General features: G+C 39.2%; 6 protein-coding genes across 17 annotated transcripts in view; all 6 read left to right on the forward strand.

Moving 5' to 3' along the window:
- Positions 1–285: 285 nt before the first annotated feature.
- On the forward strand, positions 286–28,157 carry LOC121899285 (alpha-2-macroglobulin-like). Its single transcript, XM_042415001.1, has 35 exons — positions 286–429; positions 571–751; positions 1,114–1,270; positions 1,880–1,932; positions 2,661–2,681; positions 3,790–3,955; positions 4,041–4,125; positions 4,231–4,375; positions 5,268–5,385; positions 5,496–5,605; positions 5,703–5,870; positions 6,377–6,604; positions 7,627–7,690; positions 7,774–7,919; positions 8,369–8,518; positions 8,840–8,986; positions 9,069–9,159; positions 10,053–10,224; positions 10,481–10,706; positions 11,113–11,239; positions 11,408–11,529; positions 11,639–11,690; positions 12,575–12,658; positions 13,316–13,492; positions 14,704–14,779; positions 14,984–15,140; positions 15,236–15,310; positions 16,652–16,814; positions 20,142–20,329; positions 26,206–26,418; positions 26,773–26,897; positions 27,131–27,221; positions 27,308–27,479; positions 27,646–27,687; positions 27,904–28,157. The coding sequence occupies exons 1-35, from the start codon at positions 344–346 to the stop codon at positions 27,906–27,908; spliced, it is 4,383 nt and encodes a 1,460-aa protein (XP_042270935.1). The 5' UTR covers positions 286–343; the 3' UTR covers positions 27,909–28,157.
- A 944-nt stretch (positions 28,158–29,101) lies between these two features.
- Positions 29,102–58,738, forward strand: LOC121898488 (alpha-2-macroglobulin-like). 3 transcript variants are annotated; one of them, XM_042413608.1, is made up of 36 exons: positions 29,912–29,953; positions 30,761–30,871; positions 31,036–31,216; positions 31,498–31,654; positions 32,264–32,316; positions 33,045–33,065; positions 34,270–34,435; positions 34,521–34,605; positions 34,710–34,854; positions 35,744–35,861; positions 35,989–36,098; positions 36,196–36,363; positions 36,868–37,095; positions 38,118–38,181; positions 38,265–38,410; positions 38,860–39,009; positions 39,331–39,477; positions 39,560–39,629; positions 40,526–40,670; positions 40,927–41,152; positions 41,559–41,685; positions 41,854–41,975; positions 42,085–42,136; positions 43,128–43,211; positions 43,866–44,042; positions 45,254–45,329; positions 45,534–45,690; positions 45,786–45,860; positions 47,213–47,375; positions 50,733–50,920; positions 56,787–56,999; positions 57,354–57,478; positions 57,712–57,802; positions 57,889–58,060; positions 58,227–58,268; positions 58,485–58,738. In XM_042413608.1, the coding sequence occupies exons 2-36, from the start codon at positions 30,792–30,794 to the stop codon at positions 58,487–58,489; spliced, it is 4,329 nt and encodes a 1,442-aa protein (XP_042269542.1). In that variant the 5' UTR covers positions 29,912–29,953; positions 30,761–30,791; the 3' UTR covers positions 58,490–58,738. The 3 variants fall into 3 exon arrangements, with proteins under 3 accessions (XP_042269544.1, XP_042269543.1, XP_042269542.1); XM_042413610.1 differs by lacking the exons at positions 29,912–29,953; positions 30,761–30,871 and adding an exon at positions 29,102–29,587; XM_042413609.1 differs by lacking the exon at positions 30,761–30,871 and having other exon boundaries at positions 29,876–29,953.
- A 920-nt stretch (positions 58,739–59,658) lies between these two features.
- On the forward strand, positions 59,659–86,418 carry LOC121898486 (alpha-2-macroglobulin-like). Of its 3 annotated transcripts, XM_042413605.1 has the most exons (36): positions 60,493–60,534; positions 61,342–61,452; positions 61,617–61,797; positions 62,078–62,234; positions 62,844–62,896; positions 63,625–63,645; positions 64,850–65,015; positions 65,101–65,185; positions 65,290–65,434; positions 66,324–66,441; positions 66,569–66,678; positions 66,776–66,943; positions 67,446–67,673; positions 68,696–68,759; positions 68,843–68,988; positions 69,438–69,587; positions 69,909–70,055; positions 70,138–70,207; positions 71,103–71,247; positions 71,504–71,729; positions 72,136–72,262; positions 72,431–72,552; positions 72,662–72,713; positions 73,705–73,788; positions 74,443–74,619; positions 75,831–75,906; positions 76,111–76,267; positions 76,363–76,437; positions 77,790–77,952; positions 81,316–81,503; positions 84,467–84,679; positions 85,034–85,158; positions 85,392–85,482; positions 85,569–85,740; positions 85,907–85,948; positions 86,165–86,418. In XM_042413605.1, the coding sequence occupies exons 2-36, from the start codon at positions 61,373–61,375 to the stop codon at positions 86,167–86,169; spliced, it is 4,329 nt and encodes a 1,442-aa protein (XP_042269539.1). In that variant the 5' UTR covers positions 60,493–60,534; positions 61,342–61,372; the 3' UTR covers positions 86,170–86,418. The 3 variants fall into 3 exon arrangements, with proteins under 3 accessions (XP_042269541.1, XP_042269540.1, XP_042269539.1); XM_042413607.1 differs by lacking the exons at positions 60,493–60,534; positions 61,342–61,452 and adding an exon at positions 59,659–60,168; XM_042413606.1 differs by lacking the exon at positions 61,342–61,452 and having other exon boundaries at positions 60,457–60,534.
- Positions 86,419–96,568: 10,150 nt separating this feature from the next.
- LOC121899351 (alpha-2-macroglobulin-like protein 1) lies at positions 96,569–104,151 on the forward strand. Of its 4 annotated transcripts, none has more exons than XM_042415105.1 (6): positions 98,666–98,742; positions 99,409–99,579; positions 100,373–100,426; positions 100,842–100,987; positions 101,089–101,276; positions 103,675–104,151. In XM_042415105.1, the coding sequence occupies exons 4-6, from the start codon at positions 100,846–100,848 to the stop codon at positions 103,684–103,686; spliced, it is 342 nt and encodes a 113-aa protein (XP_042271039.1). In that variant the 5' UTR covers positions 98,666–98,742; positions 99,409–99,579; positions 100,373–100,426; positions 100,842–100,845; the 3' UTR covers positions 103,687–104,151. The 4 variants fall into 4 exon arrangements, with proteins under 4 accessions (XP_042271038.1, XP_042271041.1, XP_042271039.1 ...); XM_042415106.1 differs by having other exon boundaries at positions 99,409–99,498; XM_042415107.1 differs by lacking the exons at positions 100,842–100,987; positions 101,089–101,276; positions 103,675–104,151 and adding exons at positions 97,330–97,818; positions 98,356–98,439 and having other exon boundaries at positions 98,671–98,742; positions 99,409–99,498; positions 100,314–100,425.
- Positions 104,152–108,221: 4,070 nt separating this feature from the next.
- LOC121899551 (tubulin-specific chaperone cofactor E-like protein) lies at positions 108,222–121,685 on the forward strand. Of its 3 annotated transcripts, none has more exons than XM_042415449.1 (11): positions 108,222–108,316; positions 110,358–110,501; positions 112,002–112,072; positions 114,092–114,271; positions 115,256–115,395; positions 115,556–115,737; positions 115,903–116,159; positions 118,803–118,929; positions 119,148–119,264; positions 119,372–119,483; positions 120,458–121,685. In XM_042415449.1, the coding sequence occupies exons 4-11, from the start codon at positions 114,124–114,126 to the stop codon at positions 120,662–120,664; spliced, it is 1,290 nt and encodes a 429-aa protein (XP_042271383.1). In that variant the 5' UTR covers positions 108,222–108,316; positions 110,358–110,501; positions 112,002–112,072; positions 114,092–114,123; the 3' UTR covers positions 120,665–121,685. The 3 variants fall into 3 exon arrangements, with proteins under 3 accessions (XP_042271383.1, XP_042271381.1, XP_042271382.1); XM_042415447.1 differs by having other exon boundaries at positions 110,358–110,481; XM_042415448.1 differs by lacking the exon at positions 108,222–108,316 and adding an exon at positions 110,236–110,255 and having other exon boundaries at positions 110,358–110,481.
- A 5,354-nt stretch (positions 121,686–127,039) lies between these two features.
- Positions 127,040–144,179, forward strand: part of usp2a (ubiquitin specific peptidase 2a) — a 43,373-nt gene continuing 26,233 nt past the window's right edge. The window contains exons 1-3 of one of the 3 annotated variants that reach the window (XM_042414240.1): positions 127,040–127,299; positions 129,604–129,741; positions 140,332–141,178. In XM_042414240.1, coding sequence (XP_042270174.1) covers positions 140,396–141,178 — 783 coding nt within the window. In that variant the 5' untranslated portion in view covers positions 127,040–127,299; positions 129,604–129,741; positions 140,332–140,395. Of the gene's footprint in view, positions 127,300–128,837; positions 128,899–129,603; positions 129,742–140,331; positions 141,179–144,179 lie in introns of those variants that run through there. The other 2 variants (XM_042414238.1, XM_042414239.1) reach the window with 2 other exon arrangements.

Here is a 144,179-nt window from a genome sequence, read left to right on the forward strand (position 1 = left end):
TGTGTTTAACCCCTGTAGCCAATGCTTTGTCACTGTACAAACTGAGTCAAGCAATGGAAAGCAATAATAAATTATATTTTTTTTATAGTTTTCACACTTTGGCCCTGTTTTTTTTCATTCTGTTTCATTTATCATCATTTTGAAAACTGAAAAGTGTCAGCCAGCTGTTTGCTTTTAATTGCAGTCAGCCTTACATACTACGTTCAACAATATGTCTACAAATGATTAACTTATGGGATACCTGGAAATGATCTGTCATTTTGTGTTTGTGTGAAGCGGGGGTGGGTTTCTGTATCAGAGGCTATTTAAGAGATGCTGAGTTTGAGGATTATCACAGTCAGTCATGGGTCGTCCTGGAATTCAGTTGTGGACATGGACACTGTGTGTCTTCTTGAGCTGGATGTGTGTCGATTTGACAGAAGCAAGACCGTAAGTTTACCAGTACTATCTATAAACCAACAACTGCATGTCATCTTTTGTGTAATAACTAGTCCATATGTAGATAGGGAATTTCTTCCGTATCAGGTCCAGTGAGGTATCTACTGTATGTGTATGTTTCTGTGGCTGTAGGAGTTATATGGTTGCCATTCCTGCGGTTCTCGAGGCTGGAGCTGAGACAAAATTCTGTGTGAGTCTCCTGCAGCCCAACGAGACTCTGGTCATGACTGTTACTCTGATGTCCTCAGAGAAGAATACAACCCTCCTCAAGGAGACATCCAGCACAGAGCTTCTTAACTGCATTTCTTTCAAGGTCAGCTCTCAAGATAGGCTTTGATGCATTTGCTAATTTCCACAACATTCCTTAACTGGAAGAACCTCAATGGAATTTCATAACACATACTGCAACAAACACACACACACACACACACACATTTGAAACACACAATATAAGATATTCACATTAAAGAAAAAATCACAGCAGTGTAAACTGACAAATACGTTTACAGTACAGCATATATGATTTCGCATTTGTGATTTTGGGTTTTTTAACAGGTCAACTGAACACATCAAGAGAAATATTACAAGAATATTATTCTTTGTGAATTCTGGTTTTACAATATGAGTTTTGTTTTGTTTTTTGGCTACTGTCTATAAAATATATTTCTGTTAAAGGCTCCTGAAGTGCAGAAGGAAGAGGTGCAGAAACTGGAGGTGGAGGTACGAGGTGACACATTTTACTCAAGAGAAGTCAGGAAAGTCATGATCAGGGTCTATCAACCAATGACATTCGTCCAAACAGATAAACCAATCTACCTTCCTGGACAAACAGGTAACTCTGAGCTGATCATCTATGATGTTTAACACAATATAGTACTATACGGGTTTCCCCTTCACAAACAATTGAAGATGTGTGTGTATAACTTGTTTATGGACTTTTTCAAAATTTTAAAAGCAAAACAATAAAGAAATGACTGTTCAGATGTAAATTTGTATGCATTTCTCAAACTTTTTAATCATATGACATGTTGATAGATATCTGTCAGCTCTGGCTAGCAAACATGACACGTGGAATTCAGGTGCTAAACACCAACTACTAGCAGTATAACACTAGTTCAGAGTTAATACTTACAACTAGTGGGAAATTACTTGTGTCTGTATCTCAAACCATCAATGGGCAGCACAGGTTAAAAGCATAAATACCCAGAGACAAGTAGCGTTTGCATAAAAAAAGTCACACTAGCATGTGAAAAAAGAACATACAGTACCGGTCAAAAGTATGGACACACCCTCTCAAAGTGAGTAAGCAGTGTCACATGGTAATGTTTAAGACTGTGATGTGATAGCTACCACTGATTACTTTACAGTATCTAACTTAATAATGATTATGTCTGAGTGGACAGAAGATGTTTAACACTGCTGTATGTCATCTCTTTTGCAGTCCATTTCAGAGTCATTTCACTTGATACCAGGCTCAGACCTGCCAGTCGTCTGGTGAGTGAATTGTCTCTCCTTTCTTTCAGATTTAATTTATAAATCACAGTATTTGTGACACTATATGACAACGGCACAAGTTTCAATTAGTGCCCCAGTGACCTGGAATATACACACCAGCTAGTTGTACTGAACAGAGGTTACGTAATGAAATGATCGACATGGGTGTGCTATTTAACCAGGACTATGTTTCTGATCAATCTGCTCCTGAACAAGGGTCAATAGTACAACCAGGGCCCCTTTAGGTAAACCTGCTTGTGCTGAGTTGAAAGATTTTTGCTGACGCTGTGATAAATCCGTCAACCCCTATCATGACTTTCTCATTTTCAACAGTTTGCAGCAAAGAAATCTGTTTGTATTGGAAATAACTGGAACTATACTAAAATTAAATAGAATTGTGTTTGTTTGTTTTTTCAAGAAAACTATTAATCAGAATGACTGATTATCTGAGGAAAAGCCTGTTTTATTTGAATGTCTATTAAACCTGTTTCATATTTTTAATTCATAAACATAAGAGCTCTAGTCTATATTGACTGTGTTGAACTCACGCAGTAAATACCTGTACAATGATTGAAAAACATCGGAGCCTTGACTACGTATCATCACTGATTTCTTAAATAAAGAAAAATGACTCGCAGTTCATCACTTTAACCTGGACTCAGAGGACACTGTGTGATGAGAACAATAAACCAACTCCTTTAACAAACCTCTCTCTTTCTTTTTTGCAGTACAATGTCATCGAAATCGAGGTAAGGCTATAATGACAATATCTACACCTCAACATACTGTATACTGGGGGATCTTAGACTGAAAGTTACTTTAAAATTGACTGATATACACCTACCTTGAAACAAGAGGAGATGTTTTAACATCAATACATTTGGTAATGACCCCTCAAATTTGGCTTTTAAAGAATTGTGACAAGGGTACAACACAAAATGAGACAAGATAGATACATTGATACATTGAACAAGATACATTGAACTTTTTCTGGAGCTTTCAACAGCCTCTAACATTCTTCATCAGTAGAGGGAGTTGGTTGATTTTTTTCTTTTTTTCACATTACCCAATTTCGACTCCTTAAAGGGAAACTTTGATATTTTTAGCTGATTTCAACAACATGTGAACCCTCGTAAGATTTCAGAGTGAGACTTCTCCTTGAGCAAGACTTGATTAGATACAATAACAAAGAGACCGCATCAAGTATAAGGTAAAGAAAAATGTGTTATTTCTCTGTATGGTCCTTTCCTTAATGTTGTCAGACACTAATAATAACAATATGAGCCTGTCAGCGGCGAGAACAAGCACCTGTAGTGTAGATTACATTGCGGCCCGTTTAGTGGATGTCAGCTCACTCAATACTGGACCAATTTCAAAAATTGTTGTCCCCATTAGTCACTTAGACACAAAATGATAGGAAAATAGGGGTCCATGGGACTTAAGTTAATATTTCTCTCAACTTTCTTAACTGCATTAAACTACATTCTAAGGATAAGGGCCAAATTCTGTTTGTCTGCCAACATACAGTACATACTGATACCAATACATCTGCCACTGGACTGGTATTTTTAGCCTGACAATACATTTGTCAGGATCTATTTGAGAATAATTTCAGATAATATGTTGTCAAAATGTAGGATGCAAGCTTTCTTAAAAGCACATTGAGTAAACATGATGTCAACAAGTACAATTTTACAGCAGTAAATGTATGGCCCAGTTTCATCTGCAGTCTTGCTGAGGGAGAAGAATCAGTGAGCAGCATGGTTAGCACTGTATTTCTGTGTGGAGTGTAAATGACCTGTAAGTTTCCTATTTGTGTCTTAAATACATGTTCTTCCCATTCATTTAATTTAACAGGATGCTAACAGAAACCGGATTGGACAGTGGCTGAATGAAACCTCCAATGTTAAAATACTGCAGCTTTCTTACTCTTTGAACTCTGAGGCCCGTGAAGGATCCTACCAAGTTATTGTGACGACTGGTGAACATAAAATATACCACAGCTTCAAGGTGGAGAAATATGGTGAGTAATGGTTCATTTCTTTTACTTTTCATTTCAATCTATTTGTAATGTAGCAAGAATGCAAACGACTGTCTTTTGTCCCCAGTTTTGCCTAAATTTGATGTAAAAGTAATTACATCTGATAAAGTAAGTATTGGGCAGGAAGACATCACAGCTGAAATATGTGCAAAGTAAGTAAAAGTCCTTTAAATATCTAAAATAGGCCCAGTTTGGTGAGTGAATGACTCTTTTTGAACAACACCTTGATGTTTGTTTTTTTATTTCCATCTAATTAGGTACACATATGGACAGCCTGTGCCAGGCAGCGCTAAAGTTGAGATTTGCAGACCTCTTAATCGCTATTTTTATGGAAACCCTGTAGACGACCCTGATCATGCAGAGAGAGAGATTGCTGCTCCATGCCACAAAGAGACAAAGCAGGTACAGTTGTTACAGTGACTAATCTCTAATCTCTCTGCTGAAATATCAAACAGAGAGAACACAGAAGCGATATATTTCTTATTATTATTTTAACTTTATTTTATTTAATATAAATTAATAATACATTTTATATATGTGAATCAAATTCCAGAAATCCAAAATTCATTTCACAGCATAAATCTTGTAGACAACTGATTTTCCTAAAATGCGTTTGGCTTCAGTTCCCTTATCAGAACTTTTTTTCTCATCTCTGTCGACTATTTGCATAAAACAGGAGCAAACAGCTGATGTGCTGGTTGTTTTTTCCCTTCCTGTTCTCCTTTTCCTTTAACTTGTTCTTCACTTGACTGTTTACATTCTCCTCTCTACTCAAAACACACTGTTTTCTCCTGTGGTGATTGTGACGTACCACATGATCAGAGCTGATACCACGTACACTCAGGTCTGTTCAGGTCCACTCGAGTATTGGACATATTGACATAAAGACACCGAGACCTGCGGCAGTAAAAGGAGACCCGACCCAGTTAGACCCAATTAGTTGAATTTGGACCCGTTCCCTCATCAGAGCAATTCCCTGATGAGCCAAGAACTATATTAAGCCGACTATCATTGAGGCACCTTTGCTATTCATGCAGCTATCCCTGCCCTTAGACTGTATATGTCTGAATATAATGTTTTTTAAAAATTAACACTTGAACTTTGAATAGTGAAAATGGTATGAAAAAGAATGTAGGAAATTCCAAAGTGTGTGAAGTTTAAAGTTTGAATGACATTTACAAGTCAATGTATGATGAATGGAGTATAGGGTATGAAATGGAGACAGTTTGAGCAGTCCTTCAACTTCTTATTTTTTTGTACATTTTATTTGATCTTATTTCGTTTTCATTTCTAGATGGACAAGAAAGGCTGTGCCACTTTTACCATCAAGATGTCCACTTTCACAAAACTTGACCAAAAGGTGCTGCATGATCGACTCATCCTCATAGCTGAAGTGGAAGAGGAGGGAACTAGTAAGTCTTATTAGATTTAAAAGGGAATCAAAATATTTTTTTTAAACTATCAATATCATGTATTTATACAATATGGTATACATGTTGTAACATGGAGGCATCTCGTGCAGGTATTTCACACAAACAAGAGAAAAGAATATCTGTTTCATATGTTGTTGGAAAGCTGTCATTTATTGACACACCTAAGATTTATAACCAAGGATCAAATGTGGAAGGAAAAGTAAGTGCAAAATGTTATCTTCACTTCTTCCATGTGATTCTACACACAGCGTAACTGAAGCAATGAGTATTCTCAATAATGACATTTATTCTGACAGGTTAAAGCAGTATACTACAATGATACACCCATTGCTGACAAGCCGCTGTACCTGTTTAAGGGAGCAAGGTGGTCATCACATTTGCTACAGAATCTCACAACTGACAGCAATGGTATCGCTACCTTCTCATTAAGCACAGCTACCCTCCATGGAGACATCCGCCTCAGTGTAAGTAAGAGGTAGCATTAACAACCTGTCAGTCACATCAAAACTCTCTGCAACCCAACAGCTCGAACCTACAACGGCTTCTAAATATGCTGCATCTGACCAAGGTCTGATAGTAGCCGGCGGCCATATTGGAACAGTTTTGAACTATTTTTATACCAAAACCTTTGGATTGGCTGTGATTTTACCACCAACCCAACTGATTCATTTTGTGCTTGAATGATGTAAGCTTTTTATATATCGTTTGTTAACTGTCTTCGTTTACATCTGAATCACAGCCTTGGCCTTTAAATATAGTAGTATTAAAAAGCGGGCAAAGAAAAACACTTAAATAGGAAAATATAAAAGAATAGAGAGGGACACAAAGCATTGATTAGTGAGAAAACAATAGGAAAATGATACTAGTTTAAACATAAACCAATTCACAGGACAGTTAGAGCGTTTTCTAAAGCTTGCAACAACCTTAACCACCATGAGCTCATTTATAGTGTTTCTTTTCTATTCTGTAGGTCAGCAACAAACCAACACTGGAGTACCATGCCTATAGATCTAAACACTATGAGGCTGGAGAACACACGTTGTCTGAGGCCAAACAGTATTCTCGTGATACAAAGTCAGTCAGTTTCCTGGAGGTGAAGACGAAGGATAAATCACTTCCCTGTGACAAAGAAGAGGACATGTTCATCAAATACACTGTAGTTGGAGAGGCCCAGGGCTCTGCAGATGTGATGTATCTGGTGAGTGGTGGGTGAGCTATTTCTCGGCTTGTCCCCAGCTGTCTCCTCCAGAAACATGGACACTGATTCTGAGAAACGTCCACAAGCCTAAGAAGTGTCAGAACAGCTGTTTAGTTGTACCAAGCTGTTTAAAAGAGTTTGTAGATTCAGTTTTATTTTTTAAATTCTAAATGAACTATTATTACATCAGTGAAGTCAAATCCACAAAGCTGGATTTGTAGGTTAACAAAGTTAACTTTGGGGTAACTTTCATAAAGAAATCTTCATAATGACTTCAGTTGCAAGGAGCACGTTTCTGAAGGGTTATGGATCAAAACATTTGAAAGGACCACCTCCTCACCAGTCAGCTGTGGGGAAACAGTGAGTCCTACAGGATCCCAGTATGGACAAAATAGTGATGAGTATAGCAGAGCACATTCTTACAAACAAGTAGAAAAACTTCTTTTCATGACAATTTATTTCATTATGTTAGTAAATCTTTACATTACAAAGTGTCCCGCTCACAGCCAGTATAGCAGCTTCAAGTCTATTTTCCTCTGTTTGATGCTCATACTGTAACTACAGTGATGTTTTGAGAGCACTTCCAAAACACTGGTGATCTACACTCAACACTGTTCCTCAACACATTACTTTCCTATTGCAGGCTGCTCAACATGTTAAAATTTCAACCACATACTAGAGCCTAAAACATAGATAAACACTGATTTATAACATACTGCTTTTAGTATTTGGTTACTTTTTACATGTTCTGTGCACTTTTTTGTGTTGTGTTGTGCTATTTCTATTTCTGATTCTAGAGCTGTGTTTAGTTTAGTTTTTGTAACTTTCATCATATGAACTCATTACTTTAGCTGTACGACAAACTTTTTGACACAAACATTGCACACATATCCCACTAAGAACTTCATAACATGACAAATTACAACAGCAGACACTGTTGTAATCTGTTGTTAAAGGGAATGAGTGTTTAAAGTTAAGGTACATTATTCATTCTTTGTGTCACTTTCTCGCAAATTCCCCAGGTCCTATCCAGAGGAGCCATTGTCATGCAAGGCTTTAAACAGGTGGAAGTGCAAGATAAATCAGGTGGGCGACTTTAATCACAAGTTTTGGGAAGCATGTGAATGTAAGTTGTAAGACAGTTCATATAAGTTGGTTTGCTTTTTCAGTATCTGAGGGTGAGGTGTCCTTTAAGTTGAAAGTGTCTCCAGAAATGGCACCAGATGTCCGGGTTGTGGCTTACGCTGTCCTTCCCAGTGAGAATGTGATCGCCCACAGTGCTGACTTCTCCACTGAGAAATGCTTCGGTCACAAGGTCAGTGAGAGAGGAAGACGAATGTAGATGACTGTCTGTCAGACGTGGCTGTGGAGTCATAAAGGAATCATACACCTGCTGAATCACTGGTGATAATAATATGTAGCCTTCATTGAAAAGTTGTCACTCATCTGAAGTAATGGAGGGCAAGAGAACGTTGAGTTACTGCTACTAAAACAATTTCAGAAGTGCAATTACTGACTCTTCCTGCAAGAAGAAAGGGGATAAATATCAGTTGGCCAATAGGAGGATGTCAGTTCAATGAAAAGACCAGTGACTTGAACAAAAATGCCTCCTGTGTAAGGATTAATCTGGTCTTTTGGCATTTGTTAAAAATGTAAAGGAGTTGGAGTAAAATACACATTTGTGTCACATTGAAGGGATCACAGGTCCTCAGATCATACCTCTAAAGTCCAGATGGTGTGATGTGTGTTTTGTGTGTGTCTCAGGTGTTGCTGGAGTTTTCTCCATCCTCAGCTGTCCCAGGAGAGGAGAACACCATGCAGCTGACAGCCCAGCCAGATTCTCTGTGTGCTGTGAGTGCTGTCGATCAGAGCGTCCTCATCAAGGAGCCAGGGAAGATTCTTGATGCAGACAAGGTAACTGCTGGTATTAGTTAGTGTTTCTTTCTTTCATTTTCTCCCTTTTCTTTGTTTCCCTAAGTGTGTCCAAACTTTTGTCTAGTACTGTATGTGATACAGCTTTTCAGTATGATTCATTGCTGGTTTTGTGTTTTTACCCACTTGTACAGCACTTTGATATTCAGAAATAAGGTGAAGGCACTATTTTGACTGATATACTTTACATTTAGGCTTCAAGATAAAAGAGTGGGCCTCAGTTACCAGGAGTTCCCTAATCGTCAGCTCTGTAAAATAACAAATATGTTGCAGTTTATAGCTTTGAACCGTCTTTCTTTTCAGATATTTGGCTTGTTGCCCATCACAAAAGTATCCTATATTCCATATGAAGTTTTAGATTCAGTAGAATGCTTGCATGTGAGACCCAGAAGATATGTTCTGCCATACCCCCGACATGACGAGAGAGATGATGCTCATACAGTTTTTGAGGTAATTTTTAGACGCGACAAAATTTCTCTTGTTGCATGTGATGAACTTTTCAGTGACATCTGTATGTTGTTGGATTATCTAGAATGTAGGGCTGAAGATGGCAACAAATTTGATCCTCCGAGTGCCTTCATGCCTCAAGTTTAAAGGAAGACATTACCACTATAACCGATATGGTGAGTTGTTTTGTTTTTGTTTTGTTTGTTTTTTTTTATGTTTTTTTTTTGCTGTACAGTAAAACAGTTCACTGTGTCACTGCTGCTCTTCACTTCTGTTAGAATATTTTGAGGGCTGCCCCCTAAAAGTCGCTGATCCGATGCATCAGTCAATAAACCCCCGAGTCGACTTGCATTTTTTCAGTCAAATCTCTGGCTTTTTTTTTGTGTGTGTAATGCAGCATGATGGGCTGTAAACTTTTTCAGAATTGTGTCTCTAAATGACCTAAACACATAACTGTGATGGAAACTAAGCGAGAAGATGGAAACAGTGTGACGCAGAACAACTCTGTTTCCTGCTCTGAGCTCTGGGCTCCAGTGTTAAATGCAAGTCGGATAAACTCCTGTTTAAACGTACACATACCAGCATCTCTGCCATCTCCTTTAAAATCCTGTATGATCGATTCTCCTGACAGCGCTGTCAGTAGCCATCAGGAGAGATGTTCCATGTGGGGCTTGGATTTTATAACTAAACTAATACCAGGTTTCACACTTTTTATGTCTATGACTGTGTAGAAATCTGATTTTTTCAGATGATGAACAACAGCATTAAGGTAAAACATGATTTGTATCAGTTTAGTGTGGGGCGGCTGCTCTGCAAGTGCGCTTGATTTGACTGTAACTGTGGTAACTGGTTGGAGTCATAATATATCTCATAGGAGGCTGTGTTGAAGAAAGAAACAAATTAATAATATAATGCTGTTTAGTATGTAGGCTTATCAGAACGAAATATATGTAAGATAAATATATACTGTAGATGAGACTACACCCCCCCACTTGCCATGCTGACTCTAACTTGACTGTGAAAATCCTGAGTCGGGGACAGCCCTAAATATTTTCTAGTTTCTTTTCAGATATCAGTTACGGGGTGGGCAGTGTTCCTGGCAGTGCCAGAAACAGAATGGTTATTGAAACAGTGGGAATGGCAGCTCCAGAAGTAGGATCCTATTCTCCTCCTCCTCCGCCAATAGAGACAGTTCGCACTTTCTTCCCTGAGACTTGGATATGGGACCTGGTGGAAGTTGGGTGAGTTTCTGTCACAAGGGGTTTTGATAGTCATGAAATGGAAAAAATGGGAGTCTGAGGATAATAAACTGTGGATGTATTAAGAGAATTGGATACTGTGTTGCAAGATGGCACCCCATTCATTACAAGTTGCCCACTGGGCCCATAGAAAGATGTTTTTAACTGGCTGACTTCCTGCACACATTAATGGTATGGAAATACTTTACTGATGCTTCTTGGAGACTTTTTCATTTTGACCTCTGATCTGTTGATCCAGAGAGTCTGGAACGAAGGATGTTTCCGTCACTGTCCCAGACACTATCACCACCTGGGAGACGGAGGCTTTCTGTCTTTCCCCTCATGGTTTTGGCTTGGCTCCTCGTAAAGAGTTCAAGGTCTTCCAGCCCTTCTTCCTCGAGCTCAGTCTGCCCTACTCCATCATCCGGGGGGAGCACTTTGAACTGAAGGCAACCACCTTCAACTACCTGTCTAGCTGCATCATGGTAAGTCATATTTTTACAGATTTATTAGTGTTACCTGACATGACATAGTCTGCCACTATAATATTCTTTGTGCGTTGATCTTGCTCTTTCATTAACAAGACCATGCTAGCTGCTCTGTGAGGCTGTACATTTGAACAGTGCTCTTTTGTGCTAAATGCTACTGTCGGCATGCAATGAGTGGAGCAGAGTGGAGTGAACAAAGATATGTTATTAATAATCACACTTATTTAAGTAGTGTACTGTTATTTTGACACACAAAGCACATGTATTATGCTGTGTCATATGTTTTATTCCTAGCAGTGGGACTGTTTTTAATCAGGTTTGGTTGGCTACATACAGGCTGCAGTAAGCAAATGCCATATGCTAAACTCCAGTTTTATAATTAATGTTTGTCTCTCTTAAACAGGTCACTGTGACTCCAGCCCCCTCCTTAGATTTCACCCTCACTCCTCTCTCTGGTAACCAGTACACATCCTGCCTGTGTGGCAATGAACGCAAGACCCTCAGGTGGACCATGGCCCCCTCAGCCTTAGGTGAGCATCAAGCTTTTATCCATCAAGGTCTTCAGGATGCCCTGAAGCTGTCCTGGCTGTCCCTCTTTTACCAGCACAACTCACAAGTGTTTTGACACTTTTAGAACTTCCAGCATCTGAGAAAATTATCAATCAAGTTTTATACACGGGTATATGATGTTTTTTTAGGGGTTGTGAATGTGACTGTGAAAGCTGAAGCTGTGACATCCGAGGTTTCATGTGACAATGAGATCGTGACTGTGCCAGACAGAGGTCGCATCGACGTGGTTACACGATCTCTCATTGTAAAGGTTGGTACCCTAAAACTAAGATGACAAAGAAAACCATTTCATTTTGTATTTAATCTAAGATAAAAGTAACACTGGAACTCACATTATTTCCTATCTCATTTCCTCTCAGGCTGAGGGAACTGAGAAGACAAAGACCTACAACTGGCTGCTCTGCCCTAAAGGTCAGTATGGGTGAGGCCAGGCATCAAACGTTTTGTAAAAGTTAGAAAGGGTGCCCTAGATTACATGTCAAACATGTAACTGAGACATTCATTACTTGCAAAAAGGTAGTAATTACAGTATATTTATGGCAATTGTTTCAAGTTTAGCACAAGTATCTTCTTTTAAATGTCATTACTTAAATACATTTTATTACATTTTATCATAAACTCATTACACCCAAAGAACCTTCAGTTTTGTGGCATTCATCTATCTTATTTCCTATCAGTGGTGGAAAAAGAATTCAGACCATTTACTTAAGTAAATATACCAATACAGCAATGTAAAAATACTCCTTATATATATAATACATCTTATATAAGATGAAATACATCTTTGATTTTTGGTGAAATATTGGATCATTTGAACATTTATTGAAATGAAACCATGTGAGAAGTTTAGAGGGAAAAATCACTATTTGGTGGAGCTGTTAACAACTCATAGACATGTGAAATGTGACCCCGACTACACACTGCTTTATGTAAGATGTCAAAAGCCAAAAAAGTTGGAAACCACTGGTTTCATCTTTAATGTGTTGTATTTTAAAAGCTTGTTATGTTATCCATTGTGTCAAATCTTCATCTAAAAAGTAACTAAAGCTGTCAAATAAATGTGGTGGAGTAGAAAGTACAATATTTCCCACTGAAATGTAGTGGAGGTATAATACTCAAGTAAAAGTACAAGTATTTTAAAATTTACCTAAGTATATTACTTGATTAAATGTATTTAGTTATTTTAGTCACTGCAATTGATGATCCACTGACTTCACCTTAAATCTAAATAACCTTGTTTTAGTTGTGACCTCTGCTTTCTGTCTCTAAGCTGACTGTTTTCTGTCTGTACACAGGGGAGGCTTTGACAGAGGAAATAGATATACACCTCCCTGAGAACATGATTGATGGATCTGCCCGTGCCTCAATATCAGTCCTGGGTAAACAACTATTTGTTTTATTGAGTGTTGCTTTAACTAAACAAATCCTTAAGTTTAACAAGCATCATAAAGAAAGGCATCAATAACAAAAAAGTACATTAGAGCTGGAGTGTCATATTATGTTTTGGTTTTATACTTCAACCATTGCAGTTCCATGTAACACATAAAGCAGATTTATAGTCAAAAATGTGCATGAGTACTAGTGATTGCAGGATTATACTTGTACCAGGAACACAACAAATGCAACACAGTCATGGGAAAGAATACAGAAACTCCTTTTGTGCACTGCCTGCTGTATCTGCTCTTTTTGAAGCTTGTTAACATGCTTCCAAGAAAAATAAGCACAAATTTTGCTTGAAAAAAAAACCCCCACGTGATTTATGTGCAAAACATCTGACTTGCTGTTTCTAAGCAAAAGAAGGCTTCAGCTCATCTTTTTCTGTGATTAATTTCGTTCAATTTTTTTTAACCATATATATAATATTTTTCAAATAATGAAAATACATCTTTACAACTTCACAACTCTTACAAACATTTTCAGTGCTGTAAAACCAAAAGAAAATATACTTAGATTACTAGTGTTTATGAGATACATTTAGAAATTAAAGGTGAGGTTAGTTACATGTTCAGGCTTAGTGAGTCAGTGTTTTTGTGCAGGTGACATCCTCGGCCGGGCCCTGAAGAACCTGGATGGACTGCTGCAGATGCCGTATGGATGTGGAGAGCAGAACATGGCTCTCCTGGCTCCCAACATCTACATCCTCCAGTACCTGAAAAACACCCAGCAGCTGACCCCAGCCATCATGGAAAAGGCTACAGGCTTCCTGACCAGTGGTGAGTCTCTGAGCAACACCCTCAAACCTGACTAACATTTTTCATCAAGTTGTGATAATATTCACTTTGCTGTTTATTTCTTGGCTTGGCAGAGAGGTTATCTTTCAAATGACAAAATTACATGTTCAAAAAGTGAGCTAAGAATATTAAAAAATATATTTTGGTGTTTTTAGTTACAAACAGCATGAAAAAGGTAGATAACAAGTGACCTCATTAGATTTATCAGTTTACTTACAACTTAATGAAAATAATTAGTTTCCAACACGCCTACTTGTTGACTCTGATTGGTCTGGAGGCCCTGAGAGGATTTCTGATAATAAGCTTTACTTTTCTTTTTCTCAGATTTGTCATTATAACAGTCCCTAAAGAAAAGAAACACACACACACATAAAAAGAAGAAAAATGTGGGCTCTTACCTTAAAGTCCAATATAAAATCTACAAAACTGAGATTGTGAAAATGACTGAAAGGGACTGAAAGAGTTGAAGATGGTGTAGTGAGAAAAATTGTAGATGCTCATAACTACTGTATATAGTCAGAGAATACATGTAGCGTGATTTGGGACAACTGAGTACAAAAATAACCGACATTCAATTGATATACAGTTTATATATTAGGGATATGCATCAATTTTAATGTCAAATACTTGTGCTTTTACTGGAAGTTGAACAATTTGAACAAAATTAGACTGAGAAACATTATTAGTATTTATAGTTTAAAACTCAAAAACTCAGAATGATCAGATTTGATTGACAATGGCCTGACAGCATAAGCAGTAAACCCTGCAACCGTCATTGCATTTTGTTTCAAATATTGCTCCTTTGTGATTAGTGCACGTGAAAATGTGACGTCACCGTTTTCCAACTGAACCACGCTCAGTTCAAGCCAGTGAGAAGAGCACAGGCAAAACAAGCACAGAGAGACTTCTCTTGTGTGAAATAACCAAAACTGCTCTAAATTTGGCAGTAAATCATGTGTTCATGTGGAACTTCATGGCTCGTGGTGCGAAATTGTCTGAGAAAATATGTCTTTAACAAGTAGGTAAATACATTTTGGGCAAAGTGAGGCTGAACCTATCACATGCTGTCAAACTTATGGAGCCATCATGAACAAATTCACCCCAGATGATAACCTTAATATTGAACTTGCTATTAAATCTGAAAGTGTGTGTATCCTTATAGCTTTAATAAGCATACTTTTATTGTTGCACAGGCTACCAGAGACAGCTGAACTACAAACATGACGATGGCGCTTACAGCACATTTGGAGCAGGAACGGGGAACACTTGGTGAGAACATTACTGAATCACATGCTGTACTTAGAGTATATGTACATGATGTGATCATTGGCAGCTGATGGCTTTCATCTTTCTGCAGGCATTAGTGTATTAGTTAGTGTATTGTGGTGACTATCATGAGACAATACACAGTTCAAGTGCTTCCTCTTGTTCTGCTGTCTCAGTCAATGTCTAACCTTGTTTTTATATCCTCAGGTTGACTGCTTTTGTGCTGAGATCCTTTGTCAAAGCAAAGTCTTTCATCTACATTGACCCAGCAAAGATTGAAGAGTCTAAGACTTGGCTGGAGAGTAAACAACGTCAAAATGGCTGTTTCGAAAAGTCAGGAAAACTCTTTAATAACAGAATGAAGGTACTGTTAAAGGGGATCAGGTCATTAGTAACTAATGCCAGCCTGAATATTAGATGTACAAAGATGATATTATTTATAATACTTCCTCTTAACAGGGTGGTGTGTCTGATGAAGTGACTCTCAGTGCTTACATCACTGCTGCCTTCTTGGAGATGGACATTGCCAAAGATGTGAGCACAATCTTCACAAATATCTCAAGTTGTTTTCACTGAAAACTCAAGTTTCATTTCAAGTAAATTTTCCATAATCTCACTTTCATCATGTCTTCCCAGTGTGCAGGTTTTTAATTTAATTTTTTGCTAGCAGCGATATCTTTCAAAAATGTTCTTGGTAATATTACTGCAGGCAGAAAACAGCCTCACCTTTATCCACAATCCAAAATGCTTCCAGACATTACTTCAGCACTGCTCAGTAGTCTCAACCATAGATCAGTCCATTAGAAGACGACATCCATTTTTATTGGCAGTCATCTAGGAAAGTGTTTTTAATAGCCGTGATAACGCAGACCCAGACTACATGTAGTTAGTGCTACATGAAGTGAGAAATTGTCTTTGTGTGTCCAAAACCATCCATGCAGCACTGGGTTAAAAGCACAAAAGCATCCCTCACAGAAATAATGTTAGCATTTTCTTTGTTGAGTAACATTAACACATATGAGATACCTGCTGTTTGCTTACTGCAAAAAGAAAGAATTTAATAAGTATTATTGATTTTTATATTATTATCAGCTCATTGTTTACATAAAATTATTATGACTTTCACAGCAGAAACCTTGGACGCTTGATGTAACTCCCCATTTTATTTATTGCTCCTGTTAGTGCTAATGTTTTGTATTCAGAGCAAAAATTAATCCTACTAACACACAATATTACCTGCCCTATAACACTTAATAACCTAACGATGAATATGTTTCTTCTGCAACTGGGAAGAGTTTGATAAAACAATTAGCTCTGCTAACTGGCTATGGTTAGCAGCTAAACAATAGCAACCACAGCACACACAGCACAGAAAAAAAAATGGAGAGTAGTATATTCACCATCCAAAACAGATTTAAAAAAACCTTTCACACTGAAACTCACTCTGTTCGGTTGGTTAGCATTGTTGGCTTCACTTGGGGATGTCATTGTGCTGGAGCTTAATGTTGGTCTGTGTTGGTGGTGGTTTTGCTACCTCTGTATCAGTCTTTGTCATCCAGTTTAGCGGTGCTGTTAAATAATTTGTCACTGCTGTGCTGCTGTAACTTTGATTTATGCACTTCGTCCTTGAAGTCAGAATTGTCTCAACAACAATAATAAGTCCCCATTGAAACTCACTGAGCGGAAACTTATTTGATGCCTTAATTCATTTACGTTTCTTTGAATAAAAGAATTTGTTAACATGGCAGTCAAAGGCATTCAATGAATTATCTTTGGTCGATGGAAAAACATAAAATAAACAAGTTGTGTTTAGATCAATCAAAATCAGTTGAGTCATAAGAAGATATACTACAATGTGATTTTTATCTGTTTCAGGATCCTGTGGTGAAGAAGAGCTTGTCTTGCCTTAAGGAGTCCACCAGTGACCTCAGCAACACCTACACTACAGCTCTGCTGGCATACGTCTTCACCCTGGCTGGAGACATGGAGACCCGTGCTCAACTTCTGCAGCACTTAGACACGGTTGCATCAAAAGACGGTGAGTCATCCTCCTAAATGAAATCACTCTGGCTTCATTACTGTGAATGTAGCTCAACTTGTGCCTGTAATGATCTGACCAAGCATGTTTTGTTCTTGAGGACAAGGCAAGTTTATTTGTATAGCATATTTCAACAACAAGGCAATTCAAAGTGCTTTTCATAGAGCATAAAAGGCATCAAGACAGAATATAAAAGCAACACAAGTAAAAAGCTATTTAAATACAATTTTAAAAAGTGTTAAATTTGGAAATATAAAGAAGCTAAAATAGAATAAGACATAAAACAGGAGAATAAAAGTTACAGTGCAGTGTAAAATATTAACCCTCAAATTTGGTTTAATAAAAGGCAGTGGTAAACAGAAAAGTCTTCAGCTGTGATATAAAAGAACTGAGAGTTGCAGCAGACCTGCAGTTTTCTGGGAGCTTATTCCAGATATGTGGAGCATAAAAACTGAACACTGCTTCTCCATGTTTAGTTTCTACTCTGGGGCCAAAAAGCAGACCTGTCCCAGACGACCTGAGAGGTCTAGATGGTTCATAATGCAGCAGCAGATCAGAAATGTAATTTGGCCCTAAACTATTCAGTGCTTTATAAACCAACAGCAGTATTTTAAAATCAATTCTTTGACAGACAGGAAGCCAGTGTAAAGATCTGAGAACTGGAGTTATATGATCTACTTTCTTGGTCTTAGTGAGGACTCGAGCTGCAGCGTTCTGAATCAGCTGCAGCTGTCTGATTGATTTTTTTTAGGGAGACCTGTGAAGACAGCGTTACAGTAGTCAAGTCTGCTGAAAATAAATGCATGGACAAGTTTTTTCCAAATCCTGCTGAGACATAAGTCCTCTAATTCTTGTTTTTATTCCTTCTTATTCTTCAGGTGATAGTAGGCTGCCTTTGTAATTGTCTTAATGTGGCTGTTGAAATTCAGGTCTGAGTCCATGGCTACACCAAGATTTCTGGCTTGGTTTGTAGTTTTTAACATTATCGATTGAAGCTGAGTGCTGACTTTTAATTGTTCTTCCTTGGCTCCAAAAACAATTACTTCAGTTTGGTTTTTCTTTAACTGAAGAAAATTCTGGCACATCCAAACGTTGATTTGTCCAATGCACTTACTCAATGCTTGTATTGGACCATCGTCCCCTGGTGATATGGTTATGAAAATTTGTGTGTCATCTGCATAACTGTGGTAACATATTTTGTTGTTTTCCATAATCTGAGCTAGTGGGAGCATGTAGATGTTGAACTGAAGAGGACCCAGAATGGAGCCTTGGGGAACTCCGCATGTCATTTTTGTCCCTCAGATGTGTGATTACCTATGGACAAAAAGTAGTCCCTGTCCTTTAAGTTGGATTCAAACCAGTTCAGTACTGTGCCAGAAAGTCCCACCCAGTTTTCCAATCTGTCTAGTAATATGTTGCGGTCAACCGTACTGAGATCCAGTAATACTAATACTGTAATTCTGCCACTGTAATTCTGTCAGTGTTTAAGTGTATGTCATTGGAGACCTTAATAAGAGCAGTGTCAATGCTGTGATGTGGTTGAAATCCTAACTGGAAGACATCAAAATGGTTGTTTAGTGCTACAAAGTTGTTCAGCTTTTTTTAAATGATTTTACTTAAAAACAGGAGGTTTGATATGGGCCTATAGTTGCTCATTAATGAAGTGTCTAGATTGTTCTTTTTCAAGAGTGGCTTGATGACGGCAGTTTTCAGGGTGTGTGGGAAGACACCTGAGAGAAGAGATGTGTTGACAGTCTGTAGGAAACAATTTTGAAAAAACATGTGGGCAGAATATCAAGGCAGCAAGAGGAGGATTTCAGATGTTGTATAATGTCCTCCAGGTTTTTGTGATTGATCGGATGGAATTGTGTCATACTACTCAAATTGATTTTAAGTGGACACAGGGACAACACATATCCTGCTCCTGATATGGAGGCACTGACTGCTTGTCTAATTTTCTGAATTTTGTCAGTGAAGAAGGAGGCAAATTCATTGCAAGCCTTGGTGGATAGATGTTCAGGGGCAACTGATACAGGAGGGTTTGTTAGCCTGTCGACAGTAGCAAATAAGGCACGTGCATTATTATTGTTTTTGGCAATGATGTCAGAGAAGAAGGACCACCTTGCATTTCTCAGTTCCAAATTATAAATGTGATGTCTCTCTTTATAGATTTGTTTTTCGCCTGCATTCAGCTTTTCAACACTCTTTTTTCCATTCTGACCAGCGTGGCATTTCTCCATAGAGAACTTTTCTTACCAGAGACAACCTTCACCTTAGTGAGTGCAATGGCATCAATAACATTTGTAATTTTAGAGCTGAAATTATCTACACACTCATTGACTGAGACCCAAGAGACAGCCGGTGTGGAATAGAAAGCCTAAATAAATATTTCACTTTTGTTTTCAGTGATATACCGTTTTGTGATTACCTCTGTTTGAACATTTGTGTGCATGGAGATAGCACTCTCAAAGAAAACACAGGAATGATCAGAAAGAGCAACATCAGTCACCACAACCTTAGAAATGTTCAGACCCTTAGAGATGATTAAATCCAGAGTGTGCACCTTGTTGTGTGTGGGCTCTGTCACATGCTGAGTCAGTCCATAGTTATCGAGAATATAACACAGTTTTTTAGTCCCTCTAACCTGGGGGTTGTCAACATGGATGTTAAAATCACCAACAATAACTACACAGTTAAAGTCAATACAGATAATAGACAGCAGTTCAGCAAAATCATCAAAAAAGGTAGCGCAGTATTTAGGTGGCCTGTAGATACTTAGAAATGTAGCTCTAGAGGAGGAATTCGACAGGAAAACTATGCTTGACTATGGACACATAGTACTCTCATGCTGCTCATTCCACCTTAAAACAACTTGATGCAGTTTACCACTGTGCCCTGTGTTTCATTGGAGGAGATCACTGTCATCAGAAAGTCAGGAAGTGGGTTGGTCCTCACTATGAACCAGAGAACTACACACTACCATTTTTGTTTCTACATGTCTCCCACTAAAGATCCCTCAGCATATTACATCTCTTCTCAAATTTAAAACTACAGCTTATCAGTACCAGGTCAGGCTAACTTTTGAAACCCCATGAGTAAATACTGATTTTGGAAGACTACCATTTCATTTTCATGGACATTAAAACTTGAAAGTCTCAGCCCATTTGATGGATGTACAGATACAGTATATCTGACCGATTGTGTGATGTGTGTCTTCTCTGTTTTATTTCTCCTGCTTTATTTGGATCCTTCTCGCAAAAGAGATCCTGATCTCAATGAAACTACCTGATTAAATAAAGGTTATATGTTGTGAATGGCTGTCTTTAGGGGGCCGGCTTCGCTGGTCTCAGACAGCAACAGAAACGTCAGCCTCTCTGTCTGTGGAGATCAGCTCGTATGTCATACTGGCAAAACTCATCGCCTCCCCTACTGCTGAAGACCTGGGCTACACCAGCCGCATCATCAGATGGCTGACAGACCAGCAGAACTATTATGGAGGCTTCTCCTCTACACAGGTACATTCAAAACAGCTGATTGTGGAACTTTGAGTCAAACATACAGTACAGGGATAGATTTATAAGAAAATGGAATTGTGTAAATGTGAGCTACTGTTTTCATAGAGCTTGTGGCCACAATCTGTGTTTTCATCATCTGATTTACTAAGATGGCACCTCATTATGCAAATTAGCAGTTTGACTGATTTTGATTACAAAATAGTTGCTTGGCAACTCCACCTGAGAAAACTGTTAGGTATTACTCATAAATGATGATATTATGATCTTTAGCATATATGTAATTATTAATACATTAGGAGGCAATAAACACGTTCATGGGAAATGAAAAGCAGATGAAGTGACACAATAAGACTAATTAAAAATGCACAAAATATACACAAGGCACCACAACTGGTGGAGACAGAGAGAGAGAAGGATGGAGCAAAAGGTTCATCAGATCAGACCTGTGCAGGTTGTGGTGGATGTTGTGTTGATATGGATCCTGACATAAATGCAGCCCAACACTCACTTAAATGTCTCAACAAAAGAAAGATTTGTAGTTGCAGCCTATAGTGATGATATAGTTCATTGATGGTAGAGTTCAAATTTGAATTTGATCAACACAAACCAAAACTTCCCCTTCTATTGTTTTCTGCATTACAGTAGTCAGATACTGTGTTTGTTAATAAAAGCCTATTTTTTTGTTTCTAATAAGCAGTTTGTTATATTCAAACCTATGTTTAATGCATGTTTATTTTTCTCACTACAACTTTCCTTGTGGTTCTTGTAAATCCCATCCCATGTTTATGCCTCCGTTTCAGAGGCAGAGAATTTTCCATGCAAAACTGACCTTAGAAATTATGATTATAATTTGATTTCAGTGATTGTATCACACCAAGGACAAAAGCAGTATCATAGTCTATTAACTTCAAATCACATATACTGAGCATTACTTTCCAGATTTAAATCATAACTTTCCTACCTTTAGGCAGCCATTGCTATCAAATGATCAACATCTTCGAGAGACTTTAAATTGATAAATCGTGCCCTCAGAATTTTATGGTTCTATCTGACATTTTTGTCAAAAATTAGTTATTCATTTGAAAGTATTCTTTGACATGTTATTAACAGTTTGTGTAGGTTTAATTTTGTTTTCTGCATTATTGGCCCTAAAATTTGAGAAAAGAAAATGTTCTCTCTCAAAAATCAATCTCTAACTAGACTACATGGTTTCATCTGCGAAGCACCAATCAGAGCTGGACAGAAGGACCAATCAGGTTCCACCTCTTCACCATTTAACCTCACTGCTCTGTGACTGTGGCATGGATGAATAATAAGAGCTGGATAGGGCGCTGCCACTCAGCCTTGCAGCTGATTTTGCCCAGTGGCCACTCACAGTATTGCAGCGAAAAATCCCCCTGCAGCCTAAAAAGCATTTTCCCCATAGACCACCACTGTAAAACAGACGTCTGTAAAACTGTTGACAGGACACTTCGAACTGCAAACAACGTCAATTATGACTCTTTCTATTGTGAACTTTTGATTCATGTAGGTTTTATATTTGTAAAACTTTCCTCAAGCCGAGAAAAGCGATTTAAAAATCCATGACGTCATCACAATGTAAAGTCTATGGGCCAAGCAGGGGAAACACTACTGCACATATTCAGCGGGCAGCACAACACGGAAGCAAACCTGGAAGCTAGAAACTTTTTCTGGCGTATGCGCCAGGCAAGCAATTCCTGTTGGAGTGAATAGGCGCCATTTTTAGTTCAGTATCCAGCTCTTATAATACATCCATGGACTGTGGTTGAATGAGCTGAAAACATCATGAAATGCTGCTCAGTCTTAAGTTTTTCCAAATTGATTAATTTTATCAAAATAATTCAGTAAGACACTGATACAATCATCGAGTTAAAGTCAGTTCTCTTTCATAATATTCGTTTCGATGTCTCACAATGGGATGCATGCCTCGCTGCAGACCTCAGAAGCATTAATCTCATTACTTAAATAGTTGCTGCGGACGACACAGTCTCATTCAAACACCTCTTCTCACTCGGAGCATATCTTACGTCAGGAGCTAGCTAGCTTAACTGTCCACAGACGGATCTTACTTAGCGTCTGTAGCTGGACTATGGACTATGGAGAAGATGAAGATGACGCCGCGGATATCTGCATATCAGAGGATGAAGAGGACGACAACATTTTCATCACTCCAGCCTGGGCTGCGCAACCCGGGACCTCCACCGCCTTTCGGGATGGAGATGAGAGTAGCACACCAGCTTCTCCTCTCCCCAGCTCAGACTTGCTCGACGTGTGCAAATGTGCTGCAGACCGACTGGCCATCCCCTGGCCTGCTGTCATAGCGGAGACCACCAGATCCCGCTACGAGAGGAAGAAGTTGCCCTTGGCTAAGAGTGCGACAAAGCAACTTCTCCCCGTCTTCCCGGAGCTGCTGGATGAGGTTGCGCGTTCATGGAAGGACCGCCCTCACACCAGCAGGAGCCCAATACCCGGTGCCTCGTCCCTCGACTGTGAAGCGATGGAGAGCTGGGGTCTGCTCCGTATGCCTCCGATGGAGCCTCTCATTGCCACCCACCTTCACCCCCGGCTGTCAACGATGTCCTCTAGGAGCCCTGCACTGCCATCTAAGTCTGACCGGTTTCAGTCAGCCCTGACTGAGAAGGCTTACAAAGCGGCAGCACTTTCGGCCAGAGCGCTCAATGTCCTCTCCATGCTCATGGCATATCAGGCGGAGATATGCGAGGATTTTGCACGGACACAGGACCCAGCTACGTGGGAGGAGATACCGGTTCTTACCGACCTGTGTCTCCGTATCCAACGCTGCGCAGTCCAGGCCACGGGAAGAGCGATGGGAACAATGGTCCTACAGGAACGAGCGCGGTGGCTAAACCTCACCAACCTGTCGGACAGAGAGAAGGACGATATCCTGGACATGCCCATCGTCCCAGAGGGTATCTTCGGCTCTGCACTAGCTTCTATGCAGCGGCGATGTGAAGCCAAGAAGAAGGAGGTCGAAGCTCTCCAGCTTTGCCTCCCCAGTTCCCTCTCCACCTGTGTAGCGAAAAACCTTCGCTCAGGCTGCTTCCCAGGTTCCGCAGTTTAAAATCCCTAAACAGCCGAAACCTCAGCCAGCCCCGTCTCTGTCACCCAGACAGGAGGCTAGGACCAGCTGGCCCAGAAAAGCCCCAGCTCCGGCTGCAGCTCCGCCGGCACGACCCGCTCAAGCTGCCAGCCTGCAGGCCAGGAAGAAGAAGAGAGCGGCTTGACAGCACCTCTCTCCACCGGTGATGCAGCTAGACGTTCCCCGTTCTCCAGCTCCACCTGTTGGGCTTTCATGTGTGCTTTCAGGGGCCCCCCACACCCCCGACTACCAGTTGCCGCGAACAGTGCCAGAGCGGGCAGTGAGGAAAGGAGACTACGGTGCAGAGGGTTCAGCTGTTGCCCCTCTCTCATGTCTCAAAGCACGCACACACACACATATTTTCCTAAAGAAACTAAAAAGTGTCCGCTGACACATCCAGGCCAAAGGCCGAGGGCGCAGCACATAAACAAAGCCAAAACAGAAACAATGAACAAAATAAACAGTGCGGTGGCAACACCCGCTGTCCCTCCCCCGCGAAAAGCTGCAGCTTTCCACGGGGTAGGGGTCACTCTGTTTGTCTCCTGGGCTAATCCTGATAAGGGAAATCCTGTTACTAAGCAATGCCTCTCTGGTGGAGGCGATTGCTTTGGCTTATATGAGTCAGGGTCTGCAGCCGCCAGCGGGTCTGCGAGTGCGCTCTATTCGTGGCTTGGCCGCATCCTGGGCCTTATTCAGGGGAGTTTCTGTTCAGGATAGTTGTGCTGCGGCGAGCTGGTCTTCACCTCTCACTTTTGTCCGTTTCTATATGCTGGACGTCTCTGCCCCGTGTGTAGCACGCGTGGTCCTGGAGTCCTAGCTGGAACAGAGCGGCTCTCTCTGTGGGTTGGTGGATGCTAGATAAGCTTGTCTGGCAATACGGGAGCTACCACATCCCATAGTGAGACATCGAAACGAATATTATGAAAGAGAACTTTAGGTTATTTACATAACCCCAGTTCTCTGAGTGAGATGTCTCACCAGACAACCCCTCTTGCTTGGGCGAGTGAGAAGAGGTTCTTATCTTGAATGAGACTGTGTCGTTTGCAGCAGCTATTTAAGGTAGGTGGCACTACCTGGTGCGGACGAACACGTTCACCAGCCAATCAGGATTGGCGTAATGAGATTAATGCCTCTGAGGTCTGCAGCGAGGTGTGCATCCCATAGTGAGACATCTCACTTATATTACTCAGAGAACCGGGGTTATGTAAATAACCTAAAGTTTTGTATCTTGTTTGAGCTCAGTGAGAAGCTGATGTTGACTTCTATCTACTGTACCATGCTAGTCAGCTATCTTTCTAAGTTTAATTACACAGTTAGCAGAGTTGTTAGCAATAATTAGTTAACAAAGGTTATCTCAGGGCACTTTTAACATAGAGCAGGTCTAGACTGCATGAGTCTCCCATGAGCAGCACTTGGCGACAGCAGCAAGGAAAAACTCCCCTTTAGTGACTAAGTTACTCTGAGTACTTAACAAATATGAAAGAGAAATTTGAATATGTAAGAATATGAGATACATTCAGGCTGCTGTTTGCTGATGCTAACACTACCTGCTGCTAACTGTGTTTGTGTGTGTTTAATGTTATAACTTGGGTCCTGCAGGAGAATCAGTAATGACAGAGAAACATTCAGAGCTCAGACACTGACAGAGACCCTAGATTGTTGTTGAAGTACAACAAACAAACAAACAAATAAATAAATAAATATGTAAATAAGTAAATTTGAGAGCAGAAAAGCTCTTAGATGAAGAGCAACAGACAGAGACAGCAGCAAAAAAACATCAAAGCAGAGAAAGGAAATTAACAAAGAAACATTTTTAAATGTTCTTTATGTCTTAAATTTATCAGTTCAAATCTGTCAATGAAAACCAAATGTAATTATGTCTAACTTTAAAACATGCAGCTAAATCGTTGTCTGTGCCCAAATATCATAAAACATAACTCGCTTCAGTAGTTCATCCATTGATTCTGTGTATTAAAACAAAATATGACAAATCTATTTACTTTTTCCAACAAAATCATCTTCTTTTCTGAATTCTCAGAGTTAGAAGGTTCTATTAGAAATCAGCTGGTTATAAAAACAACACTTTAAAATGTGATTAAAAAGATTTTGATAATATATATTTAGAGCACATTAAGGGTATTTGTACTTTATGTCAGTTTTGTTAACTAGGATGTCAAAACTTTGAACCTCAATATCTCAAAAACCACTCAGAATGCAGATAGAACCTGATAATTGTGAGGTTACGAAAAGTAAAAATCATGTCTGCCTTTATTGTTAAATATAAAGTTGCAATATGGTTGCATGAATGAGATTATAAGAAAAGATGAATATGAAAAGTCTGCTACATGTCTCTCAACAATAAAAGTTTATTACATATGAATATGTGCTGCATATATGAAGTAAGTACATTTGTACATTTCTATACTTTTCTCTCTCTCTGTGTGTGTGTGTGTGTGTGTGTGTGTGTGTGTGTGTGGTCCAGGTATTCCTCATGTTTTGGGGACATAAATCTGTTTACACAGTCATGATGTGAGGACAAAAAGCAAGTCCCCCTAATGTAAATCATTAATTTTAAGGTGAAGACTTGGTTTAAAGTTAAGGTGAGTTTAGGGTTATGTTAAGGTCAGGGTTAGGCATGTGGTGGTTAGGGTTAAGGTTAGGATAAGTCTCCAGGATATGAATGTAAGTTAATGTAATGTCCTCTGAAGTGATGGAGACACGACTATGTGTGTGTGTGTGTGTGTGTGTGTTGTAGGACACAGTGGTGGCTCTTCAGGCTCTGGCTCTCTACTCCACTCTGGTGTTCAGTCCAGAGGGTTCAAGCACAGTGACAGTCCAGTCTCCCAGTGGCCAGCTGACATTTGATGTGAACCAGAACAACAAACTGCTCTACCAGGAGAAGATGCTGCAGGACATGACAGGAAAGTACAGCCTGGAGGTGAAGGGAACTGCATGTGCGTCAATGCAGGTCAGTGAATGCTGGAGATCTGTTGGTAGATAGATAAATTTCATCCCTTATTGTTCCAAAAAAGGAATGAAATCTATCCCTTATTTAACTATCATGAAATTATTTTGTCAAAAAGATGGGGAGATACAGAAATGATTTTATAAATTAAGGAAATGTATTCATTTTAAATGTTTATTCCTCCACCCAAGGAAAGAGGCAGCATCACTCGAAATCTTTTTCTCAATCTGGAAACCTAAAACTACAATCATTAGCCTGTGAAAACCAGATGGTACTTCTCAAAGGGGAAAGGAAATTCATAAGATTCTTGTTAACTTTTTATGAATGTTAAATCTTCCTTGTGTACCTGTTTGACAGATTTCTCTTCATTATAACATCCCAACTCCTGCTGATGTAACTACACTCAGTGTGGAGGTAAAACCAGAGGCTAACTGCACCAGCAAATCCACCACACCTAAACTCACTCTGAAGCTAAAATCACTGTAAGTACATCAACGGTACAACAATGATAGAAGAATTATGCAATTTCAAACAAATAATCTCCTAAGTAACTGTTGGTGGATGGACATGTTGGAAATGTTTACAACTTTGTAGTTATTTTGTAGTACTGCCAGTGCCTCACATTAAAAACTCTCTATGCATCAGCCAGTACAACTATGAAGAACAGAGTAATATCTCACTGTGTAACATCACATTTTTTATGGTTCCATTACAGTTATAGTGGGAAGGAGACCAGTTCAAACATGGTGATCCTGGACATCAAAATGCTCTCTGGATTTGTCCCAGATCCAGAGTCTTTGAAATGGGTAACTTATTACTGTAGTTTAAACCTGTAATATTTGTGTCAGATGTCGATGTCGTGGTAACTCAGCTGAATATCATGTCCTCACAGCTCAAACGTGCCCCGCTGGTGGATCGTGTCGAAGAAAAGGAAGATCATGTTCTGGTGTACTTAGAGTTACCAAAGGACATACCCATCAACCACAGCTTAGAGCTCGTACAGGAGGTCCAAGTGCAGAACCTGAAGCCAGCCGTGGTCAAGATCTATGACTACTACCAGCCAAGTAAATCACATTAACTCTAAAACCCACTTACAAACAAACTGAACAGTTATAAGAAATATAATTTGGAGAACTACAAGTTGTAAATGTGCTGGAGTTTTGGACACATGAAGAGGGTTTGAATGTTTTTGTTTGTTTTAATGTCTCTTCTACTTCTTTTTCCTCTCAGGTGACCAGGCTGAGACAGAATACAGCTACCCTTGTGCTGCCGGTAACAATCTGCAATAACATACAGGAACACTTAAAACATTCATTTAATGACCTGAAAAAAACCTCATTTTAACCAATTTTAACCTGACCACAAAAAGCAGCATGTTATAAATTGTTTTGACAGATCTAATCTAAGATCTTAATCTAAGTATGTACAACAATTTAGAAATCAACATATGTAGTCTTAACAGAATTATTTTCTTTCTTTCTTTTGCAGCATGAAGAGTGAAGGGTGGTCAGTCCTCAGGTCATCACAGATTTCAGAAGATTTTAAAAGGACTTGCACTTTAAAAATGTTCATTTTATATACGTTGTGTAGCTCCATGTCTGTTAGTGTAATCATACACAAACAGTTAACACTTATTTTGCTTGTTACATTTTGCCACAAATCCTTTCAGCTGTGTAACTCCTGTATGTGTCTAAAGTGAAATCCATACACAATGTACAATAAAATGTCATCTGAATGTCCCATTCAAAACTGTTCTTATACTCAACTCTGTCTCTCCAGTTTTCTTTATATGTATTTCATTAATTGACCAGAAATAACATTGTGCAGGTCAGCTTAGTATGGAAAGTGGACACATTCAAAAAGTAAGTGTTCTAATGGCTTTCAAGTCAACTCAAGTCAAATTTATTTATAAAGCACATTTAAAACAACCCACGTTGACCAGAGTGCTGTATAGACCTGAGCAGGTAGCTAAAGGCACAAATACCGACACAAACAACAAGGCACACAGGCACTTAACAGAATAGGCACAAGCCAAAAATCAGCCACATCAGGAGGATTCAAACGCTAGTGAATAAAAGTAAGTTTTGAGCCTTGACTTAAGTCAGTCTTGGGGCTGCAACCGCAAAGGTCACCCCTGAACTTTATTAGAAGTCATTTATTTAAGTCAAGTTCAGATAACATAACTCATATGATGTTATTATTTCTAGTAGTGGCTGTCGTTGTTGTGGTGTAGTTGCAGAAGAGGACATACAATGTTCTAATGCAGCTGTGGTATTTGAACGTCACATAATTGTTTTCAGATTGATGAATGAATTCAAAAATAGACCCATTTGGTCTTTGACTTATGTGAGGCGTCCATTTATTTGGTTTTTAAGGCACTTTCATGTAAGAGTTTCCAGTTGTAATTACAACTTGGATGTTGACGTGAGCACTATTTTCCAGTCCAAAACTCACAATTATGCTAGCTCAGGAAAGACATGAACATGGTATTAGGCGACATGGCTGTCGTTGTGAGAGTCACACAAGTCGAGGTGAGAACAAGTCGTAAACTACCCAGGACGCGTGTTAAGATGACATTGTAAAGCTTGATTTATATAAGGGGATACAGCATAGCCACAAAGCCTATGCACAAAGCCACAGAAGCTACAATGCAAGCTGTCCTGTAGTTGCCATGTGCCTCCTCAGAACTGTAACTATGGGGTGCCCCTTGGCGTAGGGGTTAAAATGCTGACCATTAACCACAGTGTCGCTGGTCCAGATTCGGCTGGGGTCCCCTTCCCTCCTCTTTGAAAAACATCTGTCTTATCTGTCCAATATTTGTCCATTGCTGTCCACAAAGGAGTGTCTCTTGTCCCTGTCCTTGAGGTCAGCAATTCACAAACATTGGACAGACATGTGGGTTTTGCTTCTGGTGCGTTGCAACCCATCATCATTATTTGAGGATGACCACACAGTCCACACAGGTATGTTTACTAGAAAATGATCTACTTTTGCCGTAGTAGTTTGGGTAACCGCTGTTCATATGACAAAATCAAACATCCCACACAGTTTAAAGGGCGCTGTTGCAGAACTGAATAAGTCACTGTAACATTAATATATCAATTAGATTGAGGAAACCCCAATACCCTTAATCAGCTATTGTCTTTTTGGCAGCCGACCAGTCTCAATGATGGTGAGTTGTTAAATGAACTGGAATAAGAGTGGAAAACAAATTGCTGAGAAGAGTAAGGTACAATAAGATTTTTTTTTAAATCAGTAAACAGGGTGCAAATCACATTAAAATTAAAAGCAGTACTTTCTCTATCACTAGTCAATGGTATGATTCCCATGAAAAAGAATGCAATTAGATGTGCCTGGCGGGTGAAGAATCAAAAATGTGAGTCCAAATCACTGGGCTTCAACTAACAAATATTTTCACTGGTCTAAAATGCCCATTACAATTTCCCAGTGGCCCAAATCCATTTATAAACAGCATATTCATGATTACAACTGCAGACTTAATGGATTAATGTAAGAATTCTTCTCAACATTCATTCTTGTAAGTATTCCGAGACTTACAAACTTTTGGCTAACATTTAAACTCGATGATTTATCACAGAGTGTAAAATTGGTGTTTTAGGCCTGCTAAATTTAGATAAAAGCTGCCTTACTGATGTGTCTCTTATCCCTACCTTGGAAATAAAAGTGCGATAAAAGTGTGTGAGCTTAATGTTACCAACCCAGCTAACAAACTTCCTAAGTCACAGGTAGCAAGAAAAGTCCTTATTGAATGAAATTTTTTACACATTTACAAGAACAAAATGCCAGGTGGGAGGAAAGGGCACAGTACAAAGAATAGAAATAAGCTTGTAGCTGTTGTGACTGACTAAGAATAGCATGTCACGGCTGGCTAGCGTGTTAGCAGTTGCCTGCAAGTAATCAATACTGTATGTCACCAAGCCTCTATAACCAAATATTTTGTGAAGACACGTAGATGAATTTTGCTATGCCATTTTTTGGTGTGATTGGGCCTTTACTGAATGTGAGAGACAAAACTACACCAATTTGATTCATTGCAATAGTATAAACTAGATCCCATTTTCTGCTAGTACAACACTCCGTCTGTATTTAAAATTGATGTGTTCAGTCAATTGTTTAGATTAGGTTGGTTATATTGTTTTAAATGGCTGTCTTTTTAAATAACCTTTACAAATGAAAAAAATGTTGAACATATCCTACAAATTAAAATTCAATTTCTCCTCCATTTGGGCAGGTGTTTGTTTTTTTTCTGTAAATGATTGTCTTGAGGTGATGGGTGTATTTGTGTGATATGGGTGAAAGGAGGATAGATGTGTTTGTTTATCAGTTGCTGACTCTGAGGCTTACCCCAGTCAGTCATGGGTCTTTCTGGGACACAGACATGGACACTGTTTGTCTGCCTGGGTTGGATGTCTTTGGGTCGGACTGTTTCAGAACCGTAAGTTTACCTGTAGTGTCTATAAAACTAGCAATAGCATGTAGTCTTTTTGTGTAATTTACAGTAGAAGGGCAGATGCATACCTACTGACTTACAATTTCTAACATGTCAGATCCAGTGAGTAATACTGTGTGTGTATGTACTGTGTGTTTCTTTGGCTATAGGCAGTACATGGTAGCAATTCCTGCAGTTCTTGAAGCTGGAGCTGAGACCAAATTCTGCGTGAATCTCCTGCAGCCCAATGAAACTCTAGTCATGACCGTCACTCTGGTCTCCCAAGAGAAGAACACAACCCTCCTCAAGGAGACATACAACACAGAGTTTCATACCTGCATTGATTTTAAGGTCAGCTCTCCAGATGTACAAAATACACGATTGCAAATCTTGTTGACCTTTGGTGGTATTTTATAACTTATACAGTAGCAAACACATACATTAGTAACACACAAACCACCATGAAAAGATAAAAAAAAAACATTTTAGAATTGTTTTAGACAGCCTACTTTTGTGATTTTAGGTTTTAAATAGATAAAAAAAAAAGAATATTCCAAAACTCTTTTTCAAGTTTTACAGTGTGAGTTAATGGTTTTCTCGGCTAGTGTCTGTAAAATATATTTCTGTTAAAGGCTCCTGAAGTGCAGAATAAAGAGGTGCAGAAACTGGAGGTGGAGGTACGAGGTGACACATTTTATTCAAGACAAGTCAGGAAAGTCATGATCAGGGTCTATCAACCAATGACATTCGTCCAAACAGATAAACCAATCTACCTTCCTGGACAAACAGGTAACTCTGAGCTGATCATCTATGATGTTGAACACAATATAGTACTATACGGGTTTCCCCTTCACAAACAATTGAAGATGTGCGTGTATAACTTGTATATGGACTTTTTCAAAATTTAAAAAGCAAAACAATAAAGAAATGACTGTTCAGATGTAAATTTGTATGCATTTCTCAAACTTTTTAATCATATGACATGTTGATAGATATCTGTCAGCTCTGGCTAGCTAACATGACACGTGGAATTCAGGTGCTAAACACCAACTACTAGCAGTATAACACTAGTTCAGAGTTAATACTTACAACTAGTGGGAAATTACTTTTGTCTGTATCTCAAACCATCAATGGGCAGCACAGGTTAAAAGCACAAATACCCAGAGACAAGTAGCGTTTGCATAAAAAAAGTCACACTAGCATGTGAAAAAAGAACATACAGTACCGGTCAAAAGTATGGACACACCCTCTCAAAGTGAGTAAGCAGTGTCACATGGTAATGTTTAAGACTGTGATGTGATAGCTACCACTGATTACTTTACAGTATCTAACTTAATAATGATTATGTCTGAGTGGACAGAAGATGTTTAACACTGCTGTATGTCATCTCTTTTGCAGTCCATTTCAGAGTCATTTCACTTGATACCAGGCTCAGACCTGCCAGTCGTCTGGTGAGTGAATTGTCTCTCCTTTCTTTCAGATTTAATTTATAAATCACAGTATTTGTGACACTATGTGACAACGGCACAAGTTTCAATTAGTGCCCCAGTGACCTGGAATATACACACCAGCTAGTTGTACTGAACAGAGGTTACGTAATGAAATGATCGACATGGGTGTGCTATTTAACCAGGACTATGTTTCTGATCAATCTGCTCCTGAACGAGGGTCAATAGTACAACCAGGGCCCCTTTAGGTAAACCTGCTTGTGCTGAGTTGAAAGATTTTTGCTGACGCTGTGATAAATCCGTCAACCCCTATCATGACTTTCTCATTTTCAACAGTTTGCAGCAAAGAAATCTGTTTGTATTGGAAATAACTGGAACTATACTAAAATTAAATAGAATTGTGTTTGTTTGTTTTTTCAAGAAAACTATTAATCAGAATGACTGATAATCTGAGGAAAAGCCTGTTTTATTTGAATGTCTATTAAACCTGTTTCATATTTTTAATTCATAAACATAAGAGCTCTAGTCTATATTGACTGTGTTGAACTCACGCAGTAAATACCTGTACAATGATTGAAAAACATCGGAGCCTTGACTACGTATCATCACTGATTTCTTAAATAAAGAAAAATGACTCGCAGTTCATCACTTTAACCTGGACTCAGAGGACACTGTGTGATGAGAACAATAAACCAACTCCTTTAACAAACCTCTCTCTTTCTTTTTTGCAGTACAATGTCATCGAAATTGAGGTAAGGCTATAATGACAATATCTACACCTCAACATACTGTATACTGGGGGATCTTAGACTGAAAGTTACTTTAAGATTGACTGATATACACCTACCTTGAAACAAGAGGAGATGTTTTAACATCAATACATTTGGTAATGACCCCTCAAATTTGGCTTTTAAAGAGTTGTGACAAGGGTACAACACAAACTGAGACAAGCTAGTTTACACTGGAACAACTTAAACATCTATGAAAGATGGCTGAGATAAGAGTAAGAGTAGTACATTATAAACAGCAAATGTGACTGATATTATAACAATACATACCAGAAAAACTACATTGAACTTTTTCTGGAGCTTTCAACAGCCTCTTACATTCTTCATCAGTAGAGGGAGTTGGTTGTTTTTTTTCTTTTTTTCACATTACCCAATTTTGACTCCTTAAAGGGAAACTTTGGTATCTTTAGCTGATTTCAACAACATGTGAACCCTCGTAAGATTTCAGAGTGAGACTTCTCCTTGAGCGAGACTTGATTAGATACAATAACAAAGAGACCGCATCAAGTATAAGGTAAAGAAAAATGTGTTATTTCTCTGTATGGTCCTTTCCTTAATGTTGTCAGACACTAATAATAACAATATGAGCCTGTCAGCAGCGAGAACAAGCACCTGTAGTGTAGATTACATTGCGGCCCGTTTAGTGGATGTCAGCTCACTCAATCCTGGACCAATTTCAAGAATTGTTGTCCCCATTAGTCACTTAGACACAAAATGATAGGAAAATAGGGGTCCATGGGACTTAAGTTAATATTTCTCTCTCTCTCTCTCTTTCTTAACTGCATTAAACTACATTCTAAGGATAAGGGCCAAATTCTGTTTGTCTGCCAACATACAGTACATACTGATACCAATACATCTGCCACTGGACTGGTATTTTTAGCCTGACAATACATTTGTCAGGATCTATTTGAGAATAATTTCAGATAATATGTTGTCAAAATGTAGGATGCAAGCTTTCTTAAAAGCACATTGAGTAAACATGATGTCAACAAGTACAATTTTACAGCAGTAAATGTATGGCCCAGTTTCATCTGCAGTCTTGCTGAGGGAGAAGAATCAGTGAGCAGCATGGTTAGCACTGTATTTCTGTGTGGAGTGTAAATGTCCTGTAAGTTTCCTATTTGTGTCTTAAATACATGTTCTTCCCATTCATTTAATTTAACAGGATGCTAACAGAAACCGGATTGGACAGTGGCTGAATGAAACCTCCAATGGTAAAATACTGCAGCTTTCTTACTCTTTGAACTCTGAGGCCCGTGAAGGATCCTACCAAGTTATTGTGACGACTGGTGAAGACAATATACACCACAGCTTCAAGGTGGAGAAATATGGTGAGTAATGGTTCATTTCTTTTACTTTTCATTTCAATCTATTTGTAATGTAGCAAGAATGCTAACGACTGTCTTTTGTCCCCAGTTTTGCCTAAATTTGATGTAAAAGTAATTACATCTGATGAAGTAAGTATTGAGCAGGAAGACATCACAGCTGAAGTATGTGCAAAGTAAGTAAAAGTCCTTTAAATATCTAAAATAGGCCCAGTTTGGTGAGTGAATGACTCTTTTTGAACAACACCTTGATGTTTATTATTTATTTCCATCTAATTAGGTACACATATGGACAGCCTGTGCCAGGCAGCGCTAAAGTTGAGATTTGCAGACCTCTTAATCACTATTTTTATGGAACCCCTGTAGACGACCCTGATCATGCAGAGAGAGAGATTGCTGCTCCATGCCACAAAGAGACAAAGCAGGTACAGTTGTTACAGTGACAGTCTAATCTCTCTGCTGAAATATCAAACAGAGAGAACACAGAAGCGATATATTTCTTATTATTATTTTAACTTTATTTTATTTAATATAAATTAATAATACATTTTATATATGTGAATCAAATTCCAGAAATTCAAAATTCATTTCACAGCATAAATCTTGTAGACAACTGATTTTCCTAAAATGCGTTTGGCTTCAGTTCCCTTATCAGAACTTTTTTTCTCATCTCTGTCGACTATTTGCATAAAACAGGAGCAAACAGCTGACGTGCTGGTTGTTTTTTCCCTTCCTGTTCTCCTTTTCCTTTAACTTGTTCTTCACTTGACTGTTTACATTCTCCTCTCTACTCAAAACACACTGTTTTCTCCTGTGGTGATTGTGACGTACCACATGATCAGAGCTGATACCACGTACACTCAGGTCTGTTCAGGTCCACTCGAGTATTGGACATATTGACATAAAGACACCAAGACCTGCGGCAGTAAAAGGAGACCCGACCCAGTTAGACCCAATTAGTTGAATTTGGACCCGTTCCCTCATCAGAGCCATTCCCTGATGAGCCAAGAACTATATTAAGCCGACTATCATTGAGGCACCTTTGCTATTCATGCAGCTATCCCTGCCCTTAGACTGTATATGTCTGAATATAATGTTTTTTAAAAATTAACACTTGAACTTTGAATAGTGAAAATGGTATGAAAAAGAATGTAGGAAATTCCAAAGTGTGTGAAGTTTAAAGTTTGAATGACATTTACAAGTCAATGTATGATGAATGGAGTATAGGGTATGAAATGGAGACAGTTTGAGCATTCCTTCAACTTCTTATTTTTTTGTACATTTTATTTGATCTTATTTCGTTTTCATTTCTAGATGGACAAGAAAGGCTGTGCCACTTTTACCATCAAGATGTCCACTTTCACAAAACTTGGCCAAAAGGTGCTGCATGATCGACTCATCCTCATAGCTGAAGTGGAAGAGGAGGGAACTGGTAAGTCTTATTAGATTTTATAATTTTTATATTTTAAAAGGGAATCAGTATATATTTTTTAAACTAGCAATATCATGTATTTATCCAATATGGTATACATGTTGTAACATGGAGGCATCTCGTGCAGGTATTTCACCCAAACAAGAGAAAAGAATACCTGTTTCATTTATTGTTGGAAAGCTGTCATTTATTGACACACCTAAGATTTATAACCAAGGATCAAATGTGGAAGGAAAAGTAAGTGCAAAATGTTATCTTCACTTCTTCCATGTGATTCTACATACAGCGTAACTGAAGCAATGAGTATTCTCAATAATGACATTTATTCTGACAGGTTAAAGCAGTATACTACAATGATACACCCATTGCTGACAAGCCGCTGTACCTGTTTAAGGGAGCAAGGTGGTCATCACATTTGCTACAGAATCTCACAACTGACAGCAATGGTATCGCTACCTTCTCATTAAGCACAGCTACCCTCCATGGAGACATCCGCCTCAGTGTAAGTAAGAGGTAGCATTAACAACCTGTCAGTCACATGAAAACTCTCTGCAACCCAACAGCTCGAACCTACAACGGCTTCTAAATATGCTGCATCTGACCAAGGTCTGATAGTAGCTGGTGGCCATATTGGAACAGTTTTGAACTATTTTTATACCAAAACCATTGGATTGGCTGTGATTTTACCACCAACCCAACTGATTCATTTTGTGCTTGAATGATGTAAGCTTTTTATATATCGTTTGTTAACTGTATTCGTTTACATCTGAATCACAGCCTTGGCCTTTAAATATAGTAGTATTAAAAAGCGGGCAAAGAAAAACACTTAATAGGAAAATATAAAAGAATAGAGAGGGACACAAAGCATTGATTAGTGAGAAAACAATAGGAAAATGATACTAGTTTAAACATAAACCAATTCACAGGACAGTTAGAGCGTTTCTAAAGCTTGCAACAACCTTAACCACCATGAGCTCATTTATAGTGTTTCTTTTCTATTCTGTAGGTCAGCAACAAACCAACACTGGAGTACCATGCCTATAGATCTAAACACTATGAGGTTGGAGAACACACGTTGTCTGAGGCCAAACAGTATTCTCGTGATACAAAGTCAGTCAGTTTCCTGGAGGTGAAGACGAAGGATAAATCACTTCCCTGTGACAAAGAAGAGGACATGTTCATCAAATACACTGTAGTTGGAGAGGCCCAGGGCTCTGCAGATGTGATGTATCTGGTGAGTGGTGGGTGAGCTATTTCTCAGCTTGTCCCCAGCTGTCTCCTCCAGAAACATGGACACTGATTTTGAGAAACGTCCACAAGCCTAAGAAGTGTCAGAACAGCTGTTTAGTTGTACCAAGCTGTTTAAAAGAGTTTGTAGATTCAGTTTTATTTTTTAAATTCTAAATGAACTATTATTACATCAGTGAAGTCAAATCCACAAAGCTGGATTTGTAGGTTAACAAAGTTAACTTTGGGGTAACTTTCATAAAGAAATCTTCATAATGACTTCAGTTGCAAGGAGCACGTTTCTGAAGGGTTATGGATCAAAACATTTGAAAGGACCACCTCCTCACCAGTCAGCTGTGGGGAAACAGTGAGTCCTACAGGATCCCAGTATGGACAAAATAGTGATGAGTATAGCAGAGCACATTCTTACAAACAAGTAGAAAAACTTCTTTTCATGACAATTTATTTCATTATGTTAGTAAATCTTTACATTACAAAGTGTCCCGCCCACAGCCAGTATAGCAGCTTCAAGTCTATTTTCCTCTGTTTGATGCTCATACTGTAACTACAGTGATGTTTTGAGAGCACTTCCAAAACACTGGTGATCTACACTCAACACTGTTCCTCAACACATTACTTTCCTATTGCAGGCTGCTCAACATGTTAAAATTTCAACCACATACTAGAGCCTAAAACATAGATAAACACTGATTTATAACATACTGCTTTTAGTATTTGGTTACTTTTTACATGTTCTGTGCACTTTTTTGTGTTGTGTTGTGCTATTTCTATTTCTGATTCTAGAGCTGTGTTTAGTTTAGTTTTTGTAACTTTCATCATATGAACTCATTACTTTAGCTGTACGACAAACTTTTTGACACAAACATTGCACACATATCCCACTAAGAACTTCATAACATGACAAATTACAACAGCAGACACTGTTGTATTCTGTTGTTAAAGGGAATGAGTGTTTAAAGTTAAGGTACATTATTCATTCTTTGTGTCACTTTCTCTCAAATTCCCCAGGTCCTATCCAGAGGAGCTATTGTCATGCAAGGCTTTAAACAGGTGGAAGTGCAAGATAAATCAGGTGGGCGACTTTAATCACAAGTTTTGGGAAGCATGTGAATGTAAGTTGTAAGACAGTTCATATAAGTTGGTTTGCTTTTTCAGTATCTGAGGGTGAGGTGTCCTTTAAGTTGAAAGTGTCTCCAGAAATGGCACCAGATTTCCGGGTTGTGGCTTACGCTGTCCTTCCCAGTGAGAATGTGATCGCCCACAGTGCTGACTTCTCCACTGAGAAATGCTTCGGTCACAAGGTCAGTGAGAGAGGAAGACGAATGTAGATGACTGTCTGTCAGACGTGGCTGTGGAGTCATAAAGGAATCATACACCTGCTGAATCACTGGTGATAATAATATGTAGCCTTCATTGAAAAGTTGTCACTCATCTGAAGTATTGGAGGGCAAGAGAACGTTGAGTTACTGCTACTAAAACAATTTCAGAAGTGCAATTACTGACTCTTCCTGCAAGAAGAAAGGGGATAAATATCAGTTGGCCAATAGGAGGATGTCAGTTCAATGAAAAGACCAGTGACTTGACCAAAAATGCCTCCTGTGTAAGGATTAATCTGGTCTTTTGGCATTTGTTAAAAATGTAAAGGAGTTGGAGTAAAATACACATTTGTGTCACATTGAAGGGATCACAGGTCCTCAGATCATACCTCTAAAGTCCAGATGGTGTGATGTGTGTTTTGTGTGTGTCTCAGGTGTTGCTGGAGTTTTCTCCATCCTCAGCTGTCCCAGGAGAGGAGAACACCATGCAGCTGACAGCCCAGCCAGATTCTCTGTGTGCTGTGAGTGCTGTCGATCAGAGCGTCCTCATCAAGGAGCCAGGGAAGATTCTTGATGCAGACAAGGTAACTGCTGGTATTAGTTAGTGTTTCTTTCTTTCATTTTCTCCCTTTTCTTTGTTTCCCTAAGTGTGTCCAAACTTTTGTCTAGTACTGTATGTGATACAGCTTTTCAGTATGATTCATTGCTGGTTTTGTGTTTTTACCCACTTGTACAGCACTTTGATATTCAGAAATAAGGTGAAGGCACTATTTTGACTGATATACTTTACATTCAGGCTTCAAGATAAAAGAGTGGGCCTCAGTTACCAGGAGTTCCCTAATCGTCAGCTCTGTAAAATAACAAATATGTTGCAGTTTATAGCTTTGAACCGTCTTTCTTTTCAGATATTTGGCTTGTTGCCCATCACAAAAGTATCCTCTATTCCACATGAAGTTGTAGATTCAGTAGAATGCTTGCATGTGAGACCCAGAAGATATGTTCTGCCATACCCCCGACATGACGAGAGAGATGATGCTCATACAGTTTTTCAGGTAATTATTACATGCGACAAAATTTCTCTTGTTGCATGTGATGAACTTTTCAGTGACATCTGTATGTTGTTGGATTATCTAGAATGTAGGGCTGAAGATGGCATCAAATTTGCTTTTATGCCTCGATTATGAAGAAGAATACGTCTTGTATGGTGAGTTGTTTTGTTTTTGTTTTGTTTGGTTTTTTTGATGGTGTTTTTGCTGTACAGTAAGACAGTTCATTGCGTCACTGCTGCTCTCCACTTCTGTTAGAATATTTTGATGGCTGCCCCCTAAAAGTCGCTGAGTCGATGCATCAGTCAATAAACCCCCGAGTCGACTTGCATTTTTTCAGTCAAATCTCTGGCTTTTTTTTTGTGTGTGTAATGCAGCATGATGGGCTGTAAACTTTTTCAGAATTGTGTCTCTAAATGACCTAAACACATAACTGTGATGGAAACTAAGCGAGAAGATGGAAACTGTGTGACGCAGAACAACTCTGTTTCCTGCTCTGAGCTCTGGGCTCCAGTGTTAAATGCAAGTCGGATAAACTCCTGTTTAAACGTACACATACCAGCGTCTCTGCCATCTCCTTTAAAATCCTGTATGATCGATTCTCCTGACAGCGCTGTCAGTAGCCATCAGGAGAGATGTTCCATGCGGGGCTTGGATTTTATAACTGAACTAACACCAGGACTTACACTTTTTATTTCTCTGACTGTGTAGAAATCTGATTTTTTCAGATGATGAACAACAGCATTAAGGTAAAACATGATTTGTATCAGTTTAGTGTGGGGTGGCTGCTCTGCAAGTGCGCTTGATTTGACTGTAACTGTGGTTACACACTGGGTGGAGACATAATATTTCTCATAGCAGGTTGTGTTGAAGAAAGAAACATATTAATAATATAATGATGTTTAGTATGTAGGCTTATCAGAACGAAATATATGTAATAAGATAAATATATACTGTAAATGAGACTACACCCCCCACTTGCCATGCTGACTCTACTCAACTGTGAAAATTCTGAGTCGGGGACAGCCCTAAATATTTTCTAGTTTCTTTTCAGGTATAAGTTACGGGGTGGGCAGTGCTGCTGAAGATGTTGAAGTGGAGTGGGAAGGAGTAAGATCCTATTCTCCTCCTCCTCCGCCAATAGAGACAGTTCGCACTTTCTTCCCTGAGACTTGGATATGGGACCTGGTGGAAGTTGGGTGAGTTTCTGTCACAAGGGGTTTTGATAGTCATGAAATGGAAAAAATGAGAGTCTGAGGATAATAAACTGTGGATGTATTAAGAGAATTGGATACTGTGTTGCAAGATGGCACCCCATTCATTACAAGTTGCCCACTGGGCCCATAGAAAGATGTTTTTAACTGGCTGACTTCCTGCACACATTAATGGTATGGAAATACTTTACTGATGCTTCTTGGAGACTTTTTCATTTTGACCTCTGATCTGTTGATCCAGAGAGTCTGGAACGAAGGATGTTTCCGTCACTGTCCCAGACACTATCACCACCTGGGAGACGGAGGCTTTCTGTCTTTCCCCTCATGGTTTTGGCTTGGCTCCTCGTAAAGAGTTCAAGGTCTTCCAGCCCTTCTTCCTCGAGCTCAGTCTGCCCTACTCCATCATCCGGGGGGAGCACTTTGAACTGAAGGCAACCACCTTCAACTACCTGTCTAGCTGCATCATGGTAAGTCATATTTTTACAGATTTATTAGTGTTACCTGACATGACATAGTCTGCCACTATAATATTCTTTGTGCGTTGATCTTGCTCTTTCATTAACAAGACCATGCTAGCTGCTCTGTGAGGCTGTACATTTGAACAGTGCTCTTTTGTGCTAAATGCTACTGTCGGCATGCAATGAGTGGAGCAGAGTGGAGTGAACAAAGATATGTTATTAATAATCACACTTATTTAAGTAGTGTACTGTTATTTTGACACACAAAGCACATGTATTATGCTGTGTCATATGTTTTATTCCTAGCAGTGGGACTGTTTTTAATCAGGTTTGGTTGGCTACATACAGGCTGCAGTAAGCAAATGCCATATGCTAAACTCCAGTTTTATAATTAATGTTTGTCTCTCTTAAACAGGTCACTGTGACTCCAGCCCCCTCCTTAGATTTCACCCTCACTCCTCTCTCTGGTAACCAGTACACATCCTGCCTGTGTGGCAATGAACGCAAGACCCTCAGGTGGACCATGGCCCCCTCAGCCTTAGGTGAGCATCAAGCTTTTATCCATCAAGGTCTTCAGGATGCCCTGAAGCTGTCCTGGCTGTCCCTCTTTTACCAGCACAACTCACAAGTGTTTTGACACTTTTAGAACTTCCAGCATCTGAGAAAATTATCAATCAAGTTTTATACACGGGTATATGATGTTTTTTTAGGGGTTGTGAATGTGACTGTGAAAGCTGAAGCTGTGACATCCGAGGTTTCATGTGACAATGAGATCGTGACTGTGCCAGACAGAGGTCGCATCGACGTGGTTACACGATCTCTCATTATAAAGGTTGGTACCCTAAAACTAAGATGACAAAGAAAACCATTTCATTTTGTATTAAATCTAAGATAAAAGTAACACTGGAACTCACATTATTTCCTATCTCATTTCCTCTCAGGCTGAGGGAACTGAGAAGACAAAGACCTACAACTGGCTGCTCTGCCCTAAAGGTCAGTATGGGTGAGGCCAGGCATCAAACGTTTTGTAAAAGTTAGAAAGGGTGCCCTAGATTACATGTCAAACATGTAACTGAGACATTCATTACTTGCAAAAAGGTAGTAATTACAGTATATTTATGGCAATTGTTTCAAGTTTAGTACAAGTGTCTTCTTTTAAATGTCATTACTTAAATACATTTTATTACATTTTATCATAAACTCATTACACCCAAAGAACCTTCAGTTTTGTGGCATTCATCTATCTTATTTCCTATCAGTGGTGGAAAAAGAATTCAGACCATTTACTTAAGTAAATATACCAATACAGCAATGTAAAAATAATCCATTACAAGTAAAAGTCCTGCATGAAACATCCTACTTAAGTAAAAGTACATAAGTTTTAGCAGCAAAATGTAGTTAAAGTAAATGTAGGTGACTGGTCCTTCTAACTGATATATTATATATACTTATTATATAAGATGAAATACATCTTTGATTTTTGGTGAAATATTGGATCATTTGAACATTTATTGAAATGAAACCATGTGAGAAGTTTAGAGGGAAAAATCACTATTTGGTGGAGCTGTTAACAACTCATAGACATGTGAAATGTGACCCCGACTACACACTGCTTTATGTAAGATGTCAAAAGCCAAAAAAGTTGGAAACCACTGGTTTCATCTTTAATGTGTTGTATTTTAAAAGCTTGTTATATTATCCATTGTGTCAAATCTTCATCTAAAAAGTAACTAAAGCTGTCAAATAAATGTGGTGGAGTAGAAAGTACAATATTTCCCACTGAAATGTAGTGGAGGTATAATACTCAAGTAAAAGTACAAGTATTTTAAAATTTACCTAAGTATATTACTTGATTAAATGTATTCAGTTATTTTCGTCACTGCAATTGATGATCCACTGACTTCACCTTAAATCTAAATAACCTTGTTTTAGTTGTGACCTCTGCTTTCTGTCTCTAAGCTGACTGTTTTCTGTCTGTACACAGGGGAGGCTTTGACAGAGGAAATAGATATACACCTCCCTGAGAACATGATTGATGGATCTGCCCGTGCCTCAATATCAGTCCTGGGTAAACAACTATTTGTTTTATTGAGTGTTGCTTTAACTAAACAAATCCTTAAGTTTAACAAGCATCATAAAGAAAGGCATCAATAACAAAAAAGTACATTAGAGCTGGAGTGTCATATTATGTTTTGGTTTTATACTTCAACCATTGCAGTTCCATGTAACACATAAAGCAGATTTATAGTCAAAAATGTGCATGAGTACTAGTGATTGCAGGATTATACTTGTACAAGGAACACAACAAATGCAACACAGTCATGGGAAAGAATACAGAAACTCCTTTTGTGCACTGCCTGCTGTATCTGCTCTTTTTGAAGCTTGTTAACATGCTTCCAAGAAAAATAAGCACAAATTTTGCTTGAAAAAAACCCCCACGTGATTTATGTGCAAAACATCTGACTTGCTGTTTCTAAGCAAAAGAAGGCTTTAGCTCATCTTTTTCTGTGATTAATTTCGTTCAATTTTTTTTAACTATATATATAATATTTTTCAAATAATGAAAATACATCTTCACAACTTCACAACTCTTACAAACATTTTCAGTGCTGTAAAACCAAAAGAAAATATACTTAGATTACTAGTGTTTATGAGATACATTTAGGGTGAAAGGTGAGGTTAGTTACATGTTCAGGCTTAGTGAGTCAGTGTTTTTGTGCAGGTGACATCCTCGGCCGGGCCCTGAAGAACCTGGATGGACTGCTGCAGATGCCGTATGGATGTGGAGAGCAGAACATGGCTCTCCTGGCTCCCAACATCTACATCCTCCAGTACCTGAAAAACACCCAGCAGCTGACCCCAGCCATCATGGAAAAGGCTACAGGCTTCCTGACCAGTGGTGAGTCTCTGAGCAACACCCTCAAACCTGACTAACATTTTTCATCAAGTTGTGATAATATTCACTTTGCTGTTTATTTCTTGGCTTGGCAGAGAGGTTATCTTTCAAATGACAAAATTACATGTTCAAAAAGTGAGCTAAGAATATTAAAAAATATATTTTGGTGTTTTTAGTTACAAACAGCATGAAAAAGGTAGATACCAAGTGACCTCATTAGATTTATCAGTTTACTTACAACTTAATGAAAATAATTAGTTTCCAACACGCCTACTTGTTGAATCTGATTGGTCTGGAGGCCCTGAGAGGATTTCTGATAATAAGCTTTACTTTTCTTTTTCTCAGATTTGTCATTATAACAGTCCCTAAAGAAAAGAAACACACACACACATAAAAAGAAGAAAAATGTGGGCTCTTACCTTAAAGTCCAATATAAAATCTACAAAACTGAGATTGTGAAAATGACTGAAAGGGACTGAAAGAGTTGAAGATGGTGTATTGAGAAAAATTGTAGATGCTCATAACTACTGTATATAGTCAGAGAATACATGTAGCGTGATTTGGGACAACTGAGTACAAAAATAACCGACATTCAATTGATATACAGTTTATATATTAGGGATATGCATCAATTTTAATGTCAAATACTTGTGCTTTTACTGGAAGTTGAACAATTTGAACAAAATTAGACTGAGAAACATTATTAGTATTTATAGTTTAAAACTCAAAAACTCAGAATGATCAGATTTGATTGACAATGGCCTGACAGCATAAGCAGTAAACCCTGCAACCGTCATTGCATTTTGTTTCAAATATTGCTCCTTTGTGATTAGTGCACGTGAAAATGTGACGTCACCGTTTTCCAACTGAACCACGCTCAGTTCAAGCCAGTGAGAAGAGCACAGGCAAAACAAGCACAGAGAGACTTCTCTTGTGTGAAATAACCAAAACTGCTCTAAATTTGGCAGTAAATCGTGTGTTCATGTGGAACTTCATGGCTCGTGGTGCGAAATTGTCTGAGAAAATATGTCTTTAACAAATAGGTAAATACATTTTGGGCAAAGTGAGGCTGAACATATCACATGCTGTCAAACTTATGGAGCCATCATGAACAAATTCACCCCAGATGATAACCTTAATATTGAACTTGCTATTAAATCTGAAAGTGTGTGTATCCTTATAGCTTTAATAAGCATACTTTTATTGTTGCACAGGCTACCAGAGACAGCTGAACTACAAACATGACGATGGCGCTTACAGCACATTTGGAGCAGGAACGGGGAACACTTGGTGAGAACATTACTGAATCACATGCTGTACTTAGAGTATATGTACATGATGTGATCATTGGCAGCTGATGGCTTTCATCTTTCTGCAGGCATTAGTGTATTAGTTAGTGTATTGTGGTGACTATCATGAGACAATACACAGTTCAAGTGCTTCCTCTTGTTCTGCTGTCTCAGTCAATGTCTAACCTTGTTTTTATATCCTCAGGTTGACTGCTTTTGTGCTGAGATCCTTTGTCAAAGCAAAGTCTTTCATCTACATTGACCCAGCAAAGATTGAAGAGTCTAAGACTTGGCTGGAGAGTAAACAACGTCAAAATGGCTGTTTCGAAAAGTCAGGAAAACTCTTTAATAACAGAATGAAGGTACTGTTAAAGGGGATCAGGTCATTAGTAACTAATGCCAGCCTGAATATTAGATGTACAAAGATGATATTATTTATAATACTTCCTCTTAACAGGGTGGTGTGTCTGATGAAGTGACTCTCAGTGCTTACATCACTGCTGCCTTCTTGGAGATGGACATTGCCAAAGATGTGAGCACAATCTTCACAAATATCTCAAGTTGTTTTCACTGAAAACTCAAGTTTCATTTCAAGTAAATTTTCCATAATCTCACTTTCATCATGTCTTCCCAGTGTGCAGGTTTTTAGTTTAATTTTTTGCTAGCAGTGATATCTTTCAAAAATGTTCTTGGTAATATTACTGCAGGCAGAAAACAGCCTCACCTTTATCCACAATCCAAAATGCTTCCAGACATTACTTCAGCACTGCTCAGTAGTCTCAACCATAGATCAGTCCATTAGAAGACGACATCCATTTTTATTGGCAGTCATCTAGGAAAGTGTTTTTAATAGCCGTGATAACGCAGACCCAGACTACATGTAGTTAGTGCTACATGAAGTGAGAAATTGTCTTTGTGTGTCCAAAACCATCCATGCAGCACTGGGTTAAAAGCACAAAAGCATCCCTCACAGAAATAATGTTAGCATTTTCTTTTTTAGGTAACATTAGCACATATGAGATACCTGCTGTTTGCTTACTGCAAAAATTACTACAACAAAGAATTTAATAAGTATTATTGATTTTTATATTATTATCAGCTCATTGTTTACATAAAATTATTATTTGACTTTCACAGCAGAAACCTTGGACGCTTGATATAACTCCCCATTTTATTTATTGCTCCTGTTAGTGCTAATGTTTTGTATTCAGAGCAAAAATTAATCCTACTAACACACAATATTACCTGCCCTATAACACTTAATAACCTAACGATGAATATGTTTCTTCTGCAACTGGGAAGAGTTTGATGAAACAATTAGCTCTGCTAACTGGCTATGGTTAGCAGCTAAACAGTAGCAACCACAGCACACACAGCACAGAAAAAAAACAGAGAGTAGTATATTCACCATCCAAAACAGATTTTAAAAAAACCTTTCACACTGAAACTCACTCTGTTTGGTTGGTTAGCATTGTTGGCTTCACTTGGGGATGTCATTGTGCTGGAGCTCAATGTTGGTCTGTGTTGGTGGTGGTTTTGCTACCTCTGTATCAGTCTTTGTCATCCAGTTTAGCGGTGCTGTTAAATAATTTGTCACTGCTGTGCTGCTGTAACTTTGATTTATGCACTTCGTCCTTGAAGTCAGAATTGTCTCAACAACAATAATAAGTCCCCATTGAAACTCACTGAGCGGAAACTTATTTGATGCCTTAATTCATTTACGTTTCTTTGAATAAAAGAATTTGTTAACATGGCAGTCAAAGGCATTCAATGAATTGTCTTTGGTCCATGGGAAAACATAAAATGAACAAGTTGTGTTTAGATCAATCAAAATCAGTTGAGTCATAAGAAGATATACTACAATGTGATTTTTATCTGTTTCAGGATCCTGTGGTGAAGAAGAGCTTGTCTTGCCTTAAGGAGTCCACCAGTGACCTCAGCAACACCTACACTACAGCTCTGCTGGCATACGTCTTCACCCTGGCTGGAGACATGGAGACCCGTGCTCAACTTCTACAGCACTTAGACACGGTTGCATCAAAAGACGGTGAGTCATCCTCCTAAATGAAATCACTCTGACTTCATCACTGTGAATGTAGCTCAACTTGTGCCTGTTTATCTGTCATCTGTAATGATCTGTCTAAGCATGTTTTGTTCTTGAGGACAAGGCAAGGCAAGTTTATTTGTATAGCACATTTCAACAACAAGGCAATTCAAAGTGCTTTTCATAGAGCATAAAATGCATCAAGACAGAATATAAAAGCAACACAAGTAAAACAAGACATTTAAATACAATTAAAAAGTGTTGAATTTGGAAATAAAAAGAAGCTAAAATAGAATAAGACAGATAAAACAGGAGAATAAAAGTTACAGTGCAGTGTAAAATATTAACCCTCAAATTTGGTTTAATAAAAGGCAGTGGTAAACAGAAAAGTCTTCAGCTGTGATATAAAAGAACTGAGAGTTGCAGCAGACCTGCAGTTTTCTGGGAGCTTATTCCAGATATGTGGAGCATAAAAACTGAACACTGCTTCTCCATGTTTAGTTTCTACTCTGGGGCCAAAAAGCAGACCTGTCCCAGACGACCTGAGAGGTCTAGATGGTTCATAATGTAGCAGCAGATCAGAAATGTAATTTGGCCCTAAACCATTCAGTGCTTTATAAACCAACAGCCGTATTTTTAAATAAATTCTTTGACAGACAGGAAGCCAGTGTAAAGATCTGAGAACTGGAGTTATATGATCTACTTTCTTGGTCATAGTGAGGACTCGAGCAGCAGTGTTCTGAATCAGCTGCAGCTGTCTGATTGATTTTTTTTAGGGAGACCTGTGAAGACAGCGTTACAGTAGTAAAGTCTGCTGAAGATAAATGCATGGACAAGTTTTTCCAAATCCTGCTGAGACATAAGTCCTTTAATTCTTGTTTTTATTCCTTCTTATTCTTCAGATGATAGTAGGTTTGTAATTGTCTTAATGTGGCTGTTGAAATTCAGGTCTGAGTCCATGACTACACCAAGATTTCTGGCTTGGTTTGCAGTTTTTAACATTATCGATTGAAGCTGAGTGCTGACTTTTAATTGTTCTTCCTTGGCTCCAAAAACAATTACTTCAGTTTGGTTTTTCTTTAACTGAAGAAAATTCTGGCACATCCAAACGTTGATTTGTCCAATGCACTTACTCAATGCTTGTATTGGACCATCGTCCCCTGGTGATATGGTTATGTAAATTCGTGTGTCATCTGCATAACTGTGGTAACATATTTTGTTGTTTTCCATAATCTGAGCTAGTGGGAGCATGTAGACGTTGAACAGCAGAGGACCCAGAATGGAGCCTTGGGGAACTCCGCATGTCATTTTTGTCCCTCAGATGTGTGATTACCTATAGACAAAAAGTATTCCCTTTCCTTTAAGTTGGATTCAAACCAGTTCAGTACTGTGCCAGAAAGTCCCACCCAGTTTTCCAATCTGTCTAGTAATATGTTGCGGTCAACCGTACTGAGATCCAGTAATACTAATACTGTAATTCTGCCACTGTAATTCTGTCAGTGTTTAAGTGTATGTCATTGAAGACCTTAATAAGAGCAGTGTCAATGCTGTGATGTGGTTGAAATCCTAACTGGGAGACATCAAAACGGTTGTTTAGTGCCACAAAGTTGTTCAGCTGTTGAAAAAAGGTTTTTTTTAATGATTTTACTTAAAAACAGGAGGTTTGATATGGGCCTATAGTTGCTCATTAATGAAGTGTCTAGATTGTTCTTTTTCAAGAGTGGCTTGATGACGGCAGTTTTCAGGGTGTGTGGGAAGACACCTGAGAGAAGAGATGTGTTGACAGTCTGTAGGAAACAATTTTGAAAAAGCCTGTGGGCAGAATATCAAGGCAGCAATAGGAGGATTTCAGATGTTGTATAATGTCCTCCAGGTTTTTGTGGTTGATCGGATGGTATTGTATCATACTACTCAAATTAATTTTAAGTGGACACAGGGATAACACATATCCTGCTCCTGATATGGAGGCACTGACTGCTTGTCTAATTTTCTGAATTTTGTGAGTGAAAAAGGAGGCAAATTCATTGCAAGCCTTGGTGGATAGATGTTCAGGGGCAACTGATACAGGAGGGTTTGTTAGCCTGTCGACAGTAGCAAATAAGGCACGTGCATTATTATTGTTTTTGGCAATGATGTCAGAGAAGAAGGACCACCTTGCATTTCTCAGTTCCAAATTATAAATGTGATGTCTCTCTTTATAGATTTGTTTTTCACCTGCATTCAGCTTTTCAACACTCTTTTTTTCCATTCTGACCAGCGTGGCATTTCTCCATAGAGAACTTTTCTTACCAGAGACAACCTTAACCTTAGTGAGTGCAATGGCATCAATAACATTTGTAATTTTAGAGCTGAAATTATCTACACACTCATTGACTGAGACCCAAGAGACGGCCGGTGTGGAATAGAAAGCCTAAATAAATATTTCACTTTTGTTTTCAGTGATATACTGTTTTGTGATTACCTCTGTTTGAACATTTGTGTGCATGGAGATAGCACTCTCAAAGAAAACACAGGAATGATCAGAGAGAACAACATCAGTCACTACAACCTTAGAAATGTTCAGACCCTTAGAGATGATTAAGTCCAGAGTGTGCACCTTGTTGTGTGTGGGCTCTGTCACATGCTGAGTCAGTCCATAGTTATCGAGAATATAACACAGTTTTTTAGTCCCTCTGTCCTGGGGGTTGTCAACATGGATGTTAAAATCACCAACAATAACTACACAGTCAAAGTCAGTACAGATAATAGACAGCAGTTCAGCAAAATCATCAAAAAAGGTAGCGCAGTATTTAGGTGGCCTGTAGATACTTAGAAATGTAGCTCTAGAGGAGGAATTCGACAGGAAAACTATGCTTGACTATGGACACATAGTACTCTCATGCTGCTCATTCCACCTTAAAACAACTTGATGCAGTTTACCACTGTGCCCTGTGTTTCATTGGAGGAGATCACTGTCATCAGAAAGTCAGGAAGTGGGTTGGTCCTCACTATGAACCAGAGAACTACACACTACCATTTTTGTTTCTACATGTCTCCCACTAAAGATCCCTCAGCATATTACATCTCTTCTCAAATTTAAAACTACAGCTTATCAGTACCAGGTCAGGCTAACTTTTGAAACCCCATGAGTAAATACTGATTTTGGAAGACTACCATTTCATTTTCATGGACATTAAAACTTGAAAGTCTCAGCCCATTTGATGGATGTACAGATACAGTATATCTGACCGATTGTGTGATGTGTGGCTTCTCTGTTTTATTTCTCCTGCTTTATTTGGATCCTTCTCGCAAAAGAGATCCTGATCTCAATGAAACTACCTGATTAAATAAAGGTTATATGTTGTGAATGGCTGTCTTTAGGGGGCCGGCTTCGCTGGTCTCAGACAGCAACAGAAACGTCAGCCTCTCTGTCTGTGGAGATCAGCTCGTATGTCATACTGGCAAAACTCATCGCCTCCCCTACTGCTGAAGACCTGGCCTACACCAGCCGCATCGTCAGATGGCTGACAGACCAGCAGAACTCTTATGGAGGCTTCTCCTCTACACAGGTACATTCAAAACAGCTGATTGTGGAACTTTGAGTCAAACATACAGTACAGGGATAGATTTATAAGAAAATGGAATTGTGTAAATGTGAGCTACTGTTTTCATAGAGCTTGTGGCCACAATCTGTGTTTTCATCATCTGATTTACTAAGATGGCACCTCATTATGCAAATTAGCAGTTTGACTGATTTTGATTACAAAATAGTTGCTTGGCAACTCCACCTGAGAAAACTGTTAGGTATTACTCATAAATGATGATATTATGATCTTTAGCATATATGTAATTATTAATACATTAGGAGGCAATAAACACGTTCATGGGAAATGAAAAGCAGATGAAGTGACACAATAAGACTAATTAAAAATGCACAAAATATACACAAGGCACCACAACTGGTGGAGACAGAGAGAGAGAAGGATGGAGCAAAAGGTTCATCAGATCAGACCTGTGCAGGTTGTGGTGGATGTTGTGTTGATATGGATCCTGACATAAATGCAGCCCAACACTCACTTAAATGTCTCAACAAAAGAAAGATTTGTAGTTGCAGCCTATAGTGATGATATAGTTCATTGATGGTAGAGTTCAAATTTGAATTTGATCAACACAAACCAAAACTTCCCCTTCTATTGTTTTCTGCATTACAGTAGTCAGATACTGTGTTTGTTAATAAAAGCCTATTTTTTTGTTTCTAATAAGCAGTTTGTTATATTCAAACCTATGTTTAATGCATGTTTATTTTTCTCACTACAACTTTCCTTGCGGTTCTTGTAAATCCCATCCCATGTTTATGCCTCCGTTTCAGAGGCAGAGAATTTTCCATGCAAAACTGACCTTAGAAATTATGATTATAATTTGATTTCAGTGATTGTATCACACCAAGGACAAAAGCAGTATCATAGTCTATTAACTTCAAATCACATATACTGAGCATTACTTTCCAGATTTAAATCATAACTTTCCTACCTTTAGGCAGCCATTACTATCAATTGATCAACATCTTCGAGAGACTTGAAATTGATAAATCGTGCCCTCAGAATTTTATGGTTCTATCTGACATTTTTGTCAAAAATTAGTTATTCATTTGAAAGTATTCTTTGACATGTTATTAACAGTTTGTGTAGGTTTAATTTTGTTTTCTGCATTATTGGCCCTAAAATTTGAGAAAAGAAAATGTTCTCTCTCAAAAATCAATCTCTAACTAGACTACATGGTTTCATCTGCGAAGCACCAATCAGAGCTGGACAGAAGGACCAATCAGGTTCCACCTCTTCACCATTTAACCTCACTGCTCTGTGACTGTGGCATGGATGAATAATAAGAGCTGGATAGGGCGCTGCCACTCAGCCTTGCAGCTGATTTTGCCCAGTGGCCACTCACAGTATTGCAGCGAAAAATCCCCCTGCAGCCTAAAAAGCATTTTCCCCATAGACCACCACTGTAAAACAGACGTCTGTAAAACTGTTGACAGGACACTTCGAACTGCAAACAACGTCAATTATGACTCTTTCTATTGTGAACTTTTGATTCATGTAGGTTTTATATTTGTAAAACTTTCCTCAAGCCGAGAAAAGCGATTTAAAAATCCATGACGTCATCACAATGTAAAGTCTATGGGCCAAGCAGGGGAAACACTACTGCACATATTCAGCGGGCAGCACAACACGGAAGCAAACCTGGAAGCTAGAAACTTTTTCTGGCGTATGCGCCAGGCAAGCAATTCCTGTTGGAGTGAATAGGCGCCATTTTTAGTTCAGTATCCAGCTCTTATAATACATCCATGGACTGTGGTTGAATGAGCTGAAAACATCATGAAATGCTGCTCAGTCTTAAGTTTTTCCAAATTGATTAATTTTATCAAAATAATTCAGTAAGACACTGATACAATCATCGAGTTAAAGTCAGTTCTCTTTCATAATATTCGTTTCGATGTCTCACAATGGGATGCATGCCTCGCTGCAGACCTCAGAAGCATTAATCTCATTACTTAAATAGTTGCTGCGGACGACACAGTCTCATTCAAACACCTCTTCTCACTCGGAGCATATCTTACGTCAGGAGCTAGCTAGCTTAACTGTCCACAGACGGATCTTACTTAGCGTCTGTAGCTGGACTATGGACTATGGAGAAGATGAAGATGACGCCGCGGATATCTGCATATCAGAGGATGAAGAGGACGACAACATTTTCATCACTCCAGCCTGGGCTGCGCAACCCGGGACCTCCACCGCCTTTCGGGATGGAGATGAGAGTAGCACACCAGCTTCTCCTCTCCCCAGCTCAGACTTGCTCGACGTGTGCAAATGTGCTGCAGACCGACTGGCCATCCCCTGGCCTGCTGTCATAGCGGAGACCACCAGATCCCGCTACGAGAGGAAGAAGTTGCCCTTGGCTAAGAGTGCGACAAAGCAACTTCTCCCCGTCTTCCCGGAGCTGCTGGATGAGGTTGCGCGTTCATGGAAGGACCGCCCTCACACCAGCAGGAGCCCAATACCCGGTGCCTCGTCCCTCGACTGTGAAGCGATGGAGAGCTGGGGTCTGCTCCGTATGCCTCCGATGGAGCCTCTCATTGCCACCCACCTTCACCCCCGGCTGTCAACGATGTCCTCTAGGAGCCCTGCACTGCCATCTAAGTCTGACCGGTTTCAGTCAGCCCTGACTGAGAAGGCTTACAAAGCGGCAGCACTTTCGGCCAGAGCGCTCAATGTCCTCTCCATGCTCATGGCATATCAGGCGGAGATATGCGAGGATTTTGCACGGACACAGGACCCAGCTACGTGGGAGGAGATACCGGTTCTTACCGACCTGTGTCTCCGTATCCAACGCTGCGCAGTCCAGGCCACGGGAAGAGCGATGGGAACAATGGTCCTACAGGAACGAGCGCGGTGGCTAAACCTCACCAACCTGTCGGACAGAGAGAAGGACGATATCCTGGACATGCCCATCGTCCCAGAGGGTATCTTCGGCTCTGCACTAGCTTCTATGCAGCGGCGATGTGAAGCCAAGAAGAAGGAGGTCGAAGCTCTCCAGCTTTGCCTCCCCAGTTCCCTCTCCACCTGTGTAGCGAAAAACCTTCGCTCAGGCTGCTTCCCAGGTTCCGCAGTTTAAAATCCCTAAACAGCCGAAACCTCAGCCAGCCCCGTCTCTGTCACCCAGACAGGAGGCTAGGACCAGCTGGCCCAGAAAAGCCCCAGCTCCGGCTGCAGCTCCGCCGGCACGACCCGCTCAAGCTGCCAGCCTGCAGGCCAGGAAGAAGAAGAGAGCGGCTTGACAGCACCTCTCTCCACCGGTGATGCAGCTAGACGTTCCCCGTTCTCCAGCTCCACCTGTTGGGCTTTCATGTGTGCTTTCAGGGGCCCCCCACACCCCCGACTACCAGTTGCCGCGAACAGTGCCAGAGCGGGCAGTGAGGAAAGGAGACTACGGTGCAGAGGGTTCAGCTGTTGCCCCTCTCTCATGTCTCAAAGCACGCACACACACACATATTTTCCTAAAGAAACTAAAAAGTGTCCGCTGACACATCCAGGCCAAAGGCCGAGGGCGCAGCACATAAACAAAGCCAAAACAGAAACAATGAACAAAATAAACAGTGCGGTGGCAACACCCGCTGTCCCTCCCCCGCGAAAAGCTGCAGCTTTCCACGGGGTAGGGGTCACTCTGTTTGTCTCCTGGGCTAATCCTGATAAGGGAAATCCTGTTACTAAGCAATGCCTCTCTGGTGGAGGCGATTGCTTTGGCTTATATGAGTCAGGGTCTGCAGCCGCCAGCGGGTCTGCGAGTGCGCTCTATTCGTGGCTTGGCCGCATCCTGGGCCTTATTCAGGGGAGTTTCTGTTCAGGATAGTTGTGCTGCGGCGAGCTGGTCTTCACCTCTCACTTTTGTCCGTTTCTATATGCTGGACGTCTCTGCCCCGTGTGTAGCACGCGTGGTCCTGGAGTCCTAGCTGGAACAGAGCGGCTCTCTCTGTGGGTTGGTGGATGCTAGATAAGCTTGTCTGGCAATACGGGAGCTACCACATCCCATAGTGAGACATCGAAACGAATATTATGAAAGAGAACTTTAGGTTATTTACATAACCCCAGTTCTCTGAGTGAGATGTCTCACCAGACAACCCCTCTTGCTTGGGCGAGTGAGAAGAGGTTCTTATCTTGAATGAGACTGTGTCGTTTGCAGCAGCTATTTAAGGTAGGTGGCACTACCTGGTGCGGACGAACACGTTCACCAGCCAATCAGGATTGGCGTAATGAGATTAATGCCTCTGAGGTCTGCAGCGAGGTGTGCATCCCATAGTGAGACATCTCACTTATATTACTTAGAGAACCGGGGTTATGTAAATAACCTAAAGTTTTGTATCTTGTTTGAGCTCAGTGAGAAGCTGATGTTGACTTCTATCTACTGTACCATGCTAGTCAGCTATCTTTCTAAGTTTAATTACACAGTTAGCAGAGTTGTTAGCAATAATTAGTTAACAAAGGTTATCTCAGGGCACTTTTAACATAGAGCAGGTCTAGACTGCATGAGTCTCCCATGAGCAGCACTTGGCGACAGCAGCAAGGAAAAACTCCCCTTTAGTGACTAAGTTACTCTGAGTACTTAACAAATATGAAAGAGAAATTTGAATATGTAAGAATATGAGATACATTCAGGCTGCTGTTTGCTGATGCTAACACTACCTGCTGCTAACTGTGTTTGTGTGTGTTTAATGTTATAACTTGGGTCCTGCAGGAGAATCAGTAATGACAGAGAAACATTCAGAGCTCAGACACTGACAGAGACCCTAGATTGTTGTTGAAGTACAACAAACAAACAAACAAATAAATAAATAAATATGTAAATAAGTAAATTTGAGAGCAGAAAAGCTCTTAGATGAAGAGCAACAGACAGAGACAGCAGCAAAAAAACATCAAAGCAGAGAAAGGAAATTAACAAAGAAACATTTTTAAATGTTCTTTATGTCTTAAATTTATCAGTTCAAATCTGTCAATGAAAACCAAATGTAATTATGTCTAACTTTAAAACATGCAGCTAAATCGTTGTCTGTGCCCAAATATCATAAAACATAACTCGCTTCAGTAGTTCATCCATTGATTCTGTGTATTAAAACAAAATATGACAAATCTATTTACTTTTTCCAACAAAATCATCTTCTTTTCTGAATTCTCAGAGTTAGAAGGTTCTATTAGAAATCAGCTGGTTATAAAAACAACACTTTAAAATGTGATTAAAAAGATTTTGATAATATATATTTAGAGCACATTAAGGGTATTTGTACTTTATGTCAGTTTTGCTAACTAGGATGTCAAAACTTTGAACCTCAATATCTCAAAAACCACTCAGAATGCAGATAGAACCTGATAATTGTGAGGTTACGAAAAGTAAAAATCATGTCTGCCTTTATTGTTAAATATAAAGTTGCAATATGGTTGCATGAATGAGATTATAAGAAAAGATGAATATGAAAAGTCTGCTACATGTCTCTCAACAATAAAAGTTTATTACATATGAATATGTGCTGCATATATGAAGTAAGTACATTTGTACATTTCTATACTTTTCTCTCTCTGTGTGTGTGTGTGTGTGTGTGTGTGTGTGTGGTCCAGGTATTCCTCATGTTTTGGGGACATAAATCTGTTTACACAGTCATGATGTGAGGACAAAAAGCAAGTCCCCCTAATGTAAATCATTAATTTTAAGGTGAAGACTTGGTTTAAAGTTAAGGTGAGTTTAGGGTTATGTTAAGGTCAGGGTTAGGCATGTGGTGGTTAGGGTTAAGGTTAGGATAAGTCTCCAGGATATGAATGTAAGTTAATGTAATGTCCTCTGAAGTGATGGAGACACGACTATGTGTGTGTGTGTGTGTGTGTGTTGTAGGACACAGTGGTGGCTCTTCAGGCTCTGGCTCTCTACTCCACTCTGGTGTTCAGTCCAGAGGGTTCAAGCACAGTGACAGTCCAGTCTCCCAGTGGCCAGCTGACATTTGATGTGAACCAGAACAACAAACTGCTCTACCAGGAGAAGATGCTGCAGGACATGACAGGAAAGTACAGCCTGGAGGTGAAGGGAACTGCATGTGCGTCAATGCAGGTCAGTGAATGCTGGAGATCTGTTGGTAGATAGATAAATTTCATCCCTTATTGTTCCAAAAAAGGAATGAAATCTATCCCTTATTTAACTATCATGAAATTATTTTGCCAAAAAGATGGGGAGATACAGAAATGATTTTATAAATTAAGGAAATGTATTCATTTTAAATGTTTATTCCTCCACCCAAGGAAAGAGGCAGCATCACTCGAAATCTTTTTCTCAATCTGGAAACCTAAAACTACAATCATTAGCCTGTGAAAACCAGATGGTACTTCTCAAAGGGGAAAGGAAATTCATAAGATTCTTGTTAACTTTTTATGAATGTTAAATCTTCCTTGTGTACCTGTTTGACAGATTTCTCTTCATTATAACATCCCAACTCCTGCTGATGTAACTACACTCAGTGTGGAGGTAAAACCAGAGGCTAACTGCACCAGCAAATCCACCACACCTAAACTCACTCTGAAGCTAAAATCACTGTAAGTACATCAACGGTACAACAATGATAGAAGAATTATGCAATTTCAAACAAATAATCTCCTAAGTAACTGTTGGTGGATGGACATGTTGGAAATGTTTACAACTTTGTAGTTATTTTGTAGTACTGCCAGTGCCTCACATTAAAAACTCTCTATGCATCAGCCAGTACAACTATGAAGAACAGAGTAATATCTCACTGTGTAACATCACATTTTTTATGGTTCCATTACAGTTATAGTGGGAAGGAGACCAGTTCAAACATGGTGATCCTGGACATCAAAATGCTCTCTGGATTTGTCCCAGATCCAGAGTCTTTGAAATGGGTAACTTATTACTGTAGTTTAAACCTGTAATATTTGTGTCAGATGTCGATGTCGTGGTAACTCAGCTGAATATCATGTCCTCACAGCTCAAACGTGCCCCGCTGGTGGATCGTGTCGAAGAAAAGGAAGATCATGTTCTGGTGTACTTAGAGTTACCAAAGGACATACCCATCAACCACAGCTTAGAGCTCGTACAGGAGGTCCAAGTGCAGAACCTGAAGCCAGCCGTGGTCAAGATCTATGACTACTACCAGCCAAGTAAATCACATTAACTCTAAAACCCACTTACAAACAAACTGAACAGTTATAAGAAATATAATTTGGAGAACTACAAGTTGTAAATGTGCTGGAGTTTTGGACACATGAAGAGGGTTTGAATGTTTTTGTTTGTTTTAATGTCTCTTCTACTTCTTTTTCCTCTCAGGTGACCAGGCTGAGACAGAATACAGCTACCCTTGTGCTGCCGGTAACAATCTGCAATAACATACAGGAACACTTAAAACATTCATTTAATGACCTGAAAAAAACCTCATTTTAACCAATTTTAACCTGACCACAAAAAGCAGCATGTTATAAATTGTTTTGACAGATCTAATCTAAGATCTTAATCTAAGTATGTACAACAATTTAGAAATCAACATATGTAGTCTTAACAGAATTATTTTCTTTCTTTCTTTTGCAGCATGAAGAGTGAAGGGTGGTCAGTCCTCAGGTCATCACAGATTTCAGAAGATTTTAAAAGGACTTGCACTTTAAAAATGTTCATTTTATATACGTTGTGTAGCTCCATGTCTGTTAGTGTAATCATACACAAACAGTTAACACTTATTTTGCTTGTTACATTTTGCCACAAATCCTTTCAGCTGTGTAACTCCTGTATGTGTCTAAAGTGAAATCCATACACAATGTACAATAAAATGTCATCTGAATGTCCCATTCAAAACTGTTCTTATACTCAACTCTGTCTCTCCAGTTTTCTTTATATGTATTTCATTAATTGACCAGAAATAACATTGTGCAGGTCAGCTTAGTATGGAAAGTGGACACATTCAAAAAGTAAGTGTTCTAATGGCTTTCAAGTCAACTCAAGTCAAATTTATTTATAAAGCACATTTAAAACAACCCACGTTGACCAGAGTGCTGTATAGACCTGAGCAGGTAGCTAAAGGCACAAATACCGACACAAACAACAAGGCACACAGGCACTTAACAGAATAGGCACAAGCCAAAAATCAGCCACATCAGGAGGATTCAAACGCTAGTGAATAAAAGTAAGTTTTGAGCCTTGACTTAAGTCAGTCTTGGGGCTGCAACCGCAAAGGTCACCCCTGAACTTTATTAGAAGTCATTTATTTAAGTCAAGTTCAGATAACATAACTCATATGATGTTATTATTTCTAGTAGTGGCTGTCGTTGTTGTGGTGTAGTTGCAGAAGAGGACATACAATGTTCTAATGCAGCTGTGGTATTTGAACGTCACATAATTGTTTTCAGATTGATGAATGAATTCAAAAATAGACCCATTTGGTCTTTGACTTATGTGAGGCGTCCATTTATTTGGTTTTTAAGGCACTTTCATGTAAGAGTTTCCAGTTGTAATTACAACTTGGATGTTGACGTGAGCACTATTTTCCAGTCCAAAACTCACAATTATGCTAGCTCAGGAAAGACATGAACATGGTATTAGGCGACATGGCTGTCGTTGTGAGAGTCACACAAGTCGAGGTGAGAACAAGTCGTAAACTACCCAGGACGCGTGTTAAGATGACATTGTAAAGCTTGATTTATATAAGGGGATACAGCATAGCCACAAAGCCTATGCACAAAGCCACAGAAGCTACAATGCAAGCTGTCCTGTAGTTGCCATGTGCCTCCTCAGAACTGTAACTATGGGGTGCCCCTTGGCGTAGGGGTTAAAATGCTGACCATTAACCACAGTGTCGCTGGTCCAGATTCGGCTGGGGTCCCCTTCCCTCCTCTTTGAAAAACATCTGTCTTATCTGTCCAATATTTGTCCATTGCTGTCCACAAAGGAGTGTCTCTTGTCCCTGTCCTTGAGGTCAGCAATTCACAAACATTGGACAGACATGTGGGTTTTGCTTCTGGTGCGTTGCAACCCATCATCATTATTTGAGGATGACCACACAGTCCACACAGGTATGTTTACTAGAAAATGATCTACTTTTGCCGTAGTAGTTTGGGTAACCGCTGTTCATATGACAAAATCAAACATCCCACACAGTTTAAAGGGCGCTGTTGCAGAACTGAATAAGTCACTGTAACATTAATATATCAATTAGATTGAGGAAACCCCAATACCCTTAATCAGCTATTGTCTTTTTGGCAGCCGACCAGTCTCAATGATGGTGAGTTGTTAAATGAACTGGAATAAGAGTGGAAAACAAATTGCTGAGAAGAGTAAGGTACAATAAGATTTTTTTTTAAATCAGTAAACAGGGTGCAAATCACATTAAAATTAAAAGCAGTACTTTCTCTATCACTAGTCAATGGTATGATTCCCATGAAAAAGAATGCAATTAGATGTGCCTGGCGGGTGAAGAATCAAAAATGTGAGTCCAAATCACTGGGCTTCAACTAACAAATATTTTCACTGGTCTAAAATGCCCATTACAATTTCCCAGTGGCCCAAATCCATTTATAAACAGCATATTCATGATTACAACTGCAGACTTAATGGATTAATGTAAGAATTCTTCTCAACATTCATTCTTGTAAGTATTCCGAGACTTACAAACTTTTGGCTAACATTTAAACTCGATGATTTATCACAGAGTGTAAAATTGGTGTTTTAGGCCTGCTAAATTTAGATAAAAGCTGCCTTACTGATGTGTCTCTTATCCCTACCTTGGAAATAAAAGTGCGATAAAAGTGTGTGAGCTTAATGTTACCAACCCAGCTAACAAACTTCCTAAGTCACAGGTAGCAAGAAAAGTCCTTATTGAATGAAATTTTTTACACATTTACAAGAACAAAATGCCAGGTGGGAGGAAAGGGCACAGTACAAAGAATAGAAATAAGCTTGTAGCTGTTGTGACTGACTAAGAATAGCATGTCACGGCTGGCTAGCGTGTTAGCAGTTGCCTGCAAGTAATCAATACTGTATGTCACCAAGCCTCTATAACCAAATATTTTGTGAAGACACGTAGATGAATTTTGCTATGCCATTTTTTGGTGTGATTGGGCCTTTACTGAATGTGAGAGACAAAACTACACCAATTTGATTCATTGCAATAGTATAAACTAGATCCCATTTTCTGCTAGTACAACACTCCGTCTGTATTTAAAATTGATGTGTTCAGTCAATTGTTTAGATTAGGTTGGTTATATTGTTTTAAATGGCTGTCTTTTTAAATAACCTTTACAAATGAAAAAAATGTTGAACATATCCTACAAATTAAAATTCAATTTCTCCTCCATTTGGGCAGGTGTTTGTTTTTTTTCTGTAAATGATTGTCTTGAGGTGATGGGTGTATTTGTGTGATATGGGTGAAAGGAGGATAGATGTGTTTGTTTATCAGTTGCTGACTCTGAGGCTTACCCCAGTCAGTCATGGGTCTTTCTGGGACACAGACATGGACACTGTTTGTCTGCCTGGGTTGGATGTCTTTGGGTCGGACTGTTTCAGAACCGTAAGTTTACCTGTAGTGTCTATAAAACTAGCAATAGCATGTAGTCTTTTTGTGTAATTTACAGTAGAAGGGCAGATGCATACCTACTGACTTACAATTTCTAACATGTCAGATCCAGTGAGTAATACTGTGTGTGTATGTACTGTGTGTTTCTTTGGCTATAGGCAGTACATGGTAGCAATTCCTGCAGTTCTTGAAGCTGGAGCTGAGACCAAATTCTGCGTGAATCTCCTGCAGCCCAATGAAACTCTAGTCATGACCGTCACTCTGGTCTCCCAAGAGAAGAACACAACCCTCCTCAAAGAGACATACAACACAGAGTTTCATACCTGCATTGATTTTAAGGTCAGCTCTCCAGATGTACAAAATACACGATTGCAAATCTTGTTGACCTTTGGTGGTATTTTATAACTTATACAGTAGCAAACACATACATTAGTAACACACAAACCACCATGAAAAGATAAAAAAAAAACATTTTAGAATTGTTTTAGACAGCCTACTTTTGTGATTTTAGGTTTTAAATAGATAAAAAAAAAGAATATTCCAAAACTCTTTTTCAAGTTTTACAGTGTGAGTTAATGGTTTTCTCGGCTAGTGTCTGTAAAATATATTTCTGTTAAAGGCTCCTGAAGTGCAGAATAAAGAGGTGCAGAAACTGGAGGTGGAGGTACGAGGTGACACATTTTATTCAAGACAAGTCAGGAAAGTCATGATCAGGGTCTATCAACCAATGACATTCGTCCAAACAGATAAACCAATCTACCTTCCTGGACAAACAGGTAACTCTGAGCTGATCATCTATGATGTTGAACACAATATAGTACTATACGGGTTTCCCCTTCACAAACAATTGAAGATGTGCGTGTATAACTTGTATATGGACTTTTTCAAAATTTAAAAAGCAAAACAATAAAGAAATGACTGTTCAGATGTAAATTTGTATGCATTTCTCAAACTTTTTAATCATATGACATGTTGATAGATATCTGTCAGCTCTGGCTAGCTAACATGACACGTGGAATTCAGGTGCTAAACACCAACTACTAGCAGTATAACACTAGTTCAGAGTTAATACTTACAACTAGTGGGAAATTACTTTTGTCTGTATCTCAAACCATCAATGGGCAGCACAGGTTAAAAGCACAAATACCCAGAGACAAGTAGCGTTTGCATAAAAAAAGTCACACTAGCATGTGAAAAAAGAACATACAGTACCGGTCAAAAGTATGGACACACCCTCTCAAAGTGAGTAAGCAGTGTCACATGGTAATGTTTAAGACTGTGATGTGATAGCTACCACTGATTACTTTACAGTATCTAACTTAATAATGATTATGTCTGAGTGGACAGAAGATGTTTAACACTGCTGTATGTCATCTCTTTTGCAGTCCATTTCAGAGTCATTTCACTTGATACCAGGCTCAGACCTGCCAGTCGTCTGGTGAGTGAATTGTCTCTCCTTTCTTTCAGATTTAATTTATAAATCACAGTATTTGTGACACTATGTGACAACGGCACAAGTTTCAATTAGTGCCCCAGTGACCTGGAATATACACACCAGCTAGTTGTACTGAACAGAGGTTACGTAATGAAATGATCGACATGGGTGTGCTATTTAACCAGGACTATGTTTCTGATCAATCTGCTCCTGAACAAGGGTCAATAGTACAACCAGGGCCCCTTTAGGTAAACCTGCTTGTGCTGAGTTGAAAGATTTTTGCTGACGCTGTGATAAATCCGTCAACCCCTATCATGACTTTCTCATTTTCAACAGTTTGCAGCAAAGAAATCTGTTTGTATTGGAAATAACTGGAACTATACTAAAATTAAATAGAATTGTGTTTGTTTGTTTTTTCAAGAAAACTATTAATCAGAATGACTGATAATCTGAGGAAAAGCCTGTTTTATTTGAATGTCTATTAAACCTGTTTCATATTTTTAATTCATAAACATAAGAGCTCTAGTCTATATTGACTGTGTTGAACTCACGCAGTAAATACCTGTACAATGATTGAAAAACATCGGAGCCTTGACTACGTATCATCACTGATTTCTTAAATAAAGAAAAATGACTCGCAGTTCATCACTTTAACCTGGACTCAGAGGACACTGTGTGATGAGAACAATAAACCAACTCCTTTAACAAACCTCTCTCTTTCTTTTTTGCAGTACAATGTCATCGAAATTGAGGTAAGGCTATAATGACAATATCTACACCTCAACATACTGTATACTGGGGGATCTTAGACTGAAAGTTACTTTAAGATTGACTGATATACACCTACCTTGAAACAAGAGGAGATGTTTTAACATCAATACATTTGGTAATGACCCCTCAAATTTGGCTTTTAAAGAGTTGTGACAAGGGTACAACACAAACTGAGACAAGCTAGTTTACACTGGAACAACTTAAACATCTATGAAAGATGGCTGAGATAAGAGTAAGAGTAGTACATTATAAACAGCAAATGTGACTGATATTATAACAATACATACCAGAAAAACTACATTGAACTTTTTCTGGAGCTTTCAACAGCCTCTTACATTCTTCATCAGTAGAGGGAGTTGGTTGTTTTTTTTCTTTTTTTCACATTACCCAATTTTGACTCCTTAAAGGGAAACTTTGGTATCTTTAGCTGATTTCAACAACATGTGAACCCTCGTAAGATTTCAGAGTGAGACTTCTCCTTGAGCGAGACTTGATTAGATACAATAACAAAGAGACCGCATCAAGTATAAGGTAAAGAAAAATGTGTTATTTCTCTGTATGGTCCTTTCCTTAATGTTGTCAGACACTAATAATAACAATATGAGCCTGTCAGCAGCGAGAACAAGCACCTGTAGTGTAGATTACATTGCGGCCCGTTTAGTGGATGTCAGCTCACTCAATCCTGGACCAATTTCAAGAATTGTTGTCCCCATTAGTCACTTAGACACAAAATGATAGGAAAATAGGGGTCCATGGGACTTAAGTTAATATTTCTCTCTCTCTCTCTCTTTCTTAACTGCATTAAACTACATTCTAAGGATAAGGGCCAAATTCTGTTTGTCTGCCAACATACAGTACATACTGATACCAATACATCTGCCACTGGACTGGTATTTTTAGCCTGACAATACATTTGTCAGGATCTATTTGAGAATAATTTCAGATAATATGTTGTCAAAATGTAGGATGCAAGCTTTCTTAAAAGCACATTGAGTAAACATGATGTCAACAAGTACAATTTTACAGCAGTAAATGTATGGCCCAGTTTCATCTGCAGTCTTGCTGAGGGAGAAGAATCAGTGAGCAGCATGGTTAGCACTGTATTTCTGTGTGGAGTGTAAATGTCCTGTAAGTTTCCTATTTGTGTCTTAAATACATGTTCTTCCCATTCATTTAATTTAACAGGATGCTAACAGAAACCGGATTGGACAGTGGCTGAATGAAACCTCCAATGGTAAAATACTGCAGCTTTCTTACTCTTTGAACTCTGAGGCCCGTGAAGGATCCTACCAAGTTATTGTGACGACTGGTGAAGACAATATACACCACAGCTTCAAGGTGGAGAAATATGGTGAGTAATGGTTCATTTCTTTTACTTTTCATTTCAATCTATTTGTAATGTAGCAAGAATGCTAACGACTGTCTTTTGTCCCCAGTTTTGCCTAAATTTGATGTAAAAGTAATTACATCTGATGAAGTAAGTATTGAGCAGGAAGACATCACAGCTGAAGTATGTGCAAAGTAAGTAAAAGTCCTTTAAATATCTAAAATAGGCCCAGTTTGGTGAGTGAATGACTCTTTTTGAACAACACCTTGATGTTTATTATTTATTTCCATCTAATTAGGTACACATATGGACAGCCTGTGCCAGGCAGCGCTAAAGTTGAGATTTGCAGACCTCTTAATCACTATTTTTATGGAACCCCTGTAGACGACCCTGATCATGCAGAGAGAGAGATTGCTGCTCCATGCCACAAAGAGACAAAGCAGGTACAGTTGTTACAGTGACAGTCTAATCTCTCTGCTGAAATATCAAACAGAGAGAACACAGAAGCGATATATTTCTTATTATTATTTTAACTTTATTTTATTTAATATAAATTAATAATACATTTTATATATGTGAATCAAATTCCAGAAATTCAAAATTCATTTCACAGCATAAATCTTGTAGACAACTGATTTTCCTAAAATGCGTTTGGCTTCAGTTCCCTTATCAGAACTTTTTTTCTCATCTCTGTCGACTATTTGCATAAAACAGGAGCAAACAGCTGACGTGCTGGTTGTTTTTTCCCTTCCTGTTCTCCTTTTCCTTTAACTTGTTCTTCACTTGACTGTTTACATTCTCCTCTCTACTCAAAACACACTGTTTTCTCCTGTGGTGATTGTGACGTACCACATGATCAGAGCTGATACCACGTACACTCAGGTCTGTTCAGGTCCACTCGAGTATTGGACATATTGACATAAAGACACCAAGACCTGCGGCAGTAAAAGGAGACCCGACCCAGTTAGACCCAATTAGTTGAATTTGGACCCGTTCCCTCATCAGAGCCATTCCCTGATGAGCCAAGAACTATATTAAGCCGACTATCATTGAGGCACCTTTGCTATTCATGCAGCTATCCCTGCCCTTAGACTGTATATGTCTGAATATAATGTTTTTTAAAAATTAACACTTGAACTTTGAATAGTGAAAATGGTATGAAAAAGAATGTAGGAAATTCCAAAGTGTGTGAAGTTTAAAGTTTGAATGACATTTACAAGTCAATGTATGATGAATGGAGTATAGGGTATGAAATGGAGACAGTTTGAGCATTCCTTCAACTTCTTATTTTTTTGTACATTTTATTTGATCTTATTTCGTTTTCATTTCTAGATGGACAAGAAAGGCTGTGCCACTTTTACCATCAAGATGTCCACTTTCACAAAACTTGGCCAAAAGGTGCTGCATGATCGACTCATCCTCATAGCTGAAGTGGAAGAGGAGGGAACTGGTAAGTCTTATTAGATTTTATAATTTTTATATTTTAAAAGGGAATCAGTATATATTTTTTAAACTAGCAATATCATGTATTTATCCAATATGGTATACATGTTGTAACATGGAGGCATCTCGTGCAGGTATTTCACCCAAACAAGAGAAAAGAATACCTGTTTCATTTATTGTTGGAAAGCTGTCATTTATTGACACACCTAAGATTTATAACCAAGGATCAAATGTGGAAGGAAAAGTAAGTGCAAAATGTTATCTTCACTTCTTCCATGTGATTCTACATACAGCGTAACTGAAGCAATGAGTATTCTCAATAATGACATTTATTCTGACAGGTTAAAGCAGTATACTACAATGATACACCCATTGCTGACAAGCCGCTGTACCTGTTTAAGGGAGCAAGGTGGTCTTCACATTTGCTACAGAATCTCACAACTGACAGCAATGGTATCGCTACCTTCTCATTAAGCACAGCTACCCTCCATGGAGACATCCGCCTCAGTGTAAGTAAGAGGTAGCATTAACAACCTGTCAGTCACATGAAAACTCTCTGCAACCCAACAGCTCGAACCTACAACGGCTTCTAAATATGCTGCATCTGACCAAGGTCTGATAGTAGCTGGTGGCCATATTGGAACAGTTTTGAACTATTTTTATACCAAAACCATTGGATTGGCTGTGATTTTACCACCAACCCAACTGATTCATTTTGTGCTTGAATGATGTAAGCTTTTTATATATCGTTTGTTAACTGTCTTCGTTTACATCTGAATCACAGCCTTGGCCTTTAAATATAGTAGTATTAAAAAGCGGGCAAAGAAAAACACTTAATAGGAAAATATAAAAGAATAGAGAGGGACACAAAGCAGATTAGTGAGTAAACAATAGGAAAATGATACTAGTTTAAACATAAACCAATTCACAGGACAGTTAGAGCGTTTCTAAAGCTTGCAACAACCTTAACCACCATGAGCTCATTTATAGTGTTTCTTTTCTATTCTGTAGGTCAGCAACAAACCAACACTGGAGTACCATGCCTATAGATCTAAACACTATGAGGTTGGAGAACACACGTTGTCTGAGGCCAAACAGTATTCTCGTGATACAAAGTCAGTCAGTTTCCTGGAGGTGAAGACGAAGGATAAATCACTTCCCTGTGACAAAGAAGAGGACATGTTCATCAAATACACTGTAGTTGGAGAGGCCCAGGGCTCTGCAGATGTGATGTATCTGGTGAGTGGTGGGTGAGCTATTTCTCAGCTTGTCCCCAGCTGTCTCCTCCAGAAACATGGACACTGATTTTGAGAAACGTCCACAAGCCTAAGAAGTGTCAGAACAGCTGTTTAGTTGTACCAAGCTGTTTAAAAGAGTTTGTAGATTCAGTTTTATTTTTTAAATTCTAAATGAACTATTATTACATCAGTGAAGTCAAATCCACAAAGCTGGATTTGTAGGTTAACAAAGTTAACTTTGGGGTAACTTTCATAAAGAAATCTTCATAATAACTTCAGTTGCAAGGAGCACGTTTCTGAAGGGTTATGGATCAAAACATTTGAAAGGACCACCTCCTCACCAGTCAGCTGTGGGGAAACAGTGAGTCCTACAGGATCCCAGTATGGACAAAATAGTGATGAGTATAGCAGAGCACATTCTTACAAACAAGTAGAAAAACTTCTTTTCATGACAATTTATTTCATTATGTTAGTAAATCTTTACATTACAAAGTGTCCCGCCCACAGCCAGTATAGCAGCTTCAAGTCTATTTTCCTCTGTTTGATGCTCATACTGTAACTACAGTGATGTTTTGAGAGCACTTCCAAAACACTGGTGATCTACACTCAACACTGTTCCTCAACACATTACTTTCCTATTGCAGGCTGCTCAACATGTTAAAATTTCAACCACATACTAGAGCCTAAAACATAGATAAACACTGATTTATAACATACTGCTTTTAGTATTTGGTTACTTTTTACATGTTCTGTGCACTTTTTTGTGTTGTGTTGTGCTATTTCTATTTCTGATTCTAGAGCTGTGTTTAGTTTAGTTTTTGTAACTTTCATCATATGAACTCATTACTTTAGCTGTACGACAAACTTTTTGACACAAACATTGCACACATATCCCACTAAGAACTTCATAACATGACAAATTACAACAGCAGACACTGTTGTATTCTGTTGTTAAAGGGAATGAGTGTTTAAAGTTAAGGTACATTATTCATTCTTTGTGTCACTTTCTCTCAAATTCCCCAGGTCCTATCCAGAGGAGCTATTGTCATGCAAGGCTTTAAACAGGTGGAAGTGCAAGATAAATCAGGTGGGCGACTTTAATCACAAGTTTGGGGAAGCATGTGAATGTAAGTTGTAAGACAGTTCATATAAGTTGGTTTGCTTTTTCAGTATCTGAGGGTGAGGTGTCCTTTAAGTTGAAAGTGTCTCCAGAAATGGCACCAGATTTCCGGGTTGTGGCTTACGCTGTCCTTCCCAGTGAGAATGTGATCGCCCACAGTGCTGACTTCTCCACTGAGAAATGCTTCGGTCACAAGGTCAGTGAGAGAGGAAGACGAATGTAGATGACTGTCTGTCAGACGTGGCTGTGGAGTCATAAAGGAATCATACACCTGCTGAATCACTGGTGATAATAATATGTAGCCTTCATTGAAAAGTTGTCACTCATCTGAAGTATTGGAGGGCAAGAGAACGTTGAGTTACTGCTACTAAAACAATTTCAGAAGTGCAATTACTGACTCTTCCTGCAAGAAGAAAGGGGATAAATATCAGTTGGCCAATAGGAGGATGTCAGTTCAATGAAAAGACCAGTGACTTGACCAAAAATGCCTCCTGTGTAAGGATTAATCTGGTCTTTTGGCATTTGTTAAAAATGTAAAGGAGTTGGAGTAAAATACACATTTGTGTCACATTGAAGGGATCACAGGTCCTCAGATCATACCTCTAAAGTCCAGATGGTGTGATGTGTGTTTTGTGTGTGTCTCAGGTGTTGCTGGAGTTTTCTCCATCCTCAGCTGTCCCAGGAGAGGAGAACACCATGCAGCTGACAGCCCAGCCAGATTCTCTGTGTGCTGTGAGTGCTGTCGATCAGAGCGTCCTCATCAAGGAGCCAGGGAAGATTCTTGATGCAGACAAGGTAACTGCTGGTATTAGTTAGTGTTTCTTTCTTTCATTTTCTCCCTTTTCTTTGTTTCCCTAAGTGTGTCCAAACTTTTGTCTAGTACTGTATGTGATACAGCTTTTCAGTATGATTCATTGCTGGTTTTGTGTTTTTACCCACTTGTACAGCACTTTGATATTCAGAAATAAGGTGAAGGCACTATTTTGACTGATATACTTTACATTCAGGCTTCAAGATAAAAGAGTGGGCCTCAGTTACCAGGAGTTCCCTAATCGTCAGCTCTGTAAAATAACAAATATGTTGCAGTTTATAGCTTTGAACCGTCTTTCTTTTCAGATATTTGGCTTGTTGCCCATCACAAAAGTATCCTCTATTCCACATGAAGTTGTAGATTCAGTAGAATGCTTGCATGTGAGACCCAGAAGATATGTTCTGCCATACCCCCGACATGACGAGAGAGATGATGCTCATACAGTTTTTCAGGTAATTATTACATGCGACAAAATTTCTCTTGTTGCATGTGATGAACTTTTCAGTGACATCTGTATGTTGTTGGATTATCTAGAATGTAGGGCTGAAGATGGCATCAAATTTGCTTTTATGCCTCGATTATGAAGAAGAATACGTCTTGTATGGTGAGTTGTTTTGTTTTTGTTTTGTTTGGTTTTTTTGATGGTGTTTTTGCTGTACAGTAAGACAGTTCATTGCGTCACTGCTGCTCTCCACTTCTGTTAGAATATTTTGATGGCTGCCCCCTAAAAGTCGCTGAGTCGATGCATCAGTCAATAAACCCCGAGTCGACTTGCATTTTTTCAGTCAAATCTCTGGCTTTTTTTGTGTGTGTGTAATGCAGCATGATGGGCTGTAAACTTTTTCAGAATTGTGTCTCTAAATGACCTAAACACATAACTGTGATGGAAACTAAGCGAGAAGATGGAAACTGTGTGACGCAGAACAACTCTGTTTCCTGCTCTGAGCTCTGGGCTCCAGTGTTAAATGCAAGTCGGATAAACTCCTGTTTAAACGTACACATACCAGCATCTCTGCCATCTCCTTTAAAATCCTGTATGATCGATTCTCCTGACAGCACTGTCAGTAGCCATCAGGGGAGATGTTCCATGCGGGGCTTGGATTTTATAACTGAACTAACACCAGGACTTACACTTTTTATTTCTCTGACTGTGTAGAAATCTGATTTTTTCAGATGATGAACAACAGCATTAAGGTAAAACATGATTTGTATCAGTTTAGTGTGGGGTGGCTGCTCTGCAAGTGCGCTTGATTTGACTGTAACTGTGGTTACACACTGGGTGGAGACATAATATTTCTCATAGCAGGTTGTGTTGAAGAAAGAAACAAATTAATAATATAATGATGTTTAGTATGTAGGCTTATCAGAACGAAATATATGTAATAAGATAAATATATACTGTAAATGAGACCACACCCCCCACTTGCCATGCTGACTCTACTCAACTGTGAAAATTCTGAGGCGGGGACAGCCCTAAATATTTTCTAGTTTCTTTTCAGGTATAAGTTACGGGGTGGGCAGTGCTGCTGAAGATGTTGAAGTGGAGTGGGAAGGAGTAAGATCCTATTCTCCTCCTCCTCCGCCAATAGAGACAGTTCGCACTTTCTTCCCTGAGACTTGGATATGGGACCTGGTGGAAGTTGGGTGAGTTTCTGTCACAAGGGGTTTTGATAGTCATGAAATGGAAAAAATGAGAGTCTGAGGATAATAAACTGTGGATGTATTAAGAGAATTGGATACTGTGTTGCAAGATGGCACCCCATTCATTACAAGTTGCCCACTGGGCCCATAGAAAGATGTTTTTAACTGGCTGACTTCCTGCACACATTAATGGTATGGAAATACTTTACTGATGCTTCTTGGAGACTTTTTCATTTTGACCTCTGATCTGTTGATCCAGAGAGTCTGGAACGAAGGATGTTTCCGTCACTGTCCCAGACACTATCACCACCTGGGAGACGGAGGCTTTCTGTCTTTCCCCTCATGGTTTTGGCTTGGCTCCTCGTAAAGAGTTCAAGGTCTTCCAGCCCTTCTTCCTCGAGCTCAGTCTGCCCTACTCCATCATCCGGGGGGAGCACTTTGAACTGAAGGCAACCACCTTCAACTACCTGTCTAGCTGCATCATGGTAAGTCATATTTTTACAGATTTATTAGTGTTACCTGACATGACATAGTCTGCCACTATAATATTCTTTGTGCGTTGATCTTGCTCTTTCATTAACAAGACCATGCTAGCTGCTCTGTGAGGCTGTACATTTGAACAGTGCTCTTTTGTGCTAAATGCTACTGTCGGCATGCAATGAGTGGAGCAGAGTGGAGTGAACAAAGATATGTTATTAATAATCACACTTATTTAAGTAGTGTACTGTTATTTTGACACACAAAGCACATGTATTATGCTGTGTCATATGTTTTATTCCTAGCAGTGGGACTGTTTTTAATCAGGTTTGGTTGGCTACATACAGGCTGCAGTAAGCAAATGCCATATGCTAAACTCCAGTTTTATAATTAATGTTTGTCTCTCTTAAACAGGTCACTGTGACTCCAGCCCCCTCCTTAGATTTCACCCTCACTCCTCTCTCTGGTAACCAGTACACATCCTGCCTGTGTGGCAATGAACGCAAGACCCTCAGGTGGACCATGGCCCCCTCAGCCTTAGGTGAGCATCAAGCTTTTATCCATCAAGGTCTTCAGGATGCCCTGAAGCTGTCCTGGCTGTCCCTCTTTTACCAGCACAACTCACAAGTGTTTTGACACTTTTAGAACTTCCAGCATCTGAGAAAATTATCAATCAAGTTTTATACACGGGTATATGATGTTTTTTTAGGGGTTGTGAATGTGACTGTGAAAGCTGAAGCTGTGACATCCGAGGTTTCATGTGACAATGAGATCGTGACTGTGCCAGACAGAGGTCGCATCGACGTGGTTACACGATCTCTCATTATAAAGGTTGGTACCCTAAAACTAAGATGACAAAGAAAACCATTTCATTTTGTATTAAATCTAAGATAAAAGTAACACTGGAACTCACATTATTTCCTATCTCATTTCCTCTCAGGCTGAGGGAACTGAGAAGACAAAGACCTACAACTGGCTGCTCTGCCCTAAAGGTCAGTATGGGTGAGGCCAGGCATCAAACGTTTTGTAAAAGTTAGAAAGGGTGCCCTAGATTACATGTCAAACATGTAACTGAGACATTCATTACTTGCAAAAAGGTAGTAATTACAGTATATTTATGGCAATTGTTTCAAGTTTAGTACAAGTGTCTTCTTTTAAATGTCATTACTTAAATACATTTTATTACATTTTATCATAAACTCATTACACCCAAAGAACCTTCAGTTTTGTGGCATTCATCTATCTTATTTCCTATCAGTGGTGGAAAAAGAATTCAGACCATTTACTTAAGTAAATATACCAATACAGCAATGTAAAAATAATCCATTACAAGTAAAAGTCCTGCATGAAACATCCTACTTAAGTAAAAGTACATAAGTTTTAGCAGCAAAATGTAGTTAAAGTAAATGTAGGTGACTGGTCCTTCTAACTGATATATTATATATACTTATTATATAAGATGAAATACATCTTTGATTTTTGGTGAAATATTGGATCATTTGAACATTTATTGAAATGAAACCATGTGAGAAGTTTAGAGGGAAAAATCACTATTTGGTGGAGCTGTTAACAACTCATAGACATGTGAAATGTGACCCCGACTACACACTGCTTTATGTAAGATGTCAAAAGCCAAAAAAGTTGGAAACCACTGGTTTCATCTTTAATGTGTTGTATTTTAAAAGCTTGTTATATTATCCATTGTGTCAAATCTTCATCTAAAAAGTAACTAAAGCTGTCAAATAAATGTGGTGGAGTAGAAAGTACAATATTTCCCACTGAAATGTAGTGGAGGTATAATACTCAAGTAAAAGTACAAGTATTTTAAAATTTACCTAAGTATATTACTTGATTAAATGTATTCAGTTATTTTCGTCACTGCAATTGATGATCCACTGACTTCACCTTAAATCTAAATAACCTTGTTTTAGTTGTGACCTCTGCTTTCTGTCTCTAAGCTGACTGTTTTCTGTCTGTACACAGGGGAGGCTTTGACAGAGGAAATAGATATACACCTCCCTGAGAACATGATTGATGGATCTGCCCGTGCCTCAATATCAGTCCTGGGTAAACAACTATTTCTTTTATTGAGTGTTGCTTTAACTAAACAAATCCTTAAGTTTAACAAGCATCATAAAGAAAGGCATCAATAACAAAAAAGTACATTAGAGCTGGAGTGTCATACTATGTTTTGGTTTTATACTTCAACCATTGCAGTTCCATGTAACACATAAAGCAGATTTATAGTCAAAAATGTGCATGAGTACTAGTGATTGCAGGATTATACTTGTACCAGGAACACAACAAATGCAACACAGTCATGGGAAAGAATACAGAAACTCCTTTTGTGCACTGCCTGCTGTATCTGCTCTTTTTGAAGCTTGTTAACATGCTTCCAAGAAAAATAAGCACAAATTTTGCTTGAAAAAAACCCCCACGTGATTTATGTGCAAAACATCTGACTTGCTGTTTCTAAGCAAAAGAAGGCTTTAGCTCATCTTTTTCTGTGATTAATTTCGTTCAATTTTTTTTAACTATATATATAATATTTTTCAAATAATGAAAATACATCTTTACAACTTCACAACTCTTACAAACATTTTCAGTGCTGTAAAACCAAAAGAAAATATACTTAGATTACTAGTGTTTATGAGATACATTTAGGGTGAAAGGTGAGGTTAGTTACATGTTCAGGCTTAGTGAGTCAGTGTTTTTGTGCAGGTGACATCCTCGGCCGGGCCCTGAAGAACCTGGATGGACTGCTGCAGATGCCGTATGGATGTGGAGAGCAGAACATGGCTCTCCTGGCTCCCAACATCTACATCCTCCAGTACCTGAAAAACACCCAGCAGCTGACCCCAGCCATCATGGAAAAGGCTACAGGCTTCCTGACCAGTGGTGAGTCTCTGAGCAACACCCTCAAACCTGACTAACATTTTTCATCAAGTTGTGATAATATTCACTTTGCTGTTTATTTCTTGGCTTGGCAGAGAGGTTATCTTTCAAATGACAAAATTACATGTTCAAAAAGTGAGCTAAGAATATTAAAAAATATATTTTGGTGTTTTTAGTTACAAACAGCATGAAAAAGGTAGATACCAAGTGACCTCATTAGATTTATCAGTTTACTTACAACTTAATGAAAATAATTAGTTTCCAACACGCCTACTTGTTGAATCTGATTGGTCTGGAGGCCCTGAGAGGATTTCTGATAATAAGCTTTACTTTTCTTTTTCTCAGATTTGTCATTATAACAGTCCCTAAAGAAAAGAAACACACACACACATAAAAAGAAGAAAAATGTGGGCTCTTACCTTAAAGTCCAATATAAAATCTACAAAACTGAGATTGTGAAAATGACTGAAAGGGACTGAAAGAGTTGAAGATGGTGTAGTGAGAAAAATTGTAGATGCTCATAACTACTGTATATAGTCAGAGAATACATGTAGCGTGATTTGGGACAACTGAGTACAAAAATAACCGACATTCAATTGATATACAGTTTATATATTAGGGATATGCATCAATTTTAATGTCAAATACTTGTGCTTTTACTGGAAGTTGAACAATTTGAACAAAATTAGACTGAGAAACATTATTAGTATTTATAGTTTAAAACTCAAAAACTCAGAATGATCAGATTTGATTGACAATGGCCTGACAGCATAAGCAGTAAACCCTGCAACCGTCATTGCATTTTGTTTCAAATATTGCTCCTTTGTGATTAGTGCACGTGAAAATGTGACGTCACCGTTTTCCAACTGAACCACGCTCAGTTCAAGCCAGTGAGAAGAGCACAGGCAAAACAAGCACAGAGAGACTTCTCTGGTGTGAAATAACCAAAACTGCTCTAAATTTGGCAGTAAATCGTGTGTTCATGTGGAACTTCATGGCTCGTGGTGCGAAATTGTCTGAGAAAATATGTCTTTAACAAGTAGGTAAATACATTTTGGGCAAAGTGAGGCTGAACATATCACATGCTGTCAAACTTATGGAGCCATCATGAACAAATTCACCCCAGATGATAACCTTAATATTGAACTTGCTATTAAATCTGAAAGTGTGTGTATCCTTATAGCTTTAATAAGCATACTTTTATTGTTGCACAGGCTACCAGAGACAGCTGAACTACAAACATGACGATGGCGCTTACAGCACATTTGGAGCAGGAACGGGGAACACTTGGTGAGAACATTACTGAATCACATGCTGTACTTAGAGTATATGTACATGATGTGATCATTGGCAGCTGATGGCTTTCATCTTTCTGCAGGCATTAGTGTATTAGTTAGTGTATTGTGGTGACTATCATGAGACAATACACAGTTCAAGTGCTTCCTCTTGTTCTGCTGTCTCAGTCAATGTCTAACCTTGTTTTTATATCCTCAGGTTGACTGCTTTTGTGCTGAGATCCTTTGTCAAAGCAAAGTCTTTCATCTACATTGACCCAGCAAAGATTGAAGAGTCTAAGACTTGGCTGGAGAGTAAACAACGTCAAAATGGCTGTTTCGAAAAGTCAGGAAAACTCTTTAATAACAGAATGAAGGTACTGTTAAAGGGGATCAGGTCATTAGTAACTAATGCCAGCCTGAATATTAGATGTACAAAGATGATATTATTTATAATACTTCCTCTTAACAGGGTGGTGTGTCTGATGAAGTGACTCTCAGTGCTTACATCACTGCTGCCTTCTTGGAGATGGACATTGCCAAAGATGTGAGCACAATCTTCACAAATATCTCAAGTTGTTTTCACTGAAAACTCAAGTTTCATTTCAAGTAAATTTTCCATAATCTCACTTTCATCATGTCTTCCCAGTGTGCAGGTTTTTAGTTTAATTTTTTGCTAGCAGTGATATCTTTCAAAAATGTTCTTGGTAATATTACTGCAGGCAGAAAACAGCCTCACCTTTATCCACAATCCAAAATGCTTCCAGACATTACTTCAGCACTGCTCAGTAGTCTCAACCATAGATCAGTCCATTAGAAGACGACATCCATTTTTATTGGCAGTCATCTAGGAAAGTGTTTTTAATAGCCGTGATAACGCAGACCCAGACTACATGTAGTTAGTGCTACATGAAGTGAGAAATTGTCTTTGTGTGTCCAAAACCATCCATGCAGCACTGGGTTAAAAGCACAAAAGCATCCCTCACAGAAATAATGTTAGCATTTTCTTTTTTAGGTAACATTAGCACATATGAGATACCTGCTGTTTGCTTACTGCAAAAATTACTACAACAAAGAATTTAATAAGTATTATTGATTTTTATATTATTATCAGCTCATTGTTTACATAAAATTATTATTTGACTTTCACAGCAGAAACCTTGGACGCTTGATATAACTCCCCATTTTATTTATTGCTCCTGTTAGTGCTAATGTTTTGTATTCAGAGCAAAAATTAATCCTACTAACACACAATATTACCTGCCCTATAACACTTAATAACCTAACGATGAATATGTTTCTTCTGCAACTGGGAAGAGTTTGATGAAACAATTAGCTCTGCTAACTGGCTATGGTTAGCAGCTAAACAGTAGCAACCACAGCACACACAGCACAGAAAAAAAACAGAGAGTAGTATATTCACCATCCAAAACAGATTTTAAAAAAACCTTTCACACTGAAACTCACTCTGTTTGGTTGGTTAGCATTGTTGGCTTCACTTGGGGATGTCATTGTGCTGGAGCTCAATGTTGGTCTGTGTTGGTGGTGGTTTTGCTACCTCTGTATCAGTCTTTGTCATCCAGTTTAGCGGTGCTGTTAAATAATTTGTCACTGCTGTGCTGCTGTAACTTTGATTTATGCACTTCGTCCTTGAAGTCAGAATTGTCTCAACAACAATAATAAGTCCCCATTGAAACTCACTGAGCGGAAACTTATTTGATGCCTTAATTCATTTACGTTTCTTTGAATAAAAGAATTTGTTAACATGGCAGTCAAAGGCATTCAATGAATTGTCTTTGGTCCATGGGAAAACATAAAATGAACAAGTTGTGTTTAGATCAATCAAAATCAGTTGAGTCATAAGAAGATATACTACAATGTGATTTTTATCTGTTTCAGGATCCTGTGGTGAAGAAGAGCTTGTCTTGCCTTAAGGAGTCCACCAGTGACCTCAGCAACACCTACACTACAGCTCTGCTGGCATACGTCTTCACCCTGGCTGGAGACATGGAGACCCGTGCTCAACTTCTGCAGCACTTAGACACGGTTGCATCAAAAGACGGTGAGTCATCCTCCTAAATGAAATCACTCTGACTTCATCACTGTGAATGTAGCTCAACTTGTGCCTGTTTATCTGTCATCTGTAATGATCTGTCTAAGCATGTTTTGTTCTTGAGGACAAGGCAAGGCAAGTTTATTTGTATAGCACATTTCAACAACAAGGCAATTCAAAGTGCTTTTCATAGAGCATAAAATGCATCAAGACAGAATATAAAAGCAACACAAGTAAAACAAGACATTTAAATACAATTAAAAAGTGTTGAATTTGGAAATAAAAAGAAGCTAAAATAGAATAAGACAGATAAAACAGGAGAATAAAAGTTACAGTGCAGTGTAAAATATTAACCCTCAAATTTGGTTTAATAAAAGGCAGTGGCAAACAGAAAAGTCTTCAGCTGTGATTTAAAAGAACTGAGAGTTGCAGCAGACCTGCAGTTTTCTGGGAGCTTATTCCAGATATGTGGAGCATAAAAACTGAACACTGCTTCTCCATGTTTAGTTTCTACTCTGGGGCCAAAAAGCAGACCTGTCCCAGATGACCTGAGAGGTCTAGATGGTTCATAATGTAGCAGCAGATCAGAAATGTAATTTGGCCCTAAACCATTCAGTGCTTTATAAACCAACAGCCGTATTTTAAAATAAATTCTTTGACAGACAGGAAGCCAGTGTAAAGATCTGAGAACTGGAGTTATATGATCTACTTTCTTGGTCATAGTGAGGACTCGAGCAGCAGTGTTCTGAATCAGCTGCAGCTGTCTGATTGATTTTTTTTAGGGAGACCTGTGAAGACAGCGTTACAGTAGTAAAGTCTGCTGAAGATAAATGCATGGACAAGTTTTTCCAAATCCTGCTGAGACATAAGTCCTTTAATTCTTGTTTTTATTCCTTCTTATTCTTCAGATGATAGTAGGTTTGTAATTGTCTTAATGTGGCTGTTGAAATTCAGGTCTGAGTCCATGACTACACCAAGATTTCTGGCTTGGTTTGCAGTTTTTAACATTATCGATTGAAGCTGAGTGCTGACTTTTAATTGTTCTTCCTTGGCTCCAAAAACAATTACTTCAGTTTGGTTTTTCTTTAACTGAAGAAAATTCTGGCACATCCAAACGTTGATTTGTCCAATGCACTTACTCAATGCTTGTATTGGACCATCGTCCCCTGGTGATATGGTTATGTAAATTCGTGTGTCATCTGCATAACTGTGGTAACATATTTTGTTGTTTTCCATAATCTGAGCTAGTGGGAGCATGTAGACGTTGAACAGCAGAGGACCCAGAATGGAGCCTTGGGGAACTCCGCATGTCATTTTTGTCCCTCAGATGTGTGATTACCTATAGACAAAAAGTATTCCCTTTCCTTTAAGTTGGATTCAAACCAGTTCAGTACTGTGCCAGAAAGTCCCACCCAGTTTTCCAATCTGTCTAGTAATATGTTGCGGTCAACCGTACTGAGATCCAGTAATACTAATACTGTAATTCTGCCACTGTAATTCTGTCAGTGTTTAAGTGTATGTCATTGAAGACCTTAATAAGAGCAGTGTCAATGCTGTGATGTGGTTGAAATCCTAACTGGGAGACATCAAAACGGTTGTTTAGTGCCACAAAGTTGTTCAGCTGTTGAAAAAAGGTTTTTTTTAATGATTTTACTTAAAAACAGGAGGTTTGATATGGGCCTATAGTTGCTCATTAATGAAGTGTCTAGATTGTTCTTTTTCAAGAGTGGCTTGATGACGGCAGTTTTCAGGGTGTGTGGGAAGACACCTGAGAGAAGAGATGTGTTGACAGTCTGTAGGAAACAATTTTGAAAAAGCCTGTGGGCAGAATATCAAGGCAGCAATAGGAGGATTTCAGATGTTGTATAATGTCCTCCAGGTTTTTGTGGTTGATCGGATGGTATTGTATCATACTACTCAAATTAATTTTAAGTGGACACAGGGATAACACATATCCTGCTCCTGATATGGAGGCACTGACTGCTTGTCTAATTTTCTGAATTTTTTGAGTGAAAAAGGAGGCAAATTCATTGCAAGCCTTGGTGGATAGATGTTCAGGGGCAACTGATACAGGAGGGTTTGTTAGCCTGTCGACAGTAGCAAATAAGGCACGTGCATTATTATTGTTTTTGGCAATGATGTCAGAGAAGAAGGACCACCTTGCATTTCTCAGTTCCAAATTATAAATGTGATGTCTCTCTTTATAGATTTGTTTTTCACCTGCATTCAGCTTTTCAACACTCTTTTTTTCCATTCTGACCAGCGTGGCATTTCTCCATAGAGAACTTTTCTTACCAGAGACAACCTTAACCTTAGTGAGTGCAATGGCATCAATAACATTTGTAATTTTAGAGCTGAAATTATCTACACACTCATTGACTGAGACCCAAGAGACGGCCGGTGTGGAATAGAAAGCCTAAATAAATATTTCACTTTTGTTTTCAGTGATATACTGTTTTGTGATTACCTCTGTTTGAACATTTGTGTGCATGGAGATAGCACTCTCAAAGAAAACACAGGAATGATCAGAGAGAACAACATCAGTCACTACAACCTTAGAAATGTTCAGACCCTTAGAGATGATTAAGTCCAGAGTGTGCACCTTGTTGTGTGTGGGCTCTGTCACATGCTGAGTCAGTCCATAGTTATCGAGAATATAACACAGTTTTTTAGTCCCTCTGTCCTGGGGGTTGTCAACATGGATGTTAAAATCACCAACAATAACTACACAGTCAAAGTCAGTACAGATAATAGACAGCAGTTCAGCAAAATCATCAAAAAAGGTAGCGCAGTATTTAGGTGGCCTGTAGATACTTAGAAATGTAGCTCTAGAGGAGGAATTCGACAGGAAAACTATGCTTGACTATGGACACATAGTACTCTCATGCTGCTCATTCCACCTTAAAACAACTTGATGCGGTTTACCACTGTGCCCTGTGTTTCATTGGAGGAGATCATTGTCATCAGAAAGTCAGTAAGTGGGTTGGTCCTCACTAGGAACAAGAGAACTACACACTACCATTTTTGTTTCTAAATTTCTCCTACTAAAGATCCCTCAGCATATTACATCTCTTCTCAAATTTAAAACTACAGCTTATCAGACCAGGTACCAGGTCGGGCTAACTTTTGAAACCCCATGAGTAAATACTGATTTTGGAAGACTACCATTTCATTTTCATGGACATTAAAACTTGAAAGTCTCAGCCCATTTGATGGATGTACAGATACAGTATATCTGACCGATTGTGTGATGTGTGTCTTCTCTGTTTTATTTCTCCTGCTTTATTTGGATCCTTCTCGCAAAAGAGATCCTGATCTCAATGAAACTACCTGATTAAATAAAGGTTATATGTTGTGAATGGCTGTCCTTAGGGGGCCGGCTTCGCTGGTCTCAGACAGCAACAGAAACGTCAGCCTCTCTGTCTGTGGAGATCAGCTCGTATGTCATACTGGCAAAACTCATCGCCTCCCCTACTGCTGAAGACCTGGCCTACACCAGCCGCATCGTCAGATGGCTGACAGACCAGCAGAACTCTTATGGAGGCTTCTCCTCTACACAGGTACATTCAAAACAGCTGATTGTGGAACTTTGAGTCAAACATACAGTACAGGGATAGATTTATAAGAAAATGGAATTGTGCAAATGTGAGCTACTGTTTTCATAGAGCTTGTGGCCACAATCTGTGTTTTCATCATCTGATTAACTAAGACGGCACCTCATTATGCAAATTAGCAGTTTGACTGCACCTGTCACTGCCCTCCAGATGAAAACTGTAAGTGAAGGAGAGCTCATTGTCAGTTCTCAGGAGGGATTTCTATGTTATCAGAGTGATTTTGATTATAAAATAGTTGCTTAGCAACTCCACCTGAGAAAACTGTTAGCTATTACTCATAAATGATGATATTATGATCTTTAGCATCTATGTAATTATTAATACATTAGGAGGCAATAAACACGTTCATGGGAAATGAAAAGCAGATGAAGTGACATAATAAGACAAATTAAAAATGCACAAAATATACACAAGGCACCACAACTGGTGGAGACAGAGAGAGAGAAGGATGGAGCAAAAGGTTCATCAGATTAGACCTGTGCAGGTTATGATGGATGTTGTGTTGATATGGATCCTGACATAAACGCAGCCCAACACTCACTTAAATGTCTCAACAAAAGAAAGATTTGTAGTTGCAGCCTATAGTGATGATATAGTTCATTGATGGTAGAGTTCAAATTTGAATTTGATCAACACAAACCAAAACTTCCCCTTCTATTGTTTTTTGCATCACAGTAGTCAGATACTGTGTTTGTTAATAAAAGCCTATTTTTTTGTTTCTAATAAGCAGTTTGTTATATTCAAACCTATGTTTAATGCATGTTTATTTTTCTCACTACAACTTCCCTTGTGGTTCTTGTAAATCCCATCCCATGTTTATGCCTCCGTTTCAGAGGCAGAGAATTTTCCATGCAAAACTGACCTTAGAAATTATGATTATAATTTGATTTCAGTGATTGTATCACACCAAGGACAAAAGCAGTATCATAGTCTATTAACTTCAAATCACATATACTGAGCATTACTTTCCAGTTTTAAATCATAGCTTTCCTACCTTTAGGCAGCCATTGCTATCAAATGATCAACATCTTGGAGAGACTTGAAATTGATAAATCGTGCCCTCAGAATTATATGGTTCTATCTGATATTTTTGTCAAAAATGAGTTATTCATTTGAAAGTATTTTTTGACATGTTATTAACAGTTTGTGTAGGTTTAATTTTGTTTTCTGCATTATTGGCCCTAAAATTTGAGAAAAGAAAACGTTCTCTCTCAAAAATCGATCTCTAACTAGACTACATGGTTTCATCTGCAAAGCACCAATCAGAGCTCAGAATGTAGACAGGAGGACCAATCAGGTTCCACCTCTTCACCATTTAACCTCACTGCTCTGTGACTGTGCTTAAATGAGTTGAAAACGTCATAAAATGCTGCTCAATCTTAAGTTTTGAAGACTCCAAATTGATTAATTTGATCAAAATAATTAAGTAAGATACAAACACCAACTGAGTTAAAGTCAGTTTTGTATCTTGTTTGAGCTCAGTTAGAAGCTGATGTTGACCTCTATCTACTGTACCATGCTAGTCAGCTAGCTTTCTAAGTTTAATTACACAGTTAGCAGAGTTGTTAGCAATAATTAGTTAACAAAGGTTATCTCAGGGCACTTTTAACATAGAGCAGGTCTAGACTGCATGAGTCTCCCATGAGCAGCACTTGGCGACAGCAGCAAGGAAAAACTTCCCTTTAGTGACTAAGTTACTCTGAGTACTTAACAAATATGAAAGAGAAATTTGAATATGTAAGAATATAAGATACATTCAGGCTGCTGTTTGCTGATGCTAACACTACCTGCTGCTAACTGTGTTTGTGTGTGTTTAATGTTATAACTTGGGTCCTGCAGGAGAATCAGTAATGACAGAGAAACATTCAGAGCTCAGACACTGACAGAGACCCTAGATTGTTGTTGAAGTACAACAAACAAACAAACAAACAAATAAATAAATAAATACGTAAATAAGTAAATTTGAGAGCAGAAAAGCTCTGAGATGAAGAGCAACAGACAGAGACAGCAGCAAAAAAACATCAAAGCAGAGAAAGGAAATTAACAGAGAAACATTTTTAAATGTTCTGTCTGTCTTAAATTTATCAGTTCAAATCTGTCAGTGAAAACCAAATGTAATTATGTCTAACTTTAAAACATGCAGCTAAATCGTTGTCTATGCCCAAATATCATCATTTTGTGTATTAAAACAAAATATGATAAATCTGTTTACTTTTTCCAACAAAATCATCTTCTTTTCTGAATTCTCAGAGTTAGAAGGTTCTATCAGAAATCAGCTGGTTATAAAAACAACACTTTAAAATGTGATTAAAAAGATTTTGATAATATATATTTAGAGCACATTAAGGGTGTTTGTACTTTATGTCAGTTTTGTTAACTAGGATGTCAAAACTTTGAACCTCAATATCTCAAAAACCACTCAGAATGCAGATAGAACCTGATAATTGTGAGGTTACGAAAAGTAAAAATCATGTCTGCCTTTATTGTTAAATATAAAGTTGCAATATGGTTGCATGAATGAGATTATAAGAAAAGATGAATTTGAAAAGTCTGCTACATGTCTCTCTCTCTCTCTCTCTCTCTGTGTGTGTGTGTGTGTGTGTGTGTGTGTGTGTGTGTGTGGTCCAGGTATTCCTCATGTTTTGGGGACATAAATCTGTTTACACAGTCATGATGTGGGGACAAAAAGCAAGTCCCCCTGACGTAAATCATTAATTTTAAGGTGAAGACTTGGTTTAAAGTTAAGGTGAGTTTAGGGTTATGTTAAGGTCAGGGTTAGGCATGTGGTGGTTAGGGTTAAGCTTAGGATAAGTCTCCAGGATATGAATGTAAGTTAATGTAATGTCCTCTGAAGTGATAGAGACACGACTATGTGTGTGTGTGTGTGTGTGTGTGTGTGTGTGTTGTAGGACACAGTGGTGGCTCTTCAGGCTCTGGCTCTCTACTCCACTCTGGTGTTCAGTCCAGAGGGTTCAAGCACAGTGACAGTCCAGTCTCCCAGTGGCCAGCTGACATTTGATGTGAACCAGAACAACAAACTGCTCTACCAGGAGAAGATGCTGCAGGACATGACAGGAAAGTACAGCCTGGAGGTGAAGGGAACTGCATGTGTGTCAATGCAGGTCAGTGAATGCTGGAGATCTGTTGGTAGATAGATAAATTTCATCCCTTATTGTTCCAAAAAAGGAATGAAATCTATCCCTTATTTAACTATCATGAAATTATTTTGTCAAAAAGATGGGGAGATACAGAAATGATTTTATAAATTAAGGAAATGTATTCATTTTAAACGTTTATTCCTCCACCCAAGGAAAGAGGCAGCATCACTCGAAATCTTTTTCTCAATCTGGAAACCTAAAACTACAATCATTAGCCTGTGAAAACCAGATGGTACTTCTCAAAGGGGAAAGGAAATTCATAAGATTCTTGTTAACTTTTTATGAATGTTAAATCTTCCTTGTGTACCTGTTTGACAGATTTCTCTTCATTATAACATCCCAACTCCTGCTGATGTAACTACACTCAGTGTGGAGGTAAAACCAGAGGCTAACTGCACCAGCAAATCCACCACACCTAAACTCACTCTGAAGCTAAAATCACTGTAAGTACATCAACGGTACAACAATGATAGAAGAATTATGCAATTTCAAACAAATAATCTCCTAAGTAACTGTTGGTGGATGGACATGTTGGAAATGTTTACAACTTTGTAGTTATTTTGTAGTACTGCCAGTGCCTCACATTAAAAACTCTCTATGCATCAGCCAGTACAACTATGAAGAACAGAGTAATATCTCACTGTGTAACATCACATTTTTTATGGTTCCATTACAGTTATAGTGGGAAGGAGACCAGTTCAAACATGGTGATCCTGGACATCAAAATGCTCTCTGGATTTGTCCCAGATCCAGAGTCTTTGAAATGGGTAACTTATTACTGTAGTTTAAACCTGTAATATTTGTGTCAGATGTCGATGTCGTGGTAACTCAGCTGAATATCATGTCCTCACAGCTCAAACGTGCCCCGCTGGTGGATCGTGTCGAAGAAAAGGAAGATCATGTTCTGGTGTACTTAGAGTTACCAAAGGACATACCCATCAACCACAGCTTAGAGCTCGTACAGGAGGTCCAAGTGCAGAACCTGAAGCCAGCCGTGGTCAAGATCTATGACTACTACCAGCCAAGTAAATCACATTAACTCTAAAACCCACTTACAAACAAACTGAACAGTTATAAGAAATATAATTTGGAGAACTACAAGTTGTAAATGTGCTGGAGTTTTGGACACATGAAGAGGGTTTGAATGTTTTTGTTTGTTTTAATGTCTCTTCTACTTCTTTTTCCTCTCAGGTGACCAGGCTGAGACAGAATACAGCTACCCTTGTGCTGCCGGTAACAATCTGCAATAACATACAGGAACACTTAAAACATTCATTTAATGACCTGAAAAAAACCTCATTTTAACCAATTTTAACCTGACCACAAAAAGCAGCATGTTATAAATTGTTTTGACAGATCTAATCTAAGATCTTAATCTAAGTATGTACAACAATTTAGAAATCAACATATGTAGTCTTAACAGAATTATTTTCTTTCTTTCTTTTGCAGCATGAAGAGTGAAGGGTGGTCAGTCCTCAGGTCATCACAGATTTCAGAAGATTTTAAAAGGACTTGCACTTTAAAAATGTTCATTTTATATACGTTGTGTAGCTCCATGTCTGTTAGTGTAATCATACACAAACAGTTAACACTTATTTTGCTTGTTACATTTTGCCACAAATCCTTTCAGCTGTGTAACTCCTGTATGTGTCTAAAGTGAAATCCATACACAATGTACAATAAAATGTCATCTGAATGTCCCATTCAAAACTGTTCTTATACTCAACTCTGTCTCTCCAGTTTTCTTTATATGTATTTCATTAATTGACCAGAAATAACATTGTGCAGGTCAGCTTAGTATGGAAAGTGGACACATTCAAAAAGTAAGTGTTCTAATGGCTTTCAAGTCAACTCAAGTCAAATTTATTTATAAAGCACATTTAAAACAACCCACGTTGACCAGAGTGCTGTATAGACCTGAGCAGGTAGCTAAAGGCACAAATACCGACACAAACAACAAGGCACACAGGCACTTAACAGAATAGGCACAAGCCAAAAATCAGCCACATCAGGAGGATTCAAACGCTAGTGAATAAAAGTAAGTTTTGAGCCTTGACTTAAGTCAGTCTTGGGGCTGCAACCGCAAAGGTCACCCCTGAACTTTATTAGAAGTCATTTATTTAAGTCAAGTTCAGATAACATAACTCATATGATGTTATTATTTCTAGTAGTGGCTGTCGTTGTTGTGGTGTAGTTGCAGAAGAGGACATACAATGTTCTAATGCAGCTGTGGTATTTGAACGTCACATAATTGTTTTCAGATTGATGAATGAATTCAAAAATAGACCCATTTGGTCTTTGACTTATGTGAGGCGTCCATTTATTTGGTTTTTAAGGCACTTTCATGTAAGAGTTTCCAGTTGTAATTACAACTTGGATGTTGACGTGAGCACTATTTTCCAGTCCAAAACTCACAATTATGCTAGCTCAGGAAAGACATGAACATGGTATTAGGCGACATGGCTGTCGTTGTGAGAGTCACACAAGTCGAGGTGAGAACAAGTCGTAAACTACCCAGGACGCGTGTTAAGATGACATTGTAAAGCTTGATTTATATAAGGGGATACAGCATAGCCACAAAGCCTATGCACAAAGCCACAGAAGCTACAATGCAAGCTGTCCTGTAGTTGCCATGTGCCTCCTCAGAACTGTAACTATGGGGTGCCCCTTGGCGTAGGGGTTAAAATGCTGACCATTAACCACAGTGTCGCTGGTCCAGATTCGGCTGGGGTCCCCTTCCCTCCTCTTTGAAAAACATCTGTCTTATCTGTCCAATATTTGTCCATTGCTGTCCACAAAGGAGTGTCTCTTGTCCCTGTCCTTGAGGTCAGCAATTCACAAACATTGGACAGACATGTGGGTTTTGCTTCTGGTGCGTTGCAACCCATCATCATTATTTGAGGATGACCACACAGTCCACACAGGTATGTTTACTAGAAAATGATCTACTTTTGCCGTAGTAGTTTGGGTAACCGCTGTTCATATGACAAAATCAAACATCCCACACAGTTTAAAGGGCGCTGTTGCAGAACTGAATAAGTCACTGTAACATTAATATATCAATTAGATTGAGGAAACCCCAATACCCTTAATCAGCTATTGTCTTTTTGGCAGCCGACCAGTCTCAATGATGGTGAGTTGTTAAATGAACTGGAATAAGAGTGGAAAACAAATTGCTGAGAAGAGTAAGGTACAATAAGATTTTTTTTTAAATCAGTAAACAGGGTGCAAATCACATTACAATTAAAAGCAGTACTTTCTCTATCACTAGTCAATTGTATGATTCCCATGATAAAAAATGCAATTAGATGTGCCTGGCGGGTGAAGAATCAAAAATGTGAGTCCAAATCACTGGGCTGCAATTAACAGACGTTTTCAGTGGTCTAAAATGCCCATTACAATTTCCCAGTGGCCCAAATCCATTTATAAACAGCATATTCATGATTACAACTGCAAACTTAATGGATTAATGTAAGAATTCTTCATCAACGTTTTTGTATGTATTCCGAGACTTACACTTATTTAACATTTAAACTTGATGATTTACCACAGAGTGTAAAATTGGTGTTTTAGGCCTGCTTAATTTAGATAAAAGCTGCCTTACTGATGTGTCTCTTATCCTTACCTTGGAAATAGAGGTAACAACATGTGTTTTGATAAAGGTGTGTGAGCTTATTGTTAGCAACCCAGCTAACAAACTTGCTAAGTTAACAAGAAAAGTCCTCATTGAATTAAATTATTTACACTCCCAAGGACAAAATGCCAGGTGGGAGAAAACAGCACAGTACAAAGAACAGAAAGAAGCTCATAGATGTTGTAACTGACTAACTTCACTAATGAGCAACTACAGGCCCATATCAAACCTCCCGTTTTTAAGTAAAATCATTGAAAAATCTGTTTTTCAACAGCTGAACAACTTTGTGGCACTAAACAACTGTTTTGATGTCTTCCAGTTAGGATTTCGACCACACCACAGCACTGAGACTGCTTTTTTTAATGATCAATGACATACACAAATCTTAATTGGGCAGCTGTGTGTCGTTTCAGTATCAGTTTATGCATAAAAGAGCTGACGTGGCTCAGAGTTGATTGAGAGTTGAGAGTTGCCATTTAGACTGGGGTGGAGTTGTCTATCAATATGAAGAGAAGTGACCATGCAAGTGAAGAAGTTTATTGTGAGGCTGGAAAAAAAGCAAAAATCTATCAGAATTATATCAAAGGTAGTTGGCTTGCCAAAATCAACAGTTGGTACACTCTAAAACAGCAGGTATGTTCAGGTATGTCACAGGAAAACTAGAAAATGGCAAACAAGCTGGACTGAGGAGCAGAAGTCTTGTGAATGACCAGAAGATCATTTGCATGGTGAAGAAAAAGCCCTTAATGACTGCACAGCGAGTCTAGAATGCTCTCTAGGATGTAGGCGGACATATTTCCTTGTCAACGATAAAGAGAAGACTTCATGACCAAAACCTCAGAGGATTCACCACAACATGCAAACCCCTGGTAAGCCTCAAAACAACGGCCAAAGCAAACAAAGAGCTTTCAGGGTTTAGAGGAAGAATATCTTCAATTGGCCAAGTCAATCATTTGATCTCAATCTGATTGAACTGCATTCCATGTGCTGAAGACCAAAGTGGAGTAAAGGCAGAGAGAGCTCACAACATGCAAAAGCTGAAGGTACAAAACTCCTGCTGATGTCTATGGCTCCAAGACTTCAGCCAATCATTGGCTGCAAAAGATTTTCCACAAAATATTAAATATGATGATTTAGTTTGACGTCATGTGTATCTGTCCAATTGTGTTTGAACCCCTAAACCTTGGGGCACTATGTGTTAAAAGGGCTATATCTCACACAGTTCTTTCTATATTGTTGTAAACCCACTCAAATTAAAGCTGAGACTTGGCACTTTAATGTAGTATCTATTATTTTATTTCAAATTGAATATATTAAAGCACAGAGCCTGAATAACAAAAAATGTGTAACTGTCCAAATACATACTGTCTGGACTGTACATATGAAAATGCAGCCTGTAAAACCTTTTAAATACATGTTCTTCCTATCCCCATTTTCTTTAACAGGATGCTAATCAAAACAATGGACAATGGCTGAACAAAAAGTCAAATGGTAAAATATTGCAGCTGTCTTGAGGCCCATGAAGGATTCTACCACATTTCTGTGTCGACTAATAAACAGAAAACAAGTTACCACTTCAAAGTGGTGAAATATGGTAAGTTTGGTTTAGTTTTTACCACTCATAGTTTTAAATTAAGAAGAAAAATGCTAACAATGACATTTTGTTCCCAGTTTTGCCTAGATTTGATGTAAAACTCAATGCACCTTCCAAAATAATCATTGGAGATGAGGAATTCAAAGCTGAAGTATGTGCAAAGTAAGTTTCTTTCTTGACATATGACATGTTATACTCTTAAACTCTAGAAATCTTAAAATCTAAAAAGGCTCAGTTTGATAAGTGAATGACTTCAACAACAAATTGATGTTTTTTCTCCATCTAATCAGATATACATATGGACAAACTGTGCCAGGCAGTGTTGAAGTTGAGGTGTGCCGACCTATTGAGCGCTATTACAGTGGCCTCTACCATCAACATCTTGAGGGATTCCCTAATGTAACTGCCCCATACTATAAGGACACAAAGCAGGTACAGCTGTTATAGTGTCTGATCTAGTCTAATCTATTTCCTGAAACAGGGTGCATTTACAGATAGGCCTTATATATGCACATACAGTATGTACAGTATACTGTACTTATAACATACTATAAACATTTAACAAGACATTAGACAAGATAGGTTCATGAAAATTACACCCATTTTATCAGTCTAAACTACAAACTCTATCACTGTATTTGATCTAAACAGCCTGTGTCAACATACAAATCACAAAAAATAAACATTTTTGGGGTTTAAACTTTATCTCTTCAAACTGATCCAAATACTGACATTTGGCCCTTTAAGTTATGGTTGCCTCTATTTTGCTTAGATGTACAAAAAGATTGTTTTGATCAGAATGGGAATCACTTAAAGTAGTAGTCCAACATTTGGATAATTACACCATGTCTTTGGCCTCCCACCAACCTGAGTCAGCTGTAATAGCACAGCCACCAGGTTCAGTGAGCATGTGCATTAATATGCACTCATGTAAACCTGTATATTAAAGCTTCAATAACCCTGTTTTGAAATGAATTTCTGGATTTGATTCCTCTGTGGCAGTGAAACACATTACACAAGTCGTCAGAAACTCCTGTAGGTTGAACGGGGCTTCCTCAACAGTTTAAGGGCTGATTAACTCTAAAAGACACACCATAAACAGACTTGAAGAAACGTGTTAGCCTAGCAACAATACAGCTACAAACAACCCATGATGCAACACTCTGCAAGACTTTTTGAAATCATTAGCTAAAAGTAATATAGAAGTATGTGGTTGAAATAGTTAGTTAGTAAGTAATTTATAAACAATAGGAATTGTTAGCTAAAAGTAATGGATAAACAGCTTAAAAACGTAGCTAAAGGTAATGAATAAATGGATGAAATGTCCAGCTTCTGCCAATGCAAGTGGTAGTTTGGCTGCAAACTTGACCTAAGCATCGTGATTAGTCACTATGTGAAAAAAAAACATTGCAACAATGTTTGCTTTTTATAAACTGTTAATAATAGAGTTAAATAACATGCATTTTAAAATCAATTGAAATGAACATCTGATGCGACTGTGGGGGTACACAACTGACAAAAAAAGTTGGGAACCACTGCCCACTACACAGCAATGAGACAGTGTGCAATGTCACAGCTAGACTAAGGCAGACCACACACACAATTTAGAGAAATCCAAAATTGTGTTAAAAATTATGGCAAACTTAGCTTAACACATTAGTCTGTACACACACACACACACACACACACACACACACTAACACAGTACTGTGGTAATAACAGACTTATTGTATTATTGCACCTTCTAGACAGACAAGAAAGGCTGCAGCACTTTTACCATCAAGGTGTCAACTTTCACAGAGATGGGCAAAAAGGTGCTGGAATGAACTGGATCTCACTGCCAAAGTGATAGAGGAGGGGACTGGCAAGTCTTTAGATACTGTCTTTTTAAAAAAGACTGGTATTTAAAAAATTTGGCAAACACAGCTGTAACAGGGAGCCTTTTTTTTTTTTTTTTACAGGTATTACACTTTCACAAAAGAAGATCATGCAGCTTTCATATGTTATTGGACAGCTGTTACTTATTGACACACCTGAGACATATGAACGAGGACCAAATTCAGAGGGAAAAGTAAGTGCAAAATATTGTCTTCACTCCTTCCATGTGATTCTATATACAGTGCAAATAAGGCCATGAGTATTGTCAGTGATACAACTTTGTGCTTCTATCAGGTTAAAGCATCTTACTTCAATCATACACCCAGTGTACACATGCTGGTGTACCTGTTTGAGGGTGAAAGGTGGCCATGTCTGCTACAGAATCTCACAACTGACAATGACAGTATTGCAGCTTCCTCAATTAACACAACTAACTTCAACAGTAACAGCCACCTCTATGTGAGTAAGAAGTATATGTTGCACTATAACTGCAGCTTAGAAACCAAAATGTCAGGCATGTAGATTAAATTATTAAAATGACTGCACTGTCAATGAAGGCAGATCTATTTTGTAGATGAGAAACCTTTTGGCAATCTTTTTAACATTAAGTGACTAGTTTCCCGGTGTACCATACCAATATTGTCTTATGACAAACAAAACAAAAAACACATACAAAACAGCAAAGACTGTAATCTGCTGTTTAAGTCAATGAGGTTTCTGAGCAAGGGGACATTACTCATTCTTCGTGTAATTCTCTGTTAAATTCTCCAGGTCTTATCCAGAGGAGCCATTGTCATGCAAGGACTGAAAAAGACTGAAGTGCAACAAAAATCAGGTGGGCAAAAACTGACTTAAATCATGAATATCGAAACTCTCTAAATTTAACTTCTCATCTAGAGCACTGGCATGGATGTCTTCATATTAATCTAATAGGATACAGTGTGTTAAAGTTTGTGACGTACTGTCCAGTAACATGAAGTGCACAATGGGTGTTCCACAAGGGTCAGTGTTAGGTCCCCTATTATTTAGCCTATATTAACGATCTCCCTCAACAGTGTCATGATGTAGAACTGCAAATGGTAAATGGACTGTACTTGTACAGCACCTTTCTAGTCTTTCGACCACTCAAAGCACTTTTTACACTACGAATCACATTCACCCATTCACACACATTCATAGGCTGAATGGGTACAGGGACTACCATGAAAGGTCCCAACCTGCCCCTCAGAGGAATCTAATCATTCAGGTTCAGGTATCATCGGATAATTCGTAATTCATTTGTAATTCAAAAACCAGAAAACGGTAAATCTGTTATTAGTTTGAAAACAAAAAAAAAAAAAAAACGTTTTTGATGTCAGAATCAAATAACGAAAAACCAATCAAACCCGGCCCGTTTTTGGTTTTAGCCGATTCGTTTTTATCGTTATTCCTTTTTGGATTGAATATTGCACAGGTCTGCGGACATCAAGCCAATTCGTTTTTGCGTTTGAAACCAAAAACGGAAGTCACATGGTTTTTTCCTTTTTCATTTTAAACCAAAAACGAAAAACGAAATCACGTGATCCATTCCTTTTTTGTTTCCCAACGAAAATCCAGAAAACCAAATTCAAAAGACCGTGCAATTTTGGTTTAGAAATCAAGTATTTCTGTCAGTTCTATACGATGGCGGAAGCGGCTACATTAGCCTACCCATGATCCTCAGCAACCGTTGCTATGGTGAAGACGCCAGCGATAATTGGCTGCAGGATTTGTGTGGAGCAGTGGGTTGTGAACGAGCCTAGCTGTCCTAAATGTTGGGATGACAGTTTCAAAGACCGTCTGTTTGAGCTAACTGGGATAGAGGGGGTTGTTAACATTTTGAGGGACAAAATTAGGGATTAAATTTCTTTTGGATGACAGAGACACTGATAGACAGACAGACAGACAGACAGAGACAGACATTTCCAAGATATTCATGTTTTAAGTTCAAATCGGGTGTATTAATAGATAATGTCAGTTGTTTAATGACAATTAATAATGGGTTTTTTGTTTTGAATTATATGATGTTTTGAAAGTTCAGGTTTTATGTGATAACTGTGCTATTCTTGTTTTGATTGATGCAATGTATTACGTTTCACTGTTGCTCGTTGCAATAAAGCACATTTGAATGGACTGGGGCCAGTAGTCTTCCAACTATTATCAGTCCTGAAACCCTGCACAGAGTCCGGGAAGGTGAGCTTGCATATTTTCCTCACATTGTTCTATCTAGAAAACTATCCATACCATACCCATACCCGTGGGAACATGATTTCAGTTGGAAGTGCGAGGTGGCTGAATACTAAATACTCCCTCTCCAAAAAACGTTTTGAGTTTATTAAATACCTACAGAGATGCGGCCGCAGCAGAAACGGTAAGTGCGTCTTCCCATTGACATAGACGCTGTGCGCATTTACGCACGAGGCAGAGCAGCGTAACTTCATTAATTATCTGGATCTAATGTGTCAGGATCTCATGTTAGTTAATGTTCTGTGTTCTCATACACATACAAAAGATCACACACACAGTCCAGGTTCAGACAGTGAAATTGTTTACAGTAAAGCAGCCATCCTCCTGATAAATCCTGCGCCCCATCAGAGCTGTCTAAATAAAATACTTCAGAAGCTAAAAGTTTAATTCCATGTTTCATATATTGAGGTCTAAACTGTGTTGACGGATGGTTGGTTTAAATATCATAATATAAATGTCCTTTATGAAATTAAGACTGTGTAACGTATTAGTATACTGTACAGGTCCGGCAGAAAATATAACAGTGCTGCTAATTCTCAAACAGTTTCACGGGGTTTCTCTGTTCCTCCGTCGCGTCTGCTTGCTGATGCATGATGAGTGACAGACAGACGCTGCATCTGAACTGCTCACGTGTGCCACCTGGTGGTTGTTGTTGCGCACTGCAGCTACTCCTGGATAAATTAATTCAACCCTTTCACTGTGGCCGTGGCATTGAAATTAGTGACATCACACATTTTTTGGATAAAATGTATTTCATATGCATAGCATATGTAGGCCTATTTATTTATTTTATTAGGTCCTGTAATTGCATAATGTTGGGTGTTACATTTTTAATAGAATGGCCATTCTATCCTCTTGGATTTTATTTTGACGTTTTTACACTTCACTTCCGCTTCCTGTCTGTCCACCGCGCTACTGTGTGTCCTAAATGAGAAATGAAGAAAGGAATTTGCAAAAACCAAAATTGCACGGTCTTTTGAATTTAGTTTTTCGTTTGGAAATAAAAAAGGAATAGATCACGTGATTTCGTTTTTCGTTTTTGGTTTAAAATGAAAAAAGGAAAAAAACATGTGACTTCCGTTTTTGGTTTCAAACGCAAAAACGAATTAAAGCTGCAAGCAGCGATGATCGGGCCCTCGCGTCCTTGCGTATGTCGGGGCTCGGCGCTGGTGAAAGGCTTCTGTCACGGGCATATAGATGTCCCCAGACCTGGGCTGTTTTCAGGCAGTGCAAGGGGAGATTAACGTCACATCCTCAATCAACTACTCTGCCTGCTGCAGGGGCTGCTGCATTGAAATGTCGTAGGGGGCGCTATGGAGCCAGTTTTCATCACTGACTGAATATTGGTATTTAGACGTGTTCAGGCTGGGAGTCTTATCAAACATGTAAGGTTTGGTGTAGACTCGAGCATTTACACTAAAGTTATAGCAATTTCGCCTGTCATGGCGAAACATCAAAACTCAACACCACGCCACGGCCACACGCTTCAATGATAACTAAATCTTTTGATAACTTTTGATCACACACTACTGTAGATGACACACACTGATTTTGAAGTCATTACGATGAATTCTGTAGGAGGAGTTCGTTAAAATACAAAGTATGCAAAATGGCCAAAAAAAAAACGCGAAAAATGACCACTTTTATCAAGATGGCCGACTTCCTGTAGGACTTACAATACGGCTCCAAGAGGCTTTTTTGTGCGTCTTGACATGATACATAAGCCTACCGAATTTCATTTTCCTAGGTTAATCTGGAAGGCGGGGCTACAATTTTGAAATTTTCAAGGGGGCGATGTTGAGCCATATTGTCACGTCTATGCAAATGACCTATCCAGAATTTTAACTGGTGTCACTCCAGACATGTGTGCCAAGTTTCGTGACTGTAGACCCATCCCTTGTCCCTAAAATACAGCATCGTATTTCATAGCGAAGGATGTGTCGCCATGGCAACGGCGTTTTGATATGGGTCATGACCTGCCCAATGTAGCATCACCAAGGTCTTACATCTTAGCTGAGTCAATTTCAGGTGCATCGGCCAAATTTCCTAGGAGTAATACAAAAAAGAACGACGCATGATACTTCCTGTTGCCAGTAGGTGGCGCTATGACTGTCACTAAATATGGGCCTGACAATGTCTTCAGACCGGGACTCTTAACAAGCATATGAAATTTGGAAAAGATCAGACCATGTGGAGTCAAGTTATAAGGCTTTGAAATTTCATGGCGAGACATCGAAATTCGCCGCGTCGTCATGGCAACACCTTTCGACGAAAAGTCACCAACTTCTTAATATACGATCTCCAAGGTCTTGAGGCTATTCTGAGTAAATTTGAGGTGGTTCCCATCACCGTGCCACCCACAGAGCGTCAAAGTGTAAAACATGTAACTTCCTGTTGCCAGCAGGTGGCGCTATGACTTAGATCCAATATTGACACATGGATGTGTTCAGGACGGGACTCTTTCCAAGCACAAAAGGTTTGGGTCTCTTAGGATCGTGCATGCCGGAGTTATGGCCGTTTGAATTTTCACGGCGAAGGATCGAAATTCGCCGCCCGACCACACCCCCTTGGCAATGTCGAAAACTCACCGTTTTGATAACTTTTCATCTCCCAGGTCTGTAGATGATACTGACCGAATTTGAAGTTGCTGAGGTCAAATCCCTAGGAGGAGTTCGTTAAAGTATGCGTCAAAATCGCAACTTTGAACCAAAATGGCCGACTTCCTGTTGGATTTAGGGTATGGCTCCAAGAGAGTTTTTGGTGCGTCTGGTCATGATATATAAGCACACCAAATTTCATTGTTCTACGACGATTTGTATCATGGGGCTCGCTTTTCTTAATTTTCTAGGTGGCGCTGTCGAGCCATTTTTCCCCGCATTTTTTGTGAGACCCATAAAATCTGCGATTTTCACCAGAACTGACGCGCACGCCAATTTTCGTGAGTTTTGGTACACGTTTGTAGAAGGTATTTGAGGTCAAAGAGTTGTAACAATAATAATAATAATGATAATAATAATAATAATAATAATCATAATCATAATCATAATAATAATAATAATTCCTTTGGATACAAGAGGGCTTCGTGCTGGTCAGCGCTCGGGCCCTAATTAGCTTGATGTCCGCAGACCTGTGCAATACTCAATCCCAAAAGGAATAACGATAAAACGAATCGGCAAAAACCAAAAAGAGGCCGGGTTTGATTGGTTTTTCATTATTTGATTCTGACACCAAAAACGGTTTTTTGTTTTTTGTTTTGAAACAAATAACTGATTTACCGTTTTTTGGTTTTTGAATTACGAATTATCCGATGATACTTGGACCCTGGTCGCCCTCATAGGAAAAAATACAAAAAATATATAATATAAAAATACAAAAATAGATAAATAAAAATTCGCCGGAAAATGACGAAGGGCGCCCGCCCTTCGTCATTTTCTGTCTTGGGATAAAATATGAACAAATACACAAAGAAAGATAGAGATACACTTTGTACCCCTGTTCCTCATAATGTTTCATCTGCTCTGCACGTGTACTGTGCGTACTGAAGAAGTCGGATGATGATTCACAAAGTCTGTGACGTTAGACGTTTCATTTGTAGCAGCTAGCTGGCTAAGTAGCAATAAAGCTAATGCTAGATAATGATGCTACGATAGCTGCTAGACTCAGATAACATTACAGGATATGAGACTGAATGACAAGCCAGTAACTATCTGGATAACTGCTCCTTCCTACAGCGTAAGGCATTGTGCTGAAATTTCACTGACCAATATCGTGATACTGCTAACGCTAACGTATATCCATAAAAACAGATTTCTGCACTGGGTTGCACCAGCTATGTGTAAGCTGGCATGAGCCACTTGGCATCGTAGCACATTGTAGCAAACTGAATCGATATTGAAATATCATATCAATAAATTAGGTCTATACTGGATTACTGTGTTGTAAAATGGTAGCAATTAATGAGAAAATGATAATGTGTGGCAGAAAAACTGCTGTTTTACCATCAGTGAGCTCTGTGACATGTTATGATTGACAGCTACCCTAGGGGCATGTGTGTAAATATTTAGTTACTCAGAGTTATCTTGTAATTTATATCTGTGGTGCAAGCTTTTATTTTATTAATGCATAAATCACAACTTAGTGATAATTTACATTATCACTAAGTTTGAACTTACACACAGCTGGTGCAACAGAATGCAGCTGTTATTTGTCGACTCTGCAGCTACATGTGTTTGCATGTAACAAGCTAATATCTACTCTATAACTGTCCAGATGCACTCAGGAAATATCTGCAGAGGCCTCCAGCTGCTGGAGAAGTTACATCTGATCTCCCATCTACACCTCTCTCTGAAGCAGGCACGTTCAGCCAGTTATATGTGGTCTCTGTGTAATTGATAATATACTGCTATGTTCTCTTTATTATTAATATTATTGAATGTTACAGTTACACCTCGTTACTAATTAAATGTAGGTCTTAGTCAAATTATATAAAGTTTATTCGTACAGTGCCGCTTTATATGCAGTAGAATGACACAAAGGATGTAATGATGGTGTAACAGTCTGGATGTTCTGTATGTTTGAATACAGCTGCAAGTCAAGCAACATTTTACATCATATCAAACCCTCCAGCTACCTGCAGTGAAACACAGACCGCAGCAGGTGAGTCCTGTTCATTGTATGTTACAGCTGCAGTTATGTAACTAATGTCAATATGGACAAATCCAGACACATTTTTGCTATAATTCTATTAAATATTCACAGTCAGTTATGAACATACGTAACTCATCCTGTACATCTGGAATGTTTTGTCCATATCTCCACAAATGGATGCTAGGGAATCTATTTTTATTATGTCAGTACTTTGGCCAAACCTTTAACCATTTTTTAACCCTTCACAATGACAGAAAGCCATGGGAACTGCAGCTTGCACACACACATTTCATTTCTTTCATTGTCATTCATTCATTCTTTTTTTCATTTTTATTATCCATTATTAAATGGTTTCTTACATACTTGCATTATCATGGTAACACTAGCGCAATAAAATATATTGAATCATAAATATCATTTCTATATTAAGAAAGGGAACATAGCTAACTTAAATAATAATCAATATTAGACTGCAACCATCTATATTTATTCAAGTTGTCTACAGGACACATTAAAGCTAGAATAACTTTTTTCACTCATGTAATTGAACAGTTCTGGTCAACTGTTAAATATAATTTATGCTTCAGATGTGTTTCTTGCTTGATGTGTTGTAATTTATGAATCATTGTGTGTTCTTACTAAAGGATTAATAACTATATTTGCATGTGTGTTTAGATTTGCTTGCAGGTGAAGGAACAACAGACACAACATCCACTTCTACTACACTACAGCCTGCAGATACCATCAACTGGAACATATCCTGAAGTATGTGAATCCATCAAGGCAGCAGCTATAGATCCTGTCTGATATGATGAGGACAGAGTTAGTCAGCAGAGGCCATATCAGGTAAAATAAGACTCTACATTTACAAAAGGAGAGGATGGGAGAAGTTCCCATCACCACCACTTTTACAGAAAATTAGTGAATGGAGAGAAAATCAATAGAAGTTGGGTGGTATATTCCAAGAAAAAAAATAGTCTTTAATGCTTCAGCTGCAACCTGTTCTCACAAAAAAACAAACTACAAACTAATCAGTAATGCACTCAATGACTGGAAAAATTGCAGTGAAAAACTCAAAACCTATGAGAACAGTCCAGAATATTCTAAACACATGACATCATGGAAGAAGTCATCTATCCAGTGTAATCTATGAATAACCAAGTGCCAGTGTCCTTTATGTTACTAACAGGTAGTTGGTAATATTTAACAATTTATTCATTCTTTGATATGTGATTCATTTGTTTGAGAAGTAATTTATAAAAATAAAAAAATATAATTTTGTCTTGAAACCATTGTGGTGTCTGATGTTTGTTGTCCATATTTTTACTGTAGAATGAGCGGGTGGTGACGAGACAGCACTGGTGGGGTAATTTGGGTGGAATGTGGTTGGGGGGGGGTGGATGACACCAAATCCTTATCTCGCCAAGGGCGCCAAAATGGCTAGAGCCGGCCCTGCCTTTTTGAGCAATATGGACTGCTCTAAATCCTTGCACTCCTCATGTTAGGTAGGGCAGTGTCAAAGTAGCATCTGTCCCACTGGATAGTAGAACTCCTGAACTCCTTTGTCTATGAACATGCAGATGCAGATCTGCCTTTGGGGCTTGTGATGCACTTTAACAGAGGGATGTCCACTTCACAGGATCTGTTTTGGGACATTGAACCTGGAACCCTTAATCGTCACTCTGTGGTGAAGGTAGGCTTCACCGTTTTCATCTCAGTCAGAGATATACACAGACCACTCATTTTCTTTTCCTTGAATTGCAAGAAGAAAATTGCAGAAAATCATTCATTTATAATATACTAGACAAAGCTTAAATACCATGTTCATGGTAACATGCAGAGCCCTTTTGAATGACCCACTGATGTGGAATTCAAAACCTTGAGTGGAAAGTAAGGGTGAGCTGGGTACACATTTTTTACAAATACTTGTGCTTCCATGAAGGTGACACCCCTAATTTTCCAGGAGATACTGTTGAAAAACATTTAATGGATTTGTATATAGTTTCCGAAAAAATAATAATTCTAGATAAAATAGAATTGCTGGCAGTTAAGTCCCAAGATAGAGATTTATTATAATGGTTATATACTAATCAAAACATCTTTTTTAGGAGCATGTCTTGCCTCAGGGAGTCCACCAGTGACCTCAGCAACACCTACACTACAGCTCTGCTGGCATACGTCTTCACCTTGGCTGGAGACATGGAGACGCATACTCACCCTCTGCAACACCTAGACAAGGTTGCATTACAAGAAGGTAAGTGAGTCATCATTGTAAAATAAATAATTTCTGATTTTTTGCTTTTTTACTGATGAGGTAGCATGCCTGTTTCTTTGTTTGTGAATGGCTGTCTTTAGGAGGTTTCCTCCACTGGTCTCAGACAGCAACAGAAACGTCAGCCTCCCTGTCTGTGGAGATCAGCTGCTATGTGCTGCTGGCCGAACTCAGTGCCTCCCTTTCACCTGAAGACTTGGGCTACACCGTCCACATTGTCAGATGGCTGACAGGCCAGCAGAACTCTTATGGAGGCTTCTCCTCTACACAGGTACACCCAAAACAGCTGATTCCTGGACTTTGACTTTGCATGTCTGTGACTAGCTGGTGTCTCAGGTCCTTAGTGTGAATTTGTAACACAACCCTTTGTAATCTGATACCTAAATTTAAACAGGTTACCTGATACCTCATCAATTTAATTTCACTGATCAGTACGATGTACATTTTCTGAACTTACACCAGTGTATTTAGTACAAATCACATATTAAACTTTATTACCTTCCAGGTGGCCATTAAGGTCTGAGTAGCTTCACACAGACTTAGTTGTACTGTAGAGTGAAAAGCCTGCAATGATTGGCTGCATCAAATTGCCTACACTCTCAAGTCTCCAAGACCTCAATTTCTTCTGTGTGCCTCGTAGAGGTTCATGGTGTTGTACACACAAAAAGTGATGCAAGTAGCTGTGTAAAGCATCTCCACCTTGGGAGAAAAGTCCAAATCCTGCTTACTTACCTTACCTCCACACTCTTGGCCAGTCGTTTTGGTGCGGTTTATTTTATAAGTCTATCAGGTGCAGAGGTGTTTGTGAAACAGCTGGGTCTTTAGCTTTTTCTTAAAGATCAAGAGGGACTTTGCGGATTGGATGGAGTTCGGTAACTCGTTCCACCACTGGGGAACTACAGAAGGGAAGAGTCTGGCTAGCGACTTAGGGTCCTGTTGTGGTGGTGGTACCAGGCACCTTTCATTGGCAGAGCGTAGTGAGAGGGATGGAGCGTAGTGAGAGGGATGGAGCGTAGACCTGAATGAGTGAGTTCAGGTAGGCAGGCGCTGTTTTAGTTGCTGTTTTGTAAGCAAGTATCAAGGTTTTGAATTTGATGCGGGCAGCAACTGGGAGCCAGTGGAAGGATATGAACAGCAGAGTGACGTGCTGTTTTTGGCTGGTTGAAGATCAGACGCACCACCACGTTGTGTATCATCTGCAGAGGTTTGAACATGCATGCAAGGAGAGCTGCCAGTAAGGAGTTGCAGCGGTCAATGCATGATATTACAAGAGCTTGTACCAGGAGTTGTGCTGCATACTCAGACAGATAGGGTCTGATTTTCCTGATCTCGTACAGGGCAAATCGACACGACCAAATAATCAAGGCCATGTGAACCTTAAATGTAGGAACAGGAAGAGATGGGTATCGTCAGCATAGCAATGGGATGAGAAACTATGGGAGTGGCAGATTGCACCAAGTGAGGTGTTGTATATTGAGAAAAGAAGGGGACCGAGCATTGACCTATGAGGAACCTTTGTAGATAAGCCATGTTTGTTGAACAATTCCCCCCTACAAGATACTCTAAAAGATCTCACTGAGAGGAAGGAGGACGTGAACCAGACCCTGAGATACCAAGCTCAGTGAGTGTGAAGAGGAGGATTTGGTGGTTAACTGTGTCAAAGGCAGCTGATAGATCTAGCAGCAATATAGCTTAGGACTGACCAGCAGCTCTAGCCGAACACAGTGATTCCATTACCGACAGGAGTGCAGTCGGTAGAATGACCTCGCTTAAACCCATTGATTCAGATCAGACGGGTTGTTCTCAGAGAGGAATTCAGAGACTTGGTTAAAGACCGTGTGCTCAAGTATTTCTGATAGGAAGGGTAGGAGTAGTTTTCAACCTGGGCTGGGTTGAGTGTAGGTTTTTTGGGTGACCCAAACTTGCTTAAATGTAGTGGGGAACACACCCATTGTAAGTTAGGAATTGATGATGTTTGTGACTACAGTGTTAAGTGCGGGTGAAATGGTCTGTAGGAGTTCAATTGGTATCAGGTCCAGTGGACTGGTAGTGGGACAGGCATCAAGCAGAAGCTTGGAGACTTCCTTCTCAGTCAGAGGGGAGAATGAGGATAGTGTGGCCCTGTTAGCTGGCAGCAGCAGACTAATTCAGTCAGGTTCAGAGAACTGGTTACTGATGGCAGAATCTTTGTCAGTAAAGAATGAGGCAAACGTATCTGCAGTGAGCAGAGTGGAGGGCGGAGGAGGAGGTAGTTTGAGGAGTGAGTTAGAAGCAGAAAACATTTTTCAAGCATCTGTGGCACCACAGATATTGTTCTGATAGCAAGTGGTTTTAGCTGTTTTCAAACTGGAGGAGAATGATGCTAGGAGACCCTGATAGTCACTGATGTCAGTGGACTCACGGGATTTACGCCATTTTCTCTCTGCCACTCTGAGACCCACCCTTTGCCATCTGATGACCTCAGAGAGCTATGGACTGGGGGGGGATATGAACAGCAAGGCTCATGCTCAACAATGGTAGAAATTTTGGACATATTTATTTTTGAAATACTAACTTTCATGATGAAGTCTCTCCCCAAAACTTTTGACACACTGGTGAGACGAGACAAAAGGCATTCGATGAGACTGTTAATCTGATAGTGACTTTTACATTTTTCCTTTCATTTGCAGCTTGAAGAGTGATGTTCTCTGCAGTTACACTAAAATCTTGAAGCCAACCTCTACTCAAAAGTATGTTTTGCTTCTTGTTGCTTCACTTGGATGTTTGAGCTTCACTGTGCAGAGTGATTTATGTGCACAGTTTGACACTCAAAGACTGTTTTCATAGTAATCTGCTGAAAGTAACTCTGTGTTCACCATAAATCTGAGTTTAAGGTGTGAACCCAAAGGCATGATTTGTGAAATCACAAGTAGTTTGTAGCCAATCATTGTCCAGTATTCAGAAAGTAAAGTAGGAAACATCTTGTATACAGCAGTGAAACTTTTCTAGTGAAGAATATTTGCATATTCATGGATTTTGGATTTTTAATGACAGAGGAAAAGTGATCTTACAGGTTATAACAAGGTAATTTAACTTTTGTATTCGAAGCAAGGTATTTTAAGACATGTCTGATGGAGATCTTTAAATAAACCTGTATTTTATTTAAAGATATGTGTACTTTGTCTCCTTGTATGTTTTAGCCTCTTTTAGCCTTCTTTACCTCATTGTTTTGATTCACAGGCTTCTCTCTTTATGCTATTTGCAGCAAACAATCTCAAATAATCCAAGTTTACAGTACCTCCCAACCATTGGATACAAATTGTGTCACCTGATTCCTAGATGTGCTGCAGCCACCTATTGGCTGGTTTAAATTAACAGCGCTTAGCCAAAGTGAAAGAGTAGCTGATGAAGAAATTCAAGCTAAAAACTGATTTTTATCAGGTGTTGATGGAAACCCCAGCAGAGCTAGAGAAAGAGGGATTCTACTATGACTCCAATAGGATGATATTGTTGTTTTGTGTTCACTGGATGTGTAAGATGGAAATTGTTTGTTAAGCATTTAGCCAGCCCAGAGAAACTTGATAAGCTGATGGTATATCAAGGGCCTGCTCTAAGACACAGGTTTACTAAGTTATTTGGAGGAATTTGCTGAGTAAACTGGAACACTGACTAATGTATTATGTTTTTACTTAGCAAAGTAATCCAGGTGACTCAGTTAACCTGCTCCTTGGTGGAGACCCCTGGGCTGTGTTCTGTTAATGCTCCCCAGAAACTCTACTTTAAACACCAGTATATAGTCAAAGATGCTTATGTAAAGGAATTGACCATTTTGTTCAACTTAAATTCATAGTGTTTAAGATTGATAAAGGGGGAGGGAGCTATGGGGGAAGCTTTCATTAAAATCATTTTGTCTTCACCTTTATGAGGAAAAAAAGAAAATTATAATGAATTAAAACAATTACTAGCAGGGACGAGTAATTAGACAGTTTGTTTAACTTGAGGAAGGCAACGTTGAAATCTTGAAATACTGTGTCCTTGTTTTCCTGTTCAGACTGCTTACCAATGCTGCCTCCATGTGGACACAGACCTACACTGCAACAGTTTAATTTACAGAAAGATTTAAAACTTCAGACTCTTTCACTAAATGCTCACCTGTAATTCCAAAATATGTAGGCTACTATTTTTTACCATGTATTTTGTTCTGTATTATATTGCTTAAACTGCATTGGCCTCAAACCTTTAGTAGGGAAAATGGTCCTGTACAGATGGTCGACCGTACTTAAACCTGCCTTAAACCTTTCATTTATCATCACTATAGTGACAAAATGAAATGTTGAGGATGGTACATTGACAACATAATATTGTTTTGGACTGGCTCTGAGGAGGAACTTCTACTGTTTCATGATTTTTTGAACACTAACAACAGAAACAAAATTGCATATTGAATATTCTAAAAGCAAAATTAATTTCCTAGATTTGACTGTCTCTAAGGGTGAGGATGGCCATCTTCACACTACAGTATATAAGAAGGCAACAGACAAAAATACTGTGCTGAAAGCGGATAGTTTCCATCCTAACTGACTTAAGGACAACATACCTTTGGGCCAAGTCCAACATCTTCAACATATTTGTGACACAGAGTTTAAAAAGCAGACTATAATCTTGTCAGACCATTTTGCACAGAGAGGTTATAAGATGAAAACTGTCTAGGATGCATACAAAAACGCCCAGTTTACCTATAGATCTGAACTCTTTAAGAAAAAGAAAAGACAATCTTCAGGACAAGAGCAGGTTTACTTCGTCACAGGCCACAGTTCTCTACCAAATCCAATAAAAAGGATAATACACTCAAACTGGAATCTCATGAAAAGTGACCCTATTCTTAGGGAAGTTTTTCCTGTCCCTCCCAAGATCAGTTCCAAGAGGGTCCCAACATTACAGGACAGGTTAGTGTCATCTCCCTATAATCAATAATAAAAAAAACTTGGCTTCATTGACCATTGAAGGGTACTTACAAATGTGACTTCGCAACCATTGTGCTAATATAAAGGAATGTAAGCAATTCAGTGATTTTAAGACTCATAAGGTGTAACACATCAAAACATTTATCAATTGTAATCACTTGTACCTGTGGTTGCTTTTACATAGGCCAGACAAAGAGATGACTGAAAGACAGAGTCTCTGAACATAAGTATGCTATCAGAAAAGCTAATTAGGATTACTTATGGATAAGCAGTTTTATAATGTACATAACACTAATCCAGACAGTCTTATGGTTTAAGGCCTAGAAACCATCAAAAACAAAACTCGGGGTGGTGATTGACTAAATTATTATTGCAGAGAGAAACATTTCATATATACCAAATGTAGGCCACAGCACAACCACGACTAAAAGAAGAAATTTATTTCAGTCCTTTTTTGTAGTTGCCCTGATGCATATGTGGTCTGGTGCCTATGCTGCTGTAGATGGTATACAATGTTATTGTTTTTTGTCTTGTTGTCTGTACATCTATTTTTTTCTTATTTTCTTCTCATTATGTTTTCCTGTTGTCCTCCTCCTTCTATACATCTAGTGGTCATACATTGCATTTGTCTCCTATGAGTTCATTGGCTTTCTGTTCAGGTGTTTGCGCATATCTTGTATCTACAAAAGGGGAAACTGTAACTCTATCTTAACAAGCACAAGTATTGTCTATGTTTTTGAAATAGCCATCTGAATAAAGACTTTTAAACTTTTGCCAGAGGAGTGCCTTGGACCTTTCTTCCTTTTTGAACTATTAATTATAAGTTTCTCTCTTTAAATACATAGCACGGTTGTTAGGGGAGACTGGCATCAGCAAGTCCACATTCATGAACGCACTCTGAAACACCATGTTGACAATAAAGAAGCCAGCCAAGGCACATACCTGAAGCTATGAGTATACAACCTGCAACAGAACTAAGTCCCCATCTAACTAGACAGTGACCAAATTAGCAATGAGGACTCAAGCTCATCATTGACTATACTAACACTCTGAAGATCAGTCATTCATCGTTTAACCACCAGTATTTACATTTGCCTTCATAAACCATCACAACCGTGACAATAAAAACTGGACAGCCACTGGACAATGGTATTCTCTGTGTTAATGAATTTCATTTGTGATGATACACAACCACAAGAGGGCTCTGGTGCACAAAGTGGCGTAAAGCCAGTGACCATCAGGGTCCTTGAAGTAGCCTGTCAGAGCTCACATCTCATTTCTGGGGTTTACACAGTTTACATTTACACGTTTAAGAATAAAGGTCACTCATGTTATGTTAGGAGTTGTACTGCTGCATACCCTCATCCTCTCAGCTAAAAACAGAATCCAATTGATGGACATTAGGCTGTCCAATAGACAATATATTGATCAATTACACACACACACACACACACACACACACTTTAAGTGCCTCATTACTATCCACCATTAGGAATGTATTGTGAATGGTGTGTTGCGTAATTGGTTTTATTTGATATACAGTATATGTTGTTTCTTGAGTGTGTTGATCTGCTAATGATGGTTTTGGCTCCAGTGTAATTTATTACCACATCTATTTTACAACATTTTACAATGTGCTCACCCATCTATGATAACCTTTTCAACATAATACAATGTTATGAAGGAAGAAACATACCAGTCCAAGTTTCCAAATGATTTACCCCATGTAGTTATTGGTTTAATGCCAAATTAGAAAATAACAGGCCTTTTCACAGCAGACATTTTGGCTTGTCACAGCAGGAAATGCACAGGTGTTACTAATGATATTAATGATAGCTCAGTTCTGTTAATTGTAAGTTATTCCAGTGAGCCACTATGCACAACACAAGGGCCCTGAACATCACTAATGTTATTAGTTACACCTGTCCTTTCCCTGCTGTGACATGTCAAAGTGTCTGCCATGAAAAAGCTCTATCAACATAATGAGAGAGATGACATCTGCAGAGTGTCAGGCAAGCTACATGTAAAACAAGACAAGACAAATCCCGATCATCATCAGCAGCATCAACAGCAACACAATGACATCATGGGCTCATCCTGTCAAGAGGAACCTTCTTGTTTTTTTATTTTTGTTTGTTTGTTTTGTTTTTGTTTTTTCAATTTAATAGCATCTCATAAAAATATGAATTAAAAGAATCATATGGTGTAATTTAAACATATTTCCAATATAAAAGGAAGTTATTAAATTAAATGAAGAAAAAAAAACGTTTTCATGTAACAAGCTACGTCACTTCCAGGATGCAGGGGAGAGCAAAATGACAGCTGGTTTGTTTTCATCAACAAGGGAAATTAAGAGTAGATGTTAAAGGTATGTAAAACGACGACCTCCTATTCTGTCAGTTTTTCAGACGCTGTGTTAGGCTGTTGTCGTTAGCTATTGATCATCTACAGTATATTTATACGGTTGCCATCTGTAATCCATGTCGCTGCTGCTGGGGGTCAGACTCACTGATGCTCGAGTCTGGACACCGGACACCGTCTGCTGGATTTAACCCTTATTGTTCACCAGTTAAACGTTGTTTCCTTTAGCTGGAGCTGCAAAGATGGAAACATATTGTTATTGTCTGTAGTAGGTTAGCTACTTGTTTTTTATTTTATTTTATTTTTTTAAAAACCAGCCTCCATTCAAAAATCTGTCAATTTTAAGAATTCTATATCATTTTGGCCGAGGTCTAACGTAAAAACAGCAGTTAATGTCCTTTTACGAATCACCAAGAGTTGCACCTAGTTTCGGCGTAAATCTAATTAAAGAACTAGGTATTACTGCAATGAAATGACAACTTTTATGATCGGTTTGCATGTTGTTGCCACCATTATTCTCCACCAAACGGACGTCACGTTACTCCTTGAAGTGTAGCTAGTAAGCCGCTCATAACAGTTGACATTTTGTTTAAATAAGTATTTCATCGTCGATAACATATATGCCGAATTTAAGAACACTTCCAGTTGAATCGCTGGCCATCGTATTTTATACGCTTCTCGATGTGTATGTTTATCTAGAAGTGAAGAATTGTCAAAATGCGATAATTTTTAAGGGCGTTTGGTGTAACGTTACCAATTAAACGTGACCTTTTACCTGCCACCAAGAGTTACACATCAGCCCGTCTTTAATCTCATAGAAGAAGCAGCACCTACAACCAAAAAAGTTTTATAACCGTTGTGCTCGTTGTTGTTAGGACAATCTTTCATGAAATTGGTATTGTGTAATATATTTGTAACTGTGTTTTGTATAACAGTTGAAATTTTGTCTAAATGCCAATTGCTTCGTCAATAAAGATATATGCCGAAGTTACAAGAATTACGTGCTGAATCGTAGGTTGTCATGTTTTATAAATTGTTAACGTATGAGTTTAATGCAAGCAAAGACATATTAAATTATATGAAATTTCTACGGTGCTTGGCACCGCGGGCCAAACTCCATTGAAAAATCTGTCACTTTATAGGTGCCTGATGGGCCGATGTAAAACCTAACAGCACAACTGAAGACCTTTTACGAATCACAAAGAGTTACACATCATCTCGGCGTAAATCCAGTGGAAGAAGTAACATTTATTGCTATGAAATATAAACCTTTATAATCGGTTTGCTCGCTGTTGCCACGGTCATTTTTCACCTACTTAAGTTGATCTTTCCTTCCAATAAGTATTACTTTACACAATGTATGCTGAATCTAGGAGAACTGAGTGCTGAATCGTATGTCGTCATGTTCCAAAAATATGAAAAGGTGACACATCTCAAATTTCCAAGTCAAGGAGGACAAAATACTAACATTTCACTCGTTTATCACATCAAACGTGAGCCAGATAAACAAGTGAAATGTTAGTATTGTGATGTCTATGATGCGAGCCACTTGTTTATTTAGCTCACAACTGTGATGTGAGCCAAATAAACAAGTGGCAATGTCAGTATTTTGTCCTCCTTGACTTGGAAACTTGAGATGCGCTACCTTTTTTGATATTTTTGGAACATGCTTGGGTTTAGCACTCCACTGAGAATCCCATTGTTGAAGTGTAACCTCCTTTTCCAATTCATACATCGTCATGCTTTACAAGTGAGACCCACTTAATCTCTCAGCTTCTTTATCTCACAATTCAAGTGACTTACTGCACAACCATCAATCACTGAGTTTATGTGTATTATCACTGACAGAAAATTGTGTCTTATTTTGTTTACCCTCATGGGGACAGTTCTCTGTCTGGTTTGTATCTGGACTGTGAAGGCAGTTTGGCAGCTCACTTGCACTACTTGTAAGAAATCTAAACATGTATTTTGGTGCTCTTTCAGTAATACTGATATTGGCAAATGATTAATGAGGCAGAAACTGATCTTTGACCATGTCTGTGCTCCAGTGTCATGAGCTGAGCGTCCCCCAGTTCCTCCCTTTCCTGGCCTGTCCAGAGCAAATCCTGACTGAACAAAGAGTGAGCAGCATTTCTTCTGGAGACGACTGTCAACCCTGCCAGCCACTCTGGAGTAAGACAATACTGGCAACAGTAGGGCCTGTCTTTCATCTCCCAAATAGACAACTTTGTCTTGTGTAAAAGTAATGATAATTTAGTCTCAATGGCAAATAAATGCATACATTTAAGCATAAGTATACAGTGGTGTGAAAAAGTGTTTGCCCCCTTCCTGATTTCTTGTTTTTTTGCATGTTTGTCACACTTAAATGTTTCAGATCATCAAACAAATTTAAATATTAGTCAAAGATAACACAAGTAAACACAAAATGCAGTTTTTAAATGAAGGTTTTTATTATTAAGGGAGAAAAAAAAATAACCCTAACCCAAACCTACATGGCCCTGTGTGAAAAAGTATCCCCCCCTCCGTTAAAACATAACTTAACTGTGGTTTATCACACCTGAGATCAATTTCTCTAGCCACACCCAGGCCTGATTACTGCCACACCTGTTCTCAATCAAGAAATCACTTAAATAGGACCTGCCTGACAAGGTGAAGTAGACCAAAAGATCCTCAAAAGCTAGACATCATGCTGAGATCCAAAGAAATTCAGGAACAAATGAGAAAGAAAGTAATTGAGATCTATCAGTCAGGAAAAGGTTATAGAGCCATTTCTAAAGCTTTTGGAACCACAGTGAGAGCCATTATCCACAAATGGCGAAAACATGGAACAGTGGTGAACCTTCCCAGGAGTGTCCGGCTGACCAAAATTACCCCAAGAGCGCAGCAACGACTCATCCAAGAGGTCACAAAAGACCCCACAACAACATCCAAAGAACTGCAGGCCTCACTTGCCTCAGTTAAGGTCAGTGTTCATGACCCCACCATAAGAAAGAGACTGGGCAACAATGGCGTTCCAAGACGAAAACCACTGCTGAGCAAAAAGAACATTAAGGCTTGTCTCATTTTTGCCAGAAAACATCTTGATGAACCCCAAGACTTTTGGGAAAATACTCTGGTTCTGTTTTGCTGCTTCAGGACCTGGAAGACTTGCTGTGATAAATGGAACCATGATTTCTGCTGTCTACCAAAAAATCCTGAAGGAGAATGTCCGGCCATCTGTTTGTGACCTCAAGCTGAAGCGAACTCAGGTTCTGCAGCAGGACAATGATCCAAAACACACCAGCAAATCCACCTATGAGTGGCTGAAGAAAAACAAAATGAAGACTTGAGAGTGGCCTAGTCGCTGTAAAAGACTCATTGCAAGTTATCGCAAACGCTTGATTGCAGTTGTTGCTGCTAAGGGTGGCCCAACCAATTAGGGTTAGGGGGCAATCACTTTTTCACACAGGGCCATGTAGGTTTGGGTTTTGTTTTCCCTTAATAATAAAAACCTTCATTTAGAAACTGCATTTTTTGTGTTTACTTGTGTTGTCTTTGTCTTATTATTAAAATTTGTTTGATCTGAAACACAAAGGTGTGACAAACATGCAAAAAAAAAAAATCAGGAAGGGTGCAAACACTTTTTCACACCACTGTACGTGTGTGGACAGTGGATACAAAATGAAATGGGCTACTCCTGATTTCTTTGGCAGGCCATCAGTACAGAAACAGAAGAAGACAGCAAACAGTGATAGTGGTCAAATCAAGAGAAACGTCTCTTCAGGTAAGACACTCTGTCATATCTTTTGAACTATAACCTTATTCTGTTGGAGGTTTCTGTCGAAGTTTAGACCCATCCTCTCTCAAACAAGACATTGGGTAAAACTCCTACAGTATGTATTTTATTTGTGTTTATGTCAAATAACTGTGGCGTTACAGCAAATAACTCATCAGCTGACGAGTAACAAATTGCCTCACCACAGTTTACTGCAGTCAATTTATGTCAAATAAGATATTGTAACAGGATCTTTTTTTTTTTTTTATTTCAGCAAAACCACTACATAATTTATGCTTCCCTGCAGCAGATTCCACAGCGAGGCTCTATCCACCAAGCATCTTAAAACACACACATACTCATGTTAATTATAGATACTTAACTGATAAGTAAGGTCAAAAATGGCTTCTTCACAGTGTGTTTATATTTTAAAAAGTTCAGCAGAAAGATCAGCTCTCTTGTTTCTCTCCTCTGGGCAAATTGAGGGATATTTAAATGGGACAGTGTCTCTGTGGTTTGCTGATAAAGAGCTGAAGACACCTCCTCGTGTCCCTCCCTGATCCCATTATCATTTTGTACCCTTCTTAAAAAGAAGTGCACACATTTATGAGACTGGACAGTAATCCTGAGGAGGGCAGCAGTTATGTCTCTGCAATGTAAATGTAAGACTGTTTTATTCTACATGGAACATTAGTTGCTGAATGAATGGCTGATTTGTACAGGCTAGAAGTGAGAAAATAGTTTATGAATGAAATATGGCAGGTATGAAGACCTGCAGAAAAAATACAAGTGAGTCATTGAAATGAGTGGGCTGATGGTTCATGTTACTCATGTTAATAGTTTAGCATTATTAGTACTGAGTGACAGGGCACGAGTGTTCATCTGTGTGAAACCAGCTGATAAACTAGTTTGGAGAACTTTGACAGGTGAATGTAAGACAGGAAAAGTGAAGATTTTTGAGATTTAGTGTGAATTGCACAATTAGTTAATTAACCAATCAGTTCATCAACAATAACCTTAATAGAGCAGAAACAATTAGTGGACTAAGCAAAGAGTCACTCGACAAAAAGGTAATCAACAATTTTAAAAAAGAAACTACAGCCTCCAAAATGAGCATTTAGTTGAATCAACATCTCTCCAAAACATTTTTAACAAAAATGAAGGTATGACTTGTTGCAGGTCAGTTGTATTAAACCACATTAGCAATCAACTGGCTGTGTATATAATGGATAGATGAATTAAATATATACTATAGACCCAAATTAATGAGCTCTAGGTCAAAATGATCAATAAAAAGACCATCAATTAAACCATAAAAAAGTAAAATATCCTTTGCATCTGTACAACTGTCACTGTCAGAAAGTTTGCTAGGTAGCATCACACTAGTCGGTTATAACTTAATGTTCACCAAAGTTTTTCCTGTTGCAAAGTGGAGAAGGTGACAAATTGTACAGAGAACATGCACATGTTAGTGTCAGATCTTCAGTCAGGTTTATCTCTGTTTCTCACAGTCTCTTTCATCTGTGTATGTTCTCGTCAAATAACAGTAAAGTGAACTTTGTGACTGCAGCAACAGTAGTAGTCTGTTTCTCACTTTTATGATGTTTTATGATGTATGATGTATTTAATTGCAGTAGCGATAAGCCCGTGGCTGCAGTGAACATTATTACATTTATGATGGAGAGTCATACTGTTGCAAGTGTTTGGGTTTATGTTCAATGTGATAGTTTTTGTGTGGATCACTCTTTTGAAAGAAAACCTTGCATCATATTGCATGGAAACCATGAGGACCAAACTTTCAGTTCTGTTTTTAATCAAGTAGTAAAAGTCAGTTTTCACTTACTTTTATTTTATTATGCAATGTTGTGAGTGGTATCAAAGAAGTAATGTATTATGTTTTATAGTCGAGAATGTGTGTGGATACACTCTCATAGTACCTGTGTACACGCTGCAGCATTTTGTACAGTGTAAACAGTGCCTGAATGTGATAACTAATAACTGTTGACTCTTTCCCACCCTGCCGGCCAGCTGAGGGGGGAGCGGTTCAGCGGAACGGAGACATGGAGCCATCAGAGGCCATTGAGGGTCGTACCTTTGTGGAGGTGATGAGTGAAAAGTACAGCCCTGAGAACTTCCCGTACCGCCGCGGGCCTGGCATGGGCGTGGTGGTGGTGCCCACCGTAGGTCCCCAAGGTTCCCCCATGAAAGGTGAGCTGTAGAAAAAAAAAGACACTTTCACTTTGCCTCCCTAAACCTTAAATAGTTAGGTGCACTTTACTTTATAATCCACTCAGTGTCAGGACTGCTTTCCAGGGTTTCCTGGGTACATGCATTAAAAACAAATAAGACAATTAAAAACATAAAATAGAAACTCCCTCTCACATCTGCTGCTCTGCTTTGTCTCATTGATCCTCCCTCCTACATTCCCAAAAATATCTTTCAACAGCCTGCATAGAATGAGCTCAGACTTACATTCAGCTGTCTGCATTACTCAAAAATACAACATGTCTTGTGGCTGCATTGCATTTTGGTCTTTTGAGGCTTTCTAGTGGTGGAGACATTGGACTCATGAATGTGAGTCCTGTCTTTTCAAAGTAGAGGTAGGAAACACAGATACTGTAGTGAACCAGGGCTTTTGACAAGACACTGTATTAAAATGTCTATCAGTAAGTCAAGTCAAGTTTATTTATAGAGCACATTTAGAAACCAGAGCTAACCAAAGTGCTAAAGTAGAGAATGAAATGACATTAGTAATGATAATAATAGAGTTAAAATGAAAAAGCCTCCCTGAATAGAAAAAGGCAGGAATACAAGACAACAATGAAAGGCAATGATAAAATACAAGGCAATATCAAAATATATGCACAAACGTAAGAGCAGAGAAGTTTAGAAAAAAGTACAGCGCAACAGTAACAGTTGTTACAGTCATCATGTCCTAGAGGAATGTTTGGTTCTCATCTTGTTTATTTAATTTTCTATATAACACTGAAAGAGTATCAGAAGGTTGAGTACTTATATTAAATTCTTAATTCTAATTGTCTGATGTGCTACTTTTTTATTTTAACAAACAAATTTTGACTCATTTACATTTAGTCAAATCCCAGCTGAAAAAATCCTCCTTTTTCTGTGTGAACCTTCCCCTCTGTCATCCTTATAAATTCTTCCTTTCATCCTTTCCCATCTTCCCCTCAGACCGTCTGAACCTGCCTAGTATCCTGGTGTTGAACAGCTGTGGAATCAGCAGGGCAGGAGACCAGGCTGAAATTGCTGCCTTCTGTGCCCACGTTGTGGAGCTGGACCTGTCCCATAACAAACTGCAGGACTGGCATGAGGTGCAGTTTCTGGGTTTGTTGTTTTATCCCTCGACAGTTAATAGATAAATATAGCAAATAGAGAAGCCTGTGCAGGTTGTGTTTTGTGCGGTGGTCTGTGACTTTAAGGGACAAACATTTAAACACTTTTTCTCAACACCACATTATTTCTTGTTTTCAGATTAGTAAAATTGTCTCCAGCATTCCCAACCTGGAGTTCCTCAACCTGAGCTCTAACCCACTGGCAGGAATGACCCTTGAGCCGCGGTGTGCTGAAGCCTTCTCCCGAGTCCGACGCCTCGTCCTCAACAACACCCAAGTATCCTGGGACACCGTGCTGCTGCTCACCCAGGAGATACCCGAGTAAGACAAATACATATTTTAGATGAGTTGTTTTGAGTAAACCCAGCAGGGAGGCCAAAGCTCAGAACAGTAGTTCATTTCATTTCCAATCAGACCCTTTCTCTTTTACCTAGCCTTACTTTCCTCTTCACCCTCCTCCCCTCTTTCTCCCATGTTGTCCTGCAGTCTGGAGGAGTTGTTCCTGTGCCTTAACGAGTACAGTGGCGTGAGTGCCTCCAGAGTTGCCTGCCCCAGTCTGCGCCTGCTTCACATCACCGACAACAGCCTCCAGGACTGGGCCGAAGTCCGCAAGTTTGGTTCCATGTTCCCCAGCCTGGACACTCTGGTTATGGCCAACAACAACTTGGCCTCCATTCAGGACAGCAAGGAAATCCTGCAACGGCTCTTCCCCAACCTACGCAGCATCAACCTGCACAACTCAGGTCAGTGGATCCAGCTGTTGGCTTGTGTGTATGTTGGCGTCATAGTGATATATTGTTATTACTACTAGTGCTATTGTACTATATAGAGCTGGTACATGAATATACTGAGGGATCTCATGATGGCTTAATTCCAGGAGGAAACAGCATTGCTTGAGATTTTCAGTTTACAGGATTTTACAGAGCCTATCAAAGGTATAGTATCACCATCAGTATGTAATGACTTAATAACAGATGGCAAAATTTGCACAAGCTAACATGTCACTGTATTCTGAAAGGTTTGTATTATTTGAAGAGTATAACAGTTGATCTCTCTCCACGTTAGCTTTTATCTCAGGAACTGTTGTTTCTAACTTTGGAGGAATCAGTGCTGAATCTATTTTTAGAGTTCTATCAGAAGTAGCGTGGACAAAACAATATCTGAAAATATATCAGTGTTCAAAAACACTTCAATACATCGCTTCTTCCTATTTGCTCCTTCAGAGGCACATGGAGAAACATCCTTCCAAGCAAGTTATTTTGTCTTAGATTCAGCTTTTTCTTCTGCCCACAGACTTAGATTGTTTCACTGATTACTGCTGCGGTATCCCTTGTTTCAGGCATTTTGGAATTAAGTGCAAATGTCTTGAAACAAGTAATGATAAGCAAGAAAAGACTACAGCCTATGATTAAGATTTTGACATACTTTAAGGATTGTTGTTGTTTTTTATTGGCAGCAAATCCCATGAAAAGACCAAAACCAAAAATAAGTTTCACAATACTTTCTGACTTCCCTATCCAGCTCATGCTTCTCATCCCCAAGCTGCTTCATTCATACCAAAAATGTGAATCTTTAAAACGTGTCTCAAATATAACATTTTTTTAAACAAAGTCTCAGTTGCATTCTAAAATAGTTGGGCACTGTAGTTTTTAGCCAGTGTTATGCAAAGAGGAGTAAACAGACTATTTTCAGCGCTACATTAATACACATTTGGTGCACTAGTGAGCAGTTGGATGGTGTATGTGTGACTGAGCTCTGAGCTCTACGGCATAAGATAAGAGGAATAAGATATATCAGGCTTTGTATACATACTTGTTAATACTTGTTAACAGGATCAATTTGTTGTTGATTTGGTTTTTCATGGGATTTGTTGACAAAGAAAAAAATACAGATTTTTGCCAGCGTTATCCTGTAAGAAGAAGCATACTTTTCATATTTGAGGAATTGGAATTAGTGTTTTGCTTTGTCCAGTGTCAAGTTAATCATCTAAAAATTGTGTTATTTTTTTATTCCATGTCCAAGCAGAATCGGTGGTGAATCTATTTTTAGAGTTCCTTTGGGAGTAGAGGGGACAGAAACAATATCTGAAGGCTTGATGTTCAAAAAGACTTCAATGCATCACTTCCTCCTATTTGCCCCTTCAGAGGAACATGAAGAAGCTACTGATAGGTAGCTAGTTTTGAGGCCATGTATGTGTGTCATTCATACTATGAATTTGGCCCAGTCAACCCTCCCACGTTTAACACCTTTAGATGGAGTGGAAAGAAAGGCAAACTCCTCAAGTCCAGATTCAGGCCCACTGAACTCAGCCAGGGACTTGAAAATGCTTGTTGACCTAGGCCAGAGACTCCTCTGTCTCCCAGAAGTTGTCAGAACCAGCCTGAGACCAGATCTAGTCCTCTGGTCTGAATCTCAGCGATGGGTCTTTATCGTCGAGTTAACAGTCCCCTGGGAGGATGCTGTGGATGAAACAAATGAGTGAAAGAGGCTGCAATATGTCAACCTCACAGCAGAAGCAAGAAACCGAGGCTGGAACACCAAGGTGTGTCCAGCTGAGGGCGGATTCATGGCCAACTCCACAGCCAAGCTCCTAAGGGAGCTGGGAGTCAGAGGGCAGGCCAGCAGAAAGGCAATTAAAGCACAAATTATACATATTTATTTAGTTTAAAATACAAAATGTGCAATACATTTCACTCATCACTGCATATTTGAAGAGGCTCTATATACTGTATATAACTACCTACTATATGTATATAAAATAAGGTAATTTTTTTTACCATTCAATATTTATCTCATCACTCCTTGCACCCTTCATTTCTTTACACTATTTGTATCCTGTTTTCAGTTCACAGAAACGGCTTCACCTGTATGTAGTCATTTTTTGTGTATATTTCTGAAGATTGTTGTGTTGAGTAAACATACTTGGACAATTAAGATGATGCTGATTCTGATAAGTTTTAATAACCATCTTTTCACCTAGTGTCATCATCAAAATTTCAAAATGAATTCCCATCAGCCTCAGCTGTATCTTGTGTTTATTGCTAATTAGCAAATGTTAGAACGCTAACAACCTAAAATAAGATGGTGAACATGGTAAATATGATTCTGCTAAACATCAGCATTTTAGCATTGTCACTTTGAGAATGTTAGCATTCTGATGTTAGCATTTAGCTCAAAGTACCACTGTGGCTAAGTACAGCCTCGTGTAGTAGACTGGTAGTCAAACAATGCTGTCTTGTAGTTACTTAATAAACTGCTCTGTAAAGTATTAGCACATGGCCTGGACACAGCTATCTACAAGAGACACAGTACACATCACTGTAATATATGTCTGCTGTCCTTTCTTTGTCCTAACTGTCTTAACTTGTCCATGTGTGTGTTGTCAGGTCTTAACCGATGGGAAGACATTGAAAAGCTGAACTTCTTCCCAAAGTTGGAGGAAGTGCGACTGCAGGGCATACCCTTATTGCAGACCTACACTAACGTGGAGCGACGCAGCCTCATGATAGCACAGTGAGTCCCATTAGTGACATTAGTGAGACTGGACCTCCTTTTTAGCAGGTGGAGAGGTTGTTTCTTCTTACACTGAGGAATGCTTAACACCGAATTAGAAGAACATCTCCATTTGGTCTTCAGAACTGTAGAAGTCAATGACCTGAAGCTTTTCAGATTCAAATAGTGTCACAAATATCTGCTACTGAGCTGCTTCATATGTATGTGCTCCTCCGCAGGCTTCCCTCAATATCACAGTTAAATGGCAGCGTTGTGACTGATAGCGAGAGAGAAGACGCAGAGAGGTTTTTCATCCGTTACCATTTAGACTACCCTGAGGAGGAGCTGCCTTACAGGTGCACTTTCTTTCTGAATTCTTAAAACAAAAGCATGAGTGTTTGTAGGGTTTGTAAGTTTGCAATGTAATGAATGACAATACCTCTCCTGCTCTTTTCTTTATAAGATACCATTGCCTGGTAACCAAATATGGAAAACTGGAACCACTCGCAGAGATTGACCTTCGGCCGCGCTTCCGTGCCCAGGTGGAGGTTCACTGTGAGGAAAAAGTGGAACAGGTCAGTTAAACAGTTACTGAGCTATTGTTCAGAAGAGTTTACGAATGTAGAATAACTTGAAAGGCAGGATTAAAGGTTGTATCATGTAACCTTTTGTCACTCCTCCATTCATACTTGACCTTGCTATTTTGTTTTCAAACCATAGAAATCATAAGATGTGTTATAGCACCTTCCTTCACTGTTCACTGCCACTCACTTTGCTAAAGGACACAATGACACATGTTGCTTGATACATTTTAACCCTATTATAGATATGTACTGGAAGTGATTATTTTGCCACTGATAAGTCTAAGTCTGATTGATTTTCTGATTTATGTTAGCTTGTTCACTGGCTAACAGTAGAATCTGGTCTCTTGCTAACACATCTGATTTGTATAATAGGTCATATGTATATCTTGTAGAAGCTAACATTTGGAGCAGCTAGTAGTTGCTAACATGAGCATCAATTGGTAAATTAGCCCACTGGCTAGTTAGCATAGTCACAAGGCCAAAACTAACGCCAATCATTAAATGTAACACTGTAGTGCCTGCAATGGACCCTGAGTGCAGTTTTAAGAAATACTATCTTGTAAAATGGTTCTTTTAAAAATTGTGGACAAAGTTGCTCTCCCAAAAACAGATACAATGGCGTCCAATTGGGCATTCAGACAGTCCACTTTCTGCTCCTTTTGGGTATACTCACAGGTTAAACAAATTCTTTTTGGATATCGAACTGTGCACTTTTATATGAACAAAACAAAGACATGGAGGGATTTAAAATTAAATGGTATGAGGGTGCACTTTAATTCATGGTCACGGTTAGGTTTGCATATTACATACAACGATAATGGCATAGAATTGAACAATTCTGCTTGGGTTCGAACTTATGTATAGAACTTAAAATACCACCAACTTTTGTTTATTCTACTATCGTACCTCCTCAAGGAGTGTCATTTTAATGCCTAAAACGTAGAAACGTTTTGTCTTTGTCTCAGCTGAGCATCCGTTTGGACCAGACAGTAGCAGAGCTGAAGAAGCAGTTGACGACAGTGGTCCAGCTGTCCACAAACAGCATGAGGATCTATTACATCGACAAGTGCAGCGCCTTTGGTCCGGAGGAAATGAAGTACAACACCCGGGCTCTCCACTCCTACAGCATCCAAGATGGTGATGAGATACTGGTGGTACCCAAGACCAAGTGAGCAGCCAGCTTCCAACTGGCTGATTAGGATAACTCGATTGATTGTTTCATTGGATTATTTATTGATTGGTTAACTGACACTGAAAAATAATTGGAAACTGCACACGGAACAGCATCAGCAGCCTACTTGTTGGAATGGAGAGAGAGTAAAAGAAGAAAATGATGTTAACACCATCACGGAGACTGGACAGTGGAGTACAATGGGCTGCTGGGAGGTGCTGACTGGAAATGCAGCTAGTCTGGAGAGAATTATGTCTTTATTTATTTAAGCTTTATTTGAGGGCATCCACTGAAGTTGGTGGATAAATCTATTACACTGGAGAACAGGCCAAGAGAGAAACTTGCAGTCAGCTAGCAGCTTAAGCAGAAGGGAGGGCGCTGTTGTACCAGCAAAGCTTTGCTGCAGCTCTATCTCTTAGTATACGGCATGTACCATAGCACCTGCAAGGCAAGTATCCAACACCACTGGCTTGCCCAAAAGCTACCCTGATTAGTCGTGAGGCAGTGCTACCCAGTGGAGAGGGGCTGCTGTTCTCATCTGCACTTTTACTGTAGGCACAATATCAGGAGGAACAGCAGTTGTTAAAGGAAAAATCCTGCCTAAACATTATTAAATGCAGGTGTTGGTGATCAAATTTTTTGGCTCCATTTTGTTGTTTGGTGGTGTTTTTTTATTTATTCCTGGGGATAATTTGCCAAACACAAAATGTTTAGTCACATTCAGTGAAAAATACCAACAGAGTCCAAAGCTTCTTTGCAGAGCTGTCACGATATTCAAGAATCAGTTTGAAATTCATCATTGAATAAGCAGTTTTAATCCTTAAAGATCCCCTCCAGACATTTTTTAAGACGTATAAAAATAGCTTTGAAGTATAATTTCTATCTGATGAGGTTTTTCCACAAAAAAGTTTGATAACCTTGTTTAAAAGTCTTCATTGCATGTATTTCTTTTCCCTTACTAAAAAAAATCAGAAACCATGAACATGCAAAAATAATTTAACTACTAGACACAAGATGTCTGCTACTTCACTGTAAAGTCCATTCTCAGTGTATGTGCTCTGCAGGCTGCAAGTTTCCACATCACACTTGTATAAGTTTCATATTGGCTCCAAACTAGTTGTGATATCACAAAATTCTGCTCGTACATACATGTCTTGAATTAAGATTTAGATGAGCACAGATAAATTTTCCTCCTTCAGCAGATGAATGTGAAAACAAACTCTGCACATTCATCATTCTGCACAGTGCAGCTAAAATAGCAAACTGAAAGAATAAGTAAAACACATTTTTGAGTGGAAGGGGACTTTAAGTGCATGGGGACTTTAACTAAAGTGGGAGTTGATGAGGCAGGGAATGAGAAAATTGGTCGTACGAAAAGGAAAATTACACCACTTTATGACAAAATGGCTTGGGGAGTGCAATGATCACAAACTGATCATACCACAACAGTGTACAGACTATCTGAGGGTTGATTTTTCCTTTAGCACTGGGTCTCTTATCACAGAACACATTCACACATGCCCACACAGCTTACCACATAAAGGCTGTTGTCATGTTATGTGCTGCCCCCTACAGGCTTCATCTGTGTCCCTGCTGAAAACTGATCCCTGCCACTATGAGTTTAGGGTCTTTGTGAGGGAACAAGTGACACACAAACACACACACCAGGGTACCAAAAGACAATCTGTCATTGCACATTCTGTGTAGGAGCCGTAGGAGGGCATCTACATTTTAAATATCACGTAAGTGCAGGTTTATAATTATATCCACATCATGTGAATTTAGTTCAACACAACCTAGGGAGCAAGATGAGGTTTAGAGAGTCACTAACTTGTGTTCATGAACATTTCAGTGGAATATGGTGTCAGTGGAAGTTTTTTGCTGTTATCAGTTTCAGATAATTAATATGCTTTTAAGAGGGGAACTGTTTTTTCCAACGTTCTATTTTTTGTCTGTCGTAAGTTAAATCATTGCATAATGTGTTTAATTGCTTGCTTATGATCTTGCTTATGACCTTTTAAATGCGTAATCAATATATGTTCATCACAGTTTATTTGGCTTTATCTTTAAAGGGGCACTCCACCAATTTTACACATTAAGTCCAATTCACTCATCTTGAGAAAAAGTTTGAAGTTTGAAAGAAAAAAAAATCAAAAAGACATAATCTTGGATTAAAAGTCTGTTCAGCAAAAAAATTGTAGGCATTGATTGAAAGACATGAGCATTTCAGAGGCATTGAGGTCTTATGAGAGACTATCCAGATGCATTATGGGAAATGTGGGATCCAGTGTTATTAGGGACTAAAAATCAGGATAGCTCGGCCTCTGCTGCTTAAATTTTGACTATTCTTTCTCTGTCTTTTTTGAATGTTATGGAAGTGCAATGCTAAATCACTGGAGTGCCCCTTTAAACTGAAATATTCCTTTATGCCTCTACATCAGTGTTTCATCCACCATAAGTTAGTGTATTCTACCTTTCAGTTCGTCCTGCGCAGAGATACTTTCACCAAAGATAGCTCATTAGGGTATTCTTATTAATGTGGAATATATTCTGTATGTATTGATTTTAATATACAGCATCCACCTTATATAAGAGGAGCATTGATATTTGATGCTCGGTGCTATCGATTTTTCCTATAGCAAGCAACTTAGCAGAGTAGGGGATTCCTGACAGTGCACAGTGTTATGGCCATGGATACAACTGATACATTAAGACACAAAATGAAATATTCACTTTAAGTGGCTTTTTGGAAATAGATATATGTTTGGGCTGTAGCTCCAGTTCATCCACTGATGATAACAAACCCAGCTCAGTGTGCTTTGGCCTCTTTTTTAACACTGTTTTTACCCTCCAAAGTATCAGTATCTCAAGAATATATATCCCACAGTACCTTCCCTCCTAACTATCCTTTACCTAATTATTTTATGACACTACTGCTATACTTGAATATTAGAAGGTGTAATATATTAACACTAAAGAGTCAGTAATGAAGGTGTAACAATGGCATACAGCAGGTTAGATGAAAATAAAGGACAATACTGGCACCTGTTTCCCCATTCTATCACATAATAATGTTGCTGAATAAATGTTACTGTAGCATGAACCATAGCCATAGAAACCAGCACACACAGGCAGCTGTGCAGTGTTGGCATCAACATCCAAGTCTGGACTGAAGTATTGAGTTATGGTGTCTGTGCTAATCAGTGTGAGACATCTGAGACATCTTTATTTATTAAGAGAAAAAACTCAGCTAATCTGCTTCTTCAGGACTGTGTGGATGTGGCTTGATCAGATTGACAGTGGCCTGGCAGCACAAGCAAATTATTTTTTCAATACCACAACACTCACTTCCTTTTGATTCAGATGTTGCTATACTCGGATTGGTGCATGGAAATACGTCACCTTTTTCCACTTGAGACCCACCCACTTCACACCAGTGAGAAAAGAGCACAAAAAACACAAATACAGAAATTCTTGTATGTGAAATAACCAAAACTGCTCAAGCTTTAGCAGAAGACTTTGTGTTCATTTTCAGATTCCATTGGTCATAGTAAGAAGCTGATTGGCAAAATAAGTTTTCAGGGTGTTTGAAGACAAATTCCTTTTATGCTGCGTTCACATGCCATTAACAATTATTAACAATGTACTCTCTTTTTTTAACTGTTTCAGCTGTTTCATTCCCCTGAATACATCAACCATCAATAGTGGTGTCTTGATATCATGTTTGAGATGTTCTCAGCTCAGCTAAACTCTCAAAAGTAAACATCAAGTTTGGTGTCAAAGAATCAAACTGTGCAGCCCCTGAGAGACGCCTTTTATTCATCATTAAACATTTTTGCAGGGAGAAATCCATCATAGAGGCACCATACAATATATCCAGCAGCAGTAGCCCTAGTAGACCAGAATGCAGTGCAAACACAGGACACTGTACTTTGAGTAAGAACTGACTATGCTTGTTGTTGATATGCTGCCAACATCACTATTGCAATCCGTATTTCCAGATTCATACATAATACAGAGATGAACAGGACATTTAAAGGGATAGTTAGACATTTTGAGAAATGCACTTATTTGCTTTTTTGCCAGAGTTTGAAGATTGATATCACTCTCATGTCTGTCTGTTCAGTATGAAGCTACTGGCAGCAGCCAGTTAGTTCAGCATAAAGACAGGATACAAAGGAAACAGCTAGCCTGGCTATCTGCCTACCGGCACCTCTAAAGTTCATTAATTAACACTTTACATCTTATTAGTTAAATCTGGACAAAAACTTAAGTGTAAAAACAACATGTGGAGGACTAGGCTATTTCTTGGCAGGTGCAGTGACTTCCTTGAATCTCCACTCTGAAATTGCCCTGCAGTAATTAGTCAGTTTTTAGAGGAGTGGTAGGTGAATTCTGTTACCTTTGGACAGAGCCTGGCTAGCTGTTTCCCTCAGTTTCCAGTCCTCATGCTAAGCTAAGCTAACCGGCTGCTGGTGGTAGCTTCATATTTAGCCTACAGATATTAGAGTGGTATTGTTCCTCTTATCTGTCAGCAAGTAAGCAAATAAGTGTTTTCCCAAAATGTCAATGTTCTGCTTCAAAGAAGTTCGTGGTGGATGTCAAAAGGCATTCTACAAAATGAAGGAGTCACTAACTGAAGTAGACAAAATACCCCCTGAAGAGTTCCTGAGGGTGGATTTTTCCTTTAAATTCAAATTCCATTTCTACTCCTTAAAACTGCTGTGGTCTGTTCACATTATAAGAAACAAATAAACAAACGAGAAGCAGAAAATTGAGTTGAAATACTCGACACGACACACAATCTTACACAAATGTAATAAACTGATATCAGACCTGTTGAAAAACTGAAACACTATTCTGTTAGATTATGGCTTGCCTGTTTAAATGGAGATAATTCATACAATTAAAACCTCAATATTTCCTTTGCTTAGCTGACCACTCAGCACATAATGCTAGACATCTGGTAGCATCAATATAGCACATCCTGTTCAAAAGGAAACCTGTGAAACTAAATAGATACTTGCTACTCTGGATATATCAGTAAATACACTGCTTGAGTCATCATCTGCCTCTAAAAGTAGTGCACCAGACGTCACATGGATCTCAGAAGGCTATATTTGTCTTTGATTATAGTGTAATAGATTTTGGTGGGATTAAATGTGCAGGATGCCCAGGTTTCATCCCTGCTCAGTCTTATACACCAGTATTTAAGCTAATCAATTCACTCAATATATGTAACTCGGGACTGTTCATAATCTGTGGCATTTGAAGCATAATCTTTTTTTTTGTAGGAGCCTATATGAAGTATTAAATGGAACAGAATGAGTCATCTTTCTTGTGTTTGTATATGTTGAGAAAGATGTGTCACTGAATGGTAATAAATTGCAGTCTCCCTCCTCAGTGTGACACTTTGTTTCATTCACAGCAGCAGCTTTAGAACCATGTCAGAGGTTCAGATGTGTTTAATGGTACAGATGGGTCTACTGCAGTGTGATTTTATGACTCACTTTGTAAAGACGCTGGCACACTCCAGCATGAATGACTACTGGAGTGCTGGAACTTGGAATAAGGCAAAAGATCCTCCTCCTCCTTCATAATTGAGCCAATCATCCATCAGTACAGAGAAATATAGTCTCATAGAATATTGGAGGAGTGAAGGAGATTTAAAAGTCATGTTGACTACAGTAATAATGGTAGTAGTAATAAGCAGAATGCAAGAATCTGTTTTCACTGATTATTTTTAATGGCCCTTTTCAAAGATTACATTTCTTATTGGCAGCCATTGGTCTTGATTTATTAGACATTCAGAACATCACAGAAATGTTCTAAAAACGAATTTGTGTATAAGACTTTAGCAGCAATACATCCTACGTAAAACACATGTAACGTGTAACACATGTAACACTGTGATGGCAACAAATACAACGCTCATTTATTTATACTATATATATATATATATATACTATTTATACTATATAGGTACTTATTCCATATTGACTATAGAATAGTATTTACTTGTGGAACAGCCTTCCTAACCATTTGAGGGCAGCACAGACCCTAGACTCTTTTAAAACATGCTTAAAAACCTTTTTATTCAGGAAGGCTTTTTCATCTTAATTCTTGTCATTTTCTTTATGTTATATGTTTTTAACGCTGTAGCACTTTGAGATTCACTGCGAATGAACAGTGTAATACAAATTAAATGCATTATTATTATTGTTATTATTACTTAAATCCTTTACTAGTGTCTTACAGTATTTGTTGAATGAAATCTCTGATGTTTACGTTCATCCCCATGGCGACGGTGTAGGAGGCGGTACCCTGCGCTGGCTGGTGACGTTTACGAAGAGCTTCGAACCAATCAGAAATAAGCTGTTTACCGAACTGACGTCACCGTTAAAGCGAAAAGAACCGTTACTCGGTTGCAGAAAGTCTACTACAGCGAGCGGACAGAAGATATGGCTGAATACCAGCGTAGTTTTGATTAAAACCCATGGCGGTGTAGTCTTCTATCGAAACATTAGCGGCCAGCCTCCACAGCACGGTTTGAAAAGCAGCACAAGGCGGCTAGAAAGCTACTTTTAGGGGGGCGTTTCGCTGCCCGCTCGGATCGGGATGATCTCCAACTGTGGGGTGAGTGAATGCAGTTACCTTGATAAGCACAAGCCAGACTCCCATCAAACTCTGGCAGTGTAGCATTGTCTTGCCTGTCAGGAATTAATTTGTCCTTACCGAACACAATTTAACACATTTTAGGGGTTACAATGAGCAACTAGAATATTCGGCATAAAATATGATTCTGAAAGTCATTATAATTTCAAAGTTTTAACCCAAAACCCTACGGTGTGCTGCGGAGGAAGAAAGAAAGTTCAGATACTGTCGAATTCAGTGTTGCTTATTCTGTCGGCCATAGGTTAGCTATGAATAATAGAAGAATGACCCCTGTATTTTACCGGCCTAGCTATGCTGGTACCTGTGAAATGTGTGTGGTTTGCTGATATGCACTACCGCAACTGGCATATGCAGTTTGGCGTAACAGCCCTACTGCTGTCTCAGCTGCAGATAACGTATAGCCTACTGTTTGCATGAGTTAGCTAACGATATAGCTAGTTAACTAACGCTGGACGTTCACAGAGGTTACATAATCTAATAAGACGTGTAGGTTAAGTTAGTTAATTGTATCAACTTTATACTTCGCTACCTCTCAGTCCAAAAGGAGTTTCGATCTCCTCCCCGCCCCCTTCACGGACCGTACTCAATCTGTCAAATCTGCCCCGCTTCCATTACCGAGCTGAGTGGTTATCTAATCACGTGTGAAATAACGATATCATCCTACTTCATGAGAATCTTTGAAATATATTAGTTATTGCCTTAAATCAGCCAGTACACAACCAAATTGAACCGGCCACACTGCAGTCTCGAGTATGGCTTCTGTGCCAGTGTCGTCCCATCTCCTCTCTCCGTGTCATGTAACGCTATAACGTTACCCCTCAGAGACCGTCCACCACAGCACTACGTCTGTCTTTTTCCATTGTCTTGCACACGTACGTCAGCTGTTGTCCTGTGCTAGAAAATACTCGATTTTATTTGGTAATTTACAGGTAATGTATGTTTTTCATGCACCACTATTGCAAGTATATGACATACCTGTGAGGAAACATGGTATGAATCTGACTTAAACGTTTAAATTACATATAGCAGATGTCAAAACTGAAATGCAATCAGAACCATCATCATTGAAATTGATGAGGAATTTCACTTTCATATGTGAAATTTCAGAGCAGCAAAGTTATTATTGCTTATTATGACAGCGTGGGGTGTATGTATATAGTATCTATGCTCTTTGCTATACAGCAACACTATGACGAGAGGAACTCAGAGATGCCTGCAGAGGAATCATGATCCAGTGAAGCTCTCCACTCACTTCAGATTTTAATTTCTGCGTAAACAACCAGTCTGCTGGCTTTAGCAGTGTGGTGGACTTGCTGCTTACCCAGCTTGGCGTATAAAAAGCCTTAATGCTAGTCCTTTAAGAGCAAATTGGAATGCCACTGAGTGTTGAGTGACCTGTGGAGGTCATAGGCGTCTGCTATATTTACCGGCTCTGTAACTTGATCTGTGGCATTTTGGATCGCTGTGCTCATACTATCCTCTCACACTCTGGGGCCACAGCCTCCCAAGTAGCACCCCATTGCTTTCTGTCTATTGGCCTGGCCGCTCGGAACAACACGGGTGAGCCTTTGATAAAGCAACTTAACTGTCACTCTTCCTCCCTTTTTCTTCTTTTAGGTACCTGCTTGTCAGTTGAACGGTGTTGGCTGTTTGAAGATAGGGGATATGGGATAACGTTTCAGAAAGTTCTGGGTTTTTCTAGCATGAGTAGAAGAGCTAAACATCACTTTCCAGGGTAGGGCATATCACCACTTGATACAGGGGAAGTTTTCAGTGTATGGTGAAAGTATATAGTAGCTGGTCGTGGTGGCAAAATGTGAGCTTTGAAACAAGTGCATAAGAAGCTCTCGAAGATGGAGTCAACCTATCAGCTTTCTTTTTACCTGAGCTTTATAATTGAACAACTTTTCCGGATTTGATAATACGAGCTGAAGGATGCATCATCAATATTTAATGCTTGGACATGAAATCCTCAGAATGTGTTGACCGGTGGCCTCACTTCATGCTGAGGTTGCCTGCTGTAAAGTTTGCTGTGTGAGAGACAGCACAACACAGAGATATGAGCTGTTGATTTAAAACATAAACATTTCTACGGGGTGTTCTGTCCAGCTAGATTGTTTGACAGCAAATGATATGTATTTACCCGATTCTGATTACAGTTATCTCAAACAAAAGTCCTCAGTCAACAGAATAAAAGTTTTTTCATGTTGATGTTTCCTGTGTGTTGAACGGTATGACATATAATGTGTCCTTGTGTTTCCTCAGGAGTGATCGCTATCACAAAGCCCGTGAGTACGTGTGTGTGTGTGTGTGTGTACACTGCGGGGTAGCAACCGTAGGATGAGCTGCCCCAGAGCCATCGCAGTCTGCGGGGACTGACACACACCACTGCAAATACGGCAGGTAACACCTTAACACACATGATTTTACAGATACAAACACACATAAATATGTTGTCCCAGCTGGCAGTATGATGTCTTTTAAGTGTCCCCATGTACATATAGTTCAGAATGCATTCCTGTTGTTGCATGTAATGGCAGAGTTTGACACCACTGACTGCATGGTTCAGATGTGTCACAGTAAAACTGGCCAGGCCTGAATGTTGACCAGCTGTACTGTTATTTTGGAAGAAGTTGGAAAAATAATGCGTGTGTTATGTTTTATCAGTCTACAATGACTCACAAAAATGACTCAACTGGTGAAGGTGATGCTGCGTGTCTGTCCCGTCTCAGTTTACAACATTACTGCCATGTAGAGATTTAGACTATGACACTGTACTATACACTATACATTTCAATTGCAGGTTAAAGCTCTACAAGTTTTTCATGATGCTGAAATGATAGAAAACAAACAAGTGGAAAACATATCCACTGCATTAGAGATCAAAACTGCACAACACATCTGCTATTGAGTAATATGATGGTAAGACTTATATTGGAGACCAAGTGTATTGAGTCAATTTGAAAAAAAAATTGGATTTAATCAAAGAAAGTCACAGAAAAATGTTATAGCAGAGACAGAGGAGATGTTAAAGCCCCCCTCTTTTCATTGTTATGCTTTGTTACTTCATTTGAATGTTTGGCCTTCACTGTGCAGAATGATGTTTGTGCAGAGTTAGTTTACACATTCATCTGCTGAAGGGGAAAAGTTTCTCTGTGCTCACTGAAAACATCGTCCAGTATTCAACTTACACAAGTGTGATGTGGACACTTGAAGCCTCCAGTGCACATACAACCAGACCGGACTTTTCAGTGCAGTATGTACCCTAGGTTGACTGCTTTTGGGCAGCAGTGACGGGGGTGGAGTTGGGGCGTGCTGAGCCAAACTCAGGAGAGCCTCAGCAGCCAGACATTTCTCCGTTCTCTGTTTACAGTAGGAGCGGCTGAGATTGACACTAAAATGAGAATAGCTGGTCCACCTTAAAAGTCAGTCCACCTTAAGTGAGCCTGGTCAGGTTAGGCTAACCCATCGTCGCTAACTTCGGGGCTCTTATAACAGTACCTTTCACGTAGATGTACTTTGGAGAATGAGGTGAGGGAGGATTCTGGGATTTGATGCACTAGTTGATGAGTCAAAAAAAACAATAACATAGGATGTTAGTCATCATCAGTAGCCCATTGATATCAATGATTGTGTGAAATTTTAGCAGCAGTGCTCATAATTCTGCAGCGGCGCGTTGCTGAATGGATATAGGGAAAACACTTCAGTGAAAGTAGCAGACATCTCGTGTCCAGTAGTTAAACTTCTGAAATGAAAAACATTTGAATATTCATACATTCCAGGTTTTTCAATGAGGGACAAGCAGTAGATGATGTTTTAAGAATTTTTAACTAGTTAACTGAAATTTTTTGTGGAAAAACCATATAAGACACAAATTATTACTCAAAGCAGAGTCTTTTTATATATATTAAAACATGTCTGGAGGGTGTCTTTAATATTATGAATTTTAGACCAAGTCTTGTATCACAACATTGATTTATATCACCTTATGAAGTTGTTATGTAAAATATGTTTGAAAACAAGGTTGATGACAGCGGTGAGATTGAATTAAAACAGTAATGTTGCATGCGGCTTTAAAATCAAATATGGGTGACATCATCAGTAACACACAGGTTACACCTAACCTACTGGAGATGATGTCTTTGTGAATGGATAAGAAGCTTACAGTATGTGTTGAAAAGTGCAACTGTTCCACCAGTGTGACTCATTGTTTTAACTACTTGTTGTTTTAAGCCACTTCTGGGTATCTACAACATTTCTCAGGATCACTCAGTGCAATGACAAAGATTGATAGGTGTTTCAAATAATAATGGTGTGTAATTGACCAAATGATTATCTCGATGAATAAAGCATTACGCCAGTCAGCTGCAGAGGCTGCAGCATCAATCACTGTAGCCTGCAGATTCATCTCTGAGGTCAATGCTACTTTTACGGCCTCTCGTGAGTCACCAACAGATGGTGGTAATGATATATCCTAATTGGCTGCTCCTCCTCCAAGTTTTGATATTGTAGAAACGTGGTTGTGCTGTAAAAAAAAAAAAAAAATGTTCTTGAGGGAAATTTCTTATAGCAGAAACTGCATATGAATAGAAAACATGAAAAATGTTTTCTCCTCAGTGGATTGCAGTGTTATGGGGATGTGACTTATTTTTGAGAGTTTAATAAGGTATGTGGAATATGAAAGGTGACTAAGCTGTCACAGTCAGAGCCGTAGAGATTTCAAATGCATTGCTGGAAGGGAAAGACAAGCAAAATCATTGATATTAAATTTCTTCTTTAATAGCATTTTTATGAACAAGATATTTTTAGTTGGCACTTTAATTTTGTGGTTTTATTTTTAAGTGTTTTGCTAGCACTGTGCATTCCTCTAGTTAAATTGTCTTTTCTTTGTATCTATCTGTAAAGTCTCCACTATACATGTCATTATACTGCCACACATTTGACTTGGCTGAGGGGAAAACTAAGTGTTGAATAGTAGTCTAACCTGTAGCTAGGAGAGGCTGGAGGAGATCCAACTATGGCCTGTCTTAGCAGCCAAGTAGTCAAGCTTAGTTTTAATATGAAACAGTTTGGCAACTATAGTTGTAATGGGCTGAAAGATGGGGCAGAGAGAGGCGTCAGTGTGGCCCTCACAGACATCAGCAGTGTCTTATCTGCTCACATTTCAGGGTATATATAGCTGCCTGTAAGACCAAGCCAAACCCAGCACAGCTCAGAGACCCCCGAATAGCTTCCATGTTGATCTGCTAACATTATTTCCTATGAGAACCACACTTTGTCTCTGTTAGTTTTTTACCGGTTGGCTGTTTTGTTTATATTGAAGCAACAGTAACAACAGGAAATCCTATGGATTTTTAGGTCAAAAACTGTCACTGTTACTTACTGTTTTCTTGCATGACAAATACATGTAGCACCACCGGTTTGCACAGTCTGGCAAAAGTAATTTTGATGCATTGTGAAAAGTATGAAAATTCAGTTCTAATGCTCAAAAAAGCAATTCATTGATGGAAGCTTGAAGCTGCGCTAATCAATATTTTTATATCAACAATGGGTCGAATGACTATGTGTAATGTGAAAGAGGTCTCTCGTACTGACAAACCTACAGAGAATTATCACCCAACTCTGTAGTTCCACTCAGCTCTATGGTGCATTTTAGTGTCTTTGGGCTTATTGTTTTGGCTTTATGACCCACAAATTTTCACTGTTTGGTTCAGTCTCACCACTCACACGACCTTGTATCCAGCGGCAGCAGGCAACAGTTTATAACAAAAAAAGCTCTGATAAACCTATTGTGCACTACACAGCACCAAATTGAAGACAGGCAAAGTTAGCGACTAGCTGGTGAACACAGTGGAGCTTTTATTAGCTGAAGAGAAAGATATTTCCCTCAGGAGAGACCAAAACAGAGCTAAAATGAGAGTGACTTAGCTTGTCTTATAACGTATAATCATCAGGTGGCTAGCAACAAATGAAGACTAATGTTGCTCTGCATCTGATGAATGTAAATAGACCCCTCTTTGCTAACGTTTTCACCATATCAACTTTATAAGGTGATAATATGTCAATGCTGTGTGTACAGCTGGTTGCGCTGCTCCAAGATGGCCTCCATTTACTGTATGGCTGGTCTAGTGCAGCATATCCTGCTGTGTTAAATAATAATAATAATGTTAATAACAATAACAATGTTATTTAGATGAGTAAATGATCTATTTAGATTTGACAGAAACATTAATTGAAGATTGAGCCATATGGTACTGCAACAACATAGCCTGGTTCAGTGATTGGGCTCAATGATGACTGTTTCTCCCAGTTGGAAACAGAACAGAGCTAATCAGACCTCTGTAGGCAGGATTAAGAATAAGGACGTCATCCTCCTGCAAAGTTTGCTAATGAAGTAGCTACATCCATGAAAAATAGCATCAGAAAATGGCCAAAAAATGTTAAGAGGAACAGGTGAGATCAACACAGTTTAACAGGCTGTTGTAAGTCGACATACAGAGAAAAAATCTCTTTGACTGGCATGAAAAGTCAAAAACCTCTCCTAGCAACTGCTACCACCGCTTCTTTGTTGACTGAAAATGACTTTGGAGGGAGGCTTACTTCATTTGCTATTGAATGGTTGGGGCAACACCACCCGCCCTTGAAAGGAAATCAGCTAACACAAACAAGCTAACTGAAAAGAAATGGCAGTTCACAAGAATTGAATGTTTGTTTTTAAATGCTTGAGAATAATACATGATATGATGCTGTTTGTTTGCTTTTGTAATCAGTCAGACATTAGTATTGATCAATGCTCATTATCAACACACCACAGATGCCGTCAGTTGGTACTTAATGGTGTGAAATATCAAGCTACTTGTTGCACCTATATTTGACTACATGTGTTATCTGTGCCTGTCTCTATCTCTATCTCTATCTCCATGGAAACTGACCCAGCACTGAACTTGACTTTAACATAGAATCACAGTGCTCGCCTCAAAACAGCACTGACTCAACTGAGAAGGAAATTGAGCCAACCATTTACTATAATATGGCACTTCTACACACACACACACACACACACAGACGCACACAGACGCACATACTCTCACTCCAAATCACCAGTGAGCGAGTGTCCATGCTGGTGTTACATTCATGCGATGTCACCCCTGGGCACAGCAGCTGTAGAGTCCTGCGTCATCACACACACTCTCCCAAAGCACTTGAGATTTACTCTGCTTTCTAATAGGCCAGCGGGAGACCTGGGAGGACAATATGTACTGTAAGAGATCTGACTCACTCACTCATTACAATGATGGATTTTCAACAGATGCACATTTCAGTGAGATAATTGACCCAATCAAAATCAACAAGAGAATTCACAATGTGTCTGGGGGTCTTTGAAAAGCTCTGAAATGTATCAATTTAAGGCTCTAAAAGGTTTCTATGAATAATTTTCTCCTTATAAGCCAAGTTTACTTTCAAGGTTTTCCATTTAGGAAGTGTAGTTGTATTGAGGGCTCATTTATACTCTTTGATTGTAGTTTCAGAACCTTCAAATGAATGGTAATTTGAGTCCAATATTCAATTGGTTGATGAGAGCAGTGGGAGTAAACCAGAACCTTAAAGTTGACGGCTGTAGAGTTGAGGGGAGCTCAAGTGTTTGCTTGGTGATAATTCTTTGTGAGTTTGTCACTACAGGCGACCCCTTTCACATTACACATAGTCATCTTTTCCATTCTTCAATATATAGATATTGATGCAGCTTTATAATGAAAAGCGTGTGACATCATTGGCGACTCCCAGCTGAGCTGTGGTACTGCTGGTGATGACGGACTCTTTGTGAATGGAAAGGGAACGTGTGTTGGGATCCTTGTTAATGTCTCTAAATTTCTCATGAATTCAGTTCCAGGAAGTGAAAGTGAGGCTCCTGAAAAAGTTTTTAGTTTGGTTTTCTGAAACCTGCCCAGTAAGTGAAACCTCATCTCTCCAGCTCTTTGCCAAGGATTCCCAGCAGTCAGCTGCTAAAAACTGCCTTCCACTACGCTGCAGAAAGCTTCCCTCATGCAGTCACTTCTGCCACTCTGTTGACAGCTTGACAGCTTTCTTAATACAGATTTAGTAGAAGCTTGGTAGACCAACCAGCTCATTCATAGTAGTAGATTGTTGTCTTTTTACACTGGCATATTTTCACTTTCTGTTTTCTTCTGACCTCTAATATTTGATCCTATCTTATCCTGTTTGATCCTATCTTATCCCCCTACAGCACAGAGGCTTGTTAGGTCGAGCGTTTTTCATTTTTGTGGTGGTTTTCTAAAGGAAGGAAAGGAATACAGAGCATTACGTGTAGCCCTCAGGCTGTGGCTCTGATAGTGGCCGGCTAAGTGTACATTGGCTCTGGAATATGCCCTGCTGCTACTTTTATGTCCTTACTGCGTTGGTAGCAAGCAAACGAATGCATGCAGCTTGTTGCCATGGTAGCTATGGTAACTACTGGTTAGCACAACCTCAGGGGAGGCTGAAAATGCAGAGTAGCCAGAGTGCGTTTGTGTGTGTGTGTGTGTGTGTGAGTGCGGCACATGCCTGTGCGTGTGTTGTTGTTTCCGTGGAGACATCTCCTCTCAGAAGTGAAATCCATAGTTTGCTATCGTCTTTATCAATCCTGTGTGTCCATGCTGTGTGGTGTTACTCCCACGGGTGCTACTTGCTGTTTGCACTTCACTCTCAGCAGCTTGCCCACCAGGCTAGCCTGAACTTGTTCCACTCAGCTGCGCTGGCCGGGTCTTACTCTGTGACACAGCTGTGGGAATACAGAGAGTTTTATGGGTGAGACAGGTAGGTCAAGGTTCAACCAAGGTCAAGGTGGTGCATTCATGGGTTCAAATATTTGTAGGATTCAAGGGTTTAGAGATAGACAAAAAAGCCACAGACATTTGATGAGAATTTATCTTGAGGGGGATTTTTGGCGTTAATGATGTGGGATTGTACAAACTGTTGATTTAGTGAAGTGCCACATTTATACAGCGGGTCTTACACAGTTTTGTCAGAGAAAACACATCTCATGGTATCACAGATACAAATACATCCAGGATGTATCACTGTAATTCCACTCACACATGTTTTTATCCTTGTGTTTACACAGTGTGAGCAGTCACATAATGTAGCTTTGAGCTAGTGTGATGATAAGGATGTGGTGGGCTTACCAGCTGCAGCCTTGTTAATCGGTGGAATTTGCAGTGATGAATGAAGTTTTGCCTCAATCAAAGTTGGGTACAAGCTTTGAAAATTCTGTTGGTTAGTGTTCTCTTTGCATTCAGGCAGCAAATTACTAGCTCAGATTACTAGAAATTGTGCTCTGCAAAAACGATCTGGATAGGAATTTTGGGTTGGCATTGTAGAGTATTTTACTGGAGTATACTGTTATGTCTTCCACACAGATTATGAGCCCATTAGAAATATAGCCTGACTGATACAGGATTTCTTAGGCCAAAACCAAAATTGACATTTGAGAGTTTCAAAAATCTGATAATGATATACCAGCCAACATCAATATTCTTTACACAACCCATAACAGAAATAAACATTTTTGATAATGATCCTTTAAATCTGTTTTTAATTGTGACCAAAAATTCTGCTGCGCGCAACATTCTACAGTTGAAAAATAAACTTGTCAGTACTCTCTGGTGGATGAACTGCAGAACGGTTACACTGTCTCAAAACACATCTTTGGCATTTCTGTACTGAGGCGGAAATGAATGAATCTCTTAAGTAATTTCCTTACAGCACTGCGTCTGACTGTATTCACTTCAATCTTGGATTTTTAAGTGAGTTCAGTGTGATGCTAGGTGTATATAAGCACTGTTAATATCTTATCAACCATTCTATCTGCAACAGAGTTATTGCATGTTATTGTTAGTAAGTTTGTAGTCAAAATTAAAATACTGTATGTTACAGCTGATGGTTGGCGCTTTCATTCACCAGTGAGGGGAGCTACAATGCAGAAAGCTACTGATTCAGGCTACACACTCAGTTAGATTCAGTGTTAAATATTTCTTCATCCATGTACTGATCACCTCTGATTGTAAAGAACTAGTCGTGGTTGTTGACACTTTGTTTGTTCCACTTCATTTCCAGGCAGGCATCCCACCACATTGCACAATCTTGGTAATTTTCTGTCTCCAGTAACTGACAGAGGTGATGATGAAGAGAGTAAATCCAGATCCAGGCTTCATCCCATCTGCATTACAACACTGAAACCAAAATAACCCTGCAAACACCACTGCTGCCAAATTGTAGAAACAAACCTTGTATATCTACAGAGCCTTGCTTTAGCTGGCTGACTTACAGCGAGGCCAGGTTCTTGGTGCAGTTAGTCTCACTGGCTTAGCAGTACCTTAACTCTATGGTCACCGCCACCTGGCCCACCTCTGTGTGTTTTGGCCAGCAGTGTTGGCTTGCCTCCAGCACGCTGCCTGTCTGCCTACTCCAGATCCATATGCTGAATTATTGATAAACCTGTGGTCACAGAGAGAGGCAGAGGCAGAGCGAGAAAGAGATAGAGATGCAGAAGGAGGGGAAATTACACTGCGAAGAAGTAGGTACACTAGGAGAGAAGGCAGGGTGCCGAGAGAGCAGAGAGAGAGAGGATAGGGAGCAGTAAGAGAGAGAGATTAAAGAAATATGAGCCTCCCTCACTGAACTCAACACAGATCAGCAACACCAGATACTTTTATTTATTCAGACGATGCTGTGCATGTGAACAAGAGCCTGTCTCTGCCTCGGCTGTCACAGGAACACACTGTGCCCCTGGCCTGGCTTTACAGCCAACAACCAGCTGGACTCTTCCATTATAGCCGTGGGAGACACATTCTATACTGAGACGGAGGAGGGGTGGGTTGGATTTGCAGTTTGAGAAGTCAAAATAGCCCAGAGAGATTCTACTGCATATTTTCATTTCTCCCCTTGATTTTATGATGGGCTTAAAGTTGGTAGGAAAAGAGGCTTCCTGTGGGTTTTCCAAGCCCGGCTGAAGATGCTTGAGCATTAGATCATGCCTTAGTAGTGTATCAGCAAGCTAGTGCTAATTGTGTCACCACAGATCTGTCTCTGGATTGTATAGCATGCTCCCCCCTCATGAGTTGTGTGATGTGGGCTCTTTGTATAGTATGTTGTAGGCTGCAGCTGGCTTCACTTGGTACACCTCAGGCTTGGTTAACCAGCCATGCTCTGCAAAAGCCTGGAGATGGGTAGTATAGACCATAATGCAGGGGTGTTTATGTCACTGGGCCCTAGATAGACACACATGACAGCCTTATATATTCTAATTTGATTTGCTCCAGTCTAGAGGAATAAAAGTACTAACAATGAAACCAAATATGTTTTTAAAGGGGCACTCCACTGATAATGTCAAAGTTGACTTTATAGTCGAAATACTACTCAGCTCGTGAAAATTATTAAACAGTGTCTTCTGTGGCTGAGGAGGACCTTACTCAAGTGACATCACTTGTGTAATCTTGGTTTAGGCCCAGAAACTACACATTTTAGCCAAAATTTCCAAAACACACTGCCACAAAATAACAAAGTGTTGGATGGAAAAAACAGCAATGGAAAAAGATCAAAACATCCGCACATTTATCTGCATAAAGACCTTAGTCAGAGCACAAAACTACACGGTATAACAGGAGATAAACTCTTTTAGAGGGAAATTTTAGCCCGATCTTGGGATGATTAAAAAACCTTTATTTGAATGTAATTGTTTCACTGAGAACAATTGCCACATGGGACAAAACCATCTTGTAATGGGGGCAGCGACATCTGTCTGGGGCTGGGATTGTTAGTATTTTTGACAGGAAGCCTGCATTACAAACCGGGGCTGTGGAGATTGAAAGACATGTACAGCAATGCATGTGGACTGCTGCCTGCCTCAATGTCTTCTTTTAAAGCCCCCCTGGACATGTCTTGAGATGTATATAAAATACTCTATTTTAAATAATAATTTGTGTTTGATGTGGTTTTTCCACAAAAGAAGTAAAATTATCATGTTAAAATCCTTAAAATTATATCTCCTCCTTTTCCCTCATCAAAAATTCCAGAATCTATAAATATGCAAATATTTTTAATTTCAAATATTGAAACTGCTGGACAAAAGATGATTCCAACTTCACTGTAAGTTGAATACTGGACCAGGATTGGCTTCCAAACTATTTGTGATGTCACAAATAATGCTCATAGGCCCGCCCCTTAAAACTGGATTTTCAGTGAGCACAGAGAAATTTTCCACTTTCAGAGGAACAATTTGAAAACAGATTCTGCACAATGAAGCTCAAACATCCAACTGTAGGAACAAGAAGAAAAACATACTTTTGAGTGGAGGGGAACTTTAATAATACTATGAGGAATTGTCAGAGTAAGAACTTCCATTATTTTTGGAGGTTAATGCATTTGAGACATTTCAGATCAATTTGCACTTACTGCTACATCATGTACCACACAGAGACAGTTAAAAGATATGCCCCCCTGATAGATGGTCTAAATAATGGAAGTTTCAAGTTGTTGTAAGTTGATTCTGATGACATAGTGCACTGAATGGAAACTAGTAGCTGCCTAAAAGTCAGGAAAAACACATTGAAAGCTCTAAAATACTACAGCATGCTTTGAGAAATGGATGGCAGCAATGTAAAGAAAATGTGATTTGTTGTTGATGGGATGAAACATGAAAAAATGCTGATTTAATCCTTCAAATAACATGATAATAAGCACCAGCTGTGTTAGAAAGCCTAATATACATCATGTTAGATCTATAGTTTTCATGATAATGTGCCAAAAAGGTGGAACTTTTATAGTCAGTGATGCACCTTCTTGCATCATTTTGTCTCTTTAAAAGTAGATGAATGCTCAGTGAGGCGAGGATAAAGATGTCCTAACTGCTGCCTACATTGTTGCTGTAGTGTAAGTATTGATTGATTGTTGCTGATGAACTAATACAGAGCTGGTGTCTCTTTGCTGTGGCTGCAGTCGATGCAGTCTTCCAGAGGCTCTCCCTCCCTGTGGCTGAGAAACCAGCAGCAGCAGCAACAACATGTCCCGCGTCTCCTCCACCGCCAAGCGCTACGCTGGCCCCTCCTACACCAGCCACTACAGCTCCTACAGCTCCTCCCTGACCCCGGGCCTTAGCTCCTACAGTGAGCGGGACAGGTTGTCCTCCTACAAGTCCCCCACCTCCTCCTCCACCTCTTCCTCAGGTTACTCCTCCTCCAGCTATCTGAGCAGCTCTGCTGTCCGCAGCCGCAACTACAGCACCTCCTCAGACCCAGACCGCGACCGGGGCCGAACCATCCCGCGCACCGACATCCTCGGAAGCAGCAGCAGCCGCCGCAGCGAGAGCCTCAGCCGAACACCTCTCAAGAGCTACGGAGGGTCAGGGCTGAGTGGGGGGTCGGCCTACACCGGCTACAGTTCCTACTCTTCGTCCTCAGCCCAGTCCAGCTACCTCTCCTCTTCACCGGTGGCCTCCAGCATCTCGCTCAGTCGACGAAAATCTGTATCCCAGAGTGACTTAAGCAGGGACCTGGCCCCTCTGGGCCTCAACGACACCTCCTCTTCGTCCTCTATCCCATCTTCTTCCACCAGTGCCCTGCGGAGCTACCGCAGTCGGACCAGCGATGTGGCCGACTCGTATGGCACTAGCTCCCGCCTGAGCTACTCAGGCCTGTCACGGAGCTCTACTCAGGAGGCCCTCTCGCGGAGCTCCACCAAGGAAGCCTTCAGCAGCAGCAGCAGCAGCAGCAGCAGAGCATTCAGCTCTTCGACGTGGGAGCGGGGCAGTAACGGGGTATTCGACTCCCCCACCAGGGACTCCACGGTAAGAGAGTTTCCACTGTTCTTGCACATGCTGGCTTGACATTTCCTGTTTTTATTGGGCATGTACTGGCCGACAGAGGATCAATAACAAGGCGCTGAATAAGGCTCAAAGGAATCTTAGCTGCAGTCTCTGCAGAGGCACACTGCTTCCATTTATTTCACTTCACACATGGTAAAGCCCCACAATGCTTTGTGGTAACTGAAAGTACATTTTTTTACCAAATGGGGGCACTATTGTTTAAATTAATGTCAAAGCACTTGAAGACCTTCTATGCAATGATAGACCAGACAAGTTACACTCTCTCACATGCCTTTAACATGTTCCCTATACAGTCTGAGCTTATTTTTTGCTATCATAATAACAAACAGTGCTATTACATGCAAACCAGAGCTCATTATTTTAGTGTGGAAGTAGCTCCATGGTAATGTGACAAATGAGCTCTTACACATGGATACCTGACCTCTTCTAAACCAGCAATTAGCTAGGTTACACCTCTCAGAAAGAGTTGCCGGGAAAAGATGAGCTGGGTCTGCAGGCCACTCACCTCATCTCTAAGCTCAGTATTAATGACCCGAGCTTCCTCTATACAGGTCAGAAAGCACAACTGACCCACTTCCTTTCTGGATTAGTCCCGATAACCGCTTACATGAGTGCAGGAGGGAGGAAAGAGGATGGCATGAAGGTGGAAGAGTGGAAGAGAGAATTAGGGAGAATTTGTGGTAACATTTTATTTGACATGTTGTTCAGTGCATTTACTACTACATAACCACCACTGGTTAATTAATAAAGACATTACCATGCATTTTAAAATGATCTTATGATTTATAATGCATCACAATACTTTATGAGTACCACTTTAACTGAGACATGTAGCTGTGACCTCTACTTGAGCATTAATTATTCAGTATGTAATATTGAAGTGATGAGAACAAGCTTCCACTAACTTGTTCACATTCCACCAACAACTGTACTTTTTTTCAGGATTAGCCACAAGATTAAAGTGAAGGCACAAAAAAAACCCACAATTGTACAAGTCATATAGTTTTCAGGACATGTGATGTAACCCCACAAAACAACAATATGGCTTAAAAAACACAAATACAGTATGTGGATATGGAGGGTGGTAGTATCAGGCTACTTGCCAAGATAATGCAACACGATATAACGATGAGAGAGCATTTGCTGTTCTCTCCCTTATATCATTGAAAATGGAATATTTGGCTGCTGGTTGGACAAATGAGACATTTAAAGACGTTACCTTGGAATCTGGGAAAATGCAGTGGTCATTTTTCATTTGACATTTTATAGACAAAACAATGAATCGAGTAAATAATCTGCAGATGAATCAATAATGCAAATAATTGTTAGTTATTGTCCCTTAACAACAACAGCAAAAACTAACTACTCGACATGTACCACAGAGTCAATTCAGCACCTTTCTTCAACTTTCTTCAATTGAAAACTTCACATTTACTATTGGATATTGAATTAGATTACATTATATCATACAGGCATATGTTTACATTTAGGGCTCATTAGGTCTTGTTATTGTTCTGAATTTTTAGACAAAAACTGAGTTTCAGTATCTCCATAAAACGACCATCTTTTCATGTAAATATACATTTAACGTGAAAGGTCTTAAATGTCCTAAAGGCCCTGCACACCCACACACATTTCCACTCATTCTGGCTGATTAGACCTCTGCTAAGGTTGAAGGTGGGTGGTGCTATGCTGGGAATTATGTGAGGTCACCGGACACCATGTGCTAATAAGATTGTCTGTACACATCCACACAGTCCTGAGAACAGGTCTCATCAAATTGATTAAAATCACCTGTCTGGGTTAAGCATGACTGTCCAACATGCATCAGAGAACTTTGTATTGAAATTTTGTGTAAATTGTGTCAACCTTTGGTAGTTGACAGTATATGCCATTACACAAAAAGTGTTTATGTCTGACCATGACAATACTCCCTTGAAATGACTCTTATCATATGAGATAAGTTTAACAATATTAACTACTAACTCATCGTGTGATGGAGCTGCCTGCTGTCATCATGAGGTATCACAGCCTTACATTTTCTTAACAGTCAGGTGCTCCCATTTAGCTCATTCATTAAAAGGTTAACGTGACCTTGCTCGACCTACGCACCTCTCGTGAGTCAAACATGATGATCATTTTATCACCACGAGACTACTGACTGTCCCGTAGAGCAACAAAGGGGGGTTGTACTAAAACTATAAATTAAGCACTGGATAAAAAGAATTCCTTGTTTGCTAACAACACTAATTTGATAATGTACTACTGTATGAGCCTGCAGCTCTGAACCTTGAAACACAAAGAGACTGTTGGATATTCCACTCAACTGTGGACCATGAGCTAATGTCCATGTATCTAATATCAGATTAGTTCAGTAACTGGTCAACCTTATGTCAAAACATGCATGTCACCAACTGGGCTACTGGTCCTTTAAATCACCCCCAGCCTTAGTTGAGTGGCACTGAAATAGTTAATAGAGTAGTTGATTAATAGAAAATATATTGCCATTTTGCTAATCGATTAATTATCAAATACCAAGTAAAAATAACTAACCTTTATTGGAATTTGTCATTATTTTTGACATTTTGTTGACTAAACATTATATTCATTATTCAAAAGAATTATTGATGATAGATGAACCAACAGAGAATATAATCATTAGATACAACCTCAGTTTGATCTACATGTGATTCACCCAAAACTCTATTCATGAAGCTTTCTCTCAGCAGTTCCTTACTTATTAGCAAACATTCCTCTGAGCAAGAGAGTCAGAAGTATGTGTTGCCCTGCACATACACATGTAAATATATGCATGACATTGTCTCACGCGTTCAAAGTGTGATGATGATAATGAGTGGGTGTGACGGGTTCCTCCATACTGCAGTTTAGCGTGGGGCGTGCCTATTGTGCGCTGACTGACACATTGTGGGGGAAAATGTCATGGATGATCTCATGACTGATG

This window comes from Thunnus maccoyii, chromosome 6, assembly GCF_910596095.1.
Source record: "Thunnus maccoyii chromosome 6, fThuMac1.1, whole genome shotgun sequence".
NCBI lineage: Eukaryota > Metazoa > Chordata > Actinopteri > Scombriformes > Scombridae > Thunnus > Thunnus maccoyii.

Coding starts and splice junctions, on each gene's coding strand:
- LOC121899285 (XM_042415001.1), top strand. CDS start 344: ATGGGTCGTCCTGGAATTCAGTTGTGGACATGGACACTGTGTGTCTTC. Junction 1,271..1,879: donor CTACCTTCCTGGACAAACAG/GTAACTCTGAGC, acceptor TCTCTTTTGCAG/TCCATTTCAGAGTCATTTCA. Junction 20,330..26,205: donor GAGGCTTCTCCTCTACACAG/GTACATTCAAAA, acceptor TGTGTGTTGTAG/GACACAGTGGTGGCTCTTCA.
- LOC121898488 (XM_042413608.1), top strand. CDS start 30,792: ATGGGTCTTTCTGGGACACAGACATGGACACTGTTTGTCTGCCTGGGT. Junction 37,096..38,117: donor CTGCAGATGTGATGTATCTG/GTGAGTGGTGGG, acceptor CAAATTCCCCAG/GTCCTATCCAGAGGAGCTAT. Junction 40,671..40,926: donor TGGGACCTGGTGGAAGTTGG/GTGAGTTTCTGT, acceptor CTGTTGATCCAG/AGAGTCTGGAACGAAGGATG.
- LOC121899351 (XM_042415104.1), top strand. CDS start 96,586: ATGCCGGAGTTATGGCCGTTTGAATTTTCACGGCGAAGGATCGAAATT. Junction 96,701..98,355: donor GATAACTTTTCATCTCCCAG/GTCTGTAGATGA, acceptor ATAACTGTCCAG/ATGCACTCAGGAAATATCTG. Junction 98,743..99,408: donor TGAAACACAGACCGCAGCAG/GTGAGTCCTGTT, acceptor ATGTGTGTTTAG/ATTTGCTTGCAGGTGAAGGA.
- LOC121899551 (XM_042415449.1), top strand. CDS start 114,124: ATGGAGCCATCAGAGGCCATTGAGGGTCGTACCTTTGTGGAGGTGATG. Junction 114,272..115,255: donor CCAAGGTTCCCCCATGAAAG/GTGAGCTGTAGA, acceptor TCTTCCCCTCAG/ACCGTCTGAACCTGCCTAGT. Junction 115,396..115,555: donor AACTGCAGGACTGGCATGAG/GTGCAGTTTCTG, acceptor TCTTGTTTTCAG/ATTAGTAAAATTGTCTCCAG.
- LOC121898486 (XM_042413605.1), top strand. CDS start 61,373: ATGGGTCTTTCTGGGACACAGACATGGACACTGTTTGTCTGCCTGGGT. Junction 69,588..69,908: donor AGATTCTTGATGCAGACAAG/GTAACTGCTGGT, acceptor CTTTCTTTTCAG/ATATTTGGCTTGTTGCCCAT. Junction 72,553..72,661: donor CACGATCTCTCATTATAAAG/GTTGGTACCCTA, acceptor ATTTCCTCTCAG/GCTGAGGGAACTGAGAAGAC.